The sequence below is a fragment of the Protopterus annectens genome, chromosome 8.part0, assembly GCF_019279795.1.
Source record: "Protopterus annectens isolate FY-2018-M chromosome 8.part0, PAN1.0, whole genome shotgun sequence".
Lineage (NCBI taxonomy): Eukaryota > Metazoa > Chordata > Ceratodontiformes > Protopteridae > Protopterus > Protopterus annectens.
The window spans coordinates 147,754,209-147,898,387 of record NC_056741.1 but is presented as its reverse complement, the minus strand read 5'-3'; positions in this window follow the sequence as shown (position 1 = coordinate 147,898,387).

The window sequence follows — 144,179 nt, the reverse complement described above, 5'->3', positions numbered from 1 at the left end:
AGACATTTCCAACATCCTAGCTGACAGGTTCAGCGCAAACTCCCCCCCCCCTTCCCCACCAAAAGGGCAAATATCTATCCCAGCAGAGTGCTACCCCCCTGACATCTCAGATGCTCAGGTAAGAGCCGCCCTCTCCAAAGCAAAAAACACAGCATCAATGGGACCAGACGTTGTCCCGGGCTGCGTCCTACATGAACTCCAAGAAGAGCTAAACCCAAACATAAAACTACTGTTCAATCTCAGTCTTACTACAGGATATGTACCCAAAGAGTGGCGTACAGCAACAGTGATCCCTCTCCACAAAGGTGGTGCCTCAACGGATCCTGGAAACTATCGCCCCATAAGCCTGACTAGCTTGGTCTGCAAAACTATGGAAAGGATCATCATGGACCTCATAAATAAAGATATTGGGGACCTACAGACACTGGATCCTACCCAGTTCGGCTTTGTTAATGGCAGATCCTGCCTCTTAAACCTGGTCGATTTCTTTGAAACAGTCACCAAGGCCATTGACAAGGGCAAGGTGGTCCACACAACCTACCTGGATCTCACAAAAGCCTTCAATACAATACCCCACTTGGGCATTATAGATAAGCTCACCAGCTTAAATATAAACCCCTATGTCACTAGATGGGTTGCAAACTGGCTCAAGGACAGAACCCACATGGTTAGAATTGCTGGAGCCATGTCAGACTCCAAACCAGTTACAAGTGGCATCCCACAAGGCTCAGTCCTGGGACCTCTCTTGTTCGGTATATATTTCTCGGAGGTACAGGCCAACATGGAAGGACTGTGGCTGACCAAGTTCGCAGATGACTGCAAACTGGGCACCATAATCGACTCTCCAGCCGACACAAGCATCCTCCAAAAGGGCCTCATAGAAACAGACAACTGGTGCCAGAGCCATGGCCTCAAGCTAAATGCCAAAAGTGTATAGTCATCCCCTTTGGCAAAAACAAAGTGCCCACAAATTACCACATAGGTGATAATCCATTAAGTACAGAAGAAGTAATTAGGGAACTGGGGACCCAAGTTGATAGCAATCTCTCATTTGACAATCACGTGGCCAAAGTGGTTAGAAAAACATTTTATATAGCCCACCTAATCATGAAGGGATTCACATCTAGATCAGGGGAGGTCATCGTGCCTCTTTACTTATCCCTCATCAGGCCCATAAATGAGTACAATGCCCCTTTTGGGATGTACCTTACCAGACACCTGCAGCAACTGGAAAGACCCCAAAAGTACCTCACCAAGAGGATCAAAGGGCTCAAACAGATGCCATATGCTACCCGGTTAAAGAAACTCCAGCTTTACTCAGTGGCATACTGCCTGCTCAGAGGTGATCTGTGCCTGACGTATAAAGCCATGTCCAACCCGGAATTAATGGACATGCTGCACCTCAGAAAATCCAAATCCCATTGAGCTATGCGCTCGAGAGACTTGAACCTCAGCACTGAAATAAATAGGACATGCTGGAGGGACAGATTCATAACCCAGAGGCTCCCTTCACTCTGGAATAAAATCCCAGTCCAGGTTAGGCAGGGTCCCTCATTGACTCTCTTCAAGAGGAATCTTGATGAGTGGATGGGAGATCGTAGGTTTACCCCGGGTATCACATCTGTGTCACTGTTAGACAGAGGCACAGTATACTAACCTCGAAAAAGGGCAGAGCAAAATTAATTTAAAATGGGTGGCGAAAGCCAAACACACTCTGGCTAGACTTATAAATGCCCTAGGGCAGATAGCCTAGTATGAACCCATGAACCTATATCTGCTACCCTTACCCTCCTCACTTTTGTTGTGGTCATGCTATCTCACTGACACTGGGCTACGTTCTACTGCCATACTAAGTGTCAGTGCATGTCACATGGTGTCCATGATATGCACCAGCATGACTCAACTACAAATTCCATGTAATTTTCAACCTGGCAAATGACTATGGCTTCCAGAATATCTGATGTAAAAAAGGGCTCCTGCATGTTGCTGCTGGAAGGCAAAATGTTTTTAAACCTGCTACATATGCACCATCAGGATTGTATGCTGGGGTACTCATATGAGGGTCCCAGTACAAGAGGATGCCCAACACTGACTTGCTAATACAGTGAGTGATGCCTCATCAGTACAGTGACATGAGGAGGAGCCACCTTGATCTTCACCACCAACAGGGAGAAGAAGCTCCAGTCCTACTGGGGTAGTTAATGTACATATAGAAAATGGTGGTAGAGGGTAGGCTGATTATTGTTTTAATATGCAGGCCTTATTGTACACCTAGTAGCAGTTATTGATGTTTATGAGTATGCTGTGTTTTATTTTTTATTTTTCTGTTGTTTGTATTTAAGCACAACAGGATATAGGGGAAAGTAGACTGATCTGCCAGAGGAGGCTGGCACACCTGTCCAAGTACTGCAGCATGTATAAAATTAATGTCTTAACTGTATATCCCTGCATCATGTGGCTTTGCAGTATTGATAATTAACTACACCAGTGGTTATAGTTTTGCTTTGCTTTAACTTTCTCAGTGTTGATAATGTTGCTGTGCTTTAAATTCACTGCTGATTACAATCATGCTCTGCTTTAACTTAACTAGTTGTGGTTGTTCTTTGCTTTAACTTCAAGGATGCTCATAGTTATGTTTAGCTTTATGTGTCATTAAAACTGTCCAGGCAATAGCACTGTCCTTCTTGATGACAGATATTCATGATAGCATCTTCATATTGCAAAATAGATTGCTTTCTGTGGGATACCTCACTTACGGGTGTAGGTATATGTTACAGTACATTACCATTTGGGATACTTCTGTCCCCATGCCTGCATGGTATCATACACCAGGTACTCCACACTGCCCCTGTCAACCTTACATCATATTGTCTGACTTCCCATTCCACAACCCATGCCTGTGCCAGTTACACCTGACATACTATGAGCATGCAAATTTTGGGCCGTTGTGTAGCAATACATTTGTAATTATGTTCATCAAGGTGCAGCATCATTACAATGATTGCACTTCAAATAAATCAGCATGTAGTTCAAAATTCTCAAATATTGGCAATCCACAGACAAATAAAACACTAGACAAAACCCGGCTATCACAGTAACCTACAATTAACAAAACTAGGCACTTTCATCTATTAGAAATACAGACTTCTTAAGAAAGAATAAATAAAAGCAGCAAATCACCACACTGCATACCTCTCAGTACAAATTCATGCACTAATTAACATAACATTTGCATACAGAATAATGTAATCCCACCCACTCAAATGGAATCATGGGGTACCAACTTTCAAATGCAAACTGAAGATCAGACGACCAAAACATGGCCCCAGAGTCTCCTCGCAGCCATTCTAATGTCCCATTACTTGGCTATATTGCCCCATTTACCAGAAACACTGTAATGTGCATACTGCATTACTTCTACAATGATTATATGGATTTCATTTAAAACTTTTATTTTACTTTTTATAGCACAAACACTAATAGATATGTGCTAAACAAAGCAATACAGTCTCACAATGAAAATAGACTTAGAATTAAAGCTCAAATTAATTGAAACAGCATTGAAACCCAGATTCAAATAAAATGCATCTGGCCAGTGGTAGATAAAGATTACCTTTGGGCTGTTTTCAAATCATAGGCCCCTTGCATACGAAACATACATGTCTTTTTTGATACACCTTCCTGACTGTATTAAATGATATTCCTTTTATAATACAACACACTTGTTAAAGCATGTTTTAAATTTATTGCTTTGAACATTTTTCCAGTAAGCAATGAAACAAAATGCATGAACCAATAATGACAAAACTGCCCAATTCAGAACATTTCCATCATAAAAGTCTACTCAAACTTCTACAATCCACCAGTATCAGTAAATATGCACAATCTCTGGAGAAGTAAAAGTCATCTAAATAATTTCACATTAAAGAGATCTGTAACTAATAAAGAGGTTGCTGCTAGCAAACAAGTTTATATTTCATTGTTTCATCTACAAGTAAAGTGCCTGTTGCCCTTGAAGAATAAATTGCCTATGTTGCATTAAAATGATGATAAGCTAGTAATATTTCAATAGGGAATGGATGGCAAACTGATAACTGGTTCGTAGTTACTAGGTATATCTGCCAAAGGAGGACATTCTGAGGACTGCAGCATCCACCCCCCTTTAAAAGTACAACACAGTACAGTATCAGTAATCCATTTTTACATAGTATTGGAGTAGAACTTTCAGCCTTCTCCAGCAAAAGCAAGTATAGTACCTGTTGTGCTACTAACAACACAAGTAGATTTTGTATAAGCAGCACTAAACTTCTCTTTCCCTGAAGAACTGTGCACCACAAGAAATCAGGAAAAAGCCAAAATTTATTGGGGAGGGCAAAGGCCCAAAACCGGGGACACTTTTTAAACATTGCTTGTATAATCTTAGAAAGTTGCTAGAATAAAATGTTGTGTTACCATGTGTTTCCTGAAAGAAAGGAAGACAAACTTAAATGGTTATCATTATTTAATGAATTCATTTCTCACTGATTTGCCAGAAAACCATAAATTTTATTTTACATTTGTTTACTGGGAAAGTCCGACTTGGAACAAAGCCAATTTTCAGCAGAGGCCTGGGGAGAAATGCTCCAGATGCATCTCTTTGTATATTGGGAGGAAACCCACACAAACACAGGTAGGACATACAGATTCCACACAGAAGGCACTTCAGCTGAGAATTGAACCAGAAAACCTCTTGCTGTGAGGCAACAACACTACCACTGCCTCATCCAAATTTTAAGAGAAACAGACCAAAGGTATGAGCCTAATATTCCAGACATTCTGTGAAAATTTGTACAGTTGACAGCTATAACTCCATTAGTCAGAAGTGGTGGTATGGGTAGAGAACTCAGACTCTTGCTTCTTGTACCTAAGGTACAGGGTTTGAGCCTGAGTAACCCTAACCACCAGTTATATCTGACTGGGGCATTTTACACACACACACACAAAACGGTTGAATACACAGTTCACAACCCTTCAACGGTTGAATACACAGTTCACACACCCCCAACGGTTGAATACACAGTTCACCCCCCCAATTGTTGAATGCACAGTTCACCCCCCCAGCGGTTCAATACACAGTTCACACACACCAACGGTTGAATACATAGTTCACACACACTAATACCAATACAGCAATGGTTGAATACACAGTTCAGTTCTGTACACAGTATCTGGCCAGCAGTAAACTAAACTAAATAGACTGTGCAGACAGTATCTCTTGGAATGAACTTACACACTAAACCAAATGCAGCTGAATATACACCCCTAAATCTAAATGCAGCAAAGCGAAGAGACTGTTATCAAACTGCAGCAAATAAGAGACAGCTAAACAGTACAGAACAAACTTACACACTATACAATGGACTTGAAAATGCAGCAACTGACAACAATGAACTTGCAACTGGTATATTCCCTCCTAGTCCAACAGTAAACTAAATGCAGCGATAGATAGACTGAAAGAACGAACAAACTTACACAGTATCTCTTGGCCAGCAGTGGACTCAAAAATGCACACACACAAAAATAACTAAATGCAGCAATGAAATGCCATCACACACACATAATAACTAAATGCAGAGATATGCAGCAAAGCAGATCATACACAGTTCTGCACAAGAACATCTAAATGCAATGCAGCAAAGAGCAATGGCTGAATACACAATTCAGTTCTGCACATAGTATCTGGCCAGCAGTAAACTAAATGCAGCAACAGACAGATAGACTGTACATAATATCTCTTGGAATGAACTTACACACTAAACTAAATGCAGCTGAATATACGCCCCTAAATCTAAATGCAGCAACCCACAATGACTTACACACAGTATCTTGGCTGGCCAGCAGATAAATGATATAATGCAATATGGGCACAAAACAAATAATAATAGTTGTTCTTATCTGGAGGACTCTGCAAAATTTAAATGATGCCGCCCACCATCGCTATTATATTCCTTATTCCCTCCAAGTCCAACAGGCAGTAGCTGATGTCATCATGCACACCTCTATAGGTTGGTGATGCATTGTGACATCAGCCAAATATTTATAGTGGCAAATGGTACTTAAAAAAAAAAAAAGACCAGGAAATTTGGAAATTAAGTGGGCCACTCAGGAATTCATGGCACCCCAATATTTTGCCCTCAAAACTGGTAAATACCGAGGAATTCAGTACGGTTGAGAGGTCTGCCACACTGTATTCCTTATATACTGAACAGTTACACAATGTGTTATATAAATGCAACTACTTAATATTCATTTGCTTATATTTCAAAATACAGGATATATAGATGTTATTAATACCAGAATTATGGCCACCATTCAAAGTCATTTGCCAAAACAACTTCCTCCCCACTAACAAATTAGTTCAGTCTCCACCTCTAGTGTTCTATTTAACTTGTTTCCAGTATAAAAAAGACAAACTTATTAAAATCTGGGCACATCTCCACATTGCTAACTAAGGCATGGTTTTTATCGTGTTTTAATCTCATAAATATAGAGCCTTACTTTGAGACATTTCTCAGTTTTTCCTATATAAAATGCAGAATAGAATAAACAGGTTGCTACATATACCACTCCCTTGGTGATGCAATTGTACTAACCTTTACAAGACAATATCACAGGTTTATATCTTCTAGCCACAAAAGTCCCAGTATTGATAAACCTACATTGTTTGTATGTCCCACACTTTAATATGGCAAGTAAACTGTTTTTTTTTTACTCAGAAGGCTGTCATATCCTACCACATAGTCCATGTGCATTTATTATAAGTATGCTGCCTGTCTCCAACCACTGAGTCACCAGTGACTGGGCCGAGTCATCAGGGCAGTAATGGAAGTGATTGACTTTTGGTTGGGCTCACCATTGTGCAGCTTGGCAAGTAGTCACTCCATTCTATTAGTTTTCATTGAGTTCCCTTTCTCTGTGTATTACCCCCTCCACAGTTTATTGTCCAGTCCATCCATTTCCTCCCTTTGTTGTCATCTTGCTTTTGTGACCCCGTATCTGTCAATGCCTCACCTGTCTGTCTTTATCTGTTATTTATATCTATTCCCCTGATCCTGTTGCCATCCCATCCCCTCCTTCCTACCCACATACTGTTCATGCTACCTTCCCCTGAAACTCGCTAGAAACAAAAAAGAAAATGAGCACCTGTCTTCGAACAAAACCCCCTTGTTCCTCACCAGCACCACTCTTCCCTTCCCTGGTTCTACTTTATGTTCTACTGCTTGATCTTTCCCCCCTCTTACTGTCTCATCTACCTATGTCCTTCCCATTTATATAAAAGCAGTAAATACTGTGTTGTGTATCTTTTGTCTGGCTAATTGATTGTGTACAAGTTGCAAGGAGAGGATGTGACATTGTTCATCTAGAAGTGCATCATCACTGGTATGCTACCATTACACTGCTGGGCCAAGGTCATGTGGCCTACCATTGCAGAGTCCACTTATTTGAATGAAGCCCTCTACTTTAGTCAGTGATGAGCCTCCTTATGAACTCTAATTTAGTATGTCGATGCTAACCTGCTCCTTCTGCATACTTAACTATCATTCAGCTGCAATGTACGTTTAGATTGCATTATTTTTCACATCAATGCAAAGCATTATCAATGCTTCAAGATTCATTATGGGTTTGTTTACAAAAGATGGGAAGACATAAATAGTCTCTGTCAAAGCTATCCCAAAAATGCCAAAGGATTAGAAGTATTTCCCTTTAACATCACAAGAAGTAACAATTCCACAGGTAGTGAATACTATGAACACCTTTCCTGGACTGGACCTGCTTTCGCTGCATATTTTAATTTTTAAAGGGGGGAAAAAAAAATCTTCTTACACTAGGAAGTACTTACAAAAATAAATGCAACCCGCTACATTAAACAGCACAAAAGATTACAGACAAAAGTCTACAAATAAAATTACTTACTGGTTAAAGCAATTTACTACTTCCATGGAGCTTAGAACCATTTCACACAGGTAGTACTTCTCAATTCCCAAACAAAACACATAATAGAGGAAGGAAACTGCAAGTATATACCACAGCTTAAATTTTAATATGCATCAGTCAAACATTTTCATAAAAGCATCTCCTTTACTCTACAAGAGACTCCAATAAATCATAATATTCAGACAATGAAGTACAGTGCTACATGTAGGTTGTCTACATCAGATTCCTTACCCAGACTCACATTCATGTGGGTTACAACACCTGTGCTTCACTACCTGTGCATTAACAGATTTACAAACGAATCAGTTAGGCCTTCAAAACAATGACTTTACTAATTGCTGATTGCTAATACAATCAGTGCCCACTTAAAATTCCCAGCTAATTATCTTACCCAATAATTAATCAGAGCTTTAACAGCATGCAGTAAAAAAGACTTCTAGATATGGAAATAAACATAAGTCATCAGTCTTGTCAACATGCGTTTAACAAGATATAGAGATTTTAACAGTTTATGTATTGGCATCTTTCTTAATGTAGTCTGGTCTTACCACCACAACATGTACATTAAAGAAACTCACTTTTATATGGTAAAATAAACTTGTGCCAGCATTCTTTTGCTGCTGCCATAATTGTTTAGATCGTTTAAAATGTACATTTTCCTGGCTCATTCAAGCCACTATTCAAGTATCATTTTTGAAATAATTATCATATTGCACAGCACACATTTAGTCATTTTATTATATTTTTATCAGAGTAAACATAATGCAATGTGTTACAAATGAAACAACATAAGTAGCCATAATCAATAGGTGAAGAAACCAAAACAAAAACAAATACATCAAAAAGAATAGATTGCAATGGATGGCCAATGTGTACCAGATACAAATGAAAAAAAGTAAAGAAAATCTGAAGATAAAATAATTTTATTAATTTTTTGAGTGAATTATATAACTGCCACCAATCCACAGTAGAAACTAAGGTAAAGGTGATGCTTTCCAATATGATTGCATACATCTCTTGGCTGATAATGACAGAGCTAATATTGATTTGCATTGCCCAAGGAAGTTCTTTAAAAAATGCTCCTTTCTTTGTAAACTTAGCAAGCAGCTGCTACACTTTTGCCAAAAATGGTATGATAAAGCACTTCAGTTAGTTCTACAAAAATATTTTCTCTCAAACTGTAGCAACTGCTTGCTAGAAAGTAGCAAGCGGTTGTTCAGTTTATGCCATACATGGAGTGCCAAGAGCTTTGATTCTAAAAAGCATCCTATTTTCTATTAAACTGTAGCAAACTGCTTGACACAGTATTGCTGCTACAGTTTATGCCACACACAGAGTACTATGTGCTTCAATTCTGACCACAAACACAATTCTGGTATATAAATTCTGGCAGTGGTGGGCCTACATTTTTGGGGAACTGAAGCTTGAACTATTATGGATCCCCTTTGCAACCAGAAACAATACGGCAACATCCAACAAGGTCCAAAGGGCCTTGATTGCCTTACAAGGACCTCAAGGCCCAAATGACAGAGAACGGGGGGGGTTGCCAAAAATAAATTACTATTGTAGTGAACAATATCATACTGTATATACAGTAAAAATAAAAATAATATAACAATAATAATAATAAACATAATAATGTGGTAATAATATACATACAAACACACACATATAGATATAGCATAATATTCTAATGATTGATCAATGAAATACAAAATATACCTAAAGGCCAAGCATTGACTATTACATAAAGATAATACAATTACAGCCATAAAGTTATTACTGTGGTGGTGGTGCTGCGGTAGCATTGTCGCCTCACAGTATGATGTTGTCCTGTTCGATTCTCTAGCTGAGAATCAAACAGGACAATGTCTTACTGTGAGGCGACAATGCTACCACAGCACCACCACCGATATTTTGCATTGGAATTACATAGTTAGAATGGAATGGAACAATTGTTTGGAGCTTATTGATTTACCATTTGATAGGAACTTGCACTTGAAATTTATTTTTAAGAAGGGGAGAAATTTAAAAAAATCTTCTCGAAAATCATGGAAGACTTGTGAATGTTAACGGTAAATGTAAAGGAATGTATCATTGTGGGGCCTGTTCCCAATATCAATATATTGCACAGGGGGAATGGGTCTATATATCTAGTAGTGACAGGAAGATCAGTGGTCAGTTCCATTTTAATTGCAATAGTGAGAGAGTAGTATACCTGGCTAGTGCTCCATCTGTGATGCATTTTATGTTTGCAAGATGGAGCAAAAGATCAGAAGATGCATTTACGAACATACTTATGAGATCAAGACAAAAAATGACAAAAATGCCTTATTTAAACATACCGTGGGTTGCCTCAACTTTTTTATGCTTGAACAAGTACAGGTGGATCAAAGGGGAGGGCATTGGGAAAACCTGTTGTAATATAAGGAACTCTACTGGCAGGTTAGCCTAGATACAGCAAGGTACCCCAGATTAAATGAACATATTAATATTACCCCACTTTTTAAACTAAGGGCTATCAAACTTTGATTTGAACACTAATGTTGTTGTTTTATTATATTTATATGTCTTTTATGTTACCTAGTCTATATGCTAGGTATTTTGTAGGAAGACATTTTTGGCCAGTAGGTGGTGTTATTGGATTGATTTATTATACACACCTTTTAATGTGTTTGTACATTCTTATAAATGTGATTTCAATATTTGGAATGACTTACCATGAAGTTTTTTAAATTAGTAATGTTTTTAATTAGATCATTTAATAGATATGAGTGTTTGAATTTCTATTGTTAAACTATAAAGTGGATAGGATTTAGTCTCTGTTTTAGTTTTTGGATGATTTATCTTTGTAACCATTAAGGGTTTATATTTCTTTTAATTTAAGGCTGTAATTGATTAATCAAAGGGGGTTTGTGATAGGCACTTTTAAACCTACATGTAAAAAAGGCAAGGGTCATTGTATTGGGTGCATTTCTGATGAAGTCTAGTTCGTAGACGAAAACATGTGGAACTGGTAGCGTTAAAAATAAAGTGGTGATTTTTAGTGAAATTTCACTGTCCTGGTCTGCCTTCTCATTTTGTTTCACTTTTGGTTGGATTACCAGTAATTTTGGTGAAACATCTCCTGTTTTTTGATTTATTGGAGTTACATTTTTGGAGATGGAGAGTGCAGCCAGTTCTCCTTGACAAATTGATGAGAGGAGGGATTATCTTGGGGAAACCCATAAACTCATTGGACATTTATCGCAACTTGTGGACCTCCTTGCACCCATCAGCCAGTCCATGGGGTTGATGCTCAGTGGATCCTTCCCACCTGCAAACCAGGAAGCTTTAAACACTTGTATGAATGGGAAATGTTCCTTTGACACCTGTGGTGTTGGTGGTGAAACTGCTTTAAATAACAGTAATATCAATGATGGAGTTCAGGCGAGTGGTTCTGGTGATATTGGTATGCCTAGGGCTCTTTTTTCACAAACCAATGGAGGAAATTCAGTGGAGGTGGTGACTGAAACAAGGAGCCATTTCAACACACAACAAGGTGACTGTATGTCTGAGAACATTAACAAACACAGACTTTTGCGGAATGGGGATTTTTGAGTATGGTTGGAACACAAACAATTTAATCATTTTGATATTTGTGACATGGAGAAGGGGGGGGGTCTGCTGAGCCTGATACTTTTAGAAAGTCATTGTATAAACTTTCTGAATTATTGCTTAAATTTAAATCCTTACAAATTGACAACGAGTACCTGAATGAATGTTTAAAGAAAGAAATTGTACCCAAAGGAGTTAGGGTTTTCAAATACCTGAACAATGTTACAAAAGGTTCTGATTTACACAGACTTATTAGAAATTTTTAATAAATGTGGATTGGATATTGTAAGGGTCACCATTAAACAGAATGAAATTAGTATGGCGGCCCTACACGAAGAGATAGATTTACTCAACAAACAAATTACCTCAGACCTCCTGTTTACTGTGGAAGCTGAAAAAACCCGGTATTTTACGATTTTAGAGAAAATAGATGATAAATGTAATATGAATGTGAAGAGGAAGATTAAGAAATTGGAAAGAGACGTAAGGGAGTATAGGGATAAAACATGTTACCCCGACCCTAAAGGGATTGTTAGACAAAAGCAGTGGTTGGAAGGTAATAATAGGGTGGAGATAGATGTAGAACATCCTGCAGAAGGTGGGGATGAGTATGATCAAACCGAGAATCACAGTGATGGCCCTTTAGAGAAACCCCCACCTCAGCAGTCCGAGAGAAATATAAATCAGAGGGTTTCATATTACCCTCTATATCCTACTTGGGAGATCAGGCGGGGAGGTTACCAGGGGAAGAGAGGGAAATATTAGACCCCCCGAGTGCACACATTTGTAGGGAAGGGGTTAAATACACATACAATAATTTTAATATTTTCAACTATAGTGAGGTAGTACTCGCAGTGGATCATTTTAAGTTACTGGCAAAGGGATTTAAAATTATCCCTAATACTAGAGGTGATATTAGTAAATTTTTATTAGATTTTAAACTTTTTTTGAGAAAGATGAACTTTGTAGTGGTATTTCAGGGTAGTAAACAACTATATGAGGGGGACAGTTTGAGGCAGAAAAGTACTTTTAATCCCCCCATTCACCCCCAGTTAAAAAACTTTGAAATGCTGGTTGACAAACGTATTAGGCAGTGACAATCTGAAAAACAGCAATATAGAAAGTGCAATATTGGCAAAGATGAATTGGATGTGTTGAATAATTTGAGGATTGACCATAATATCCGGGTCATGAAGCCAGACAAGGGGGGTGGGGAAGTCATCATGAACACCTTGATGTATGAAGGAAAGATGTTGCACTTGCTGGTAGACACTGATACATATAGGCGAATATCGAAAAACAAGATTAATATTGCCTATAAAAAATTAATTTGGCAGTAAACGATTTACTTCTAGATGGACTCATTGATTTAATTGACTTCCATTATTTGACTAACAATAGACCCAGGGTGCCTGTGATATTCAGCATACCCAAAGTACACAAAGATTTGGAGGACCCACTCCTATGGCCAATAGTTTCGGCCGACGGATCTAAAACAGCACCCCTTTCCAAATTTCTTGATGTAAAACTCAAGACCCTATGGGGTACTAATATTCAGATGTTAAAAGATTCCTGGGAATTTCTGAAGGGGGTACCCGAGTGTAAATTTTGAACAAGTGACTTTTGTAACTATTGATATTAAAGATCTCTTTACCATCATTCCCCACAGTATAAGTCTTCGGTGGTTGGAAGACTTTCTGGTTGAGAAATGTAAGGCCTCCACCAATGACTTACATTTGATTCTTTGCTTGATGGAGTTAGTTTTGTATAACAAATTCATATTTTTTAGGGGAGAATTCTTCCACCAGCTTAAGGGCGTAGCAATGGGGGCTAACTATGGACCAAGCTTATAAGCACACCTTGACCTAGCCTGGTGGGAGAAAAAATTCATCATTGAATCTGAATTCAAGAAATACTAGTTAAAATATGTAAGATTCTTGGACGATATTTGTTTGTTTTGGGTGGGGAACGATGAAAAGTTACAGGAGTTTCTAGCCTATATAGAAACCACCACAAGCTTTTTGCAATTTACCAGCAATATTTCTAAGAACACTTTACAGTTTCTAGATGTATTCATTGACAAAACAGAAAATGGGAATATAAAATCAAAAATCTTTTGAAAAAATACATATTCCAATTATTTTTTACACTTTAATAGTTCCCATCCTATGTTTCAGAAAAAGAGTTTGGTTAGGGGGCAATATATCCGAGCCAGTAGGATGGCATCCTCTGATGCCGATTTTGAATTGGAATGTGATTTTTTGGATGGTCTTTTCAGAGAAAGGGGATACCCTGAAGATTTCCTATGGGATATTAGAGATGACATTAGTTTTAATAGAGGCACAAAATTTTGCCCAGTCTTAGGTCTGGCATTTGGTGACAACTATGAACTAAGTGTAAAGGGAACCATGAATAGGGGAGAGAATAGTGGGGCCTTTATTACTGAATATAATACTGATATTTTGCATTGCAATCACATAGTCAGAATGGAATGGAACAATTTTTTGGAGCTCACTGATTTACCGTTCAGTAGGAACTTGCCCTTGAAATTTATTTTTAAGAAGGGGAGAAATTTAAAAAATCTTCTCAAACATCATGGAAGACTTGCGAATGCTAATGGTAAATGTAAAGGAATGTACCATTGTGGGGCCTGTTCCCAATGTCAATATATTGCACAGGGGGAATGGGTCTATATATCTAGTAGAGATAGGAAGATCAGTGGTCAGTTCCATTTTAATTGCCATAGTAAGCGAGTGGTATACCTGGCCAGGTGCTCCATCTGTGATGCATTTTAAGTTGGCAAGACGGAACGAAAGATCAGAAGGCGCATTTACGAACATACTTATGAGATCAAGACAAAAAAATGACAAAAATGCCTTATTTAAACATACCGTGGTTGCCAACAGGCTAAGTTCAACTTTTTTATTCTTCAACAAATACAAGTGGACCAAAGGGGAGGGCATTGGGAAAACCTGTTGGAATATAAGGAACTCTACTGGCAGGTTACGCTAGATACAGCAAGGTACCTCGGATTAAATGAACATATTAATATTGCCCCACTTTTAAAACTAAGGGCTGCCAAACTTTGAGTTGAACACTAACATTGTTGTTTTATTATATTTATATGTCTTTTATGTTACCTAGTCTATATGCTAGGTATTTTGTAGGAAGACATTTCTTGGTGTTATTGGATTGATTTATTATACACACCTTTTAATGTGTTTGTACATTCTTATAAATGTGAATTCAATATTTGGAATGACTTACCATGAAGTTTTTTGAATTAATAATGTTTTTAATTAGATCATTTAATAGATATGAGTGTTTGAATTTCTATAGTTAAACTATAAAGTGGATAGGATTTAGTCTCTGTTTTAGTTTTTGGATGATTTATCTTTGTAACCATTAAGGGTTTATATTTCTTTTAATTTAAGGCTGTAATTGATTAATTGAAGGGGGTTTGTGATAGGCACTTTTAAACCTATGTGTAAAAAAGACAAGGGTCATTGTATTGGGTGCATTTCTGATGAAGTCTAGTTCGTAGACAAAAATGTGTGGAATAAAGTGATGATTTTTTGTGAAATTTCACTGTCCTGGTCTACCTTCTCATTTTGTTTTGCTTTTGGTTGGATTACTGGTGAGTTTGGCGAAACATCTCCTGTTGTTTGTTTTAATACATAAAAAATAATACAATTACAGCCATAAAGTTATTAGTTCATTTTGCTTTATTCCTTATCGAATATATATTTTATTCAAACAGTACTGTCCCAAAAAAATGCCCCAAACCAATCAGATTCTGCAAAATAAATATTGAGTAGAAAAAATGTTATAGAAGTGAAATAGTGATATAAAAATTCAGTAGACGGCACTGGGGGGAATGAAGATGCCACAAGGAAAAATGACTCAGGTAAACTGTTGTAAAGGCATTACCCTCAACATGACCCATGTGAATACTTGTGTTGAACTGTCTACAAGGTCAGCCACTGCCAAAAATCTCAACTAAATAAACAAAATATAAAAATCTCATGCTAGCCAACAGAAATAGCTCAGTAAATATGGGAAATGGAGCAACAGTTGCCGGCTAACGAAACAGCAGAAATATACACATAAAAATATCATGCTTGCATGCCAACTATGGACCAAGCTTATAAGCACACCTTGACCTACACATCTTTAACACTAACACTAACAAAGAGGTAATAAAAAATTTACCAAAAATGAAGAAAAAGAAAATTTTGAGGAGATAAAATCACACCACCCAACATCAATGAGCGGAAAAAGTATTGGTTCATTCTCCACTAGACAGGAAGTCAGATGAAGGTCATCAGAGGGGGCTCATTAGGATAAAGAGGTGAAAATCTGATTTTTGGTCTTAAAATGTACAAGTTAGATGAGTGCAGACTTAATTAGGAATTCAGCTGTCTTTTTATGGTTCTGATTGGCTCTAGCATAAGTGTTGAGCTGTAGAACTATTAAGCTGTGCATCAACAAAGGCTATGAGGAGCCAACTGCCAAAATGTAGATTCTGGCAAGCTCAATGACCCCATAAAGCTGGGGGTTCAGACACTGCAAGCCCCTAAGAAAATTTAGAAATTTGACCAATTACAGGTGCATTTTGAGGCCATATAAAATGGGTATATGATCATATTCAAACTTAGAATTTCTAAGGACAGTATTAAGTACTTATACCCATTGGCTTATGATTCTAACTCTAAAATAGCCTTATTTTAATAACAAGCACTTAAAAAAACTCTATTAGTTTTGTTGAAAAATTCACTCATTAAAAAAATAAAAACTTACCTCAGAGGCCTTCCAGGAGTAGTGGCCATGAAGCTTAAGCTTCACTAGTTTCATAATAGATCCACCACTGAATTCTGGCAATGCACTTCACTGAAGACTGACTGTCATCTGCCAATCATGCATCCTATTACTTTGCACCCAGGAGAACTGTCACCTTAGCTATGGTGCTGAGGAACAGTCATAGGTTCAAGGACACCCTCATTAGTTGCAGAAGACGGAGGAGTGATAACTGAATGTAGTGGTATGATATGGGGTATGGTCATAAGAGATGAATACTCTAGCCACATCTCTGGGAAGTTCTGGGGAGTTTGAGATACATCCTTCAGTGGTGGGTTCCAGCTACCATGATGCAAACATTGGCTGTGTCCTCTGTGCTGGTTTGCAGTGTCAGAACATGATGTGGTACATGGCTGTGAAGGTGCAGAACTACAGGAGTGTCCATTCACCTTGCTGGGACATATCATGTTTTGATCTTGATTAACTCACAGCCTCCCCCTTCATGAAATTTGTCATGGCCACAGCCACTCCACTGTATGCACCTGGATATCAGCTACAGTTAGTGCTAGCCACAGCCTCCCCATTTACAAACTGTAACCATGCCTCAATATATAGCCCTGGAACCCCAAACTCATTGTGTCCTATATATATGAGTTATACCACTCCAGCCCAGGCAGATGGCACAGTGCTGTGTCAATGTCTTTAATTCTCATATGCACAGACTCTATGACATTTCTCTCTCACTGACGTCCACAACATAGTGTGTTGCGCCTTCTAAGGTATTTTACCAGGCAGGACTCATTCCTTAATGCTATAAAACTCTAAGTGCACAGAATATTTGCTAAAATTCTTCTATTTCACAGTTATACAACTCTAAGTGGTGTTGCATTAGCCATGAATATTACACTGATAATGAAGAACATCACCAATATAAATTCTGCACACAGCATGTGTACACTGTAAGCATGTATTAATGTCATAGTACAGTGCTATGCTGTACAACATAGGACTCACAAATGTGCATCTGTACACACAGGGCTACCATTTTGCTCTTTAAGTGGAGCTGAGTAAATGGCCTTGGTTATTTCAGTTACTGTGGAATGTATGACTCTTGCACAATGTGCAGGGAGAGCAAAATGTCCCTTTTATTCCAGCAAAGGAACTTCAGACAGCTTCTGGTGGATGACTATGATGGCCATTTGCAGATGGTAGATGCCTGGCATGAGGTTACTGGGATGGTGAGTCACTGGCATCCCCCATTTTAAGGAGCAGTGCCAGCATTGGAACTGTGACCTGAAGGATCACTACTGTCACCTGTTTTATTAGTGGAAGGTACAGATTCAGCAGTGGAAACCTGCCATATACTATAAGCATTTCCAGTACCATTGTTTTCCATTATCTTAACTGTTTGAGTGGTATATTTAGGAATGCATACTTTACTTTTCTAGTGGTAAATAGCTGAATAAGCTTGGAAGTTGCTGAATGTGGGAGTGTCTCTCCCAGTAGCTGAGTGTAAATGACATCTCTCTCAGTCCCCAGTACAACTTTGTGTGCAATAATTTTCTCCCATTGTCTCATTGTTCTGCACTTTCAGTTATGGAAGAGAAGTAGATGAAGGTAAGGATGTCTTTGGCTATGGATGTAACTATTTAGTGCTGCATTACAATGAATTGAGTGCTCTAACCTGTCTTCATTGTCACATCCTTGCTGCAGCTGTAGTTCTACTCCTACTATACAACAACCTACTGCTGCTTATCCCACTTTCAATACAGCTCTCTTTAATTATGTGGTCCTTTGCCCAGAATGCCAGCACTCTCCAATGTCTAACGTATGTCTGATTGACTCTGTGGCTCTGTAACGTCCTTGAATATTAGCACTGCATGTCTGTACAGTGCATGGATTTAGTCTGAATGAAAATTGTAATTTGCAAAAAGTGTATATGTTATCTGGACAGTTGTTAATGTAGTTGGTATAGCTGACACTTAAGATTCTGACTGTTGAACTGCTGCAGTAGGATTCCCTGAAGTGTACTTAATCTTTTAAAGCAGTCAGCAGGTGTCCTCTGCAGTTCAGGCATGGCTGCCATCTCTGCTCCAGCAATGACATCAAGGCTCATATGTATGAAACTCCCTATAACAAGCTTATTCTAGCTAAATTCTTATGCATTAACCCTGTTATAACAGGATTATTTTCTTCCTAATTTCAGACCATATTCTTATTGGTGGCTATCCTCAGGGGTGGGGGGTCTTTGTTAATTTCTCAGACTGAACTATGTTAGTTTTACATATTCTGTTTTAAAATAAATAAAAAGATACACTAGGATCAATGAGACTGTTGGAGACTTGGAAACAAAGCACTTGGACTACATTTTGCATCTAGAGAAGTACATTGAAACCACATTTATAATTGCACTTAATCTTACCATTTAAATCAGTTTTGTTTGTTGACTTTGCTCTTTATCTGAAGTTAAAGCTATTAATTTAAGTCATTTTTATAGTCTGCAGTATTTTTGGTTTCTCTGTCGGGCTTATCTGTTTTTCTGAATTTGTTATAGCTACCTGTAACCAGAGCCTGTGGTAATTAACCCATCCCCCACTGATATTTTACATTAAACAAGCAGTCTGCTAGGTCAGTCTTGGGACTGCTGGAAAATTGGAAACAAAGCATTTGGACTGCATTTTGCATGAAGGGAAGTAAATTGAAACTACATTTATAATTCTTATCACACATTTGGTGTTAGTTAGATTGCTGCCTATGTGGTAGTTCATGTACAGAGTTTTGCATTTGTCTTACCATTTAAATCAGTTTTGTTTGTTGTGTTTGCTCTTTATCTGAGCTATTAAATTAAGGAATTTTATAGTTTACAGTGTGTTTTGGTTTCTCTTTTGGGCCTTGGTGGTGTTTTTCTGAAAATCTTTCCGACCCACTCTTCCAATTCCTGTTCTGGTTTTATACTTAGAGACTTTTGAGCTGCCTGCCACTACTGTATAGCTGCCCCTAGAAGCTCCTCACTGTCTCATCTTCTGTATGTCTGTCCCTAGAAGCTCCTCCCAGCTTTATCTCCCCTGCTCATTTTACTGGTTATGGATAAAAGGAAGGGCCTCATATAGACTATCTGTAGAATACGTTGAAATTCCCTTAAAGCATGTGTGCTCTTCATTGCTGGCTTGCTTGCCTTTCAATTGCCTTGTAATTACTTGTAGCTAGTTGTTAGACTTGTTTCTGGTATCTTTTTAGTTGTGGCTAACTAACACAGCCACTTCTGCTAACTAAAGTGTGTGTTTACATTAAGACGACTGGGACTACTATTCTAGTGGGAGTAGAAAGGTAGCCTGATCTGTCCAAGTTGGGAAACACACAAGGGGGCATAAAGTCTCAATTACATGTTATAGCTAGTTGTTACCTTTTCACTTGGATAACCAAAGTGTGTTTTTACATTAAGATGACTGGGACTGCTACTTCAGAGGCAGTAGTAAAGTAGCCTGGTCAGTCTGAGTTGTGAAACACAAACAGAAACTTAAAGTGAGATTGTTTCATCAGCCATGGGGCTTTTTAGGGACTTTGCTGGGTGTTGATCTGCACTTGAGAGCTACTTTTGCTTTGCTTTTACATTAAGAAGTTCCAGGATCATCCATGTTGTGGCAGAAGGTGTTTACCTGGTCTCCCTGAGTTGGGAAACACTTCAGGGAACTCAATATATACAGCTAGTACTTACAACTTTAACCCATACCACAGAAAGGCTTTGCATAGAACTAAGCTTAGGGAAACTACTTAGAGCATCAAACAGCACTAATAGCAGGTCATAGCTCCATCTAACATCTAGACTTCAACCCAGACACCACTTAGGTGACTCCTGTAAAACCAGGACACAAAACCATAATAGCCCAACCCTAATATAGGTCTTGAAAACATGGCTATGCAATTTCCTAATGTCTCTGTGGCCAGTTTTGTAGACATTGGAATCCTAAGACAAAATAGAAATTGTCTCATGTACTCAGACAGTCTGTTAGTCCTTAAAGAAATTAACACGGTACATGAAAGACTTGCATATATAACTTCCTTGGAGGCAAAAATCTCACTTACTAACAAGGTTGTCCAGAGCACATGCACTACATCCTTCATGCATACTGCTCACCACACACATAGACCTTCTTATGCTGAGTCACTTAAAAGAATACTCTCCAAACCTCAAGGACCACCTAAGCCATCAAACTGCAACACATTCCCTCAGCAAACACTAAAGCACACACCAAAAGCAATATTTAACATAATATGTAAGCCTACACCCAATGATCCCCCAAGAACACAGCCCATAAGGCAAACAAACACTTTATCTAGTACTCTTATCATAGATAATTCTATTGTATGACACACAGAGACTCTCAACAGGCCAAATAAGGAAAAGATAATGGTTAGTTGCCTGTCTAGAGCTAGGATCCACAATATCATGCACACACTCAAGTCATTGCATCACAGGTACCAGTATAATTGTATCATAGTCCATGTGGGTGTAAATGACCTGAGGCATACCTCACGGGATTATATGAAAAGAGATATTATGGGTTTCTCAAAATATGTGTCACACACAGGTACATGCATTGCATTGAGCAGCATTCTACCTTCATCAAGGATGATGCCACAGTATAAACAAAAGAATTATTGATTTTAATTATTGGCTTTCTTTCTGGTATCACTCCAGGGGAATCCAGTATCTACCAGCATGGCAGGACATGGTGAACAGACCACTTTCAATTGCTAAAGATGGTCTGTGCCTGTCTCTCCTGATCTTTCAGATATTGGGTAAAACTTTATCCATCCTCCTAGAGCCTTTATTAGGCAACATCAAAATGACAAAGCTACCAACATAGCAAAAAAAAGAAAAAAAATTTCAGAGCAATCTTAAGGTGCTACTGCTCAATGCTAGGAGCCTAAACAAGAAACTACACACCCTACAAGCTATCCTCACTCTGGAGAATGTAGACATTTGTGTTGTTACCAAGGCTTGGTGGTTTAAAGATGCAGAAAGTACTCTGGCAGTAGAAGGCTACAGTGTCTTCCACACAATTAGACAAACAACAGCACAAACAGGGGCTAAAGGTGGAGGTGTCTCAATCCAGGTAAGCAGCAAATACATCTCTAGGTTGATTAAACAGGATGATGCCCTGGAGTTCATCCACATCCAGATCTCCATAGGCAAGGTTCCTTACCATGTCCTGGCCAGCTACAGGTCACCCTCTATAACCACTGGAGCTCACAACTCTTACCATCCAACCAAATAGCATATTCATGGGAGACTTTAACTTGCCCTCTATAGACTGTGAAATGTACACTGTCTCTAACTCACAGGTACAATATTTCCTGGACTTTATCACAGCAAACAACTTGGACCAGATAGTCCACTTTCCAACCAGGAAGCCAAACATATTGTACCTAGTACTCATCAAAATGGGAGAGCATTCTACCCTCCTGTGTCATGTCCTGCTTGGTGAAGTCAGATCACAAAGCTGTCTTCTGTGAATTAAAAATCAACTCAGACAACCCAACTAAACTGTAACAGTTAGGAACTATTCTAAAGCAAGCTACTGTACATCCTATTAAGTGATAGTTTGTAAAAATGCATGGCTCTCCCAAACCCGAAGAACACAGCTACCTATGCAAAATTATTCACAGGTGGTGCAGTGGTGCAAGCATGTAGCATTGTCTCAGTAAAACACTCAGATGCTCTCTGAGTTACAACAAATGGTACTAAATATACAGAGCCAACTGATATTGCCAACATCCTGGCAGATAGGGTTCAGTGCTACTACCCCCCCCTCCCCCCCAAAAGAGCCCATCTCCCAGCAAGAGGCAATTTTCCAGTAATCGATTCCTGGCAGGATGCCTTCTGAATGGAGTCTGCATGTCCTCCTGCCCCATTAGCCTGGGTTTGGTCTGCAAGTGCTCTGGTTTCCTCCCACATTAAAAAGACATGCATCTGGAAAGTTTCTCCCTGGGCCTCCGCTGAAAATTGTCTTCTTTCCAAGTTGGACTTTCCCAGTTAACAAATTATAAATAAATGCAAATGGCTGTGGTACCTATAAGAAGTAAACACTGATCTAACCCACTTGGTGAATTCTTACCTTAGCAAAAGAAAAAAGTTTTGGCCAGATTTAGAAAGAGCAACTCCAATAGAAACACGAGCTCTCTGATTCAAATAAACAAGAAACTAAGAGGTCTAATAAAGACTGACAAGGCCAGTTATGAGGTCATAATAGCCTCCTAGGCTAAAGACAATCACAAGACCTTCTTTAACTATGCCGGGAACTTAATGGTAGTACTCAGCAGTGTACAGAACTGGTGATAAATGGCAAAAGCTTCACTAACCAGGGTGACATAGCAAATATACTGGCTGATAAATTTAGTTCTAACTTCACCCCCAACTTTTCCCCACTGCCCTTCTGGCATATCCCCCCAGCTATCAATAAGGAAAAGGTCCTGGAGGCACTTGCTAAGACCAAGAACGCTGCTTCAGTGGGCCCTGACAAATTCCAGGCTGCCTCCTAAATAGCCTAAAACATGACCGAGCAAGACTACTTGAGGCACTCTTCAACTACTGCCTGAAAACAGGTTACATGTCAGGTGAATGGGGGCTGCAATGTTCATCAGTCTTCATAAAGATGGCCATCAACTGACCCCGGGAACAGCAGACCCATCAGTCTGACAAGTCTAATATGCAAAGCTATAAAACAAATTATCATGGAAATGATCAACAAGAACATTGGCAACCTACAGACATTGGAACCATCCCAGTTTGGCTGTTTTTAAGGGAAGGTCTTGCCTACTTAACCTGGTACACTTCTTACAGAGGGTCATCATGGCTATGAATGAGGGGAAAATGGTGCACATCACCTACCTTAACACAGCCATTTGATATAATACCTCACTCAGGTATTGTTGACAAGCTATCAGAACTAGGCATAAACCCCTACATAACTTGGTGGATAGCCAGCTGGCAAATAGATATGACCTAAAAAGTCAGACTCAGTGAGACCACCTCTACCAGAAGACCAGTCATCAGTGGAGAATGCCAGGGCTCTGCACTAGCCCCACTACTGTTTGGCATCTACTTCTCAGAAGTCAAAGCTAATGTCAAAAAACACTGGCTCCCAAGTGCACAGATGACCATAAATTGTGAGCTAAGCTATGTCAAATGCCACTGGCTCCCAAGTACACAGATGACCATAAAATTTGAGCTTTCATAGATTCCCACACTACACCAACATCCTACAAGAGGATCTAACACAAATAACTGACTGGTGCAAAAGCCACAGATTAAAACTCAATGCAAGGAAATGCATTATAGTGCCTTTTGGGAATTTGTGCATCCAAGCTATTAACTCCATTTATAAAACACCCCTAAGAGTTGACCCGATAGTTAGGAATCTGAGAACTTGTATATACAGTAATCAGGCATTCAACGAACACATAGCAAAGATAGTTAGAAAATCAATCTATGTCGCTCAACTCATAAGCAAGGATATGGCATCCAGGTCTAGTTACAGTACCACTCTACTCAGCCTTTATCAGATTCATCATTGAGTACAATGCGCCTTTTGGCATGTACCTAACCAAGCACTTGCAACAGTTGGAAGGCCAGCAAAGATTCCTTACCAGGAGAATCCAGGGTATGAATACCCTGTCCTACACAGATCACTTTATGGTCCAGTCTTTGTACTCATTTCCTCCATGTTACTGACAGGCAAAATACACCTAGCATATAAGGCATCCTCAGATCCAGCTCTGATGGATCTCTTGCATGTCGGCAAGGCAAACAGCACCAAAAACACTAGATCCCAGAACCCAAGCTATGCTTGCAACATAAATTAGACATGCTGGAGAGACCAATATGTGTCTCAAAGAATCCCCACATTTTGGAATAGCATCACACCTACATAAAACAGAGTTAATCCCTGACCCTATTTAAAGGAAACCTTGATCACTGGATGGATGGGAAATCAAAAAATTTCTCCCAGTATGGCCCTATGTCTCTGATGGACACAGGTTGACAGTAAGTAAATTAATCCTCAACTAAGATACACCTCCCCCCAACCCACACTTAACTATTAGCTACTTCTTTATTAACATAATCCACCATATTGGCATCCAAGGAACTCAGGGACAAAACTAGGTTGAGTTGCATGGCTAGACTTGTAAATACTCTGATGGTCATTAGCCCAGTATAAACCTATGAACCTTCAGTCCATCTTTATTCCTAGAATTCTGTTCAACTGGCTTATGTAGCCAGTGCGTGTGATCACATATGATGCATGCTGTATACATACACAGAAACATCTATAATTATTCAGTTGTTGATTTCAAAACTTAAATCTGGTTTGACCACTATGTAAATAACATAAGGCATAACACAGTTGAAATTGTGATGAGACACAAAAGTGTTTAGCGAGCATCAGGAACCTTCATGCATCATCGGTCATGACTATGTTATAAAGGAATGGCGGTCTAAGCACAACAGACATAATTACAGGTACAAAACAAATTGCTAATATATATTTTTCTTGATACTGAAATTCACATAGACAAATGGAGAGGGGCAATAAGTGCACATTATATGTAATCTTGGAAAATCACCCATTATATATTTTAAACAAACCCTTTATTATTTGCCTTTCCAGTTTAAGTTTGAAAAGTGGTTAAATTCATGAAGTGGTTTTTCCAGCGTATCTGATGGATTGCTCAATAATTTTGTTTTTATTTCTTATTCATGTTACTTAGAAGAAGAAAATAATATATTATATGGTGCTGCATCCAATTTGTTTTTCACAAATAAAGAAGAATCGCGCCAAGCAGTTTTCGTCATTCCAGCTCAGCCGACAAGTGGCCTTTGCCCAAAGGGCAGCACAATCTTCACCTTTAGGATTGCCAGACATTGCATTGTTAGGTTCTTTTCTGCACCAAAACCTAGAAGAAAATAAATAATATTACATGGTTTATTTATAGACATTTGATAGCAAATGTCTTAAGCAAATGATCACTCACCAGCTGCTAACATCTGCCCAGTTGCTGAGATAGAAAAATATTTACAAATTCTCAACTATATTGATAAAGATGACTTGACACGCACACATGCGCATAAACATGCACACACAAACAAACAAATAAAACATAACTTACATTACACATATTCATTCCTTAACCGATCATATCTTTACAAACATTGAAAACGATTCAGCAGCTGTGGAAGTCTTTGTTGCTGTAGCTCATATATTTGAAACAGCTGACCATAACATACAAATCCAATAACTTGCAGATTGTAGATTTTCTGAAACAGTACTGTTTCACCAACCATTTGAATAATAGGTCAATTCAAGTTATAACTAAGAAAAAAAAACTGCTATCAGATGCGGCTCATGTTGAGATCCGTACTCAGCCTTCTCGTATTTTTATTATTATTATTATTTGTCTATTTTTAACTGTATTCTTTTTGCAGATTATATTGTTCAATGTGTATACGAGGCTAATGACCACTAGGGCCCTTAAAAGCCTAGCCGTGCAACCCAAATGTCAGCCACAAAATTGATTTATATTTGATTTATAGGGGGTGATTTACTGACTGCCTCTGTTCATCAGAAACACAGGAGCCAGACCAGGGGTGAATTTACGATGACACATTCATTGATCCAAGTTGCTCCTTAATAAGGAAAGGAAAGAACTCTGCTTCACATGGATACGGAGTCTGTTCCAGAGAATGGGAATTTTATGAGAAACATATCTGTGTTACTAACATGTTCTATTTATGTTTCAAGGAAAATTTAGGTCTTTTAACCTATTAGTTCTGATGCTTTTTGTTTTGCAGATGTACAAAAGATTCATCAAAATAAGGTCCAGGAATGCCTTGTATGCCAGGCAAATATCACTTTTCAGAAGTGTGTATGACACCGAGTAAAGAGACAGGGCTTTGAGGTGATCAGCATATGACACTGTGTTTAATCCCTGTATTCTTTTTGTAAGGAACCTTTGAGGACATTCTAGTTGCTGCATCTGTCTGGTCAGGTACATACCAAAGGGAACCAAGGTGAAAGCTCCTTTGATGCCTTTGCCTGTGATTGAGGAGACATTTCAGAAGGTAGCTATGGATATTGTGGGGCATCTGAGTACCCCAAGTTCCACAGGGAAAAAGTATATCCTAGTGGTAGTAGAGTATGCTACAAGATACCCTGAGGCCATGGCTTTGTCCTCCATTGAGGCAGAAAACGTGGCAAATAGCTTGTTAGAGATTTTCAGCAGGGTAGGTTTCCCAAAATAAATGCTGACTGACAGAGGTGCCAATTTCATGTCAGACCTGCTGGCTTGTCTGTGGAAGTACTGTGGGGTGAAGCACCTGAAGACCACCCCCTACCATTCCCAAACTAATGGTCTTGTTGAGAGGTTAAACTCTGCAATCAAGTCCATGTGATGGGCATTTGCAGACCAGTTTAAGAGAGAGTGGGACAAATATTTGCCCCATCTGTTGTTCGCTTACAGAGAGGTTTCCCAGGAATTCACAGGTTTTTCACCCTTTGCGTTTCTGTATGGGCATAGGGTTAGGGGACCTCTAGATTTAATTTGAGATGAGTGGGAAGGTGAGTGTGAATCTGACAAGGAGTCTATTGTGGCATATGTCATAAACCTCAGGACAAGGATCAGGGTACTAATGGGCTTGGCCCAGGAGAACCTGGCAGAAGTTCAACAACAGAAAAAGGTCTGGTATGACAGGAATGCTTGAGCCAGAGAGTATGCTCTAGGGCAGCAGGTAATGGTTCTCATTACTGTCAGACACAACAAGCTGCAAGCAGCCTGGGAGAGACCCTACAAGGTGCTAAGAAAGATAAGTGATTTTAACTACATAGAAGTGATTTTAACTACATGGTAGAGCTGCTAGGCAGGAGGCAGGGGCACAAACTGTACCGTGTTAACATGATGAAACCATACCATGATAGGGAAGTCCTTATGCTGAGTATTTATGGTGGATTGCAGGAGGAGTCTGAGGGAAATATGGTGACTGATCTCCTTAGTGAGACTCGGACTGATACCTCAGTGGAAGTGGTAGCAATGTCCCAGCAGCTATCTCCTACCCAGGTTCAAGAAATCCAAGCAGTGATACAGGAGTTTGGGGACATGTTCACTAGGAAAACAGAGTGCACCCACCTCGTGCAGCACTAGGTGGATACAGGACCCTGAAGGCCTATTAGGCAGGCCCCTTATAGGGTTCCTGAGACAGACAAATAAACCCTGAGGGAGGAGATACAGGAGATGTTGGAACTAGGGTCCAACAGTCCCTGGGCCTCCCCAGTGGTGTTGGTGCCAAAAAGAATGGCAACACCAAGTTCTGTGTGGACTACAGAAATTAAATAGTCACACAGAGTCAGATGCTTACCCAATGCCTAGGACAGATGAGGCCCTAGAGCAGCTGGGTGGGGCGAAGTATCTTACAACCATCGATCATACCGAGGGTTACTGGCAGGTGCCCTTGACTCCCAGTGCTAGAGAGAGGTCAGTCTTTGTGACTCCTTTTGGCTTGTATGAGTTCACAAATATGTCCTTTGGGATGGCAAATGCCCCAGCAACTTTCCAAAGGCTGGTAAATTATATCCTAGCAGGAGCAGGAGTGTTTGTCCTTGCTTACCTAGATGATATTGCCATCTACAGCCATTCCTGGCAAGAGCACCTTCAACATGTCAGGGGGATGCTGGGCAAACTACACAGGGCAGAGTTGACCATTAAGCTGAGCAAATGTCAGGTGGGTATGGCAGAGGTCTCCTACCTGGGACATAGAGTGGGGAGTGGTAAGATCAGGCCAAAACCTGCCAAATTGGAAGCCATTCAGGCATGGCCTGCAGCTGTTACCAAAGAGCAGGTGAGGGCATTCTTAGGGGCAGCAGGGTACTACAGTAAGTTCATCCCCAGTTATAGTACCATAGCAGCTCCCCTCACAGACCTGACAAGGAAAACAGGCCAGATAAGGTAGTGTGGACCACAGCATGTGAGCAGGTATTCCAGAAGCTTAAAGAAGCTTTGGGAGGGCCCCCTGTGTTAGCCAGTGCAGATTACAGCAAATAATTTCTTGTGTAGGTGGATGCTTTGAACCATGGGGTGGGGGCTGTACTTAGCCATATTTCTTCAGAGGGAGAAGATCACCCAGTGGTTTACCTCAGTCGTTGGCTTCAACCCAGGGAGGAATGCTATGCAGCTGTAGAAAAGGAATGTCTAGACATAGTGTGGGCACTGCAGAAAATGTCAGCCTTATCTGTATAGAAGGAAATTCACTGTAGTTACAGATCACAACCCCCTAACATGGTTACTCCAAGCTAGCCAGCAAAATGCCAAGTTGCTAAGATGGAGCCTAGGGTTGCAAGCATATATGTCAGTGCAGCACCTCAGTGGGGTTAGCAATGCCAATGCAGATGGGTTCTCCAGACAGGGAATGGGGTAAGGTATATTCAGACAGACCTAACTTTCTCAAGCAATGTTTCTCAAGGGTCACTTGAAAAACTAGCTTGAGTTTCCCAGCAGGGGGAAGATATGTGAAGATATATGAAGACTGGCAGCCTAGCTAGATAGAATTTTGTAGATAATTCTATGTTATTGTAAATATGAATATAATCCACAGGCTTGTCCTCTTAAATGTAAGAAAATTGTGTTAAATGTTGAACTTCAAAAAATGCAACCACAGTGCACTCTGCTGGAAGAAAGCTGATAAGTCAAGCATTGTATGACTGTTTGATCTCAAAGCTCTGAGACATAATGTCTGTACTGAGGAATTCCTTCTATTGTTTTGAGACCAGAGTTAATTGCTAGATTTTACGTATATAATCTGCCTTAGTTGAAGGTTGGGTGTCAGGCTGGCAACTCGACACCATAAAATCCAACTGCCAATCATTAGCAGACCGGAGTTCCACTGTGGCGACCCCTAACTGGGAAAAGCCAAAAGACAAACAACAAAAAAATTGCTGTAGTTTCCTGGCCAGGTGCAAGCCAAAGAAATGCTAAAACATTGAGTTTCTGTTAGCCTGGGAACCAGAGAAGAATGATGTAATCTAAAATGAGTCAGCAGTGATATATTATTTTTAAGACTTTCGCAGAGAGAGAATCAGAGCATTTTGGATTTTATCTGAAGAACATCACTCACCAGTACTCTGCCTTTGCTCTATATGTAAGTTTATTGAGAACTGTGATTGCTCTTAGATAGGAATTTAGTCAGATTTAGTCTAGCTGTTTTCTATATTTATGTCTGACTATTCTACAGTATTATTTTAAGCATTTTCTTGTGATTTCTGAACTCTTGACTAGCACTGTATTGACTTGAGAAGATTTGTCTTGTGTTTTTAGTATTTATTATTAAATATTTTTAAACCTTTTAACTGTGGCTGTTTTGTGTAGAGATAATTTAAGCTCTAGACTACATTGCATGTATATAGTGATACTGTACAAAGCCACTCCAAATAAACCTTGCTGTTTGTCACACTTGCTAATTAGATAATAATATTACACAGTAATAATTGGACACTCTTTGGTAAGGGTCTTTTTAGTAGCTGATAAGAGTAGTTGGTGGCAGTGATTACTACCTTATAGCCTGGCAGGAGTGGGGCATAGCTGGGGAACCTGTGCCAGCCTTCCCCAGGAGTGTCTGTGTGTTTGTATATAAATCAAATCTCAAAGTGTGTGTGTGTGTTGACTACTTGAGCAGGGATACAAAGCACTGGTTGGACAGAGATGGCACTGGAGGTTTTGGCTTGACTACTCGGCTGAGATCTGTACCCTATAGCTGTGCCAGTGGGGAGTCTTATTGGGGATCTGGAGAGAAAGGAAGAAACCAGCCCCAGACTGACTGATCTCTGTGTGCTCTTAAGAGAAACTGTACTTTACTGTGTGTGTATTTGTTATCCTTCCCAATGTGGATGCCTGTGTTAGTGGTGAGGATTGAGGCTCCTTGATTACTGGGCCAGTGCATGGGCATCACAGTAGGGGGTGGTGGGATATGAGAGATTAGTGGGGTTGGGAGGGCATAAGTTTGCTAATGGTATCAGTAAAGTTGGTGTTGAAGATGGGTCAGTTTCTTGGGGTGAATTATTAGGGCAGGGGTTTGGTGTTGAGGGGTTTCCAGGGTGAAGAATTTGGTTAACAGTATTCCAGAATTTTTGGGAGTTTCTCAGTTGTGAAGTTAGAGGTGTGTGGTAGAATTTTTTTTATCAGTGATTATGTGTTTTTGACCAGGTTACAGGTTCCCTACATTTTTGCAAATGTGTGAGGGATTTTGTCTTTTGGCAGAGTTTGTATGCTGAGTCTCTGTTTAGGATGAGAGACATGATTGATTTGGTGAGCCAGGGTGAGCAACATGATTTTACTCTGACAGTTATGGGAGGGGCTAGGGAGTTTAGATTGTTTAAGAAGATGGAGTTGAATTGAAGAGCAGCTTTGTCAAGAGACAGATGAAAGAGGAAGGGTCAGTCAATTGCAGAGAAATGGCTGTTGAAAGTCTCAGGGTTGAAGATGATTAGAGTACAGCATTCCATGAGTTTATGAGGTCTAGTGAATTTGGGGGGAAATGTTTGTGCAAGGATAGAGGAGTGATCACTAATTGAGTCTGGCAGGGATTTGGGGGTGGTGGTAGAGGTTATGGTGGGAGCCAAGAATCCAGTCAAGACTAGAACAGGTGTTTGTGGGTTTGTGAAGAAACGTGGGAGAAGAGATGAGTTGGGTATAGCCATGTAGATGTATGCTAGATATGAGGGCCAGCCAATTGATATTACCATCACCTATTATGATAGTTTCATTAAGAATACTGTTAGCCATACAGTGGATAATCTGTTCTAGTAAGGAAATGTTATCACCATGGGGTATATAGATAGCTACTATTGTCTGGGTTTTATGGTTGTTTAGTTTGTAATTAGCAATGATGAGTTCAGCTGGGTGAAAGGAGAGGGGGGAGTTGGATAGGGGGATAGGTTAGGACGTCTGAGTACATAATAGCTACACCATCTCCTCCTTTTTTATGATGATGAAATCTGATTTTGGGGAGAGTGTAACCAGTGTCCTCTTATCAGAAAAGAACCAAAGCAGTATTCATACTGACTAGGGGTAATTTAGTCAGAGATCAAGAGAACTTCCTCTACTCTTTTCCTGTGAGTGTGGACAGAGGTTAACTACAGCTGCAGTAGGAAAGAGAGAGATAAGAAGAGTGATGAACTTGCAAAGGAGATGTAAACATTTTGTAGGATGCAACTTAACACCCAGAATGCAGAATATAATTTGAATCAGTAAACACAGTTAAAAAGACTGCATAGTGAACCAAGGTCACTGTTTTGGTACAGCCCTGAGCCGCAAATGTTATATACTTTAATGGATGAGGAGGACTCATCTGATGTTTTGTCTCTTTTGTTTGCAGGCAGTGTTTAATTATTTTGATATGTAGAATGATATTTAGAGAGTGGAGCATTATTAGCTGGCAGCGGAGACGAGGCTAGATGTGATGCAGAGTAAGTGATGTGTATAAGCATTGCCAAGAATTAAGTACCGATTGTGTAGGCAGACAGACCTATGCAGCAGCGGCAGCAATGATGTTGGAAAGAAGAAGTGATTAGAAGACAGGAGTTAATGAAAGGGATTGTATATATTCTGGAGCAAGCTTGTCAAACTGATGGGCTTTAAAGCAGCACACATTAAGTCCTTTAGTCATTTAGAAAATGGACAGTTTGGCACCATAACTTTCAAAACATTTGATTTATTAAATAAATGCTTAGAAGGCATTGATTTTAAACAACTTAATGTGTTTTTTAAGCAGTTTGGCTGCTACCAAGGAAGAGAATAACTGTTCAATTTATTATTGATATTTTATCACAAATGGACATTCATGAGTATTTTGTAAGAATTTGTAAAGAAGTGCAATCTGCTACTAAGAAACATATAGACTGAGGCTTTGAATATATGGGTAAAACTAAAAGAAGAGAAAAATGCATTAAAATGTGCTATCTGTATTATAAATGCTAAAGGAATAAGAAGCACATTATGCTATATCAGGCAATCAAAAATGTGCAGTTCTGTGGTGCAGATAATCACTTAATCAGTGAATGTAAAACAGAAGATGCACATAATTGGTCAGGTAGATCATGTGGCAAAAATTTACAAACCCTAGTATAAAACTAAAAATCATATGTGGTTTGACTGTAAAGGAAGGATGCAAAAAGAGGACCGGAGTACAGTGTATACACAATAGCAAAATGTTCAGGAGCATGACCAACAGAAATGTTAACAGATATCTATACTAGGCTAGCAACCACTGGGGCCTTTATATGCCTAGTGAAGCAACCCAACCCAGTTATGTCTCTTGTTTGTGTTTATTAGAATGGGGGTATGTTACTTAGGAAGTTTCTAAAGGTTATGTGGGGGGCAAATTAATTTGGATATAGTTATTGTTTGCCTCTGTCACAGACATGGGGGCCAGACCCAGGGTGCATTTCTGATTTCCTATCCATATGTCAATGTTATGTTTAAACAGAGTTAGGGAAGGACTCTGCTTCAAAGATGGATGATGTTCCAAAGCAAGGGCTTTCTCTGAGACACATATTTGTCTCACCAACATGCCAGGTTTATGTTGCAAGCAAAATTTAAATCATTGGAACAAATAGTTCTGATGCTGCTTAACACAAGGGTTAGAAATGGGGGCTCTGGGCTAGAGTCAGGGAATGATGATGAAATGGTAACAGAGGAAGAATGTGTTTCAAACTGGAAAAGGAAAATGTGAAATTCACAACTCAAAAAGGTGTAACTAAAAAAGGAGGAAAATTTTAAAGGACAACAATATAAAAAACAAACGGACCACAACCAGTAGTAAAATCAAGTGCCGTTTATTCCAACTTTGTAAAAGCTCAAATAACTTAGCACTTTCACTTTAAAATACATACAGGCTTCTTCAGAGTCATTTAAGCAATAAATTAATTCACTTTATATAGTCAACTGACCATACTCAATAACCAATCAGTCTCTTTCAATAGATTTAAACTGAATTACTTCACTCCAATGAATCCCTATACTTATTTTAATAAAAACAAGTACAATCAAAACCACCTCACAATCTGTAATTTTAAATTAATTCAAGTAAATTAATTAAGATACTATGTTATTTCAGTTTTCTAAACAATTAAAAAAATGTTTTGTCATTTAAAATTCGGTCCGTTTGTTTTTTATTTTGTTGTCATTGTATTATTTGTTGTCATTGTGTCATTGTGTATGGTACCTTGTGGGCCAAGCTATTTGTTTTGAGAATTTAAAAGGGTCTCAGTTGCAGGAGGGATGAAAGATATGAAAAGAAAGAATATTTTAGAAATAAAATCTCATAAAAAGGAAGAAAGTGGGTAACCTTTCTATTTTCTTAGCAAATGTTAATAGCAGTAAGAATAAAGAAAGAAGACTTGCAATTCTAAAGTGGTGCAGGAATGTGAATTTGTATGAGAAATTAACAATGGAGAACAATTTAGGATACAGTGAAGTGAAAACAAAGAGTTGTGAGGAGTCTAGGGAAGGATATGTGTTCTAGCATTTTGACTTTGTTAAGTGGAAAAGAGCACTGATCAGAATTAACCAATTTTTAGTCTCAGCTTGGGGGGGTATTATATTAGATGAAACAATTGTAGTTCCAGGAAGATTAGTAGCAACAGATTATTTTATTAAGGAAATTATAATACATGTGTCAGTAATATATGTGTAGAGAAACAGAAAAGTTAATGAAATATCGTTTAACCTTTCAGAAGGATTTATGAGGGTAAATATGTAGATTATATCAGTGGGTGATTTCAACTGTGATATTAGAGGAAGAAATATAAAACTGTAAAAGGATGCCAATATTTGAACAGACAGTAAATGTAAATGGGGCTGAACACAGCAAAGGAAAAGAAATATACCCACAGAAAGAGTAATTTAAAACCATAAATTGATTTCAGAGTATTTTCAGAAATTATTAGAAAAGTAAATGTCGGCACACCAAACCCTGAGAGGAAACATGCCAAAAACAGATTGAAACTGCAGGACAAGAGTGAATTTCAAACATCCATGCCACCTGCACCCCCTGATGTGGGAGGCATGCCCCACCCAAACTTAGATATGCCAACTCTGAGATTGCCATAACCTGGAGGAAAGGGAATACCCTGAGAAATAGCTATGTTTGACTTTATATATATATATATATATATATATATATATATATATATATGTTCCTTTTTTTGTTCAACGAGTCTCTGTGTTTCGAGACTTGCTGTAGCAAGTCTTAACATCTCAAATAGTTACAGAAATATAAAGTTTGTCTATTATAAACAAATTTTCAGGTTATTTAGTAATTTGCTAAGTTTTAGAGAATATTTAGGTATAAGTAAACAAGCACAAGTTATGAAATGGTTAAAGAGATTTGTGTAACATTAAAATCTATGAAGTTAAGAAGGATACAGTTATACAGAAATTGTAGAGATATGTGGTAATTCTATGCAAATTCAACTGAATAGTGGTTGGCCTGGAGAAGAAGAATATCTGAAAGTAGAAAAAGAGTGGTGGCATATGCAGAAAAATTAGAACAAGAAAGTTATGTTAAAGATTTAAGACTGTTTAAGAAGAGAAATAACTATATGGACTAAAGAAACTGAAAGTTAATAATGTGGTGAAAAGATAGAAGTATTTAAGGAAAATGTAGAGGTAAATCATTTTCTAATGAACCAAGTCAAGGTTAATGAAAGCATACTGATGGAAGGGCAGAATGAAAATTGTAAACTGCTAAAAACATATCGGAGAATCATGCAAAGTGTTCAGAAATATGCAAAATGCGTAAAAGGGTAGGAAAAGAGGAACAGTAAAGATGGAATATTAAAAAGGTAAGCAGTAAGGTTAAGAAATTGCTGAAAGCAGACACAGCTTTGGAAGAATTACTGAAGTTATTAGAGAATGGAAGTCCACCTCAGTACCAAGGAAAACTAGTTTAGATTATATATTTATAAATGTATGATAGCTGTAGAGGACAAAAGGATTTATTATACGTACTGAGGGAATGGTTAAAATGGAATAACAACAGATGAGATAAGTATAAGTAAAATAAAGTTGCAATGGAAAAAGGATGAAAAACATTTAAAGACCTGGATACTGAAAATGATTACAAAATTATTATGGTCATCTTGCCAGAAAGGTTTAATAATGCAGTATGGGAAGTTATGGCACAAGGAGTGTATGGTATTAAAGATAAGGATAACAGAAAAATGTTATTTGTGATGATGGAAGTAGCAAATTGGATAAAACAAAAAATAAATAGAATGGAAGATAATAGGTTGTGATGTTAAGAAGTCATATGACAATGTTAATCTTAAAACAGTTATGGAAACATAGGTCGGTACTAGGCTATTGGCCCTAAGGCCTATATAAGCCTAGCCAAAAAGGTACTCTGGCTTTCACCACCCAAGAAAATTATTTTCCTGTGCCCCAGTCAAGCAGAGCCACAGAGGTGATCCCCGGGGTGAATTTCCTATTTCCCATCCAGTCATCAAGATTTTTGTTGAAGAGAGCTAATGAGGTGAGATAAAAATATCGTGGAACAATTTATTAAATCAGTTTATGAACATTCATGGGTCATTAGTCAATGGGTGGACTAGCAAGAAGATTATGATAGAGAAAGGAGTTAAGTAAGGGTGCCCTGAGATGTAGTAGAGCAAGAAATAGAAGATGCAAGGCTGCAATATAAGGGTAGGATAGGGTTGCACTTTTTATACTATACAGATGATCTAGTTATAATGGATAAAATAAGGCATGGATAGAAGTTGCCATTAATGTGTTTAAAATGTATAAGAAGTGATGGGGTCTGTATTAAATGAAGAAAAAAAGTAAAATATTTGGCAGAATAGCTAAAACAATAGGTATATTGTTTAGTAGTAAATATGTGCTAATTAGGCAACTGAAAATACAGTTAGGGAAATTAAATGTTTGGAAGAATGCATTTGAAACACACATGAGTTGTCAGTCCAAAAAGGTATATCGTTTTCACTTAGTGGTAGTATGAAAGTTAAGGCATATAGGTGGACTTTTTATGTTATGAAGTTCATTAGAAAAAATAACGGAGATAAAATTCTCCATTATTTGGAGGTTAAGGGTTCATCCTATTAAAATATGTATTATTTATTGCACTAAATAGAAGTGAGGGCTAGGATTACTTAATACTGTATATTTAAAGGAGAACCACACCCACAGACTCAAAAAACATTTTTATTTCATCATGGTTTGATGTTTCCTACATTTTCACACTACTCTGGGTCTATTTACAGGTTTTAAATATTTTTGTACATAATTTCTGTGTCTGACCACATGGGGTCTAGCATCTTGAAGTAATTTTGATGATTTATTCTGCCTCTAGGTATCCAACAATGCAGAGCTTGTCTGTAAAAAGTTACATCATGCAAGCCTCTTTCTTCCTAAAGGCGCAGGCATAGCGTAGGCATTATAACTCCAAATATGGCCGTTGAGCGATTCAGGTACGATCCAATTCCACGTGCACTACCGGCGTATGCCAGAACTGTGCAGCCCCCGGCGTAGATATGCTAATCACCCCATGTGCAGTGTCGCACCATGTAAATGAAGGCATATAGCGATTCATGAAGTGGTGCAGGCATAGCGTAAGCCCACGGAAATGTAAACCAAAAAACACGGTTTACATTTTCCCAAACAGAACATCGGAGCTATGGCAGAGAGCCAGACCCAGGTATCACAACGTTAACATATGCCAATGGTGAAATACACAGCCAATGGCATAAGAAAAGATGCACAACACGTAAATAACAACATTTAATGTCATGTCCACAGTAATGCACAGCACAACCGCAGGGCATGTGTGCGGAAGCTGTAACATAAAGAAATAATATAAAAATGTCATAAAATCGCAACGTAATAGAAATCAGGTTTACAGCATAATACACAATGGTAGGCATGGAACACCACAACCAAGGTGCAAGGGTTGCTAAGGGCTTGCGATAGTGTTCGGCACGGTAACTATGAATTAGTAGTCAATGCCATGCAAATGAGGCAGATAATACTGAATCGCAAATGCCCCGCCGGATGAAGGTTGTACCATACGGCGCAGCAGTATAACACCGAGGAGTGGCTCAGAGGAGATACATGACATCAGCAGAGGGGTGTGCCACCGTAGCAGTAAGCACATTGGAACATTGCAAATCTGGCCTGTCCGTTGTTAAGCAAAGCTGCAGGACAGGGGTGGGGAGGAATCATTTAGCTGAGAGCACACATGTTGCCCAAAAGCGCATGTGTATGAGGATGAAAACGTGCCCAAAACCCAGTAATCAGACGCACGCGCCACAAACAATAGCAAACACAGGAAGGTCAGGGGAAGAAAAGAAGGAAATGCAGAAGTAGGGTAATTGGAGTACTAATGAACAATCAACACCAATCAACCCACGAAGGCCAATCGACGGCAGCTGACAAGTCTGCTTGCAGAAACCTGAAAAACAGGATAGGGGAGGCATTGGAATGCAAAGAAAGGAGGGGAGGTATTGGATTGCAAAGATAGGAGACCTGACACAGCAGAGCAAAACAAACCGACAGCAGACCAGCAGTAGCACACATAACGCAAGATACGCCAGGTCCAGGAAAGTACAAATGAAAATAGGCTGCAGGATGCACACCAGAAAATGGTAGGTGCAACATGCAGAAATGTAAAGGGAAGGTCAAGAGGTAATCCACGGCAGGCAAATGTAATTTAACAGCAAAGGCACCACAATAGTAGTTCCAGCAGTAAAACACATAAGATAACCTGTAGCTACGATCGTACATACACACCCTATGACATCATCGGTGTTCACAGCACAATAGTATAAAGTGTGAAAGCACCCAACACACACCTGTGTATTCCCAAACACTGCACCATAGGTGTAAACACACGGGGAACTTTTAAAATGCACATGTTGGGAGCTGCCATAGCTGTGATTCATCAGCATGTGTTAGAGACTGACGGTGTTGTGGAGGATGATGCCGACAACCACCGCAGGCCTCGGAAAAGGAGAGTGTTCAGACCAAGGGTAACCTACCAGGGGCTACATGACCTGGAGATAGTAGAGTGCTACAGGGTGGACAGGGACATCTTACAGCAAATAGTGGAGCTGTGCCAGCCACGCATGAGAACCAGAAACAACAGAGGGGAACCCATTCCAGTCGACACGAAGGTATGTGTAAGCCTGTGAATACTGGCCACAGGTACCTTTCAAAGGCCAACTGGAGATATAATGGGTATCTCACAGGCATCAGCATCCAGGGTACTACACCAGTTCCTGGATGCCATGCTACCACATGCCAATGAGCAGATATACTTCCCCAGAACTCAGGAGGAGTTGGCCAGCAATATGTGCCACTTCCACCATGTGGCACAATACCTGTAGGCACTGGGTGCGATAGACTGCATGCACATACAAATCAAGTCACCACCTAGTGAGCAGGGTAGGCGCTACATAAACCGCAAGGGATTCCACTCCATCAACTGCCAGGTCGTGTGCAATGCCCAGGGTATCAGGTATTTGTCAGGGGGGACATCCCACATGGCCATCTTGTGGGGGATGCTGGCTATGCACTGGAGCCGTGGATGATGACTCCCATCAGAAATGCACACACACCCATGCAAGAATGCCATAATGAGGCACACGCACAAACCAGAATCATCATAAAGCGTGTGTTTGGGATGCTGAAATCACAGTTCCGGTGCTTGGATACATCTGGTGGAGCCTTGCAGTACTCTCCAGGCACGTGTGCCCACATCGTCATAGTATGTGCCATGCTACATAATATGATCCTGTGGAAGCAGCTGCAGCAGGGACAAAATGGTGAAGGCCCTCATAGCCAACCGCAATTGCCAAGGCCATTACAGGCACAGAGGGATTCAGACCATGAACACATTGTGCCAGCCCCAGTAGGCAGAGAGAGGCATGCCCAATATGCCTACACCTTGGCAAAGAGGTAACGTATAGCACATACTCTGACAGTGTAGGCCCCTATGGACTGACACCTCTCCACCTGCACACACAGTAAAATGGATGGCACACAAACATGACCACCTGTAAATTGTAATGTATAGGTGGCCCAGTGTGTGACTCCTACATAGTCAGCCCTCAAACATTGTAAACACAACAGCCAGTGGAACACGGAATGCCAACACCTGAACAGTACATGAGCCTTACAGCATATGGTGGGGCTGTGTGCCTGTCACGTTCCCCGCCAGATATATATATATATATATATATATATATATATATATATATATATATAGATATATATATGTACACATATGCATATATATAATACAGATAGAAAGGGCAATAGAGGGATATATGGTGATATAGATGGATTCAGCGATATCTGCAAATATAATAGATAGTTCAACGACATTCATAACATCTTGGAGGTACAAATAAATAGGATACCGCCAACCATGGAATGTGTAACATACCGACATGCGTAACCACGAGGCTGAAAGACCGATAGAACACAGTACCAGAAGAGTACATCCGCGAGTAATAGTATGATGATATGAAGGGACAGTTAGTCACCACTGCCGGTGTCACGGTCCACATAAGTACTGTGTTCAACTGTGTCTGTGAGTGCCGTAGTCTGTGTAAGTGTGCATTGAGGGTGCCGTGTGCATCACTGTGTGACTGTAATGTGTGTGTGTGTCTGCAACATGTGTTTGTTAGTGCCAAGTCAGAGGCAGATCAGTATGGTAGGTGTGGGTGCCTAGTATGCTAGCCGTAGGCATGCGGTTACTACCTGTCCCATAGTAGGAGGGACAGCCCCACCCTGGACAGGTGTGTCCTGACATAAAACAGTACAAAGGGCAAATGTCCGAGATGGTAGGACATAAATATGTCCCATATATAATGTAACAGTCATATTTAATAGTTATGCCTGTATGTAAGAAACAAAAATGTTACATGCAATATGATAAGTAGCCAAATTCACACAACAATAGGTATGTAGTGAGGATAAAAGTATGTGCTAACCTGTGTACTGACTGTGGCTACTTGTTGGCCTGTAAACACTGCTTTGTGTCCCGCAAGTGTCCCACAATGACCATATGAAAAGGTGGCAACCCATGGCAAACAGGCTCTTTTAACAACACAACCGCAATGACTGCAAATATCTGGGACAGAAATACAAGGGATAGCTGTCACTTACACATATCCCTTGATATATCGCTGCAATTACGGAGGTATACAAGTAGCAAGCTCACCTGCAGATAATATAGAAACCAATTAACAATGGCCCAACGTACAATCCCGTAACATAAGTCTACTAACTGTTAGCTCTCTAATTAGGGACGGAGCACACACACATATATACGGATTATGTAGAAATGCAAGGCCCACAAACCTGTATATGTTACATATACCCACCGACATCCCCCACACTAGAAACTAAAGCAATACAGACTGTAATAGCAGCACAAACATCCAGTCAGTCAATTACATCTGCAGAACCCTCAACATACCGTGTGAGAGACACAATTAAAGGCATCATGCAAATTTGCAGGCGTTGTATAATGGAACAAATAGCCATGTTACAGGTTTTGTTTACAATACTCCGTTATCAGACGTTGGGATGACAGGTACACCCACATGTTGAACCAAATACTCTACCTGTCACACACAATCCACGGGGGACATGAATCCAAATTATACTTGTCTCCATGCATAGCAGTTGCAGTTACACATAACAAAACACAATACAGACCGTCTCCCCGAAGGTAGGGTAAATAGGCAACGCCCAAGTGGAGAATCCAATTATTCCCCACTGTCGCCACGTAATTGGCGAATGGAATAGCTGCACAGCTGATATGCAAGTAATTAGTCACTCAGGAACACCAATTGGCGGGATGAATCCACGTTACAGGTATCGACGTATATAAGGATGACTTGCCAGACATTCAAACCGTATGCTCATTACGAATACCAGTTGAAACACTGTGAGAGAGAGATAGAAACAAAACGCCGTAACGACAACAAGGTATGTAGAATGCCCGATATGTAAGGTTATGTATAGCATGATCTGTATTAATTAGTTTTACTGTATGTATAGCCTGGTTTGCATTAATTAAACGTGTCCACAATGCATAAAGTGGGGAAAGGTATTTATGTAGTGATGTCTTGCTGAGCATACTAACGCTTGTAGAAACTGTGCATCCAGCAGTGGGACACAAGGTACACAGCACAGACACCACAAGGGATGCTACATGTGGGCGTTAAACAGAACAATGCCATACAACCCGCCGTCAGTGGTAGGGTATGTCCAACAAGGACGTGCCATAGCAGAGGATAGTATATGTTGATATACTGTCACAGCATGCATGTGTATGGGCATATAACATTAATGACATATGTAAGGTGGTCCCGCTGTGCAAGTATGCTTTGCATTATGGGATACTATGTGAAATATGTGTAATGTATAGTATTATAGGTAGATATGACAGATATTCTACACAGCATAACAGGCATATCATGCATACCACAGGTATCGTCAATTGGTATGTACAATAACAGGATACATATGGCCTGTAGGTATGGGACATAGTAATAGCATGATAGCTAATCTAAATGGAAGGGCTACCAAGTAACCATGCACAAAGGACATGTAATAGCTTCACAGGTGCATAGTGGGGTACTATGCAGTCTGGCAAGTCCATGTGTAAGCACAACTACAGTGTTCACACTAGTGGCACCTCTCTAGGGTAGTGTCCTGTGAACAGCAGAGCCAGGTGTCACCTGCACCTCTGCACAGTACAGCCACTGCAGTGATCCCAGGCCTACATGTGTCTCCCAACCACCAAGGGAGGTATCACATGAACAGTGCTACTGAGCATCCCTGCGTGATGTACATAGGACTTATGTTCCAAAGCATGGTGAGTGTCTGGTTTGGGAATGTAACCCACAAGCACATCCCACTCATTGTGGCATGTGTGCACATATCCATGAGCATGTTGCTCACAGTGGCCTCTGCTTATGTCACGTATGAGGAGTATATCCATCAATAATGTTGTGGACATGGGCCCTGTCTTATCAGCAGAGGTCACCCCTGAGTATGTAGTATGCAAATGTGTACAGATGTGGTGTCCATAGTGCAGCCGCATATTTAAACTGTCGGAGCTCAGTAAACGTCATGGCGTGTTAATGTTGTGGCATTTATAGCTGTAGCTGTTGTGTAAAGTACACCCTAAATGGGGTGGTGTACCCTGGAATGTGTGTAGATGTCTTGAGTTCAGAGGTACAATGGGTGCCTATGTACCAGCTACACACCCAGTACAGATAGGTGTGGCCACGTAGAAGGATATCTATGCCACAGTGGCAATACGGTAACCACAGGAGTGGGTGCGACATATGTGTGTACTGCAAACATGTACAATGTGATATGTATGTAGGGGACTACCATCCATGTGATAGTCAGTGGGTGAATGGTGTAATGCAAAGGTGATGTGCATGCACCTTGTGTCATGCAGCTTGATGCCATGATAGTCATATTATGTATCTGTCACAGTGACACCCATATGGTTGGAGTCAGTATCAGCTGGTGGAGCAATCATGGTGCTTGGTATGCAGGGGTTTGAAAGCTAGGCAGGGAAAGTCCCCTGTGCTAGCCTGTTCCACAGGGACGCATATACTGAACATGAGGGGCCCTATGACTGAGGACCGTGGTATGCCAAATGTACCTGACATGTAGTAGGCACTATGGTATGCTGGCCTCGCTGTGTGTCCTGTCCGTGAGCCACATAGCATAACATCCTGAGACATAGGGTACGATGTGCAGGTGGATGTGTATGTTGTCAATACCAGAATGGGGAATGGTGCTGAAAGGCAATGAGAGGACAATGTAGGATGTGTGGACTCCCGTACCATCAGCAACTGCTCTGGTAACTGTATGAAAGGAGTCCACCATGTGTAGCGGTCATGCTCTGGCCCTAACAAGCCCAACCCAGGTGGCAGCAAGAGACGGGAGCCCAACAATGTCTCTGTGAATGATGTCCTTGATTATGTGCCTCATAGCCATGCAGAACAGTCCAGTCAGGTGTGTAGGACTATAGTCCCACTCGTGCAATGTGGTGCCACCTGTGTGTAGTGTGATAAATGCTGCTGTGTGCCATTCAGGGGCTACAATGTCTGAAACAAGGCTATTACTGAATATGGTGGCCAAGTGGGGAGACGTGTAATTCAGAGGTTGGTGGACATCACAGCCTGGGACGTTGGAAGGTGACATGGGGCCAGTGTCCCAGGACATATAGAGTGTAGGTCAGTACTGTGTAGGTGTAACCACAGGGACACCACAATGTTCATGTATGGATTGCGGCCCTGTAGTGAGTGAGAGGGTGTAATGTCAGCATTGAATCCATCCTCCAGCATGTTGCCAACAACACCTGGGTCTGCAATGTTCCTGAGTGACTGTTGTATGTGACAGCAGATGTGGGTGTTGCCATCGACTACTGACATACCACCATAATGCCTGGTGGTACACCCTGGAATGTGTGGCAGTCATGTTTACGTAGCTAGTCTTGGAGTATGTGATGAGGGACCTGTGGCCCCACCACGGCTGACCAGTGAACCACCCCACACATGGGAATGTACACCACTGTGCAACAGCCTACACCTGTTGTTGTACATCATATGTCCATGGAACATGACCACCAGAGTGGCGTCTGTTATCTGGTGTGTACCATCATGGCTCTGTATGGAATAGCATGATCCATGCAGTTGTGTACATGCTAATGAAGTGCACTGCGGTATGTGTCAGCATTTGTATGTGCATTGTCCATCTGCACGGGTGTCATGATGTTAACAACCGCTGTCAGCAGACGTCTGTAGTAGGTGTTGTAGTACTCATGTACTGTGTATGCTGTGATGGGTGTGTTGCCGGGATGTGGCTAACAAGGTCGATTAGCATATGTTCGGAATCCACCAATGAGGGGATAACCCCAGGTGTGTAACACCAGTCACATGGTGGTAGTGTTCATGCCAAGGGTAATGTAGGTCTTGGAGGTGGTGTGTATGGGTTGATCCAGCAGAGCGGAGGGTATGACTCATGGATGTGTCGGTACATGAGTGGCTATCCCAGTGAAGTGTGGGGTAGTGTCAGTCACACATCAGTAGTAGCTGTCTGAGGCCCACTGTCCACTATACCAACATAGAGGGTATGTTACCCGTGGGGTATGATGTTGACTCTGTCGCTTGTTACAATGTGTATAGTGGTCCCGGACACAGTTAGTTGCACGTGGAGCACCTCTGATGCATTGTGCTAAGTAACTTGCCAGGATGTATGCAAAACATAGTGGGATATGGGAACCCCTCAGTTGTGGGTGTGCCGGTCCAGGTATGTGCCTGAAAGGTATGGTCTGTCTATAACCTGTCATTGCAGGTGTGCTCTGCAGAGCCTAGAGGCAGGTCCCAGTCACTGCAGAGATGTTTGAGTGGTGCATTATAAGGTGTGCTTTGCCTGCGTGCGTCACAGAGGAAGATGCAAGCAGTGTGTCACATGACCCCATGTCGTGCCTGCCAGTTACCGCCCTGCCGGTGACAGTTATTGGAAACTGTGCAAGACAGGCAGTATAGAAGCAGCAAGAGCCTTACATGTGAGCTGTACTCCCAGGGCTGACAGGTGCAAGTCATCTGTGCCACAGCATTGTGTTTGACCAGGACAGTCATAGCGGACAGATACCAGATGCCTGTGGAATGACAATAGGAGCATAGGCAACTGTTGAAGTGACACAGTCGGTCATTGTACAGTGGTATCGTGTCCGGACAGATGCAAAATGCTCCCCAGGGCTTGGCCCACACCCTCAGGGCTATAAGACTGGTGAGCTATTGCATGTCCCTGCACACGTAGTCTGTAAAGTAGCATCAAAGGGCAGTCACACTAACATGGAGAATGACAGTCATATCGTATCTGGTGAGGTGTGGCATGGGTGCATAGGTTATGTTGCAGAAGCAGTTACCCAACAGCAAGATGTAAGCGACTAATGCCTTGTGTAGCCTGCTGTGTGGAACTGCAGTGTGACTCCCTACAGAGTCAGCTATGACTGGTGTGTTGTGAATGTTATAACTCACTATTGGCTGTATGTGATGGGCACACATGAGTCAGTGGGCTATAAGCTGGTGATGTTGTCTTCCATGATGGGGGCTACCTCTGGTGCCTACAGTGAGTATGGAGACGTACTGCACAAGTTGTCCTCATAGGTGTAGCCAGTGGTGTAGATCATGTGAGACTATGTGATGGGTGGAGTGTGTTGCGAATGTTACACATCCCCAAATGACTGTCAGGTGCAGTCAGGGTTGGTGACAGCATTACCCCCAGCCATAGCTGTAAACCTCCTGTCCCCAAACTGAGGAACATTAGCCCTCATACTGTGTGACAAATGGGCAAAACATGGAACACTTACAACTGGCTTACTAACAGCTTCATTTAGGAAGGGCATATGATGGCTAAAATAGGCTGGTCTTACATATAAAAAAGATATTCTAATGAATTAATATGATTCCCATCTATTTAGCCATGGCTAGCAGGTAAACAATTTACAACAATGAATGTGTGACAGACCCTTCCAATGTGGAACCTTGAGGAACATGCACCTTTTAGAACCCCAAATGAGGTACGTTACTCGTAATGAGGTACACCTGAGAGCTATGCCCCCAGCACGGCTGCAGAAGTGCATCCCCCACAGGCTGTAGTGCCGTATGTTGGGAGGTGAGCATTGAATGTGTACATGAGACAATTGCTCTATTGCTACATGTACGACATATCCCTCATATAGACAGGCAGTAGCACTGGTAAGTGACAGTTGGACATGCCTGTATATACAACCATGTCCCACAGGATATGTGCGTTACATGTGTACAACAGCTGTCATACCTTAAGCAAGCTGGGAAGTGTAGGACAGCCAGTGTACCTGTGGGAAATGGTGTGGAATGGGTGCTATAGTAATTAGTAGCTCATGACATGCTCACAAGTTCTGAACAAGTGCCTAGCATGACCATACAATACAGATAGGGTGTTGGATAATATCAACCCACAAGTGGTGATGACAGTCATTTAGGGTGGCACCGCACTATAACCCTGCTGAGTATGGTGTGCATGTCCATGAACCATTAGCACTGTAGATGTTAGCAGTACAGATGTACAAGACAGCACGGATATTTGATTACAAATACCTTTGCATGTCACAGGAGTGTTCCACCAGTGGCCTGTTGACAGACTCACAACTACAAAAGGTGCAAGAGTGACATGTGCACAGCACATCTGTGCCAGATACAGTAGAACAGGATTAATGTGTTGTACCCCACCCTCATTGTAGCCCATACCACACAGACAAAAGTTAGGCATCTGTGTATGTAAGGCTGTGAATGGCCATGACCTATCAGTATAGCTGTGTCAGTGTTGTGAACAACATACAGAATGGGCTGTGTGGGTGAAGTGTGTGACATATGTGCACAGTCTGATGGATGATACCAGCAGTGTTACCGCTAGGTGAACATCTCTGTACCCATAAACTACTACCTAGGCTGTGGTCAACATTATGGACACTGTGTAAGGGATGGTGCTGTGCAGTGCACCCCCCCGACATGGTGACATCTCCAGGCCCCTTAGGTAGTCATATGAGGTACCCATGTCATGTCAGGGTGCCATCCATGAGCACGGAGATCACTGGACAGGCATATACAGCACTGTGGTGACCAATATTGGAACACATACCACCTGTAAGGGGTAATGGCTATGCATGGATGTGCGATACCAGCCTTCAAAATCCTCACCTCCACTATACAGCATGCTGTCTACCTTGCAGAAGGACATTTGCTACACCATGATGATGGACATGCTACATGTCCATATCCTGATCTATAAGACATATGTCATGGACAGCCACCGTCCTAATACTAGGATCACCAGAGGCTGGACAGATCCCTGTGCCATATATGTGACATACTCCCACCATACCATGCAAACATGTCCATCAAAGCTGCACATGTCATCCCAGTCATACATGGTGTGATGGCCGCATGGTAGATGTACTATCAACTGACTGGATCAGTAATGTGGCACTGATGCACCTTGCGGTGGCACAATGGCTGTCTGTTACAGCTTGGAAACCATGCCCACACATGCTATGGTTGATAACCATCCCTACGAATGTCGTCTGACTAGCCATTGTCCCATGTCTATCACATGTGCAATACAGGCGATCCGTGGCAGGATGTTGAACAGTTGTACAGTGCTGTGTAGATGTATATGGCAAAACACATGCATGTACAGGTGTCCATGCGTATGTGCACATTGTCACTGCTCAAGTCCATTACTGCTGTGTTTGTGTTGATATGTGACATATACACAGCATCCAGGTCAACAGTAGTACCGTGGACACATCCAGGCATGTGCAGATAGGTATGAACACAAGTGCAGGCAAATAGACATGCCCACAGCAAGACAGCATTTACATGGAGTATGAACACTGTAATGAGGTGACACACATATATGGTGATGATATCCAATGCATAATGGGTGTGACATGTGTGACACAAACACGTCAGTCATGTCAGTGTCATGATGCTTTGCAAAGATAACTGTGCAGATGTAGTAGATGCCATAGAAATGTATGTGCAGCAGTATCTCTGTACATCTCTGAAACTGTGACCTGTCACCATCATTATGTCCTACAGATAATGCCCCGTACACGCCTCCCAGCATACACCCGCCATGAGGATGATGTCCTCATCCCACAGCTCCATGACAACTATGACTTGTTGTTCAGCCATGTGCCACAGCATGCCCAGCAGCGAGATGACCTGTGGTAGGATCTACGCAGGAGGGTGAACGATGTGGGTGGCCATAACCGCACCTACCAGCAGGTGCGCAGACACTGTATGGACTTGATATGACATGCAAAACAGCATGCCACTGCAATCACCAGGAAACAAGGTGGAACAGGAAGTGGGCCACCAACCCAGCCCCCACTCACACACACCGAGGAGCTACTGGCCAGTCTGGGGACACCCAGGGAACAGCATCCAGAAACACTAGCTGCCATCGTGGAGGTGGGTATCTCCCAACCAATGAGCCTGGAGTTGCCTGGTAAGTCAGTACTGCACATATGGATATTATATCCCATGTAGTTGCATGTGTCACTGTACATTATGTAAAGTAACAACATATGCAAGGTATGTGGACACACATGCTGCATACTACAGTATGCTACGTTATGTATGCACACATGTGCATACTATATGCTATTACACAGGTGAATGTGTTCACATGCACAGTGCAACCTGTGGCTGTCATACAGTCATGGATAATGTTCATACTGGTGTGTCACCCCTATACAGGTACCTCTGGTGTTGCGCACAGTCATGAGTCCATTGCAGGTGAGACTGTCATCAGTATCAGGCATGTTACAGTGTAGATCTATTTGCCATGTGGCCAGTTAACACTTGCACACCTGATGTTTGTTCCAGTCACGATATGCAGGTCGCACCACCCTTCATTCACACAGGCCACCCATGTGCAATATATACAAACGTAATGATACACCGACTTGAAACCACAGTACTTGTCATTACAACATGTGTGGTCAGCTGTGCATACAATGGTGGAGGTGTTCTACAATGGAGGCATATGTAGTATGCATTGGAACAACATGTGTGGTATGCACACAGTACCACACAGTGAGCTGTGATATGGGCAGCCCACAGGTGTCACCATTGTGTCATATGCCCCTGCATTGGGTGCACACATTGTGATGTGCCACCTGACATGTCCCAGACATGTAGTGTTCTGTCTGCAATATTGTCACACTATCGCATGACCTATACCCCACATACCAAACATACAACCCGTCATCTGCATAGCCCTGTGGATTGTGACATATCTGACATCTATGGGTGTATGTCATATGGGACAACACAGACATGTGGAAAAGATGCCCATCACACACAATTGGCCAACACATGTGCACACATTGCCATGGGGGATGGCCAGAGACATGTAGCCACACAGTACTTGGGATGTGTATACACCCTGTTGCACATTGTCCACACATGGTCCAATTATAGCCTTAGTTGACCGATTATACAGTTGATGTGGTACACTAGACAACCTAAAAGCCTGTGCACAGCTACTGGAGGTGTCACTGAAGTCTACCATATATGATCTGTTGAACATCACGACTGTGCTGCAGTTATGGCTATGCAATGTGTACATATTATGCATTCTACAGCAACATAGATGCCTCATGTTGCCATGCAATGGCACAGTGTCTGTACTTCACACTGTATAGCAATGTAGACGGCTCACACTACCCTCCCATGCTCATGCAAATTTGCTAAACATGCATTCTATCTGTAGGGCATACACACAACACTGCAATGTGAAGCCCATTATGATGCTGTACATGTGTCAGGACACCATTGTGTCAAACATGTATGCATGTTAATGCACATGTCAGCAGATTACATGTCAAGGTCACGTCAGCCATGTGTACTGTTATCCTGTTCTGGGCCACATGGTGTATCATGGGGATGCATGCATACTACCATGATTGTGTGAACTGCATGGCTACTGATATGACACCTGCTTGCTGTAGTGTGCACCCCAGGGAGCTATGCTTACTAACACTATTAATGTCTGAGCTGCATGCCCTCTGCTGTATCGCAGGCATGCTGCATGCCATCTGACAAATAACATGCATGGTGTGTCTGTGTGTGTCAGTGTTTGTGTGTGTGTGTGTGTCTGTGTTTGTGTGTGTCTGTGTTTGTGTGTGTCTGTGTGTCTGTGTGTGTGTGTGTGTGTGTGTGTGTGTGTGTGTGTGTGTGTGTGTCTGTGTGTCTGTGTGTCTGTGTGTGTGTGTGTGTGTGTGTGTGTGTGTGTCTGTTTGTGTGTGTGTGTCTGTGTCTGTTTGTGTGTGTGTGTCTGTGTCTATTGTACTTTACAGTATTTCTTTGCATTCACAGGTGATGTAGGTGCGTTAGCCTCCTGCGGTCCATCTGATGTTAGTGTCCCCACAGATACTAGCGGTGATGAACATATGCATGAGGTACAGGCAGGGTTGTCAGGGGCTGAATCTGTGCCAATGGTTACCATCCCAGCTATGTCCCCCTCTTCCCCGCACACAGTTTTGCTGCCAACACATACCGCATCACCAGTGGCCATAGAGGAAGGACAGTCAGCGTCTGTTAGCGTGGAACAGGAACATGTGGTGGCTACAGAAGGTGTGTCTACACACCATGGTGTCAGTGTAATGACTGCAGATGTGCCACACAGGCATGTGACTGGTGCTGCTCGTAGGAGGACCTCTGGCAGACATGCACCTGCAGGACAGAGCGCAGCAGCTGGTATCACCAGACGCATGTTCCAGACTGAAATGGCGGACAGGCACGTGCTGAACGGCAGAACAGAGAAGGGCAGAGGCTGCAGAGGGCTGCTATCCATACCCTAAATGACAACATCCAGGCACTGGCAAATGCTCAACAGCAGATTGCTAATGTTCTGGATAGGCGATTAGGTGAAATGGTCGGAATCATTGACCGAGGCATGGCAATCCACGAGCGGGAGCTGTCTGTGCTGGAACACCTTGTAGGAGTGAGGCGTAGGCCACATGGATGTAGGCCAGCAACCCCATCTAGTGTAGGTCGACGTGAGCGTGCCACCTCACATGCCTGCTCCCATAGTGCCAGTAGCAGTAGCAGTGCAGCTGGTGCTGCGCTGTCAACACCAGGACATAGCAGGCCATGTGGACGTGGCCCTGGATGGTCTCAGTGGGGACACGGTTCCAGCAGACATGTGTCGTCGGACAGTAGCCACTCTGTACCTCCACCTGGTAGTGCCCGTGCAACCCCAGGCAGGCACAGGTCACGTGGCCATGGACGGACACAGTGAGCTGTACAACCTGCTCTTTACAATCTGGGGCTGTCAATTATACCCCGTGTAGGCCTCACAAATGGCAGAACTGTGTACACACATACACACACACAGCGAACACAACTGTAGGGCTCCACAACATCCACATGCATTCTGCACAGACATGTCCAGTCAACTCACCGGCCCTTACACACACACATGATGTTATCCATTGGTGCAGCCTATGCCCCTGGCAAACATATCACCCTGTGTATATGATGAAGCCTGTGCCACATCCCTGTCATCCACACCATCGGTGCAGGGTTATGCACAAATATTCTGATGCACAGGGTGAACAGCATAGTGAGATGTGTATGTAATATTACCTGGGTATGCATAGTGAGGGATGTGTATGTTGCAGTGGTTGTGTGTGAATACTGAGAGATGTGTATGTGACATAGGTTGTGTACTGTCGACATGCACCAGTCATACCATGTAGTGCAGGTGCAGCATGCATTGTGATGTGTTCACGGTATGTGTCTCGGTTACATCTGTAGCACCATGTTGGTTGTGATACCCTGGTTCCCTCCTATGGTGTACTTGCATGTGCCTACAGGTAGCAGTGTTTGCAGTCCCCCACGTGTAACTGTGGATTACTCACAGGCACATCTGGCAATATCAGCATGCTACATGTCCCCTCAACCTGACTGTTGGACACACCAACATGACACAGATGTCCGCACATATACTGCACCTGACGCATGTGGTCGGTGCCACAGGCTACACTGGACAGAGACGTGACATACATAACAGGACACATTACAGGTATAGTGACCACGTCAGTCGCCCTGCTAGACAGGGGTCCAGGAAAGTAAATAATTTGGGAAGAAATAGCCAGGGAATTGTTATGGCTAGGCTTGTATAGGCCCTAGGGCTGATAGCCTAGTACCAACCTATGAACCTATGAACCTATGGTGCAGGGGTTGTACACAGCAGCCTGGCCAATGATGATGTGAGGTGTCATTTGGTAGCTGGAGGCCACACTGTGCAGCAGTAGGACCCTGTAACAGTACGGGAACATGGCCGCATTCACGGGGTGTACACCACTATAACGCACACCCCATAGTGTGCAGGTGGGGACCATTGTCTATGTGGTCATCACCCTCACAGTACTATGCACCCACATGACGTGTCACAGAGAAGGGACATGTACAGGTAGCCAGTATGGCTGGGACCTATGGCATCAACAGGGTTGTGCAATGCATCACCATTACGGGTTAGTCACCACGTGGGGTTAGTGATCATTTTCCACCGTATATTAGCATACACCCTCACACCAAGCACCAGACATACATACAGACACTCACACACTGTGGTGAGCACACATGTGTATACGGACAGCTGACGTGTGCTCACCACAGTGGTGAGCACACATGCGGTGAGCACATGTGTGCTCACCACTGGGGTGAGCACACATGTGTATAGGGACAGCTGACGTGTGCGATACACCACACCGGCCGACGTCATGCTTCCCACACTGACGTATGTACAGATCTCTACAATGGTGTACAGGGATGTGTAGCAACTGGGACATATTCCCCGCGATATGTGGCATCCCTGGTCACACACTTGGACACACATGGCAGTGCTGGGAATGATACATCTGCCATAAGATGACACGTTTGATAGACATGCAGCAGTATTGATTGCATTATGTGTACCAACGCTATATCTGGCAAATGTGCTGCTATATGCACACGGGAGGTTGTAGGTGTTACAGGTGCCATGTGACATATAGTTGTTAACACCTGACCGCTGTGTATGCACTATGTCAGCACCATCATGTAACAGTGACATAGCGTACTGTTTGCACATGGCATGATAGGATGGTGTGTGACACAACTGTGAGCCACCCCCTGCACACATACATCTAGACAGGTGGTTCACCACGTTATGTACACACATCCCTCCATATGTGCTGTTTGTATTTCACCGTATACAGGTGTCAATGATGGGTCTGCATTGCATCTGCATGTCATAGGTAGGTGCAACTATGTTACGGACATCGGCCACTGCACATTCATGGTTGCTGCATGCACAGTACAGATGTCACATGTGTCTACTGTTGCCATGTTTGTATGCATTGCTTATTGTTGGACATGTGTGTTGACATACATAACACATGGACTGCGGTATGATATCATGGGTGTCACAGGCGACCAGTACAAGGGTATGTGTCCCAGTCAACACTGCTACCCCCTGTAGTGTGAGCATTCAACAGACATGGGCCGACCTTCCATTTGCGTGTGTAGCATTGATTAGGCCAGTGTTATGCACGAGGTACATCAAAGGCTATGTATGTATGTGTTGTGTGTGCAGTTCATGCACACATCCACACAATCACATGTATGACATATCCAGACATGTGTTCATTGGTGTACAGCAACAGTCATGTGTCACAGCTGTGTAAGGGCCGTGGCATGTCTTGATCCAACCTGTTCATGTATACTGGTATCATTGCAATGCATAACACCTGTTGGATCCCTGTTGGTACATGTATACTCTGCACAGCTGGTGTACACCTCTGTACAGCCCAGTGGTCATGTGTCACATGGTATTGTGGGACCATAAGGCTGTGTAGTGCTGCACCGACGACATGTTGCTGACTTGACAGCTACAGTGTACACTGCAGTGTGTACGTGTGTGACCTGCACCTGTGACAGCTGTGATGGCAGCTGTGTGTGTACAGGTCACTGCATGTGTGACCGCCCTGTGCGTGAGGACAGTTATACCTTACTGTGCCCTTCTGTACTGTGCCCTTCTGTGTGTACACTCCATCTGCATGCAAGACGGCCCTTTGCAGCAGCTAAGTGTGTGAGCATGCCCAGTATGCTGTTGTATAGATGGACACACAGTACAGTCCATGTACACAGTTGTGTAGATGGACACATGGTACATTCCACACTGCGCCCTTCCGTGATTACACTCCGTGTGCATGCAAGATGGCCCTTTGCAACTGCTAAGTGTGTGAGCATGCCCAGTACGCCGTTGTGTAGATGGACACACAGTACATTCCACACTGCGCCCTTCCATGTTTAGACTCCATGCGCATGCAAGATGGCCCTTTGCAACTGCTAAGTGTGTGAGCATGCCCAGTATGCCGTTGTGTAGATGGACACACAGTACATTCCACACTGTGCACTTCCATGATTAAAATCCGTGTGCATGCAAGACGTCCCTTTGCAACTGCTAAGTGTGTGAGCATGCCCAGTACACCGTTGTGTAGATGGACACACAGTACATTCCAAACAGACGTGTGATACTAAGCATGTGGGCATGGCCATTGACATCCTGTATAGCCATGGTGGTCATCCAGGCAACAGATGTCCATTTTCAATGTCACGATGGATGCCTACATTGAACACACTGGTTGCTCTTTCAAAGGGTGTACTGTCTGTGGCGCATCCCGTATCTATTTAGTGTTGTAGTGCTCCGCAGATATTTAGTTGGCCTGATGACAGCACTGCCGTGTTTGTGTACGTCTACCTTGGGACAGTAATATGCTTTCAGACTGCTCACTCTCTAAACATTCCCTATCGGCATCTTTGCCTTTGCGGATGATGTCACCCACCTAGAAGTATGCCTCTGGGAGTGCTGTTTTAAGTAATCTCGATAGCACGTTCTGTAAATGCGTAATGCTGTAGTGTGTTAAAGTAGTTAGGTGTATGTTCAACTCCCGGCCCTGCCAAGTGTGTGTGTGTGTGTGTGTGTGTGTGTGTGTGTGTGTGTGTGTTTCCAGCTGCCTGGGGACACAGCAGTGCTTTTACATGCCTCACAACACATACATTCCCTACCGGCATCTTTGCCTTTGTGGATGATGTCACCCACCTAGAAGTATGCCTCTGGGAGTGCTGTGTTCAGTAATCTCGGTAGAGCATTCTGTAAATGCGTAATGCTGTAGTGTGATAAGGTAGTTAGGTGTATGTTCAACTCCCGGCCCTGCCAAGTGTGTGTGTGTGTGTGTGTGTGTGTGTGTGTGTGTGTGTGTGTGTTTCCAGCTGCCTGGGGACACAGTAATGCTTTTACATGCTTCACAACACATACATTCCCTATCGGCGTCTTTGCCTTTGCGGATGATGTCACCCACCTAGAAGTATGCCTCTGGGAGTGCTGTGTTCAGTAATCTCGGTAGCGTGTTCTGCACATGTGTCATGCTGTAGTGTGATGGGGTAGTTAAGTGTAAATTTGATTCCGAGGCCTGCCAAGTGTGTGTGTGTGTGTGTGTGTGTGTGTGTGTGTGTGTGTGTGTGTGTGTGTGTGTGCATGCTCCCGTCCGCCTGGGGACTCAGGTTATGCTTTTAGACGCTTCGCACCACAGATATATCCTGCTGACGTCTTTGTCTTTGCGGATGTTGACACGCACCTAGTAGAATGCCTGTGGGTCTGCTGTGTTTAGTAATCTCTGTAGCGCGTTCTGTAAATGCGTCATGCTGTAGTGTGATAGGGTAATAATGTGTATGTTCAATTACCAGCCCTGCCACGTGTGTGTGTGTGTCTGTGTGTGTATGTCTGTATCTCTCTCTCTATATATATACATATATATATATATATATATATATATATATATATATATATATATATAAAATCTATTTTCTGCCCATAACTCTGCTCTTGCATGGACAGCTGACTGTTTCATGTATCACATATTTGCATAGCTTTCACATACCGATGGGGTATGTTGCAAATCCCAACATTGTCCATGCAACGTCCGTGTTATGGGCAGTGTTACACGACCTTACAGGCATTTGCTGTATATCTTGGCAGACATCTATCCTTGCTGTACTCTCACTGTACTCGTACACGCGGGAGGCTTCATATATCATGGCCTAGTTTTTCTGTATGTATGTCTATTTGTGCTGTGTGCATGGCTGTGGGTATGTCCCACTATCATCATTTGTAAAGGTGACAGCCCTATACGTACTTCATGTAGACTGCTGTGTCATTTGACATGTCAGCACATACCTGCAGACAGTACTGAACGTCCTACTGCAGCACATTTCATACCTTCTGCATTATCTTGCAGTCGATAATGCTGTTTCCTCACACATGTATCTGTTTCTGATCATACCACTCCACCTCCTAGAGCAAACATCTGGACAAAGCCTTAACTAATAGTGGGACACATAGGGGCAGCATTGACATGTTGCTCTTACAAATGTAGATAGTTGACACAATAATAGGTTTTGCATTAGTATGGCTTTTCTGACGGATTTGGTGTCTTAATCACATGTTTGCCATTATTTCATGACTTCAGTTATCAGGAATGTGCCAGAATGGTACTGATGTTACGTGGAGCACACCAAACATATGAGGCAGAACTCTGAACATTCTGCGTAAATCTGTACAGTTGCGGAGTATGTGTCTGATACAAGATATCAACTTTCTGACACCAATACACACACTGTATGGCGGCATCACAGGCCACATGAAATTACATTTATATTGCAGGGCACACCCACCCAGAGAGTTGTATTCCACACAGGCCAACAGCTGCTTATCCACACTAATTAGTCTATCATGTACCGTATGTGTACGCCAGTATTTGCGCTTTCCGTCAGTGGCAGAGCTCACGTACGAGTATGGGGGACTGGACATTGTTACGGTGACACTGCATGACACCCTGAGGGACACATTACTTTTGTGTCTATTAACCTTCCACATTGACATTCACAGGGCATACGTTGTCATTCACATTTGTCGGAATATATGCGTATGACTTGTACATGTTTTCTCATTTGTCCTGATGTCTTTCTTCTCACCTGTACACCTAATATCACTAGTTCTGTACATGTATTTTGGACAGGTTACCTTCATACCCCTAACCTGTACACATTATGGGTAAACGCCCTGATGTTTGACCTTTGCCCTTGTTACATTTGTCATAGTAATGTGCCTTTCTGGTAAATTGCTGGCAAGGCATTACGAACTGTGCAGTTAGATAATCGTGACTGACATTTCCATTACATGATTAGTAACACTCATAACATTCGTATTCCTGGCTACGTCAGTATTCTCACAATGTTCTGACTTTGTCTGGAGTATATCTAATATAGTCCCTATTTGTATTTCATGTACTATGCCTTAGTGCAGCTGTCTTATTCTGACAGTTTGCCAGTTATGGTTACCATCTTGGCCATACGCATGTCCATCCATGATAATCACCTACATGACACTGATATAGGGCCCTACATATTCCCAAAATGGTTTACGCAATATCCAGTGGATGGTTTGCCCCATTATTGAGAATATAGGCGTGTGCTATACCCACATCACTCCCACGGGGCGGGCTTATGAAATCTCTGCCAAACACCTAGGCCCATTTCTGCATACCCATGATTCCCATACCTGACAACCCTCTACAGTACCCATTACACATGTTTAATGTGAGTGGTACTGCAGTATGGAGACACTTATATGCACTCCCCACTCTCCAGATATCAGTTCGTACGTCATACATTCTATCGACACATGTGTCATCACCCTTGCACCTGCTACTGTTGCATGTACAGCTATATCATATTTGCTGAGGTCACTTATTTTGCGTCAATGTCGGTTGACACTACGTATGGATCAATTTTTGGGGTCCTGCAATGGACACCTATATGCATGTTTAAAGTGTAGAACTTGCTGGACTGTCACTTTCTGGCCAATGGTTTGGAAGGCAGCGGTTTATTCACCTTTCGTGCATGTCTGTTTGTCTACCCATATTAGCTATAACGTGGCCTATTTATGTACATATGTCATATCTACGGGACATATGTCTGTTGTGTATACATATATACATGTACAATCCTCATTTCATAACCTGCTTTGGTTTACGTCTGTGGATTATGTGTATACACATATATCTATATCCATACCATACCTTTCCACTGTACAAATTGTCGCAGAGTATACAGCTGGTTGCCTCTTTATCTTCGGTGTGTTTTACATAAACCTGTGTCTATCTGGCAATGTAGTGGCATTTCATTTGAGACTTACGGTGGGAAATACTGGCAAGCAGTTCAGGTTATGACTGCATACCCTTCAGAGAATCCATGCTACTGACACAGCCGTTATTCTATCCACTTTCTATGTTTTTTCTGGCACATATCTGGGGTTTGTCCCTATTTGTACCGGTAGTTTGCATGCCTTTGTCCGGTTTCATACTTTACGGGGTTAACAGGTTTGAGCCATGTATATCTAACGTGGGGGAAACAGCATTCATTTACTATGCTGTGAGCGGATCACATACGCACAGGCGCACTTGCATTTCCTTATTGTGGGTTACGTGCAGGCGCATGTGCATATCCTTATTGTGGGTTACATATGTTTACTAAGTCTTTGTGCTTACGTGGGCTTTATTACTTGTGACAGTACCAGTAAATTATCTGTAATCCAGTTAACGGACGTATGCGAAACACACGTTCACCTTTACATATTTAACAGTCTGTACAGCACAGACGCATTCATTACACTTTCACATTATATGTGCTGTAGTCGTAGTTGAACCGGGACTGCATTCATGTTGGCCGGATGCTGTAACCACTATACTTTTGGTGTTATGACTCATTTATATGCATACCCATAGTACATAGCTACATTAACATATGCCACACCGCTTCACTTACGACACAGGCATCCATTCTCCTGCTGGGAAAAATGTGGTACTACATGTTACACATTCCCTATTCCCTACTGCTCTGGACCCAAGCTGCATATTTATTCACTGCAGGGATATTCAGAACCCCAAGGCTTATAGTCCTGACACATACAGGTCTTTAATTGTCAGGGTGTTCATGTGGTTATCTGGGTTTAGGCTTGTCCGCCTGGTGAACGGAACTGCCCTGACCATGTTCAAATGTCAGACAAAGCACATGTACAGGGTTTGTCCATTTTAAACATTTTATCTGTGTTTACAGACACAGGTGTTTGGGCACCTGTCAGCAGCTTATAATGTTGGCAATACATAATATGGGTGGGGGTGGTTACAATACATAATCCACGGTGAGTGGTGTTCCCATTCACATTTGACTACTTCCTGTATTCATTCATACGTGGATTATTATTTTGCACACGACTTAACTATGAATTAACTACAGGTATGCAGTAGTACAGTCAACATATGTGAAGGTTTGTTACAGTATAAATGTACGGACCTCTGTAATACTCGGGGACTACCCTACATCCTTCACAACTTTTCATGCTAATGTACATACTATTATTCTGTGAACTTTTGAGGTTTGTGAGAGGAGTAATTACATCTGTCCCTATTTGTCCACCCATCCTTTTAGGCTTTGTCCAGATTTTGTTGCTGTAATAGGTTGAGAGGTGGTGTCGGTATGTGATTGGGTTGAATATCTACTGTAGATAATTCAGTGGGGAGTAGGGTTACCAACTGTTCCTCTTTGCGAGGGGAAGTCCCACTTTGGACAGTTGTGTCCTGCGATGAAACCTAAGACATGGGAAATGTCCTGTGATTTTAATACAAAAGTATATTTCTTATTTTCTTTACTAGTTGCATGATACAGGTATTTTGTATCTGGAACACATAACTATTATTTGGGATAGCATAAGCTATTCAAATGCTATGAAATAAGCTTTTATCCTGGCATACAAGTGTAATTCTGTCCTTTGCACTGGCCGGGGGTATGTTTTATCCTGCATATTCTCACATTTCTACAACGGATGTCCCACCTTGGGCATCTGAACAGGTGGCAACCCTAGTGGGGAGACCTGCATGGTGGACAGCTGTTCCATCCTGCGTAGTATGTTTTGCATGTCTGTGTAGAAACTGAACAGTACCGTGACTACACATACATGTTTTGTCCAGATGTGTACAGTACTAGACACCGTGGCGTGTAAACAACTCTGAGGTTTCAACAGGTTACTTATCCCACGCGGGATGTACACACATTTTGCTGAAACATGGATGCGCGGGCGTTTGGATTTACGTAACTGTGATGGGATTTTTACAAACATGGGGTACATATTTGCAATCCTGACACTGCCTAGAACGATACTTCCTACTACATATGGGGAATACTTGCAATGTGTAGGTGTACGGCTGCGCAAGGCTGGTAGCTGGATTTGGTGGACATTCGGACAGGGTTATGTGCTATACAGGGGTTGTTGCATATTGCATTTGCATGCATGGGTTCTGCTTTTGGATATCCCGGTTCCGCATATAGCATCCTTTGTGTATGTGCCACTTACGTTCCTGTTCATGTGTATAGCACATTTTAATATACATATGTTTGTGTGTGTTTGGTATACAATTTGGACTGTCAGGTTTCTTTATGGTTGTTATATAGCCACAACTGCCCAGCTGTGTACTATCACTACCACTGTGGGACTGCTGGTGACCCTGCCCATGGGGCTAGACATGTGTATTGGCGGCGCGATGACATGATGCTCTTCACTTCCACTGGGTGTAACTACTTACAGTGCAGTACATTACGGACACACGATTTTAAATATCATTTGTTCCATGGACGGAAACTCATATTGTGTTGCGTGCATTTCTGTTTGGTTTTCCATTTTGTGTGGCCGGGAACTGTCTTGCATGCTTTGCATACGTTTTATTATCCACGGACACTGATAGGTGCGATTACTATTGCAGGCAGACTATAATATTCAGCAGTTTAGGTTGCTCATCACCAGCCGACATTGACACGCCTCCGGGCGTGGCTTAGTAATGCCCCATGCACTCGCGGACGTGTCCTATGCACGTGGATGTGGTGGCAGCGCACCTTCATTAATATGCATATGGCACCACTATACCATATATACACCGCATGGCCGGCGCAGGCCTTACACCGGCCTTGCGCCGAGCTTCATGAATCCGGGGGTATGTCTGAAAAGTAATCATTCCATACTGATGACAGGAAAAGATGATAATTAAATGACGAAATCTGGTTGAGGCAATTTTCAAAATTGAGTCTTGAAACTCAGTGAAAAATGAATAGCAACTTGATAACCTATAAGTCAAAGTCAAACTAAATTTTATTGTTGATCAGATATACACAGCAGTTCAAGATGAATGAAATTACTTTGCTTTGGTCCCTGTGCAAGACATGACAATAAGCACATAGTTTGAATGACAGTAAGACTAATGCACATATAGTAATAATTACAGTATTAACAACACAATAAATTACCTCAATTAGCTAGGAAGACATTTGACAATATTATACTAGCAGGTATTGCAAAGACTAAGACTTCACATTGTGATTGCTTAGAATATTACAGTTCATCAGTTGTATTATAATATATTCTGATGTTCATATTGCACATGTATGGAGTGGTGACTCACTCCTGACTACTGTACATTCAGGAAGTAATTGCATAAGAATTCAGGCTAACTGTACCAGTTACTGAGTAATTGTGATTACTATACATGATACTTAACAGCAAGTGACATATCAATCTCATTATTCACTGTTATGCCTGGTATTCAAGTTCAGCAGCATTATGGACAGATGGAAGAAACTCCTGTTCAGTCTAGATGTTTTGCAGTGTAAGCTGCTATACCGCCTGGCCAAGGAAAAGCGGACGTAAATGCCATTGGCAGGGTGAGTGGGATCGTCAATTATCTTCCAAGCTGATCCCAAACACCGAGTCTCATGTAGATCATCCGTTGATGGGAGTGAGGAACCAATGACTTTTTCCGCTGTCCTCACTGCCCTCAGGACAGCCTTACTGTAAGATGCTTTGCAGTTACCATACCAAACTATGATGTTATTTGAGAGTATGCTCTTGATGGTCCCCCTGTAGAAGGCTTTCAGGATGGACTGAGACAGATTTGCCTCCCTCAGTTTCTGTAGGAAGTACAGACATTGTTGACCAGGATAGATCATCAAAGATGAGCACCTCCAGGAATTTGGTGTTTTTGACTCTTTCCACTTAATTTCCAGAGGTTGATGTATCTCCTGTTTCCTCTTGAAGTCCACTATTAATTCTTTGGTCTTGCTTACATTTAAGGCCAGACTGTTGCTGTCACAGTAGCCTATCAGATGCTCCACTTCATTCCTATAGGCTGTTTCCTCACCATTTCTGACAAGACCTATGATGTGGTATCATCCACAGACTTGATGATTTTGTTGTATTCATGCTTGGCCATGCAGTTGTGCATCAACAAGGTGAACAGCAGAGGACTCAAGACACAGCCCTGAGGGACACCCATGCTCAGTGTAATACCGATTGAACTCTTATTTCCCACAGGTACTTTTTGGGGTCTGTTGATGAGAAGGTCCAGTATCCAGTTACATGGGGGGTGTTGATGCCCAGCTGGATCAAGTTTGATATCATATTCTGTAAGTTATCTAAATTCTGTAAGTGTTTTACACCATCTAGGGTTTATAACAGAATTGATACAATTCCAGATTATTTTTACTCAAGGTATGTTCATAATTCTGAGTTCTTGAGTCTGAAAGCAGTCTTTCCTAATGGATGGTATGATATCTGTTTTCCTACTTAAGTTCTTCTAAAAAAGCAGAGGATTCGTTTTGATTTAGAACATTAACAGACTGCCCATAACGGGGCCCCAGAAGTCTTCATCAGTTTGTTGAGATACTCAGGGGCTGAATAGACAGGCATGCCTTAGCTGTTAGTTTCTTCACTGCCACTTAGCTTGTTTTTTGTTTAGCTTATTATCTATCTGTCTAAAATGTGTAAGTATAAGGTACCCATATATTGGCATTAACCTCCTTTTTTCCATTTTGTACATGGGGTCGTGGTGTCACATCAAGGAGTGCAGGAAAAAGCTGGAGACAGAAAAGATGGATCAGGCTAAGATGGAATACTGGTTTGCTAACAAAGAGGCTAAAGGAGGAGTTGCAATAGCAAAGAACAATACACAAGAGGAAGACTACCAGCTTCCAGAAAGTGACTCAGTAGATGGCACGAAGAAACTCTATCAGGTTGCAAGAAAAACATAGAAAGGTAAAGAAGACATCAGACACCCTTCATAAGGGATGCCAATAACAACCTGCTCACCAGTTGTAAGGTATCAAAGACAGACTGAAGCAGCTTCTGAATGAAAACCCCACATAAGCTGTATTACCCCAGACACAGGCTATGGTGAAAGAAGACAAACCCATCCAGCCTAGAAGACATAAAAACTGCACAAAGAAAAAATGAAGTCAGAGTAAATAGCAGGCTCAAATGAGGTCACAGAAGATTCAAGCAAAATGCTGGGTGAGTTCGGGGAGAAATGACTCATGAGGGTACTCATAGCAGTATGGAGAGGAAGATAAACCCAGATGACTAGAGAACAGGCACACTAGTGCCAGTGCACAAGAGCAAAGGGGCTGCATAAACGTTCTGGTGAAGGTGACTGATAAAGCATATATGCAGAGTAGTACAAATAATGATGGGAAAGAGCAGTTTGGATTCAGATCAGGATACAGCACAACTGACCCAATGTTTGCAGCAGGACAGAATGTTAAGAAGAAGCTAGAGATGAGGAGAGAGTCCAACTGGGTATTCCTAGACTTGAGGAAAGCATGTGACAAGGTCCCAGGAAAGCTGATTTGGGCAGTCCTGGAAAGGTTTAAAATTTAGGAAACACTAGTAGAATCACTGCAGGCTACATACAAGGATTCAGTGACACAAGTATGAACAAAGGAGTTCCCAGTGGGAGTGGTGTGCATCATGGTTCAGCTCTGAGCCCACTGCTGTTCATACTGGTAATGGACTACATTAACAAACAGGTCGAAGGTGACTGATAAACAAATTTGCTGTATGTAGACAATGTGGTGTTACAGGCAGACACTGAACAAGAACTTCAACAAAGGATAGGGTAATGGAGTGCAAAACTGAAGGCACGTGACATGAAACTGAGTTCAGGTAATACATTTGTAGTGGCAGCAAAGGAGACAATCAGAAAAAAAGGTGATAACTGTGATAGAAGGGATAATAGTCAAGCAAGTTAACAGTTTCAAGTAACTAGGAGGGGTGGTTGAAAAAAGGGAAGTCTGAATGAGGATGTCAAAGCTAGAATTAGAGGGATTGCAGCCAACTGACACAGAGTGTTGGGGTAGTGTATGACAGAATACCAAAAAGCTGAAAAGAGGTGAGGGAGATGAAGTGCCTGAGCTGGGTGGATGCACACTCAGGAGCAGATGAAGAAATGAAGACATCAGAGTCGAAGCCCAAGTAGCTCCAGTTACACAGAAGGTTAAAGAGAACAGATTACGGTGGTTCAGGCAAATGTGCAGGAAAGCAGAAAACAATCTGGTGAAAAAGATTTGGCACAGACAGGAAGAAGGCAAGAGGAAATGAGGGCATCCAGCAAAAAGATAGACTGTGTGAGAGAAGACCTGTGGCAGTCAAGCATGACAGTCAAAGAAGGTAGGTGTGTGGAATAGAATCGAGAGAGAGAGAGATGGTGGCAGTTGACATGGCCATGCTGAAAATGGGAAAGGGGCTGATGATAATTATATATAATGACTGTAGGTACAGGTAGGTATTGCAGATCCATCCCACTGTGTTTGTGCCTATGTGTGTGTATGTATGTCAGTAAGAGCATGAAAGCAGCTGTATGGATATGTGTGTGTGTGTGTGTGTGTGTGTGTGTGTGTGTGTGTGTGTGTGTGTGTGTGTGTGTGTGTGTGTGTGTGTGTGTGTGTGTCTCTGTCTGAGTGGTCGCATTGTAAGAGATTAGTCTCTGCATAGTGAAGCTGTCTGTGTTTGTATGTGTGTGCGTGTAGATGCATGTGTGTGTGTGTGTGTGTGTGTGTGTGTGTGTGTGTGTGTGTGTTTCTGTGTGTTTCTGTGAAAAACTATGTGCAAGTGTATCACCTTGTGGCTGCATGATTGTGTGCATGCCTCTAATAGTTTGCAGCTATATGCATGTGTGTATGTGAAAGAGAGAAAGCATGCATGTGTATATGTGTGGACGAGTGTACAAATTGTTAGGTTCCTGTCCAACTGCCATGCATCATTCAATCATAGACATTAGAATGAGATGACACACACACACACACACACACACACACACACACACACACACACACACACACACACACACACACACACACACACACACACACACACAAATAACATCAGACAAGCAAAAATACTTCCTATCATGTTAACAAATCCACCAAAGCAACCCCCAAAATTGTTGGCAAAACATTAACAATCTTCTCAACCCAGGCTTTCCCTCCACCCCTCCACCAGACATCTCTAATGGAACTGTCCCAATAGTTACACAATTTAACACCCATTTTATAAACACAGTCACATCACTTCTTGAAAATCAGACTAATGAGCCACTCACAGTTCCCTCTCCCTGTTCTGATTCCCCCAACCCCTTCTCATTCACCCCAATCCAAACTAGCTACATAAAAACACTCCTCTCCAAACTCAGGCCCTACTGTCTAGCAGGAGACCAACTACCCAATGAATTCTTGAAAATTGCTGCTCCCTCAGTTGCCTATCCCATATCAGTCCTGATTAACCACTCAATCACAGACAAATATGTCCCCTACCTGTGGAAAGTGTCAGACATCATTCCCCTACACAAAGGTGGTCCCTCCAAAGAACTAACAAACTATCGACCAATAGCCATCCTCTCCCCACTAGCTAAAATCTTGCAAAAATGCATTCACTCCCAACTCATTACCCACGTTATCAGTCATAACCCCCCCTCCCCCACTCAACATGGCTTTAGGCCAAAACATAGTACCAGCACTTTCCTACTGTCCTTTACCAACACCATCCAAAGCCTCATAAATAAAGGCCAGATTGTCTCCTCCATATTCCTGTATATGTCAAAAGCTTTTGACACCATTTTTCACCAAATCCTGCTAAAAAAGCTGTCATCCTATGGCCTCAATACATCTGCCCTGACCTGGTTCCATAGTTATTTCACTTACGTCAGCAAGCCACCAAATGGGAAAACACCCTTTCCCCTCCTTCTCCCCATCTCTGTTGGAGTACCCCAAGGATCCATAGTTGGTCCTGTGCTTTTTACAATTTTTACTAACAACCTCTCAACTGCTACCCAACTAGCCTCCATAGTAAAGTATGCCGGCGACTCCACACTTATATGCTCAGCCCCAACCCCCCAGGAACTGCTAACACAAATGCAAACATCTTTCCAGGATATAGAAAAGTAGCTCTCTAACCATCAACTAATACTCAACCAAACAAAACCAAGTTAATAGTTTTCAATTATAACAAACACAAAACATGCCAGTCCCCACTATTAATTCTTTCTACAAACAGAACCAAAACAGGACCCACTAGCCAAACCAAACTTCTAGGGGTCACAATTGATGATAACCTAAGGTTTGTTAGTCACATGTCACTCACCATCAAAAAAGTCCACTCCAAACTAGGCACCCTATATAGAGTCAAACCTTACCTTACAGAAAGTGCCAGACTAGCCACTGCCTGCTCACAGCTACTTTCCACCCTTCTCTATGGATCCCAAGTATTTACCAATTTACATAAATCTGACCTAAAAAATCTAGAATCCTGCTACAACAAAATTGCAAAATTCACTACAGGCCACCCTTACAGAACCCACCACTGCTCAGTACTCTCCCAACTCAACTGGTTAGAACTTCCTAATCTTCTAACCTTAAACCAACTGTCCATAGCCCACAAAATAATTCACCAACCAAACACCTGCCCTGCACTGACTAACCTAATCCAACACAGTCTAAATCCTAGATCACTTAGATCCTCTAATAAACTAATGTTAATGACTATCCAACCCCACAACACACAAGGCACCTCCCTCTACTCCTATAAAATTGCCAAACTCTGAAACTCTCTTCCCCAAGCTATAGCTAAAAACCCTAGCTATCAGGAGTTCAAACACATCCTTAAGGATCATCTAGCAAAAGACTGGCTATGCTTCTGCCATACTCCTGGCTAGTCAACCTGTCTCCAACCAACTGTCCCTTAACCACCCCCTCCCCTTCCTCCCTAATCCAGCTCATACCTCACAGCTACTGAGTTATATATGCACATGGCTTACCTGGTTCTACACTCTGTCAAGCAAACAACTAAACTGATTACATCCTACGCATTCAAATGTTCACACATCAAAACCAGTACTGCCTCTGCTCACATAAAATATGACATGATCATACAACTGTTTCGTAAATTGTATTTCTAATCAGACTGCTATTATATTCACTGTTAATACATCTCATACTTTATAATTTTTGTTAATACTGTTATTTGATTAGATTACTAGGCTGTATATAAATTGCATATATTTTTAGTATTGATATTGTGTGGATTGTTAATTTTTCTCTGCTGTACGTGAGGGGCTTTTCTCCCCGGGCATCCATTGAAAATGGGACTCATGCCCAGTCGGACATCACCCGGTAAACAAACAATATAAATAAATGAATAATACCAATGAGATATTTTTCAAATGTCGCGTTATTGTGTCTCGCTGGATCATAGGTTTTCATTGTTGCATTAATTGGCAGTCCCACATTAGCCAATTACTTGTGATGACAAGAGTTTTTTCTGAATTTTTTTTTTTCTGAATCTCAGAATTTAAGTTTCGCCTGGGTACCTGTGTCTAATACATTCTTAATTTCTTTGAGCTATTTCTCCAACAGGAGTGTTTTTAGTCTTGTGCGTGACTGCATCTTAATGACATCCACAATTCCTTTGTTCTGGAAACAGTAATCACCTGTCACATTATGAACTTTACAGGGATTGTTGTAGTATTCAAAACTGGATATCATCAAATGGCTTAATTCTGAATAGAACCCAAAGCAAGGTTTTAGTATTTGGGAAACTAATTTTAGTGAATCTGTAGGGGAATGATATTGAGTTTAGTAAGATATTCAATAATTAAAGTGTGGTATTAAAAAGTAAAGATTTATACATGCATTGTGCCATTTAAGTGATCCAAACTAGTTGTCTCTAGCAGTTGTAACATCATTTACAGTTTCCACTATTTTTGCACATGTGGAAGTTCCCAAGGATTAGTATGAAGCTACTCCTTACATCAGCACTGCTGGGCACTTTATAGGGCCAGGTATACTTCGAAATAGCCTGAAGTATAAGCAGCACATATAACTCTCGCAACAATATCTAGGGAACTAAAGAGGATTCAGAGCCATTGGACAAGCCATCCATATTTGACAGCATCAAATGTCTTATTACGCACATTGTAGTTTGACAGATGTCACTCACTCCATGTTCAATTTGCAACTCTAAGCCTGCAATATTGCCACATTGTGCAGGTGTAGACAGCAGTTATTTTGAATATCATCACTATTAAAACCTGTCTATGCACAAGCAAGTGATTCAGTACAGAGGATGCCAGTTACTTTATTGTAGAATTTAGTAAGATCCTTTTTGATCCAGCCTTAAAGTCATTTATATTTTAAATCATTTTTGCCTCTGCTACAAAGAAGACACATTGGAGGTTCCATTTGTCACAGAAGGGACCTTTGCAACCAAAACACATAGACAGTTCCTACATCAGTCCAACACATCTTACCTATTTTTTGTCACTGGAATCATATGAAAGACAATATTTCTTTTTCATCCAAGTATTTGCTTGGTTTATATAATGAGTTCAAGAGTACAGGGTTTGATTTCTTTCCATCTCCATTTGCCTATCATGTGACTCTGTGCCAGTCACTTAACCAAACAGTGCTCCCTGTTACCCCTGAAAAGAGATCATTCATCCAATGAACTTAATCAATTTGCAAACACAGAAATGAAAAATATAGGTTTAAAAATAAAAGAATACTTAATGCTGGAATTTTTTTACTACAAAATAACAGTCTACTGAGTTTGGTCAAGGCCCAGCATTAACTACCTAATACCATATTGTATTTTTCAATCAAATTTTAATGCCTTATTGCAGACTTTTTAAAAATAGCCACTGGCTTAAAGATACAAATTACATCTCTTTGTATTACCCCAAAAGTTCAGAATGATAACACTAAAAATCTTAACTTCATGGCAGCAACTGGATTAATGGGTTTGGCTAACTTCTTTAATTTAGAGGATGTAACTTTACATGTTTCTATCTACTTAACTCACAGGGAAGTCTTTCAAGTGTACCCCTTTTATAGTTTCTTTACCTCACTTCCCTTTTTTGGATTCTTTAGTGTATAGTTAACCAACATGAAGCAGACTAACCATATGTGTCCTACATGTATTTCATGAGGATCTGTTCAATCTACCTAAGCAATCCTATATTGCCTCTTTCACTTAAATGATGTAGTGCCAATGGTTCAGATGAGTGGGATGGGGCCTGTAACAAAGCCATAACTATCTCAGTCAACACTTTGGCACTGAGCCATGTATGAGCTGTCCACCTGATTCCACCATGAGCCAACATTTGAACAAGAGGTCCATAAATAGTTTGTCCCCCCATCTACAAGACATTCTAAACTGCTGTCCACTATCTTAGTCCCTGATATCCTCTTCCAGTGCCTTTAGTGACTCATATAAATCTATTATCCCTCTGATTTGGAGGAACCACATCCGTGTGGCTGTAAGCATTCAATTAACCCCCACTTGTCTGAACTGGGATTGTCTTAATTTGTTTAACCAGCAGTGCTAATGTATTACTTTTTGCACACCACTTTTACTAGCTTTATGCTTTTATAGTGATTGTTTTTAACATTTAATCTTATTTGTTTTCATATTTTTCCTAGCAATTTATGTTGTCTGTTTTTTTAATAATTTATAAAGTGGATGGGTTCAGATGCTTAAATGATTTGAACTTTTGTCTGTCTGAAGTATAACGTGTCTGTGTAAAATGTCTGGCTCCAGTTTCTGCATTTCTGAGGACACAATGAGTACCAATTTATCCCTGACTGAAACATACCTTGATAGATTCCCTTAGTTTTTTGAAAGAGCATATTTTAATGTGCTGAGCTACTTCTGTCATTCAGGCGATACACTGAATTTTGTAGCTTTGCAGCCCTCTAAGCAAACACATTTTGTAGACATAGTCAATGGTCTACCGTCTCAAACATTTTTGTACTTTTATTGCAAAACACAAAAGAGTCTGTTTGATGAAGTAGTTGCCAATATCATCTATATATGTAGGATGTTTCCTTCCAGGCTCTCAGGTTTATGACTTCTTATATTTTAATGATTCCTTGAGCAAGACTGAATGTGACAGATATTTACTGGCACCTCAGAAATCTGTGTAACTAAGCCACATACAGTGAAGACCATAGATTTTCAGTGTCAAAGTGAACTATCCTCAAGTCTCTGAAATGTTATTTAACCTTATGTGATATGATGAAAATACTGACTGCCTTCCTATACAAAAGAATGCATGGGATGGACTGTAGAGAAGCAGAAAAACACTGAGTACACAAACACTGACACACACACACATGCACACACGCACATACGCACACACACACACACACACACACACACACACACACACACACACACACACACACACACACACACACACAAATACATACACACACACACACACACACACACACACACACACACACACACACACACACACACACACACACACACACACACACACACACACACACACACACACACACACACACACACACACACACACACACACACACACACACACACACACACACACACACACACACACACACACACACACACACACACACACACACACACACACACACACACACACACACACACATACACACACACACACACACACACACACACACACACACACACACACACACACACACACACACACACACACACACACACACACACAATCTCACAGAAGTACTGTACCAAATAGTTACAGTTTTAAGGAATATTTGCAGACCAGTCTAACTTGGGCTTCTCTGAAAATAGGGCCAGCACCCCCCAAGAGAAGGTGCACTTAATATTTTAATAGGGTGCTATCCTTCAGTCAGTTTTGGTTTCTTCATCATAATCCCTATGCAGGCTTGGGGAGGACAAGTAAATTCTCTACAAGGGCAACTAGCCTACTCTGTCTAGGAAATGTCTCATCATAACATCCCCAAGAAATTAAGGACAGTGTTTCGGGTTTTAACATCATTCACACCAAATATACTTTCAGGAAATGTACAGCTCAGAAGAGACAGTACTATGGTAATGTGGTATCTGAATGAATAATGTGGACCAAGAGCCTATCTTGTACGCAGAGGTGCAGTGCTCATTGGGAATGGCACTGTCATGCAGTACGGCTACGGTCACTCAGTCATCTTTGTTAGCAAGGTAAATAACATCAGGTGAGATCAACATTCAAAATAAAACACCAGCTTTAATAGCATGCAAAATAGCAGAACAGGAGTTGTTCAATAAACTAAGCACCATTTAGTGGTGCCCAGTTTTTTGGATTTGAATAAAATTTATGCTTTTCAATTCAATGACCACTGCTGTTGTTTTTCCAAATATGCCTGCAAACAATAATCAGCACTGGAACAGCATTATTCTGCAGGGTTTTAAACACTTCAGTTGAAATTTCATCACTTCCTGCAGCCTTGGTATTAACAGAATTTTCTATGGCCCATTTACTGTAACTTCATTCTCTAGGATGTCTGGTTGTAAATCAGAGAACTCACCACTGTACATAGCCTTCCTATATAGCTCTAATGTATATTCTTGTCTTCTTGTCTCTTTTTAATGTCTTCTGCTTCTTCTAGGTATCACACGTCATTGTCTTCTGCCTTACTTATTCTGACCTAGAAGTTTCCCTTAATATCGCCAGTCTTCTTAACAGGTTTCTTGTCATTCCCACTCCATTATCCTCTTTCACTTCTTTGCACTTCTTTTTTAAATATGCCTATTCTTATTACTCTCTGAAACTCTACATTCTTTTTGACATATTTTCCCTCCCCATTGTTTTATAATTTCTTTCTCTACAGGTTTATAGATGACTACTAGGCTAATGACCACTGGAGCCTTTTAAGCCTAACCATGTATCCCACATCTATTGGTAGTATAATGAGGGGATTCTTTCTCAACCACTCCTAAAGCCTCTACAGGCAGCCATTTAGCCTTGTTAATCAACTTTCTTTTTTGCAGTATTTTTGTTGCACTTCTTGGACAATATCACAGACTTATGTCTTTAGTTCTTCACGCACTCAACTGACCAGGTCTAATCCCTTAAATCTGTTGTTCACCTCTGCTACATATTGATACAGAATACTGTTAAGCTTACACTCAGTTAGCCTGGAACTTTTCCTTGTTTTCTTTAATTTGATTCTAAATATTGAAAAAGAAACTGATGGTCCATGCTCCAGGTCTTATTTTTGCTCACTGTATAAAGCTCTTGAATTTCTGACTGCAAAGTATGTAGTCAAAATAAGAAGAGAGCAGGGTATGCACAGCCATGGGAAGATAATGAAGAGATGTTTGATAGGAGCTCCTTAAATGGAGACAACATGGCCTGATAACTGATTTAAGTGGCCCTTACGTACCAATCTGTCATCAAATCCTGCACCAGGGTGCTTCAGTTTATCCAGTCATTGACTGACAGGCACCTAGTCCATTCAGTGAGCTGTACACACGCAACAGTGCTTCTATGGTATTATGATACTGGAAAAACATAGTATCTTTTAAGGGAAGTCTAAAGATTTGGATAAAAGTCAGAGGGATCAGTCAGTGTTTATTAACAGAGATGGAACTTTTATCACTGGACACCACTTTAGATATTTTCTGTGTAGCAGGACTTACCTCATTATCAATACAAAATAAATAAGTCTGTAAGTTCAGTTGTACTTGTGTTCTGGCCATTTGGCCTTCAAAGAACACAGACTCCTTTGCAATACTAATGAACTTCTGACTGACTCATTATTCAACACTCCTTAAATATGTGAATATTTTGAGACTGCTTAATAGACACTGGTAGGACTGAGTTATTCATTTGCATATTTTAATTGATGTGTTAAAGCATATGATGAATTTAAATCATGTTTACTCAGTATTTATTGGGTATTTTTTATTCTAGCCCTAATAGTGCCTACACAAACTGTTTTGAAAAGCCCTTATCCCAAACAGAATTTGCCATATAGATGTTTATAAGACATGCCAAACAACATCAACTTCATTAGTCTTACATGGTAATGGATTTTTATAAAGATATTAAACTTTTTGTGAACTTCATTTGAACAGTTTAAAGCATCTCAATATCAGTCTCAGTGTATATACAAAATACAGCAATATACTCAAGTAGGGGTGGATAAGAGATTGATGTTTCTGCATCTGTTGTTCTAACTGTGCAAAGTAAGTGAATCGTCATCCATAATGTCCTGGTCTTTACAGATACTGTCTGCTTATGGACAGTCAGATTATAACTACTTTTAATGCATACGTCCTTAACATTATCAACTTTCCATGTGTTTTTACCATCAAGACAGATTGGTCTTAAATCTTAGTTAATCAAAAGAATATACCACTATGGGTTTAAATCCAAATTACTTGCTTTGGTATTTATTACAGTAAGATGATAGTTGAAGTTTTCAGCATCTCTTATGGACATTAATACAGTAGGCAGTTTATAGCCATCAGCATATTTAAAGACAGGAAAAGATGCAAAAAACAAAGTAAAGAATATAAGCTTCAGTACAGAAACCTGAAGGACACCTGCAGAGATATTTCCCCACAGTGATACATTACCCAGAACTATTACAAACTGCCTTCTATTATTCAACCAGTTTGAAATCCATTTAATCAAATAAGAATTAATACTTTGCTTTTGTAAATTTCAATAATCCCTTTATGTGGTTAGGAATCAAATGCATTGGATTGATCTACATTCTTAGAACTGAAAGATGACAAACTGGTTCTGAACTGACCATTTACTAGAAAGAATTAAGACTAGCAAGCATGGAACTACCCTTATTAAATCCATTCTGTGTAATATCCATAACAGAAATCTAATGATTAATTGCATCTGAACTTATAATTGAAACAACTCACTGAAACAATTATTTTTTAATTCTTTTTCTCCCATTTCCCAAGGGTTATCCAACCTGGACTTTGTTGGTATAACTTAAAGGACATGGGCCTTATTCCCTCAAGACACTTGTGGATGAATTAGTAACTATTTGAAATGTTGGGACTCACTACACCAAGTCCTGAAAGACGGGGGCTGAATGGCTGAAAAAAAGACTTGCATATATTTGGCCATTTTCTTGAATATTTTCTCTAATGTATGGTGATCTCAGAGTTGGTATATATAACTTGGTGGGTATTGAAGGTTCGGGGGGGGGGGGGCTGCAAAAAAGAATTTAAAGGAGAAAAGCAATCTTCTCCTAAAGTTTCGGCCTTTTTTTCAGCTTGTTGGTACTTAGCATTTCAAGTACTGGCATTTCAATAGGCTGCCAGCAGAATTACATTTTTACAGAGAAAAATATCTTTTAAAATCTCATTTTTTCGATGTGTTGTGAGCCAATACATTCAGATGTGATAATTCATTAGGAAGCTGCATATAACTTCATTGAAGATTTATTCTATTCCAATATCTGGGTGATACGATTCTCAAAACATTTTCCTATATTGCATGCAAGACTTTTGGGAAGTAATTGTACAAGGTCCCTTGTTTTATTTTTAAATATGAGTACAATATGCGGCTGTCATCATAAACTTCACTTGAAGACAACAGTTTATAAATAAACCAGTTAATGAAGACACCAATAATTCCTTTAAGTTTACAAATGACACTTCCTTGTAGTTCATGAAACGCTGTACTTTAAGTCATTTTCGCTTTACCCAGGGGTTTATGGACTGTATCACAATTATTTACAGGAGTTCCTCAGTGCAAATTCCTGAAGTGTATACAGATGGAAAGACCAGTCGGTGGCAAACTTTGTGGACAATGGTTATTAAAACAAATTCTGCCATTTTTGATGATTTATTTAAAATTGTACTATTCAATATCAGTGGACCAAGAAAATAATTAAAAGTTGTCCTAGCAGTTACATATTTTAACAGGGTCTTTTTATTATGTGAGCATTTGGACAGCTTTTGTTAATGCTTAGTCCTATATTAATTAATATTCCTTTTAATTTCTCTACAGATTGGATTCAGCTTTGGCTTATTAACCATACTGTGACACTGCTTATATGTTCTGTGTGTGTTTTTTTTAAAATAACTACACATGTTTTTATTCCACAAGGGTGGAGTTAATGTCCTCCTACTAGAACTATGATTATATGTAACACATTTTTTCAGTTAATTTTCACAGACATTACAGTTCTTCTCCCATCAATCATTTTCTTGAGTGGGTCTTAGCTAAGCAATCCTAGACCATAGAGTCAGGTGAATTAGCAATACTCAGGAAATTCACTTTGATATAGTCACATAATCTTTATCTAAGGAAGTGACAATATCCTGTACTAACAGTTTCTCTATATTGTAATACTCTAACTTGACACATTGTCCCATATTTGCCAGGAAGAAAACTATTCCACTCTAAGACAGCACAAGTGCAACTCACTTACACTAAAATGAAAAGATTTGCCTATCAGTCACTGCATTCATTCCACAACCACTCAAAGCCACATTTTATTAGGATTTGGTTTACTAGGCCCCAGTGACATTTCCTTAACCTACATACATTGACAGGAGCCCATCCCACAAATCCCCAGCCTGAAGTAAAGTAAACTATCTTTTCAGCACTTTGAAGTAAACAGAACTGTCACATTGCCATTTTCAGATTCCCTTCAATAAATTGTTGTGCTATAGACTCACCACTACCCACACTGAGCATCTGGAGTTCCAGGATGACATTATTCTGAAGCTGACTTCAAGTTTTCAGTGCTCTGTAACGGACTTATGTTAAGTGATATGATGCATTCATTTGATAATTTAGATCCATATTTCTTGTTTTTTTTTCTATGCACTTCAACATGTGGCCATAAATGAACTATTTATTTACATTTGGGATTCATTAATCAAACATTACATACATGGAGTCCTTAACCTTGCACTATGCTATGAGCATTACTCAATTCTATCCTGGGTGGTAACTTTGCATAAAATGTCATTATCCTTTTTAGTTAGCATTCTCTTTTCATCAAACAAGATAAGATATGAAGTGTAATTCTTTTCCCCATGAGCGTAGCTGGTCTTAGGCATAGGCCAACTAGGCGACCGCCTAGGGCGCCACTCTAGTAGGGGCACTTTTCTAGTAATCTGGATGGTGTAGGTAGACCATAATGGGGACACTGGGTGGTATTGTGCAGTGTAGACCTTTTGCCTAGGGCACCAATTGAATAAAGGCTGGCCCTGCCCATGAGAATCATTCTTCATCTTTTGGATAAGTAACAAAAGATATTTTTTTTTCACTTTCTTCACAGGTTGATTACATTATACCACACTGCAGAAAACCAAATGCATGGTTTTGATAAAGCCACCATAATATTGCTGGCACAGACCAAAAACTATTTTGAACATTTTGCATTTAAACTCATTGATGCTTCTTATAACTTTATTAATTTTTTAACATGTTCAGCCACATTCAAACTAGAACCACTCCAGAGACAGGCAGATGCAAAGAAAGACTTTAATTGTAGACCAAAGCTTTTGTTAGGCAATAAACTTGAAACATGCTGTAGATCGCTCAAGCAAACCTTATCAATCCTTATACCTTTTATATACAAACTATGGATGTTCTGTAGTCCTATCTTGCTTTCATTCTTACCTATGGGTTCGGAGCCGATCATCGGCTCTGACTCAGCCTATTCCAAAGCTCAAAGTCTCTTAGTTGTCTCGTGGCCAGGTAGGTATCCCATAGTGCACCAGTAAAATCCCTAGATCTCATTTACCATATCTATGAGTTCATAGGTAAATAGGTTCATAGGTAGGTACTAGGCTATCAGCCCAAGGGCCTACATAAGCCTAGCCAACAAGGTTCCCTGGCTTATGCCACCCAAGAAAGTTATTTCCCTGTACCACTGTCGAGCAGAGACACAGAAGTGATCCCTGGGGTGTATTTCCTATTTCCCATTCACTCATAAAAATTTTTTCTTGAAGAGTGCTAATGAAGAACTTTGTTTGACACAGATGGGTAGCCTGTTCCAGAGTATGGGAAGTCTCTGGGACAGGAATCTATCCCACCAGCATGTCCTGTTTATTGTGGTGACAAGGTTTAGGTCCCTAGAGCATGTAGCTTGGAGGTGTTGGGATTTCTTTAGGTGTAGCATATCCAACAGCTCTGGGTTTGACATTGCTTTATATGTTAGGCAGAGATCACCTCAGAGAAGGCGATATGCTACGGAGTAAAGCTGGAGTTTTTTGAGGTGGTCAGTGTAGGGCATCTGTTTGAGGCCAGTAATCTTCTTCGTGAGGTACTTCTGTGGCCTTTCCAGCTGCTGCAGATGTCTTGTGAGGTACATTCCAAAAGTGTTCCAGAAGAGTTCAGAAGTGTTTGTTGCTTGGCCATGGCTAAGTTTAAACTTTTGCATTATTATCACTTTACTGTTTTCTATAGCTAGTTATCTTGTTACTAGACAGTGTTTAGTAGTGTAAGGAGTGTTTACAGTGTCTTTGGAGTGTTTTTGATATTTAAATTAGTTAGTTTGTTGAGAATTGCTTGGCTGTTGGCCCTTGATGCTCTACGTTTGGTATCCTGTGTGCTAGTTTCTTATTAACTTTGATATTTCACAGGTCCGCATTTAATTATGACCCCTTTTTTTCTCGCTTTATATTTATATACATATTGTGTGCAGTGATTGTTGCTAGTCTTGTTACAGAGTTTTCTCTGCGGGTCCATGTTTTGGGCCTTGGTTTTCTAATTTAGAAAATTTAGCTTGTGTGCAGTGTTGTTTGCTAGTTCCTTGCCTGCTACTAGTTTCTTGTTTTTTTCTGCAACTTAGCCTATCTAGCTAGGTCCATTCAAGTTAGAGGAACTAGTCCTCTTCTATTTCATATTTTCCTCAGGGCTAGGCCCGTTTAAGTTAGAGGACCTAGTCCTTTTTACTCTCTTTCCTTGTGTGTATGCTTGTTAGGGCTAGGCCCGTTTAAGTTAGAGGACCTAGTCCTCGTTGTGCTTGTGTGTTCCTGCTTTACTTACATAGCTCATCAGCATGTCTAGAGAGTCTAAAGACCACAAACCATCGGGTTTCAAAAAAATGTATAAAGTGCTCCCAGAAGATGTCAATTACGGATGGCCATAGTAATTGTGTATATTGTCTCAGAGCCATTCATTTGCAAGAAACTTGTTTATTCTGCCATTCCTTTATTCCAGAGTTCTCTAGGAGCAAAAGAACAAGTTAATTTTGAAAGGGCTCCTTAAGCCTTCCTTCGAGGAAGACTTAGTGAGTTCTTCTTCTTCATCCAAATCACATTCTTCCAAGAAAGAGAAGGTTAAGTCAGCCAAGAGGCATTCTCCTGTGTCGACTAGTGTATCGGAACCTACTCAGAAACAATCTAAACTGGATGAGACTTCTGCCTCCTCGACTCCACTGTCCTTGGAGCCGGTCAAGGTCATTGATGTTGGCATGTCAGTGTCAGCCCCAAGCCATTCAGAGCCGACAACTGAAAAAATACATCGGAGCCGGTCCAGAGATCTTTTGCCAGTCTCCCCAACCTTAAGATCTCCAATTCTGCAGAGATCCAGATCACCTACCCTGTCATCCAGATTCTCCAGGAGCCTGTCAGAGGAAGATGTGGAGAGAGTCATGCTTAGACTCCAGAAGTCATCTGCTTTGCCCATATTATTGTTGACTCCGACCCAGTCAGTTCCGGAGCCACCGGAGTCCATCTTCCCTGTTGTGGTTCCTTCTCTGAGCTGAGTTAGGCCTTCAAAGCCGGAGTTTTTGGTGCCACTTGTTGTGGAACCCTCTGTTCCAGCTCCCCTCATGGCTGTCTCAGAGCCAGGTTCTGCTCCAACACCTTTGGCACCGTCCTTGGTGTCTAGGAGCCAAAACTCACTGGTTGGCCCCAACAGGGACACTTGGACCCTACATCCATCTTGGAGTCAGTCGCTCCAAAGCCGATGACTACCTCCATTTCCTCTTAGCCAAGGCTGTCTTCAGAGCCAGAGAGATCTGCTTTTGAGATGATGAGGAGTGTGCTGTCTCACTCATCATCTTCATCAAGGGTACTGATGCTCTTCCCCCATCAAGCACCGACCTCTGTCTCAGCACCTACTCTCTCTCTCGACAGCAGAGACCTGCAGCCTCAGGAGCCCCTGATGGGTGGCCCCCAGTCTTCTGAGACCTCCCCAGAGTACCCTTCTGATGAGCCCCCTTGGAAGAGGACATGCAAGAGGAAGCATGTAGACTCCCATCACTTCAGACACTGACCTCGAGGAGTCAGAAGGGTCCCCAAGTTGTCCTCTGATGATGTCTCTTTTGTAGACATCTTAGAGATGCTTAAGCAGAGAGGCGGCTGACCCACTGTCACCCCTTCTGATGAGTAGTCAGTGTACCTGAAGGCTTTTGGGTCTCAACCTTCAGCCTCTTGGGTGTCTCCACCTTTTGATGAACTTTTAGACTTCGTTAGTCGGAAGGTGTGGGAGACTCCTGATGCCATAGAGCCAGTTCCCAGAAGACCCAATCATTTTCTCTCTGGTCCCAAAGAGAAAGATTATTTTGTCCAAGGGCATGCCTGTAGATGCCATGGTGGTGGCAGCAGCCACAAAGAAAGAGCTAGCGGAGACGTCTTCATCTGTACATCCAGCGAATAAGGAGTCTTAAACGATGGACAGATACAGGAAGCGTATCTTTTCTTCAGCAACTTTCACACTCAGATCGCTGAACTATATAACACATTTTACGAGGCTTCAAAGAGATCTCCTTAAGGAGTTAGTAGATACTCTTCAAGGTACATCTACTGAAGGAGTCCCTGAGAAGGTGTCTGCTCAATTGTCCACCTTAAATTCCATTGTGAACTCCTCCATGAGGCTGATCTCTTATGCAGCCGATGGAGCAAGCAGGGCAGCGGGTTCAGGAGATTCCCTTAGGAGACACTCCTGGATGCGCTTATGTAATTTTGTGGAGCCGTTCAAGTCTACCTCTACCAACGCCCCCTTTGACAGTTCTTTCTTGTTTGGACCTAAGGTAAAAGATACACTCACCAGGTGCGAACAAGAAGGAAAAACTGTCTCTGCTATGGGAATACGTTTTACCGTCCCTTCTAGACCATATCCTAAGGGTCAGACAGGTGGTAAGATGAGCAAGAAGCCCCAGAGATTTTTCCCGGATGCACAGGGTGACTCCTCCTTCAGAGGCGGAAGAGGAGCCAATGGTAGATGTCGTCCTAGAGGCAGGGGGGTACACAAAACCAGGGAGGCCGCAATTAATTTTGAGGCTGTCCCTATCAGCGCTCATGATGTGGGCCCAGCTGTGCTTCTCTGGAGACAGTCAGGGGTTGCATATCTTTGTATCCAGAAACCTGGCTAAACATCACCCAAGACAAATGGGTAGAAAGAGTAATCACCAGAGTTTACTCCATACCCTTTTCCCTTCCACCTCACACTCCAAAGAAGATCCCAGATGTTCCACCCAATCACAGGGATCAAGTAACCATAGAAGTGAAAAGGTTGCTCTCAAACAGAGTCATCCACACCGTCCTCGCAGACCAGATAGTATTCGAAATTTACTCCAGATTCTTTTTAGTGCCAAAACGTACAGGGGACTGGAGGCCCATCTTGGACCTCAGAAAATTAAACAAATCCGTAAAGAAGGCCAAGTTCTGGATGGTGACACTACAGTCTATACTCCCTCTGTTAGGGAAAGACAATTGGATGTGCTCCATAGACCTCCAAGATGTGTACTACCATATAAAAATGGACAGAGCATCGAGGAGCCACTTACGCTTCTGGCTGGGAGCCAGTCACTACCAATTTTGTGCTCTGCCCTTTGGTCTCATCACAGCCGCCAGGGTGTTCACCAAATGTATGGGAGAAATGACTGCCCACCTGAGACGTATAGGATTCCAAGTGCTTCCGTACCTGGATGACTGGCTCCTGAGTGCCTCCACCAGGAATCTACTCCTACAAACCACAGATTCCACTATTTAGCTTTGTTCCCAGTTGCTGGGGATTGCAATAAATTGGGAAAAGTCTGACTTATTGCCCTTTCAATCTGTGACTTTTATAGGTGCAGAAATAGACACAGTTGCCATGTTAGCTCGTCTACCTGCAGAAAGAGCGCAGAACCTCAGACATCAAATTCTCAGTCTACTTCCTCTACAGAAAGTCAAGGCAAAAACAGTGCTGAAACTCTTAGGGACTATGGCCTCCACCATAATGTTAGTCCCTCTTGCCAGATTACATATGTGAATTATCCAGTGGCTTCTAACATCCCAGTGGTCCTTTCAATAACTGCCTCTATCTCGCCACATCATCATCACAGAATCTTGCAAAAAGGATCTCCATTGGTGGCTTCACCCCGTCCAACTGACAACCGGTACGCCATTCCTTCCTCACCAACCCATTGCTACTGTGACCATGGATGCCTCACAGATAGGGTGGGGGGGACATTATCTAGGCAGGACTGTCAAAGGAACATGGCAAGATCATGAGGCTCACCTGCATATCAATGTCCTAGAGATGAGAGCAGTGCTTTTAGCGCTGCAAGCACTTCACGACTCTCTTCCTCTAGGGACGATAGCAATCCAATCAGACAACATGTCAGTGGTATGGTATCTCAACAAACAAGGAGGAACCAGATCGTACCCCCTTTGTCAAGAGGCACTTCATGTTTGGGAGTGGGCAATCTCTTCCCAAAGCTTTCTGGTGGAAACGCACATCCCAGAGACAACCAGTGTGATAGCCAACTAACTCAGCAGGGAAATCTTGATGCCTCACTAGTGGTCTCTGAATCAGGAAGTAGCAGAACAGATCTTCCGCAAATGGGGATGGCCTTGCTGCAATCTCTTTGCCAGTCCGATCAACTCCAAATGCAGCAGCTACTTTTCCCTTATCCCTCCTCTGGGGGAGTCACCGAGAGACGCACTTGTTCATGATTGGCCCCTGAGACTCCTTTATACATTTCCTCCATTTCTTCTCATAGCCAAAGTGATTCAGAAAGCGAAGCTTTTGGGAAGCAAAATGATTCTCCTCACTCCTTACTAGCCTCATCAGATTTGGTTCCCTTTTTCCAGGCCTCATCTACTAGACAATCCATGGATTCTGGACCCAGTGTGAGACCTCTTGACACACACATGCCAGGCTCCCTTCATCCCTGCCTCCACACCCTCAACTTGACAGCGTGGTTGCTCCAATTCCATCCCTAGTCAGGCTTCATGATTTTTCATCTGCTGTGACCCACATCCTCACATCTTTGCATAAACCCTCCACTAGGAAGTTATACATTAGCAAATGGAGAAGGTTTTCCATCTGGGCTGAAGAAAGGAATGTAGATCCTTACACTGCATCCATCCCAATGGTTTTCCATCAAGGGGTCTGCTGCTGCCACAATTAGGGTCCAACTGGCAGCGATATCTAATTTTCATTTGGGTCAACATGAGTCTAACCTGATGTCAACCAGATTGTGTAAAACCTTCCTTAAAGGTGCTACTTTGGTACGACTCCCCCTTTCAGGAACCGGTAGCTTCCTGGGATCTGAACTTTGTCCTCTCCAAGCTAACTTCACTGCCTTTTGAACCTACTCATTCATTCCTACTGAAAGTTCTGTCTTGGAAAACTTTGTTTCTAGTAGCCATCACATCAGCTAGACAGTATCAGAGTTACAAGCACTGTCTATAAAGCCCCCTTATTTGATTTTCCACAAAGACAGAGTTTCTCGTTATACAAATCCTTCATTTATCCTAAAGTTTGCTCTCACTCTAACTTGAACCAAACTATAGAATTATCAGTGTTTTTCCCTAACCATTCTAACGCAGCAGAATACAAATTTCATCAATTGGATGTTCATAGGCAGTTACGGTTCTACCTTCACAGGACTAAGGAACTCAGAAAGTCAGACCAATTGTTTGTATCCTTCACTAATTCTAGACTAGGTCTACCATTCTCTAAAGTGACCCTATCTAATTGGATTTCGAGCTGTATTTCTTTCATTTACTCCTCCAATGGAATAACTCTACCGTTCAAGGTTAAGGCTCATTCTACACGATCCCAGTTTACATCTGCTGCCTTCCAAGTCAGAGTTCCAATTGACAATATTTGTGTGGCAGCAATCTGGGCTACCCCTCATACCTTTATTACTCATTACAAATTGGATCTGACCTCAAGGGGTACAGCCTCCTTTGGTTCCACGGTACACAGGAATATTTTCCCGTGAGCCACCCAAGAATAAGGTGCTAGGGGATGCTGTCCCATATGTAAGAATGAAGGCGAGATAGAACTACAGAACATAAAGGTTATGTACTCACCATAATGTTCCATGTTTGTAGTCCATCTCGCCCTTCATTCTTACGAACCCACCCACCTACCCCCATCCAGGAAGGATCTGGAGACAGGATAGTATCACTTTGGTAGGGTAGAGACCTTTCATTATTGTTGTTCTTCCTTGATAAAATTAGTTCTGTCTTTCTATAGTTTAGCAGCAAACAAGATCTGGGGGTTGTACTGGTGCACTATGGGATACTTACCTAGCCATGGGCCAACTAAGAGACTTTGAGCTTTGGAATAGGCTGAGTCAGAGACGAGGATCAGCTCTGCACCCATATTTAAGAATGAAGGTCGAGATGGACTACAAACATGGAATGTTATGGTGAGTACATAACTTCTTTTTTTGTAAGAATAATATTGGACAATTCTTGATTTCCAATAACAATCTTTCAATTATATTTTAATATGTATTTATTAATTTGTCTGTTTACTGTCATATCTAAGATAAAAACATGTGGTTTGTTCCACGCTTTTTGTTATTATCAGGTACTCCCATTTCCAGGATGACTGGAAATCAGAAGGGGCCTAGATTGTAAACTACGGCATAGCCATTGTAACAGTATTTTGAGAGATGGCTCCCTCAATGATCATGGAATCACTCCTGGACAAAATCATGCACTGATTCTGTAACAGTTAAAATAAATGACTGTAAAACTAAATGAATATTTTGTGACTTTGTCACAGAATTGCAGAGAGTTTCCAAAGGTACAAATATGAATTTAATTTTTTAAACTCTTACTAATTTTTTGTGGGTTTTTAGTTCCCAACATAGCTTTCCCACAACAAGCATGATATCACTTAAGAAGACAAAACTCAAGAAAGTTTCCATTGTACTTCATAAGATGAATCCAAAGAGGATTATTTCAATTTTTGATCCTTCACATTAAAGTGCAGCCATTTATTCACACTACCTGAAATGTAGCTATATGATTCTGGTGCTTACCTAATATCTGAAACTCGTCTGGTAAAATAATTTTACATTCGAATTTAAGATTTGCATTTAGACTAATTCAGGTACTGGTTAATGCACATCTTATCTAATGTCTGTGTTTACCTGGCAAAACTACCTCTGGGTCCTATTTCTTCTAATTACTATGCTGTTAGGCTATCATGATCTCAGATATTTACAAGAAAACAGCTTTTCTTTTAAGCTTAAAATATATGCAGCCAAACATGGAGAGACCATCTTTATTTCAACTATCTTACACTCACACCATGGTTTAAAGTGAGAAAACTGTGCAATAGTTAATGAATGGATTTTTGAGATTATTTCCTTACCCATGGGTAATATTGTGAATTCTCCCATCTACCCAACGCCACTTGCCTTCTTCAGCTTCATCTGTAAGGCCAATCCAGTAATTTCTTTGAGAGTTATTTTTTAAGAATGCCTAGCAAAAAGAAAACAATAAATGATATACAAATCAGATATTAAATTATCAGCTTTTTGGGATATCTTATAACAATTATCTGATGCAATGTCTTAACCAAGTACCTCTGCAGTACTAAAGTCTCATGCAAGTAAGTATTCCCTGCGACAAGTGTTAAATTGTGAGCCAGAAAAATAGCTACCACCAAATGCAAGTCTCTAGGCCCAAAAAACAAATATAGTCCAAATGTAAACAAACCAAAGAAGGACCAGGAGCAGGCTGCAGATTCCAGTTTCAAAGTAGTTTATTATGGGGTACACACCTATGAAAGCGCTAGTGTTGTTTTGTGTTTGGATGTCGTCTGTTCTGGAATAAGCTACTTTGAAACTATAATCTGCAGCCTGCTCCTGGTCCTTCTTTGGTATGTTTACAAGTGTTAAAATGTGTTTTTAATTATGTGCAGTATTAGTCTTACTTGCAAGTCTGTGATGTAATAGCTAGGTGTTACATGTGTAAATGTCTGTGGAAATAGTGTATATGTTGTCTGTACAGTCCGGAGACAAACTTTCATTCAGTTTTTGCAATTGTGTGATTTCTGAATGATAATAAAGTTTACTTTGACTTTGACTTGTGACCTAAGCAGCACTTTAGAAATGTAAGTAGACAAACTGATAGAGATGTAAAGAATACCCCATTGTCAAATTAGTATGCAATTACAAAGGTATACATTTAGGGAACCAGAAAGGCTAAACAGTAGCACATAGTTGAATTTATGCTCATCTATGGATCATGACAGAAGAAAATACGTTTCTCTAATGCAGCCTTTTGTGCCTTTATGCATAAGCAAAGATATAACAATCTGTAGAGTACATTCTTCATTAAAATGTATAACTAAATGCAAACACTAAAGACTTTTATACTTTTGTTTTAATCTCATCTCATGATACCCAGATGCTCTGCTGGCATTTGTTGCACAGAAACAGTATTCAGTGATAGCACTCATAAATAATCCATCCATTACAGCAAGATGCAAAAGCCAGGAGGTGACAAAGGGAAGTTTCATCATAATAAAACAATGGAAGTTATCTTAATTTAACCCATTCTCTTCCCCCACCAAGATAATTTATATATGAGGACAAGTGTAAGAAACATGTATTACCTTCTGTGTAGATGAGTCTGTGAGACTGACATCTTTCAGTTCCATTTAACATAACAGATTATTAGATTATTATTATTATTAGTAGTAGTATTAGATTATTATTGTTATTATTAGATTATTATTAGATTAGCAGATAACATTGACTGGCAAACCCTGACCCCCTGATTCCCCAAACTCTTCCATTAATCTTCATGGCTTCACTCAATGCAACACATCTCCTACTCACCAAAGTAAGTCTTCCAACTCTAGTACTATCCTTGACTGGATACTTGTCTCTAATCCTAACCTTTATCATAACCCCAAAGCACTACCTGATTCTCCAAGTGACAATTCTCCCATCTGCATACAAAAATATACCCTACAACACTGTAAATCACACAAATACAATGATCACCGCACTCTCACTAACTTCAACCATGAAGAATTTAATAACATTCTCCCCTCCATAAGTTGGTCTTTCCTGCTTTATTTACCCCATTGATATAGCCATGCACAGATTCAACGCTATATTCCTTGAAACTCTTAACTCCCTAGCTCCCCTCAGGAAAGTTACAATAAAATCCCACTGTGCACCACGGCTATTTAAGACCACTCACTCTCTAATGCTGAATAGAGATAAGGCATGGAAATGCTGGATAAAATTTAAAACTCACACTCACCTTCAAAACTTTAAACATCTCCACAATCTCACTAAAAAGCAGATTATTATTGACAAGAAAAACTTCTACCAAAAACCTCTATCAAGCTACCTCAAAAATCCCAAAACATTTTAGAACAGTGTACAGAAAATTCTCCACCCTAGAAGCCCTAATTCCCTTAATCCTTGTCCTAGTAAGACCCCTCTTGAAACTGCCTCCCTCCTTAACTCTCACTTGATTGACTCCATCTTTAAATTAACCCAAAATAGCTACACCTCTAACCTCCCATCCCCCAATCAACTCAAACTATTTCCTTCTCTCTCAAACCCATCTCCACTACCTACATAAAATCTCTTCTCAGCAAACTAAAGCCTTGCTCTCCCTCAGTTGACACCCCCCCTTTTCCTAAAAACTGCTGCTAGCTCTTTAGCTTGCCCTGTCTCCATCCTGATTAACTGATCAGTTTAAGAACCTTATGTCCCATCTATCTGGAAACAATTGTATATCATCTCTGTTGTATTATATCATATGTGGAGCTTTTCTCCCCAGGCCTCCGCTGAAAAGGGACCTGTGTCCAGTTGGACCTTCTTGATAAAGAAATGCAAAATAAAAATAAATAATAAATAAATGATCCCCATTCACAAGGGTGGGCACTCCACTGACTTATCTAACTTCTGTCCTATAGCTACTCTATGTCCCCCTTTCAAAGTTACTAGAAACATGTATCCATAATCAACTACTGGACTACCTTTGGCAGGAAAATCTACTCACACCTACACAACATGACTTACACCCCAACCACAGCACCATGACTGCTCCAATTACCTTCACCCAATCAATTGCACAAGCCAGAGACAACAAGAAACATGTCTCCTTGACCTCTCCAAAGCCTTTGACACTGTTTCCCACTCCCTAATCCTTACCAAACTGGGTGACCTTAATATTGCTAAACCAAGCCTGACATGGTTTTCTAGCTACCTCTCCAACAGGCAGCAATCTGTCAAATGGCTTCCTTACTTCTTCTCCTTTCTTACCGTCTGCACTGGTGTTCCCCAAGGATCCATCCTAGGACCACCGTTATTCAGCATTTTCACAAATAGTCTTCATACCTCTTGCTCCAATTCTACTCTTATTCAATGTGCTGATGACTCCACTATCATTTCTACCTCTGGTACTATGTCTGACCTACTCTTACATACCCCAAACCCCTTTCACTCTGTTGAAAACTGGCTCACTACCAATCAATTTATACTCAACCCTAAAAAACTAAACAACTCCTTTTTCTGCCTAAGTCCCTTTTCCATCATAAAACATCATTTACTATCACATGACTTAACAACACTGTCATAAATGTTGAAACACATACTAAGCTACTGGGTATTATAATAGATGACCAACTTAAATTTGATTTGCATATTTTAAATTGTATAAAGAAGACACATCAAAAACTAGGATTGTTTTACAAAAATATAAAATACTTCACTAATGACTCTAGACCTTCTCTTGCCTGTGCCTATCTTCTTCCCACCCTCCTTTACGTCTCTCCAATCTTGACCAAGCAACTATCCTCTCTTAAGGCCAAGCATGAACTAAGCTACATCAAAGTTGCCAGGTTTGCTGCTAACCAACCATACAACTCCCACCACTGCCTTTCTCTCCGTTCTCTTCACTGGCTAGAACTTCCTCACCTACTCATAGTTCTCCAACTGCCCCTGATCTGCTCCATCCTTAACAATGCCTCCTCCTGCCCTGCCATCTCTTCCCTTATATCCCTTTACTCCCCCACCCGCTCTCTTTGAAGCTCTGATTAGTTTATCTTAACTATCTATAAGGCTAAAACATCCCCTGGACAACACTTATATTGCTACTCAGTTGCATTAACCTGGAACAAACTACCACTGAGCATTAGAAATCTGCCCCATACCTATAGCTTCAAAACACTATTAAAGAAAAACCTACAAAATTCCTGGATCTGTTCATGCCAAAAACCCAACAGAACATCTTTTATCCACTAACAGCTTCTGTCTACTTACTTCCTCTTCCTGCTTTATTCCTCATATCTCCTCTTCTTCCTCTCTTTTCCCCTGGCTACTTGTTCACTCTTCTCTGCACATTGCTTCTCTACCTTCTATTTCTATCTTGTAAACCACACCTTCTTTTTTTTCCTTCCTCTCCTTCGTGATTCACCTTATATCAAAATACATAGCTCTAATGTCTTTTGTTTTGTATTCTAGTTAAAAATATTATGTAATTGTTGTTCCTCTTTGTTGTAACTGTTTTTGTAACTTTACTTGTAATTATTATTTGTTTGGGCCTTTCCCCCAGGGCTTCCTCTGAAAATGTGATTTCACTCAGTCAGACATGCCTGGTTAACAAATGTCAAAATAAAATAAAATAAAAATAAATTATGCCTGAATATATTGGCTTTCATCCAGTACAAACCTGACCCTTTCCTTAACGGGAAAGAGAGCAGACATCTAGATGCATGTTCTTCACCATCTTTGGCTGGGCATCTGCCATCCAATGAACTACTTGAGATGAGGCTGGACAGATAACAAATGGACTCCTTTTGTTGTTAGGCCTCATATTAACACAATTCTGAAGTATTATTTGTCATCCTTCTCAACTATTTTACATTTTAGATTTCAGGAAGTGCAGTTTTTAAAATGTTTTTAATCTTCTTGAGCCCCACCCCTCCCAACACACACACACACACACACACACACACACACACACACAAACACACACACACACACACACACACACACACACACACACACACACACACACACACACACACACACACACACACACACACACACTAAACTCCTAGGCAATGTCAGTCCACTGGGTATATAATTCAGTCTCACTGTGCAGCTACACTCACATGTTGGTTACTTATAGCTATTAGGTGGAACTCATTTGTATATTTTCTGGAATGTGACTGGGCCATACCCATACAAGTGGAGCAGAGATAGCAGTCATCCCAGACGCAAGGTATAGGGGGCACTATCAGCAGATGCCAACTGGTCAGTAGTAAATTACCAGCATTCATTTCAGGGACTGGCATTCAGAAATAATTGTTGATATTGCTTTTGTAGACAGGACTGAAGCACCAAATATGCAGTTTGCTACAGTTTTTAAAGCAAAAAAGCAAGTTTTTTTTTTCATGAAGTAGGAAAGAGAGAACTTTTTATCTTAGCCATGTTATACTTATTCTGATAGCATCACCACAAGGGTCCTAAATTTACAGGTCATGCACCCAAGATTGCATATTTACACATTATTTGACCATTCCACAGAAGCATGAATATATCTCTAAGCAATGTCTGAAGGTAAAATTCAACTTTCGTGCAAATAATTTGATGTCCAATATAAGATTCTCAACCCTAGGCTTACTAATTGGAACAAATGAAAAACCCTTTATAAATAAATTAAAATAATTATTATCAATTATAACGTCAGTATAGTTAAAAATATTAAAATTATTCCTACTGTACACAACCTGTTTCTCATTTAATCCATCATCCAAAAGACATTGGCTATTATCTATCTGCACCATGTCATAGCCCATCAATATTGAAAATCCTGGTCCTCATTTTCTCTACCATTATTTCCAAGATTGCCTGTAGCTACTCGTGCATAGGATGCTTGCTGATTTTTGTTCCTTAGTCTTTCTGACCTTCTTACTTAATCTAACCCCCTAGAAGCATTAGCTCTGCCTACATTGTCAATCCCTTCTAATACAGGAAATTGCTCATCGTAGTGTTGACTAACATTTCCTTCATTCCAATGGTGATCATTGTACCCCCCATATCTAGTCTGCCATTGTTTACCAGTAGAAAAATCCTGCTGGTGGTAGAACCTTCTATTCACCGGACGTATCTGGGGGTTTTGATAATTATTGTTCCACGTATACTTATTCACTTTTTCACCATTGTTATTTGCAGTACCTGAATTATATTCATTCATATCCCTCTCAAATTTCTTTAACTTCCTATTGATATTAGTATTAGTAAGTGTGTCAATATCATGAAGCACCCTATAATACATCTGTTTGTATTCATCCACAGTAAATAATAAATCACTATTAATTTCTTTATATAAACTATCAATGTCTAATTTAATTTTTTCCATCACATTAATGTTATGCTTCATCATAACTTTCAAAATTTCCAGCCCACATCCATTTAAAATTCCACATATTTCCTTAAAAAACACTTGATCATCATTTATATTATTGGGAAATTTGCTTAGCCTTAAGCCTTTTGGCACAATTTTATCCTTTATACATTTGTCAAAATACCAACTTTCGACAGACAGTGATTTGTATTTAGAAAGCAATTTTTTAAAAATCTTACATCTGTCTTTGAATGTGTAACCATTAGTCTGCTTGTTGTTGCCACTACCCTCATCATCTCTCTTATTGTGTAAAAGAGAACGGTTGAGCCACGCTCCAAAGTCAATATCCTTGTATGCCTCTGCAAAGGGCACATGAAGTCTTACATTGTCCACATCGTTATGCGAACCATTCGGTACTGTCCTGTTTTGTTTGTTGGCATTCGCATTATTCCTAAACATTCCTCCATCCGTTAGGCGTTGTTCACCCATTGACACCATGCTCCTTACGCTCCTGGGGTCCTTCGGACTACTCTGCGTGCATGGTATGCTGCCTGCAGTACCCACCTGCGTGGCTTCAGCTTGACTATGGGCTTGAATAATCCTCAATAACTCGCTGAGCATGCCACTACTGTCCATCTCTGTTCGGTTAGACTCCTCGTGTCCGGAGAACAAGATCTACACAACTGGTAACCACAAGTTGAAAAAACAATCAGTCTACAAAATAAAAAGCGTACTCCGGCACTATAAAGGCTGTCCAGTACCTAAAATACAAACAACTGCCACGAAGCAAAGTTGGATGAATCCAAAATAAATTTATTTAAACACGAAAAAACAAAAAACTGTTAAAAGGAATACAGATTAAGCGCTTTCGTCTCCATATAACGGAGACTTCATCAGAATGAATTACAGATACAAATCACTTCCTTATATATGCCTCGTCACCCATTTCTGTCCTTGGGCCTTTCTAGTTAAAAATATTATGTAATTGTTGTTCCTCTTTGTTGTAACTGTTTTTGTAACTTTACTTGTAATTATTATTTGTTTGGGCCTTTCCCCCAGGGCTTCCTCTGAAAATGTGATTTCACTCAGTCAGACATGCCTGGTTAACAAATGTCAAAATAAAATAAAATAAAAATAAATTAAGCCTGAATATTGTGGCTATCAGCCAGTGCAAACCAGACACCTTCCTTAGCAGGAAAGAGAGCAGACATCTAAATGCATGTTCTTCACCATCTTTGGCTGGGCATCTGGCATCCAATGAACTACTTGAGGTGAAGCTTGACAGATATCAAATGGAGTCCTTTTGTTGTTAGGCCTCACATTAACAATTTCTGAAGTATTTTTCGTCATCCTTCTCAAGTGTTTTGTATTTTAGATCTCAGGAAGTGCAGTTTTTAAAATGTTTTTAATCTTCTTGAGCCCCACCCCTCCCAACACACACACACACACACACACACACACACACACACACACACAAACACACACACACACACACACACACACACACACACACACACACACACACACACACACACACACACACACACACACACACTAAATTTCTAGGCAAGGTCGGTCTACTGAGTATATAATTCAGTGTCACTGTGCAGCTACTCTCAGATAATGGTTACTTACAGATATCAGGTGGAACTCATTTGTATATTTTATTTTCTGAAATGTGATTCTGCCATACCCATACAAGTTATGCCAAGGCATAGCAAGGGCATGGCAGAGATAGCAGTCATCTCAGATGCAAGGTGTAGGGGACACTATCAGCAGATGCCAATTGGTCAGTAGTAAATTACCAGCATTCATTTCAGAGACCGACCTTCAGAAATAAATGTTGATACTGCTTTTGTAGACAGGACTGAAGCACCAAATATGCAGTTTGCTACAGTTTTTAAAGCAAAAAAAGTGATTTTTCATGAAGTAGGAAGGACAGGAATTTTTTATCTTAGCTATGTTGTACCTGCTCTGATAGCACCACCACAAGGGTCCTAATTTTACAGGTCATGCACCCAAAAGTGCATATTTACACATTATTCAGCCATTCCACAGAAGCATGAATATATCTCTAAGCAATGTCTGAAGGTAAAACAATACATATATATATATATATATATATATATATATATATATATGCCTACCTCGACCCAGGAAAGGCTTTTGACACAATCCCCACTCAGGCATAGTAGAAAAACTTAATAAACTATGAATAAACCCCTCATCAGCTAATGGTTTGCCAAGCAGCTTGCATATAAGATGCAGGAGACCAAAGTTGGGAACATACTCCACAAAAAGATCAGCCATCAGTGGAACTGAACAGGATTCGGTGCTGGGACCTTTTCTGTTTGGCATTAACATCTCAGAAGTAAAATCCAATATCAAAGGGTTCTGGCTAATTAAGTTTATATATGACTACAAAGTAGGAGCAGTGACTGAATCCCCAAAAACTAACTGGTGACTCATTGACTAATGTTAAATGCCAAAAAATGCAATATTGTCTCTTTAGGAAAGTCGACTCCCTCAGGGAACTGCCACATTGACAGCATACTCCTAAGACTTGATCCAGTAATTCTAGATTTGGGAACCACGTGAATTGATCTATCTTTTGACAATCATGTACCCACTGTGATAAGGAAGTCCTTTTTGACTGCACAATTCATAAACAAGGGAATTGCTTCTAGATCCAGGGATGTTGTTGTCTTTTTGTACTCATCCCTCATTGGACCATTCATTGAGTATAATGCACCTTTTGGCATGTATCCATCCAGTACATGCAACAACTGGAACGCCTGCAGAGACACTTTACAAAATGGTTACAAAGCCTAAACAAAATGCCCTAAATGGACCACCTCTAAAGCCTATTGCTACATTTAGTCTCTTACAGACTGCTAACAGATGACATGTGTCTAGCATACAAGGAATCTTCTAACCCATTACAGATGGCCTTACTGCACATCTGCAAGTGAAATGGTATCAGAAATACATGATCCAGGGACCTAAACCTCTTCTGAAGCATTAACAGAATACTTTGGAAGGGCATGTATATCTCAAAGAAGATACCACTGCTCTGGAACAAACTCCCCATCCACGTAAAACAAAGGTCATCCTTGACCATATTCAAGTGTAACTTGGATCAGAGTGTGTGGGAAACAGAATTTACCCCAGGACTTGCCCCTGTATTAATAATGAACCAAGCAGCTCCTAAATGGTTTATCCCAACTCGTGGACCCCCTGCATATGTCTATGTTTTGATCTAACAATTATCACTAGAGTACTGTATAAATACATATCTTGGAAAGGGTTAGTTGAATCTTTTTATGTACCAAGTGGAATAAATGGCTGGGCTTAAAATGACCCACAAGAGCAGTTAGCCTAGTACTAACCTATGAACCTATGAATGTTAAGATTTTTGACCTTCTGCTATGATTTCTGATGGCTCCGTGCCATTATTTTGTAAACTAAGAGGCTGACATGTATGTTGGTGTACTAAAATATAAATGCAGAACTGGAGAAAGTCTTTAGCCACAGAGTACTGCATAGTTACACAGATGATTGCCCCAATATTTTGTTTCAGGGATAAATTTTCTAGGAACAATAAAACAATCACTAAAGACAATATACAAAAATGTTTGCCGATATCCTCATTCTAAATATATGCAAGAAAACTAGATAACATAACTATGTATCAATGCTTTTTAATCCACTTTCTGAACATACAATAGGACAAGAGCTAAGGGGGAGAAAGAATTAATTTTGAACAAAGTCTAGCTAACAGGCATCTCCAATCCATGCTTTACATTTAGGTATGAAGAAATTTGGTTATTAATCTCTATTGCAATTCCTCTAAATTTGCCCTACCTCTGATTCATTTTCTGGTGGCATAACTTTTTCTACAATCTTACAAATGTTTCTATCCTAAGAAGGATAATAAACTTCTAATTTCTCATGAAGAATTTTCAGGCTGCAGTTAGCACTATTGCAAGTCATTTGTGGCAAACAGTCGCATTCAGATCTGCAGGAGGCACAACAAACAACATTGCTTCTGTAAACAGGGTGAGTCCCAGTCCGTGTGATTTTACCTGTTTCTTCTGTTTTTGACGAAGATAACTAGATTTTGCATCAAATCTAAAACACGTTCCAATGTACACGCTACATTATCCAAACATCTTGAGCATCTGGATGAGTACACAGGGAATGTGCAAGTCAGTCATGAATGCATTTCCACGTGTGCTGTGTTCCAGCTAGAGGGATGTATGTAGATTTTCACATTGCCTTATTTTTTTCACCAAAGGCAGCCTTACAATTTCCAGGGTGAATTTATTCTAGAGATACATACTAGGATCATGTCTAATATTCCTTAATTCGTTGAAGCCTGAACAGCTAATCAACACCTTTGCTTCCCGAGATCTTGCAAGTCAGGAAACCATTTGCTTCCTGAGGGCGTTTCTCCAAAATCCTCACCTGAAAACACACTTCTTTATTTTATAATATCTAATAAATGAGCATTACAACAATGTGAAATACTATAGCTTTTTGGTAGACAATGGACTAAACACTGATGCTACTATCAAAGATCTGTCTGTAGTTGATGATTTTATATTTCAAATTTATGAATGCAAAACTATTTTGTTTGCGAAAAGATACTAGTGTTATGGACAAACAAAGGGTTATAATTCTGTAAGTGTACAAGATAGATCCAAGATATCAGTCACAGAACTGTTCATCTGTTCAAGAACATTCCAATGATGTATGACAAGATTGGATAGCACACTGCTATTATGGAATATTGCAGAATCAATGCCATTTTTGCATGTAATAATTTCACAATATTCCAAAACAATATTAATCACAAAACCATTTGTGGTAGATGACCAGTATCCGTGGCAACAATGTAGGGCCTATATCAGTTCTGCGAAAATCCATTACAGCGAATACCAAAAGAGCGACACGTATTAATCGAACTACGAATACACCGAACACACCAAACTGTGAAATTTAAAACATCGAATGGTCATAGTCGGCCAACACCACCGCCCACTACATACTACCTACCCAAACAAAATAAATAAACCACATACAAACACTAACCAAACCTTACTCCTAACCCTAAAGGAAAGCACCAAAACCCAACTTCTAACACTACACTAAACCCCACATACACAACTATCTATGCACTATCCTTAACCCCTCCCTATCCCTAAGGTCCCTAACTACCGCACACTTCCCCTATGGAGATATAGCCTAACAAAATAAATAATGCACATAAATACATTTAACAAAACCCTACTTGTAACACTACACTAAACCCCACATATACAACTATCTATGCACTATCCTTAACCCCTCCCTAACCCTAAGGTCCGTAACTACCACACACTTCCCCAACGGAGATATACCCTAACAAAATAAATAATACACATAAATGCATTTAACAAAACCCTACTTCTAACACTACACTAAATGTTACATACATTACCTATCTGTACACTTACCTTAACCCGCATCTTACCCTAAGGTCCATACCTATCGCACACTTACTTTACGGAGCTATACCGCAGACGGGCCAAACAAAACACTTCGACATTTCAGATTTTGCTGTTTTGGACGTTCGGCGTTTATGTAGTTGGCACGATACGTGTCGATCATTTTGCATTCGCAGAAACGGCATTTCAATCATTCTGATAGGGAGCCACAATGTATGCCGTACTGTTTTGTACGAGGTGGCAACATTTGTTCACCTGTAGGTCACATGGCTTCTATAAAATGAATGCAGTTATGAAAATTTAAGGAATAGTCATAACTGCTTTACCAAAAGAGTATTTATATATCAGAATGTCTTCATATTACCCAGCATGTTTAATGTCATTTTTTACTAACAGCTACTACTTGAATATTCCACCAGCAACAAGACAGTATCATTCACCATTTTTGCATTATTAATGTAATTATGGAAATATGTCATATTGTTATAACTGTCTGCAAGCACTCCTTACTAACCCCACCTCTGCAGATCCCATGCTCATCATTTCACTGCCATGGTCAGCAAATTATGTCAGCTTCTAGTTGACACACTGCTGCCTTAGTTATCTGCATATACATTTATCTGTACTTCAAAAATTAAACTTTGAAAACAGTGATGAGTATACTCATTTCAAGAGTACGGAAAGTCTCCTGTAAAGTCAAGAATACTGTTACAGGATACAGAACTCTGCTTTCTTGATGACTATACTGTTTTAGGAAAAAATGAGTTAAGAGGCCATTTGTTTTAGATAAGTACTAATTTGGAATGATTTTTTGTAACGTGCCTTTGTAATATATTCTATCAATAGTGTACAGAGCACAATCGCAAACCCAATAACATCTGCTACTAGGGCATTCGTGTGACATACAGAGCAAAGATGTTCATGCAGCAAGTTACATTGTACCAAACCTGACTTTCCATGGTGGCAGGGTATTTGCAGCTTTTGTAGGCATTTGGTACCTATGAAATGAAATATGCATCATGCAAATCAGATTACCCTACACTCACTATGTCTAAAAATAGTACAGGCAATTAACAGCTAGGTAGTACCAACCTGGTATATCTTCCATGAAAACATGGATGGGGTTAAGGGATCCTATCACTAGCAGCCATACCACCTGTAGGGATAATGAACGGTGCATCATTTCTATACAGAGAAAGCTATGTGAGACAATTATATCCTGGAAGATCATTCCAATCTGCAACTATATGATCCTGGCCAGGCAAATTATATATGTGAGGTGCCAATGTCACCTGTGTGTTCTGATCTGCACAATGTAAACCACCAACGACCAGCAAAAACGATAGTGAACACGCAGTAATGAAGAAATAATGATTATTTATTTATAATTCCTCCAAATCCAGACCGGTTTCGGCTATTCAGCCTTTATCAATGAATACAATGAAGTTTTTTTTGAATGAAATGTAGCAGCCTGCATTTATACTAGTCTCTAATTACCTGGAAGCAATATTACAGCACCACCCAGTGGCTAGAGTATCAAAGTGCATCTTCCTTCTTGATTAAAGCATCTATCCAGTGACATAAAAATGCCAGAGGTGTAGATATTAAGTCATATTTTTAAAGATAAAAATCAAAGCTCTGGAAGTAAGCCATCAGATGAACATACATATTACAAGGTAATAGACCAATACCATAGCCAATATTTATGAATGCATATCATAGTATTTAAGAAGCAGAAAGTAAATACCACTAGTATATATATATTTTGAAGGGTGATAACCACATGTTCAAAAGAACTAAATAATAATGAACCAAGTACTGATCATATAATATTTTACAAAATAAGGCCAAAAGAATATAGTGGCCTCATTCTCAGCTAAATTATAGATTATAATAAATTGAAATAATATACTTGTAGATAATACAAATTCAACATTGTAATTTTACAATACTCAATGTTTAACGCCATCATATCAGGTACGAATGCCAAACCGTACATATACATGTTCGTATCCCGAAAAATTTTTTATCATGCTTTATAGAGTATAATATGAGTGTTGGTAGGCCTAACCACCATTGAATAGTTCGTACTGATGCTTGATCTATATAAATGTTTGATGTTGTGACCATGATTATGAAATCCTCCAGTATTCTATGAAACTCACAGATGGTCATTCAGACCTGGGGGGAATAAACATCCAAGGTTGGTTATCCAATATTGTTCCTTGTACGAATCAGTACGAACTATTCAATGGTGGTTATCACCCTTCAAAATATATATATACTAGTGGTATATACTTTCTGCTTCTTAAATACTATGATATGCATTCATAAATATTGGCTATGGTATTGGTCTATTACCTTGTAATATGTATGTTCATCTGATGGCTTACTTCCAGAGCTTTGATTTTTATCTTTAAAAATATGACTTAATATCTACACCTCTGGCATTTTTATGAAGGAAGATGCACTTTGATACTCCAGCCACTGGGTGGTGCTGTAATATTGCTTCCAGGTAATTAGAGACTAGTATAAATGCAGGCTGCTACATTTCATTCAAAAAAACTTTATTGTATTCATTGATAAAGGCTGAATAGCCGAAACCAGTCTGGATTTGGCGGAATTATAAATAAATAATCATTATTTCTTCATTACTGCGTGTTCACTATCGTTTTTGCTGGTCGTTGGTGGTTTACATTGTTGGTTTGACCCTGCACGCCATCCTTGCGGAGCGCATGGTTGTTTGCTGATCTGCACACTCATGACACTGATGTCCTGCAACAAGGACTGTCATATCTAGTTCCATACTTTTTCATCGGTGTCCCCTCCCCCCAACAGATGTCAGCCATATTACTTGAGAGCTTGCACCAAGATCTCATTGTCTGCAGTGCTGAAATTTTCCATCCAGAGTCAGAGCCTGGTTATCCTCTTGACATCCTGAGTCATCTTTAAACCGGGCTAGTATACTTATTGTGATTGCTTTACACTATGTAATGTTTAAGGTAACTCCTAGTCCTAACAGTCTACCCTCATGTACAAGTCAATGTAGAGCTGACCAAAACTGTAGGAATATATGTCTCCAATGATGCAAAGGAAGAGCTTGAAGCTGCCTTTCTGTGATGAAAAGGGTAACCAGCTTTATACATGTTACATACAATTAAATGCAACTGTATAGGATAGGTTGAGAACCACTCTGCCAGGGATGATATACCACAGTGTTCTGACAGCCCTCTGAGGTGTGAACACAACTGTCAAAATGAAAACAATACACCACACCAACCAAATCCAGATGCAGTAGCACAGAAAAGGATTTCCAAATTCAGTATGCAATATTGCTTGTTTTCCACTTAACTGTAAATAAAATAGTGATGCATTTCCAACTAGCACAAATTTATATATATATCTTTTTGCATATCATGTAGTTAAGCACATGCTTGTACTGTGAATGCCTCTTAATCGCCTTATTATGGCGTTGCACATCACAGTATTTATATGCACCTTGTGCATGAGGCATATGGCAGGTTGTGACGGTGGAAATGGCTTACACTGTGTGCCCTTTTGCTACTTCTGTGTTTCACATGCTGGTCCTGAATTTCTTTCCGTAGTCATGATTTTTGTTCAGGTCATCTTTGCGAGCAAAAAAGGATCAAAAATTCTAATAAGCATGGCTTCTGGGGTCTAGTGGCCCCCATACCTCTAATTAATTCAGTTATTTCTCTCACAGTTATTACAGTGCAGTCTTGACCAGTTCGGATGTGTTGAAAGGGTACAGGAAAAAGCTGAACAGTAAGACAGAATGACAGAAACGTAAGATAAAAGTAATCTGGATGGTATGAGGAAGCCAGGATAGGGGAAGAAACAGGATGTGGGCTAATAACAAATGTGTCCAGTGCCTAGGGCACTATTTCACTAAGGCTGTCATTGGATAGAAGGTAGTATTGTTATAGACTATGTGGTAGATGCTTTGATTACAACAGACTTTCTGAAAATGCAGAAAAATCAAAGTTGTAATGAAACTGGGCAGTAATCAGGATGGAAATAAAGTAGCTTGTCAAGGGGACATGAAACTGTTAAAAAGGAAGCTGTTATATGGAAAATCTGGTTGAGTAGGTGGTCATAATGGTCATCATCTGCCTTTGTTTTCCATGTTGCATATACAAATAGTCTGTAAGTAAGAAAAAGTTTGCAAACTGTGCACATTTTAGCATGACAACGTGCTATTTGCTGTCCATCTCGGAATGAGCTGTATATCCCACATCTCTACGCTATTTTCTTTTCTTCACTTTTAATGCTACCTTTAAATGCTGCATCAGAGTAATTCAAATGACTCTAATTCCTAAACTCAGTCTTGGAAAAACAGCAAGTGACAGTCTCCTTAGGGATAGCAAAAGAGCCGAGAGTCTGTTAACTTCCATAATAAAAAACTTATTTTTAGTAGTACATAGAAATTTGTTTGCCACAAAGCATTTTCATTCATATATGGACTAGTTTGCAGTAATCTTGTATTGCAAGTTTTTGTGTTGGAGCTATTTGCTGAAGGGACGTGGGTGCAGCCCACACTCTCATCTTTGTCCTTGGTCCAGTTGTGTGTTTGTCACTATACCTCCAGCTTGCAGTTGACTGGCTAATCTAGAATTTATTTACAGCTTGTCTATAGTTTGTTGCTGGTTCAATGTGCTTTCCTAGGCATGTTTGAAAGCTGCTTGCAGAGTAGGGACTTATGGACATGTCAGAGTTCTTCTTTTCAAAACTCCAGCTAGGCAAAAGAGAAGGTCATAGTAGGTCAATGGGCAGGCTGGATAGGCCTGAGAATTTTAGAGAGAATGTGTAAGTTTATGTGTAAAAAGGTGATCTTAGAGGTGGTTTAGTGATTTGTAAAATTAAATGATTTTTTTCCACGGGCAGGCTGGCTGACAGCAGTGACTACTGTCCCTTTTCTCCTTCCAATTAACTTGTTAATCGCTATACTAACTTTAATGATTCTGTCTCTCCACTTGCTGTTGAAATAGTTTAGAAAGGTAGCATTGTTTTATTTTCAGTGACACTCATCTGTTAATTTATGGTTGAAATTTGTGAGGCTAAACTGAGGCATATAAAGAAAATTCTTAAGCTTTATCAAAAGGATATAATTTAAAACACTCAGGTTAGTTAGTATGTGCTTAAAATAATAAGGAAGGTGAGTCCTGTAAAACATGTGTGCGTGATCCTCCATAATAAGCTGAGAAGGGCAGAGTGCTGGGAGTATTGAGGCAGGGGGCTAATAGACTGAAAGCAGCCTGGGGCCAATAGTTTGAAAAAGAAAAACTTGGAGCCCAAGATATACTTACTTTCCTATTGCAATTAAAGCAAAATAAACTGAACAGAGTAGCTTAGTTTTCAGATTATTGAATCATTCAGCAAGAAGATTGCTTTCCTTTATCTGTAAATGATAGCAACTTAACTTTTACCTTAATAATCTCTTCAAAGTAGAACTGGAAGGAAATCATGCAATATATGAAATACAGAAAGCTGGGCTATTTATTTATTTTACTTATTTTACATTTGTTTACTGGGAAGGTCTGACTGGACAAAATGTCCTTTATCAGCAGAGGCCCGGGGAGAAAAGCTCCACATATATAAATAACATTAAGATACATCTACAATGTACAGATACAAATACTGATTCATAGTTTCTGTAACAAGTCAATATCAGTGGTGCAACAGGTAACACACCTGCCTGTGGTGCTGAAAGCTTTGAAGGCTGTGTATTCTATTCCCACACCAAACTTAATTCTCCAATACTGACACTGCAGTGTAGGCTGTCCTTCAGATGAGATGATAAACTGAGGCCACATCTGCCTAAGCTAATGGTAGCTCAGGTGGTTGCAAAAGATCCAATGTCATCTACCAAAAGGAAGAGGGAAGTTTCCAGATGCTTTGGCCAAATTTCCCCTAGTAGCATAAATACAATTGTTGGTCTCCACTGTAAAAATGTCCCTAGCCTAGTGGAAGTAACCTAGTAAACAAAGGATAAATAAATATATTTCCTGTATAAGAGAAACTTAAACCATGGTTAATGCCCATTAAACACTAAATGAATAATAAAAAAAGATAAATGAGTCCCTCTTACAGAAGGGGCATAACAACATCAGGTCCCATGTCCAGTGTACCTGCAACATTGTCAAGAGAGAGAAATCATGTGAGTCGACACAGAGGAAGAGCTATCCTTAATCCCTAATTTGGAAATAATTGTTCTATTTAATTTAATTTTACTTATTTAATTTTGTTGGAAGACAGCCACCTCACCAACACAGTGACCTGCTGTTGCTGTGTAAAATGACACTGTTTTACTTACAAGTGTGCACAATAAAATGTATGAGTGTCTCCATTAGGAATTAACAGGCAACAGTTGAATTAACAGTCACCAACAACAAACTGTAAAATCCACAATAAAAGACGGCAGGACCCAGAAATGGCAACTAGTTCAACTTTATTCACCAGAACAACTACAATTGTGGTTGTTCTAGTGAATAAAGTTGGACTAGTTGCTGTTTCTGGGTCCTGAAGACTTTTATTGTGGATGTAACAGTTGAATTAATATGTGAAGCAGTGGGATAGCTATGGTGGGGTGAAGGATCAGCTGCCCAGAGCACAAGATGACAGGAGATTAAACCTTGCTTGTGATATAAATAGGACCTGCTGAACAGATAGGCATGTATTCCAGAGACTCCCCCCTTCTCTGGAACAGGCTCCCCATACTTATTAAGCAGAGTTTCTCCCTAACCCAATTCAAGTGTAACTTGGGCAATTGAAAGAGAACAGGAAATTTATCCCTGGTTTGGCACCTATATCTCTAATAGACACAGACAGTCTGTAAACAGTTTATTTCCCATGCCCCTGCTTGTAAAAGTTTTATCTTCCAAGACCCTGCTTACACTTATTAAGGGTATGAGAAGTTGTCAGAGATTTGGGATGCATGGCTAGGCTTAAAAAGGACCTTGTGGTCATTACCTAATAAACACCTATGAATCTATGAACATATGTGTGATTGTCAGTACCAGCATTCAGTTTCTGCCTTTATATGACCGCTTCTGCTTACGATCTTTTTATACCAAGACATATCTGTTTTATTAATACAGTCTGCCATACTGAAAAAGTTACTTGCATTTACATAAGTTTATAGACATCATGTTAATAGCACAATAAGCTGCATTCTGCTGTAGTTTTAGCATGCCTCTGGTTGCTATTTCCATTGAAACAGCAATGTTTAATGTTTGGACAAATAAATGTTTAGACACCAGTCTGCATTGTATGTCTTCACAATATATGACACTCAGAAATCTGTCCAAATAGCAACATGCCTTATCCAAACTGATTTTGCTCAGCTAATCTATGAAATACTGCCATATATTCCAGAATGCTTTCTTGCTTTATTAGACTCCTTTTATAGAATCTAAAATGTTTGCAGTTACCAGTGGTTTGGGATTGAAATGCTTCTGCAAAAGCTGTATAATTTATTTGAATGATTTCTCAAATGGTTTAATGCTTGCTACCAAATTATGCAATGCTCTGCATATTTTGACACTTATTACTTGTAGCAACATTGGCAGTCTTTTGTCATTTAACCCAAATCAAACACCAATCCGATAAAAAAACTAATAACCTCAAAAGTATATTGGCTGATAACAGACCGGAATTGTTATATTAAAAACTTTAACTAATCATGAGTTTAGCACTTTCGTCCTATGAACTACAAGATTTCATCAGAACTAAAAGACTTGTTTTTCTATCATTATATAACAAGGTCAATTAAAAAAACATCAGTCAAATACAGTACCATATTAGGGATACAAATAATTACTTAAAATCATTAACACTCATGAAAAATGTTTATATAATACTAATGATTTTATTATTAATATACAGCTGAAAATCCACTATAGTTTGGGTGCTCTTAATTTTAACAGACAAGGTAAAGAAATAGCATAATTTAACCTAGGCTTTTCACTGGCATCCAATCTTACTTATATATAAATAAACCAGAAGACTTGGCACAAAGTAGTCGGAAAAGTTATTTAATGAATCACTTTTCGTTTGCATAAACAAACTATTTCAGATCCAATCTTACTTGCCATAGAAGTTCTCTGTATTTGAGAGTATACTCCCAGGGATCACCCCTAGGTGTTTTTACCCATTGCTCCAGAATAAAAAGGTAAAACTTTTTATTCTCTTTACAATCCATTTTGTGCCTAAATAATGCATTAGTCTCCTTTTTGTTCTGAATGTTGTACTGATGTTCATAAATGCATTTAAGTGCACATTCAATCTTTCCTCTATGAAACTATGGCAGAAATCATAAAAGGTCAGATAAACAACTTCTGTAATTCTGCAATTATATCCCTGAAGGAATCAAAAAGTATACTTAATCTTGGAGAGTAGCACTGTCTACATGAGCCACATTTTTTGGTTCCTCTCTTGTCGGTCAGAACATCACTCTTGGAAATTGCAACTTCTCTTTCCATTTCTTCTTTAAGATTGTTGTGTCTTTTAAAACTAAAATTAGGTTCAGACCCCAAACACTTAAGTTCAGTGTCTACATATAGAATATTCCATTTATTTCTAATAAGCTTCTTAACAATATAACTTTCAGGTCCGTATTTTAATAATATCCGTGCTCATAACCTATATATCATCACTAACTTGAATAACATTTGATTGTGTTCCTTCTCTTTGATAATCCCATTCCCAATAAAGGAGAGAATTTTGATTTTCTCCCCTGAAAAATTTCATTTTGAACTTTGCTAATTATCACCTCAGGATTTTCCCCTTCAAGAAACAATTGTCTTAGCTTGCTTGTCTCAGCATAAAGAGCTTCATCATCAGAAATAACCCTGGCCAACCTAACCATTTGGCCCTTCACTAGACTTCTTTTCTCCTTGTAACGGTGACAACTCTTGAAATGCAAATAATTGTTAGAGAAGGTTGGTTTACTATATACTCTAGATATACATTCCCCTTTAACAAACTATTTTAATAATGTTATACCCAGCTTATGTCCATTATCATTATGGTCACTGCAAAAATATCCCAAACAACAAATTAAAATACTCTGCTTGTGCTGGGCTGATGAGGTCATAACAAGGCCGAAATATGCATATCCACAGCTAGTGGGGTTTGGCTTTATTGGCCTGAAATTGTCCATTAAAACGACAAAACAAGTCATGGGCATTCAGAATTGCCATTGAGCTGAAACACCTGATGTTCATAAGGTTCATTTGCATATATCCCATGTGCCTCTGATACAAGAGGTTTGGGAGGTCACTCAGTGGAAGTTCTAGCTTTGCTGGAGTTTTCATTTTTGTTTTTACTGATTGGTTTTTAAGTGACCTTCTCACTCATTGTTTTAGTTTGTTGTTTGGGATATTTTTGCAGTGACCCTAATGATAATGGACATCAGCTGGGTATAACAGCCCTTGTGTTTCTAATGATTAGTCAAACACTCTGCTTGTAGTGTGCTGACAAGGTCATAACAAGGCCAAAATATGCATATCCACAGCTAGTGGGGTTTGGCTTTATTGGCCTGAAATTGTCCATTAAAACGACGAAACAAGTCATGGGCATTCAGAATTGCCACTGAGCTGAAACACCTGATGTTCATAAGGTTCATTTGCATATATCCCATGTGCCTCTGATACAAGAGGTTTGGGAGGTCACTCAGTGGAAATTCTAGCTTTGCTGGAATTTTCATTTTTGTTTTTTCTATCAAAAATATTAGAAAAATGTGTCCATACACAAATCTTGAAACATCTATCTGACAATGCTCTTCTATCCCCCACACAACACTGTTTCCGCCCAGGCCATAAAACAATTACTGCCCTACTCTCATTTTCAGACACTGTAAACAAAGCCATTGATGTCAGTCATCCTACCTCAGTTATACTATTGGACCGTTCTAAGGCTTTTGACACAGTGTCACATACAAAGCTGCTATATCAACTATCAAACTTAGGATGCTCCCTTGAATCCCTTAATTGGTTTACCTCTTACCTACTAAATAGAGAACAATCTGTTAGGTGGCAAACTTCTCAATCCAATTACCAAAAGAACAACATAGGGGTCCCACAAGGATCCATTCTAGGACCATTACTGTTTAATATTTTTATAAACGATTTACATAAAACTCCCCATATCCAAAACCTTATCCAGTATGCAGATGATTCAATACTAGTATCCACCTCCAACAATTTTACAGATCTCCTCACAAATACGCAAAAAGCATTCACTTCTGTTGAATCATGGCTCATCAATTCTCAACTAATGCTAAACCCTAAAAAAAAAAACTATTACTTTTCTCTACAGTCATTCCTGACTTTGACTTTAAAATCTTTGCTAAAGATGTTACTGAAACAGAAATAGTAAAAACTGCCAAATTACTAGGAGTAACAATAGACAATAAACTCAGTTATGAACCCCATATCCTAAAAGCTATAAAAAAAAACACATTTTAAATTAGGCAAGCTATACTGCCATAAACTTTACCTGGACAACAATGCCAAAACTAAACTAGCCAGCAGATTATTCATCCCTTCTCATCTGTATGGTAGTGTGATTTTTACCAACCTACACACATCCCTTACAAATAAACTACAATCATGCTACTATAAAATAGCCAAATTTGCCAATGAAATATCATATCGCTCTCACCACTGCCAAGCTATCAATAATCTTAATTGGCTAGAATTCTCCCATCACCTCCAGTATACCCATCTTGCCATATCACACAAGCTAATGTACAAACCCAATGACTTCCCTGCACTCAACTCAATCCTACAAACTTATATTCCTACCAAAACTCTAAGATCCTCCAACAAATACCTACTAACCATAACTAAACCCAACAAAAGGGCAGAGAAATGTCTGTATTCCCATATCATTGCAAAGTTATGGAGCACTCTACCATCTCACATAACTCAAACTGACCATGCTAAAACTTTCAAAACGATCTTAAAATCACACTACCTAAATAATCCATTGTGTACCTGCCACACAAACAAACCACTGTAAATACTTATTTACTTACTTTTAACTACTAACTTCTAACTACTAACTTCAAACTCCATAAATATGCAAAATAAAACAAATGTCCACTCTGTTTTCTTCAAATGTACACTGTCTGTATAAACCTTATGAAATGATTAACTTGATCTATATTTACTTTATATACTCATTTTATTTAAAATTTAGAATTTTTTCTTGAATTTTTTGTACCAATCATTGTCAAAAATGTATATTTTATAAATGTATTAAGTGTACTGTGAAGCTTTTCTCCCTGGGCCTCCACTGAAAATGGGTTCTCTGACCCAGTGGACTTTCCCGGTTAACAAATGTCAATAAATAAATAAATAAATAAATAACTAAATAAATAAATAATTTTACTGTGATAATCCTCAGGATGCAAGGGGATTACATTCCTAATTAAGACATGTGACAGAAAGCTGCATATTCAGCACAGCTAACAATGTGAATTATATGCTGGTAGCTTTTGTATAAGCATGCTGACTGAGTTGCTTATCAAAATGAGCAATAAACAAGCACAGGATGTAGTTGATTTTCAGAAACAGAACACAAACTAGACAGTGTCTCAAAATAATTTTCTTTGAGGCATTTAAGTCAGAGCAGAAAACCTGCTTTCTGGTTTCTGCATTTTTCAGTTTTAATAATCTTCCACTCTGGGGATGAGAACTTTATTGACAGTTAATGAAGGTAAGGCTACCTTATTTTTCTGCCTGATGACCTATTAGATTGGCCAGAAGGCTCCCCAGTGATGAATAAAATGTATAAAATCGCCATTATCAATTCCACCTCACTATCCTCCATAATTCAATAGACCTTTATCCCGAATTACTTTAATAACCTTTCCTTTTATTTAACTTTTCTTTTTATTTAAAATTTAGGAATTTAACCACTTTTTCTCCTTGTCACCAGTACAAATATATGTCATTTTTGCACCAGTCTCTCTTTTCTAGCTTACTAAATAACTTAACATCTAGCTATTTTGTTTTAGCAAAAATTCATTTTGAAGATCTGTTTCATGGAGATGGCAATATTCTCCTGTAGTTATGCAGTCAGTCTAGAGATTGACGTTTGGATTTCTATGCGAGAAAACAATGGCAGCTATTAAATTGCCAATGCCCTCAATTAATGGTCCTTTTATGATCATTTGTCCTTGACTTATTGGAGACATGAGTTACAGTGACATAATTTCACCTATGAACTGATTCAAGCTGGCAGCTGGTAGCCACATACCTGGATCTCTCCAAATTTCACCATATTTTCACATACTCTCATGTTTGAAATGTCCTCACTCTTCTGTTTATTCATTACCATAACTAACAAATCAATTTTATGTTTTATTCAAAACCTCATAAGAGCTATATGTAAGGCCATCTATATCTTAAGCAATGTCTGATCTGAGTAAATTTAATATCTTAAGTGTCTCTTCCACTGCTATTTCTTTACCACTCATTATTTTTAACTATCCATCTTACATCTAAATATAACATTTTGACCTGCATATTTTTTAAAGTGTATTAGTCATGTTCTAGAGCAGGTGTAAGTAAGAAACCTTTGGAGTTTGATATAAAATCAAATAACATAGTATCGTCTTCAGTTTTTGCAAAATCACTTATGACTTTAACAAGTGAAGTATAACTCAAAATGAAAATAATTGTAAAAAAAGATGCTTCTGAAAGTGACCAGGACCCTAACTCCCTACATTACTAGTTTCACCTTTGTTTTATAATACCGTGTTCCTCTTTTGTAGTGTCTATAGAACCTTACTCTTTTTAGCCTTTCCAATGCACAAGGTTGAAACTGCTTCCTTTTCACCCTTGCCTTTATAACCAAATCCTAATTCTTAACTTATTTATTTTATATGTTTCTTCCTCCTTCCTGAATTCCCTATTATAAGTAGTTTCTGAAACCTTATGCATTTCTTCTAGCTGTTTCTTATAAACTGATTCTATTTCCATTCTTTTTAAGGCATAGCCTTTATTTAGCCTCTGTATTTTTCTTTTAACGTTGATAATCACAATGTTTAATTATTAATAAAAAGACATCCATAAATCTTCCATACCTTCTCTTTGTTTTCTAAACCTGCAAATTGTCTATCTCTATCTTTTATTTTCCTTTACCTTTCTGTATAATCTGCTTTTATGCTCAAAAATATAGCGCTAGGATCTGTAAAAAATAGTTTCTATATATTCTGCCGTCCACGTACCCCAACTCCAGCTGAAAAATTATGAAGTATTATAGACTTTAAACTACCTGTGCTATATGTCAAATGCAAATTTCTTTAATTCTGTAAATTAGCATTGCACAAAACTTACCATCCCATCCTTATATCACTTTTCACTTTGCTACCTTCATTTTTCTTCCTTAACATTCAACAGATAAAGTCCCCTAACTAAATAATTAAGGCATTTGCCAACAAATAATGCAAAAGTAACTAAAAAGACTTAAAAGGAACATCTGTGTCCAGAGTGTTTACATAATTTAAATTAATCTAAATTAAATTGAAACATAAGCATCTGTTTTTGAAACAAGCATTCATATCACTTTCACATACTATTCCTCTACCAGCTTGTACTATACAAGTATCAGCAGTTTAATTAAAAAATAAACATTAATTTCATGAAACAGATTTATTTTTCTCTTGTGAAAGATGTGTGTGCACAGCACTACAGCACATGGACACTGGTGACCTTTTTATCTTTACCTCACACACTATTTCCCTATCAGCTTCCAGAACACTAATGCTATCAGTTTCATCTAACTCTGCCATTTTGAAAGAACCAGTCTAGAACATTCATCTGACCCCGTGCAGCAATCTGTTCTCCACCTCCATCTTTATTTTCAACATTTTCTTTCCTGCTTTTCTATGTCTACCATATTGCAGACACATAACACATGCTTTCTGATTTTTTCAGACATTCTAATACAGTATATCTTTTCTATTAACATTTAAAGTTAACATTTTTAAATCCATTTAACCCTGAATTACCTTTCTTTTCAGTTTCCCCTTTCCTTTTAGTAACATTCTACAGTGTGGACCATGGACCCAATGATTTCACTGTCACTTGATTTTTCATTCATGTTTGTTATTCCTTTTCCTGTTGTAAGCCATCATACAGAACAAATAGCTCTGCTGCTTCTTTATCTTCCTCTACATTTTTCGCTATTTAGATACAACAAAATCAACTTATTTAACACTTTCCTTTTCTTCATATTACTGACCCATAGAGTCTACAACTGCATCAGCATCTTTTTGTTTTATCCCAGAGAAGGCTTTTGCTGAACTGCTAGAGAGAGTAAACAAACACATGCTTACCTTTTCAAGCAGACAGTGTATGTCTTATACATAATTTTATCATAGTTTGTGTTTTTCATCCAGAGAATAGTCCGAAGAAAACTAGCCTACTTTACATTTTGGACACTAGAGTATGCAGTCTGCCTTGTTATCACCTCATGTACACAGTTTTCACATATTTTAGAACAGAAACTCAAATGATGCCCAACTCACCATAAAAATAACTCTTGGGCTGCCATAAAACAAAACAGTTCTGTTCTAAATAAAATTGCATTTCATCTGAGCATCAGGTTTTCATGTACCGTCCTCATTTCAATATAAAACTCACATTTCCAGTCCATAATCAACATATAGAGGTTCATAGATTATAGACTGGTGTTAGCCTAACTGCCATTGTGAGCCATTTTCTGTTCTAAATAAAAATTGCATTTCATATGAGCCTCAGTTCCTCATGGGCAGTCCTCAATTTAATATAACACTCACCTTTCCAGTCTATAACCAAGGTGTATAGATTAGTAGCAGGCTAACTGCCCTTATGGGCCATTTTAAGCCTACCCAATTACTGTGTGTGAGAATCAAACTGTACACCTTGTATTTGTAAGATAACCACCATAATCATTATGCCAAACTCCCAACCTCAGTATTTAGAGTTCTGATGCCTAATAATTTTACAATGTCTCAGTAATATCCCCTAGGTGTCAATTCTTAGTAAAAGAAAAATATTCTCTTTCAGAAATTATAAGTTCTTTATACTTTACTCATACCATGGTTTTTCACTTTTTTGTTTGCTGAAATAAAATACCCTCTTTTTCAAAGGAAAGGTAAAACAATTCTTTGCATAGATGGATAAGGGAAGATGTCGCTATCATTTTTAGATGCAACATATGGACCAACGATCCCCAAGAAATAATATTTTCAGACAGTTCTTCATTACTTTGTAAAAATATAAGGTAAATTTTTTCCCCCAAATGTAACCACACTTCTAACAAGAACCAAAATGCCAAATGCAGACAAAGTAAATTAAAGTTTAAGCACCAGTCACCACACTCCAGCAATAGTAAAACAATCCTTTATTTCCAAGTTCCACACATAAATAGTACTGAAAAGTACTTAAAAACATGAAGACAAGCAAATAAGTAATCCTTATATGTTGTGTTAAGTGCTTTTCATCCGGATATTATCCAGACTTCTTCAGACAATCAAAGTACATCCAAATAACAGCTTAAATACCCTTGTCATATAGTGTAGACCTATTACGTCTATTCTATTGTAACACTACAAGTTTAAAGGTATATTCCCTTACTGCTCATTAGAGCATAACCTAAGATTAATGTTATCTTTATTAAAATATTAAACTGGGTATCGACCTTGAACCACATACTGTTTCATTGAGTGCATTGTTTGTCATCTAGTGCTGTAGTCTATTTTTATTTTTATTTTGTACTATGCACGTTCAGTTAAATCATATATTTTGCAATACTATGTTATGCAGTTTATGTTGTACTAAGGTCGACCCTACTAACCTAAATATACTATATACATCTAAACAAGTTTTGACTCAGCAACCAGTCTACCTCTCCTATAATTGATATCAAGTGTAAGTGGATACATAAGTAAAATACCCTATATATATTAGATAATTTAAATAAATAAATAGTATACAGTCAACAAAACATCTATAGCTTGTCAATGTTAATAAAAATTTGCTTCACATACATACATAGTGTTGAAAAATATTAAAAATTATAAAAACCGTACTAACAGTTCTTAAAAAGTAATTGAGTAATCTTTCAAACTCTTATAAAATTTTTCTAAAATTTAAATGTAACATTCTTTAAAGTTTTATAAAATTGTTTAATTCTTTTTCTTATATATAAACCATGTTTTTAGTAATGTCTTAAAAGACAGTGTTAGTTAATAATGTCTTTAAATAGTGTTCTTTAAATGTATTCCTCAGCATATGTAAAACAGTATTTGTGTCTGTATATATAGCCTTGTTACTAACTCTAAGTAAAAAGTGAACCTAGATGACAGACCCAAAAGTTGTCATTTTCACCTGAATAAACTTTTGAGTTTCAATATACATGAAATGGAGTATGATTCATTAAGTCCTGGTGCACTACAATCTAATCGTAGTTGTCAGTTAAGCTCACTTCTTTCTAATAACAGTTTAATCAAACTGTCATCTGTGTGTTTGTTATTCACTTCTTGGGTTATGTGGGAAATAATGTTAAACTTGAAACTATGGTCAATATTAAGGTCACAATGTCTAGCTAGAGCATTGTCTGTTTTTTTTCTTTTTATTAGCATATATATGCTTATAAATCCTGTCCCTCAATCGACGATTGGTTTTACCGACGTAGAATGCTGGACATTGGACAGTGATATTGGACTAAATACACAACTGATCTGGTGTTACAATTATATTTATCTCTAATGTAAAAATTCTCCTTTCTAATGACAAAACATTTTTTCACTACATGTCTACAGTACTTACATGTGCCACATCTGTGTGTACCCGCATTATTCCTGTTTGGTTTGTAAGGTGTTTCTAATAAATTTTTCAAATTGAAACCACGCCTAAAAGTAATAATGGGAAACTCACCTATTTTGTTAAACAAATCTTTGTCTATTGACAGGTAGTACCAATATTTCCTTACTGTTCTTTGAATATCTAAGGCTACTGGGCTATAGTACGTTTTTTATCATTTTGAATATTTTTCAACACTATGTATGTAAGTGAAGCAAATTTTTATTAACATTGACAAACTATAGATGTTTTGTTGATTGTATACTATTTATTTATTATTTGCAATGGTGATGGACAGGTTGACAGATGAGATCAGACAGGAGTTCCCGTGGACTATAATGTTTGCAGATGACATTGTGATCTGTAGTGAGAGTAGGGAACAGGTGGAGGAGACCCTGAAGAGATGGAGATATACTCTAGAGAGAAGAGGAATGAAGGTCAGCAGGACTAAGACAGAATATATGTGTGTGAATGAGAGGGAGGATAGAGGAATGGTGAGGATGCAAGGAGTAGAGGTGGCAAATGTGGATGAGTTTAAAGACTTGGGGTCAATAGTTCAGAGTAACGGTGAGTGTGGAAGAGAGGTGAAGAAGAGAGTACAGGCAGGATGGAGTGGGTGGAGAAGTATGTCAGTAGTGATTTGTGACAGACGAGTACCTGTAAGAGTGAAAGGGAAGGTCTACAAGAGGATAGTGAGACCAGCTATGTTATATGGGTTGGAGACAGTGGCATTGACAAAAAGGCAGGAGTTTGAGCTGGATATGGCAGAATTAAAGATGTTAAGATTTGCACTGGGTGTGACGAGGTTGGACAGGATTAGGAATAAGTATATTAGAGGGTTAGCCCAGGTTGGAAGGGTTGGAGACAAAGCCAGAGAGGCACGATTATGTTGGTTTGGACATGTGCTGAGGAGGGATGCTGAGTATATTTGGAAAAAGATGCTAAGGATGAAGCTACCAGGTAACAGGAAAAGAGGGAGGCCTAAGATAAGGTTTATGGATGTGGTGAGAGAGGACATGCAGGTGGTTGGTGTGACAGAGCAAGATGTAGAGGACAGGAAGAAATGGAAACAGATGATCTGCTGTGGCGACCCCTAACGGGAACAGCCGAAAGAAGAAGATGATGATGATGATGATGATGATACTATTTATTTATTCAAGTTATCTAAGATATAGGGTATTTTACTTATGTATCCACTTACACTTGATATCAATTATAGGAGAGGTAGACTGGTTGCCGAGTCAAAACCTGTTTAGATGTATATAGTATATTTAGGTTATTAGGATCGACCTTAGTACAACACAAACTGCATAACATAGTATTACAAAATATAACATATGATTTAACTGAACGTGCATAGTACAAAATAAAAATAAAAATAGACTACAGCACTAGATGACAAAAAATGCACTCACTGAAACAGTATGCGGTTCAAGGTCGATACCCAGTTTAGTATTTTAATAAAGATAACATTAATCTTAGGTTACGCTCAAATGAGCGGTAAGGGAATATACCTTTAAACTTGTAGTGTTACAATAGAATAGAATAGAATAGACCTGATAGGTCTACACTACATGATGAGGTTATTTAAGCTGTTATTTGAATGTACTTTGATTGTCTGAAGAAGTCTGGATAAGATCCGGACGAAAAGCACTTAACACAACATATAAGGATTACTTATTTGCCTGTCTTCATGTTTTTAAGTACTTTTCAGTACTATTTATGTGTGGAACTTGAAAATAAAGGATCACTTTACTATTGCTGGAGCGTGGTGACTGGTGCTTAAACTTTAATTTACTTTGTAAACACACTTCTGTGCAGTTTTCACTTTCAGCCCTGGGTTGTTTCATGGTAGTCTGGCTTTCTTCTCCTTCCCATAACATCTTTAATCACACCTTATATCTGACACTCCAGCCTAAGCGGTCAGTGATTGAGTACATGAGGCCTTTTCTGCAGCCAACTCTTTGATATCAGTATGTTCTATTCTATTGTATACCACCTCTATGCTTTCACTTTGAGCTAGCTCAATTCGCATCATCTCTGTAAAAACATTTTATATATTGTTTTCTCTTTTAAATCCAATGTTAATATATCTTCTATTACTATGTATACTACAAATGTTTTGTTGGTTTGCTATTTTGTTGCTTTATAGGTTCATAGGTTCATAGGTTCATACTAGGCTATCTGCCCTAGGGCATTTATAAGCCTAGCCAGAGTGTGTTTGGCTTTCGCCACCCATTTTAAATTAATTTTGCTATGCCCTTTTTCGAGGTTAGTATACTGTACCTCTGTCTAACAGTGACACAGAAGTGATACCCGGGGTAAACCTACGATCTCCAATCCACTCATCAAGATTCCTCTTGAAGAAAGTCAATGAGAGACTCTGCCTAACCTGGACTGGGATTTTATTCCAGAGTGAAGGGAGCCTCTGGGTTATGAATCTGTCCCTCCAGCATGATTTTAGTGCTGAGGTTCAAGTCTCTCGAGCGCGTAGCTCGATGGGATTTGGATTTTTTGAGGCGCAGCATGTCCATTAATTCTGGGTTGTACATGGCTTTATACGTCAGGCACAGATCGCCTCTGAGCAGGCGGTATGCCACTGAGTAGAGCTGGAGTTTCTTTAACCGGGCAGCATATGGCATCTGTTTGAGCCCTTTGATCATCTTGGTGAGGTACTTTTGGGGTGTTTCCAGTTGCTGCAGGTGTCTGGTAAGGTACATCCCAAAAGGGGCATTGTACTCAATTATGGGCCTGATGAGGGATGAATAAAGAGGCACGATGACCTCCCCTGATCTAGATGTGAATCCCTTCATGATTAGGTGGGCTATATAAAATGTTTTTCTAACCACTTTGGCCATGTGGTTGTCAAATAAGAGATTGCTATCAACTTGGGTCCCCAGTTCCCTAATTACTTCTTCTGCACTTAATGGATTACTACCTATGTGGTAATTTGTGGGCACTTTGTTTTTGCCAAAGGGAATGACTATACACTTTTTGGCGTTTAGATTGAGGCCATGGCTCTGGCACCAGTTGTCTGTCTCTATGAGGCCCTTTTGGAGGATGCTTGTGTCAGCTGGATGGTCGATTATGGCTCCCAGTTTGCAGTCATCTGCAAACTTGGTTAGCCACAGTCCTTCCGTGTTGGCCTGTACCTCTGTGAAATATATACCGAACAAGAGAGGTCCCAGGACTGAGCCTTGTGGGACGCCACTTGTAACTGGTTTGGAGTCTGACATGGCTCCAGCAATTCTAACCATGTGGGTTCTGTCCTTGAGCCAGTTTGCAACCCATCTAGTGACATAGGGGTTTATATTTAAGCTGGTGAGCTTATCTATAATGCTCGAGTGGGGTATTGTATCGAAGGCTTTTGCGAGGTCCAGGTAGGCTGTGTGGACCACCTTCCCCTCGTCAATGGCCTTGGTGACTGTTTCAAAGAAATCAACCAGGTGTAAGAGGCAGGATCTGCCCTTAACAAAGCTGAACTGGGTAGGATCCAGTGTCTGTAGGCCCCCAATATCTTTATTTATGAGGTCCATGATGATCCTTTCCATAGCTTTGCAGACCAAGCTAGTCAGGCTTATGGGGCGATAGTTTCCAGGATCCGTTGAGGCACCACCTTTGTGGAGAGGGACCACTGTTGCTGTACACCACTCTTTGGGTACATATCCTGTAGTAAGGCTGAGATTGAACAGTAGATTTATGTTTGGGTTTAGCTCTTCTTGGAGTTCATGTAGGACGCAGCCCGGGACACCGTCTGGTCCCATTGATGTTGTGTTTTTTGCTTTGGAGAGGGCAGCTCTTACCTGAGCGGAGGAGATGTCAGCGGGGCAGCACTCTGCTGGGATAGATATTTGCCCTTTTGGTGGGGAGGGGGGGGGAATTTGCGCTGAACTTGTCAGCTAGGATGTTGGCAATGTCTGTGGGTTTGGTGTATTTTTTGTCATTTTGGACTAATTCTGAGCATATCTGGGAATTCCCACCCAGGTTTCTAACATAACTAAAGAAAGCCTTGTGATTATCCTTAGTGTCCTGTGCAATTTTTCTCTCGAAGCTGGCCTTAGACGATTTTATGAGTGCCCGTAGTTTTTTGCTAATACTGATCAGAGATGCCTTCCCTTTTTGGGATTTTGCTCTGTCATGTAGTAGCTTCCTCCTTCTATTGTATAGTTTGTTTATGGCTGGGGTCCACCAGACAGGACGTCTGCCTTTGGAGGATTGGGTCTTGGTTTTATCTGGGATTGCATGATCCATGCATTCCTGAAGGTGTTCATAGAATGCATTTATAAAGGATTCTGCGGTCTGGGCCGTATTTTCCACAGGCCCGGGGGCTTTGAAGGATTCCACCTTGGTTTTGAGGAGTGTGAAATTTGCTTTAGAGAAGTTTTTCACTGTGGTTTTCTGGGCAGGTGGTGGGGTCAGGATGTGAATATCCAGTGAGATTAGTTTATGGTCTGATCTTACCAGTGAGGGATACACTTCTGGTCTGGAGCATAGACTCCCCATGTTGGTGATGATCAGGTCCAGTATCTTTTCCCCTCTTGTGGGAGTGGTAACAAGTTGTTCCATAGCATTTGAGTTTATAAATTCTAGGAACCTTTGGGCTAGGGTGTTGGAGCTAGAGTAATGCTCCCAGTCTATGTTTGGGTAGTTGAAGTCACCCAATATAATGGTGTTTGGAGAGACCTTCATATTTTCCAGTGTTCTCAGGAAGGCCGAGTGGGGTTCCTGGGTTTGGGAGGGTGGTCTGTAGCAGGCTATAAACTGGAAGGCAGTTTTACCCACTCTTAGTTGCACATGGATAGTCTCTGATGCTTCGTGCTGTGCCACCAACCTGGAGGTGTGGGTATCTTTGACAGATATTGATACTCCCCCTCCTTTTGTGGTTCGGTCCACGTTTTGGGGCCAAAAAGCTTTATTTCATTTGTTTAACCTTCTTGGAGCTTTTCTCCCCGGGACTCCATTGAAAATGGTCTCCTTCGGCCCAATGGACTATCCTGAAAAACAAACTGTAAATAAGTAAGTAAATAAATAAATAAATAAAATAAATCTCTACATGGCCAGAATGAGCGTTTGAAGTACCCAGTATACTCAGTAACTACTCTGTGGTTAACACAGATTTAGTAACCACCAGTCATTTCACTAACGCCATCTCTAATTTATTCTTTCTTCCTTCTTTGTCTGTTGCACAGCCATAGATTTCTTCCACGAAACAAACATGGCCCCTAAAAACAGTAAAAAAGATAATTTCTCAGATTTAATAAAATCCATGTAGGCATAGTGTAGAGCCTACACGGAAGGTACCAAGTCCGTGTATGTGGTTGCCCCTCGGTAGCAAACCATGCATATTGATGATGGCATGTTGCTGAGGGAGAGCTGTGAAACATGGTTATTGAATGAGTGTAGGAAGTGCGTTACTGTGTCCCCAGATGAGTAACACACCCCCTCCACTTTCCGAGTGTATGATATGAATGTATTTTTTTAAATAATTTTCTTTAAAGTTTGCATGGCTCGGTGCGCAGTAATTGACACATGCCAGATAATCTAAAAATAGAAACTGGATACATTTAATTATTAATTAAAAGCGGGTTTGCGTGGCATTGCATGGTACTTAGCAGTGCTTAAATATAGCTCATAGCTCAGAAGTATATGTACAAGATTAGCAGCATTCCACATATCCACATAGCCAAGTGTGTAGAGTTGTAGCCTTATGTGTAGTAGGTGCAGGGTTTGAAGACATAGAAGGAAAATGAATTATTTTTAAAATATAAATGATGGCAATTATTTTTAAATCATGATCTTCTGCACTCAGCTAAGCTCTGCTAAGCAGTGCTAAGCCATGCTAATCACTGCTTAAACTGCTAAGCAATGTCAGTTTAAGCTCTGCTCAATCAATTGAGCTGGTTTGCGCAGTGCCAAGCGATGTGCCTCATTTTTTAAAATTGCCCAATGGCACATAAGGGTGTGAAAATGAGCTATATAAAGCCCAATAGGTGGGAATACACCATAATCCATTGGAGTTCTGTCTGTGAAGGATACAATGGCATGCGCTGGAGAGGGTTTGTGCTTTCTGTTGCAGCGGTGGGGCATTGAGGAGTCCAGGGTCATGGGTGGCCTCCTAGTGAAAAACCATGAAGACCGGCTCATGCAGGGAGGTTACCAGGGCTCAAGTGAAAAACAGACGCCTGGGATTGCTTGGCAAGTGACCTCATCAGTGCAACTGGTTCCCCCACACAGGTGAGCAGTGTCATCACCACCATGATGACCTGAAAAGATGGAAGGGGGCTCTATTGGATGCCTGGGTCCAAGAATTCTGGGTGGGCAATTTTCCACAAGTAAGTATGTTTACCTGTGTTTCACCAATATTTAATCTTGAATGTCTACTAAACTGGTATGCGTAATTGTGTGCTTCTCTCCCAACAGCTGCAGAGGTGAGAGTTAACAATGTCGAGGCGCATGCAGGGTGCCTGACCAGATTGCTCCATGAGTGTGGTGAGTACAGATTGATTTGCAATCTATAGTCAAATAAGCAAGAAAGAGTAAAGGAGTAACTGCAAGTAGCTATATCTTCTTCTTCTTCTTCTTCTTCTTTGGCTGCTCCCATTAGGGGTCGCCACAGCAGATCAACTGTTTCCATTTCTTCCTGTCCTCTGCATCTTGCTCTGTCACACCAACCACCTGCATGTCCTCTCTCACCACATCCATAAACCTTATCTTAGGCCTTCCTCTTTTCCTGTTACCTGGCAGCTTCATCCTTAGCATCTTTTTCCCAATATACTCTGCATCTCTCCTCAGCACATGTCCAAACCAACATAATCTTGCCTCTCTGGATTTGTCTCCAAACCTTCCACCCTGGGCTGACCCTCTAATATACTTATTCCTAATCCTGTCCATCCTCATCACACCCAGTGCAAATCTTAACATCTTCAACTCTGCCACGTCAAGCTCTGACTCCTGCCTTTTTGTCAATGCCACTGTCTCAAACCCATATAACATAGCTGGTCTCACTACCCTCTTGTAGACCTTCCCTTTCACTCTTCTCCACCCACTCCATCCTGCCTGTACTCTCTTCTTCACCTCTCTTCCACACTCACCATTACTCTGAACTGTTGATCCCAAGTACTTAAAACTCATTCACCTTCGCCACCTCTACTCCCTGCATCCTCACCATTCCTCTATCCTCCCTCTCATTCACACACATATATTCTGTTTTAGTTCTGCTGACCTTCATTCCTCTTCTCTCTAGAGCATATCTCCACCTCTCCAGGGTCTCCTCCACCTGTTCCCTACTCTCACTACAGATCACAATGTCATCTGCAAACATCATAGTGCACGGGGACTCCTGTCTGATCTTGTCTGTCAACCTGTCCATTACCATTGCAAATAAGATAGGGCTCAGAGCTGATCCTTGATGTAATCCCACCTCCACCTTAAATATTATTGTATTGCAATGAATGTGGACATAGACCTGTACTGCAATAAGTGAATACTGACAACTATAATGCAATAAGCAGGGAAGACTAAAGCACTGACCATGATAAAGTAAATGAAGTGTCTATTGCAATAAATGTGGAATTACAGCTGCATTGCATCACCTGCATTACATCAACTGTTGTTTAATAAAACCTCAAAACTATACCAGTAAATGAATGAAGATAGCTGTCATAAACTGCTCTGCAATACTTATGTAATTAGGCTGATATTTCAACCCAGTAACAATATATTGTGTACACCTGCATTTTATTTAGTAATGTATAGGTTACCTAGAATCTCTGCCATGATTGCAGTTCATGCATGTGTGTTCAACTGTCACTGCAGTGTACTATAACACTGTAGTAGTAGTACCAGGTCATATTTTGTTTCCAGGTGAGCTCTAAGAAAAAAAAATCAGTCAGTCAGCTGTCAGCAGCGACTCAGTAGCTCAGTTTGTTAAAAGCTGTGTAAGCAGTACATTTTGCTACACACAGACTGGGGTTCGAATCCAGTTCCATGTATTAATAAATATTACTGAATCAGAGTTATGATGACAGATATTCTCTCTACAGGGACTACTGGTAAATGGGTGAGAGAGCCCATAATATGTGTAAATAATTGTCTGCTTAGATGTCACAGACTGTTAAAATCATTGCCACAAATGTGCTATTAATGCATAAAATAAAGGAAATAAGTTAAATAATAACAAAATATAATGAAATAAAAGAAATAAAATGTGTAATTACAGATATTATTCTCTCCACAGGAACTACAGGTAAATAGGTGAGGTAGCTCATATTATGTGTAAATTGTTTGTTCAGATGTCACAGACCATTAAAATCATTACCGCTAATGTGATATTAATGCTTAAAATAAAGGAAATAAGTTCAATAATAATAAAATATACTAAAATAAAATAAATTAAATGTGTAATCAAGGTATGGCTGTATTCCTGGAGTGTGTTGTAAAGGCTGATGCAGTCAATTGCTACATCTAATACACTTGTCCCCTGCAGTCACTGTATTAGGTACTCTCCCCATACCTGCCAAGAAAGGCATGATAGTTGTGTTCTCGCTGTACTGTACAGATGCATGTATCTCAAGTGTTACACTGTCATGGAATTTAATTACTGTTCCATAATCCCTCTGTCATAGATGTATCATCGACATGATTATATGTCAATAGCAAAGTAACACTACATCAGCCCACAGTACTCATGGTAGGTAAATAGGTCCACTTGATGTGCAAGTGGTCTTTGTAGTTGTGTACCTGTAGGTGTTACTGCTTGGCCCATAGTGTCCCATGCAGATAGCTTGAGAGGTATGTATGTGCTATAGCAGCTATAGGGCACATTTACACATAAAGAAAGGACAGACTTGTACAGTAGATGGCATTACTGTTGCCAGCTATATACCCCATGATGGTATTAATGGACTTGCTCTCTCTCCCCACCCCTTATCTTCATATATTTATTATTGTTATATCTTGGTCATTGTTTACTATTAGCATATGTTGTTCCATTAACTTTATTTTGGGGCATGTGTTTTATAAATTTTATATATTACTATGGTTGCATATTAACATATCTTGCTGAATTACCTATTCTGTTGGTGTTATGCCATAACTGCTACTGGCATGCTGTTAATATACTGACTGTTCTGTTATTTATTGTTGTGTTTCACATAATATGCATTGAAATGTAATGGAGTTATTTTGACTGTTCTGGCATGCTGTTATTGTGAATAATGGTTTTATTCATTACTCACCTATATGTCTTGGTTTACCTCCATACACACAGCATGTCTGGGTAGGCAGGTTCCTGCTGATCCACTTACCATACCTTAGCTGGCCGTTGCACTGTGTACCAGCTCGTCTGGGACCCAAGCTGGAGGTGCCCCCTCTGCTGGCCCTGCACCACCCTTGGGTGGAACCACCTGGGGTCAGGACCCTTCCCCCCAGGAGTGAGGGTTGTCACCCAGGATCAACTACCGGCCATGCTACACAGGATTGTTCATAGGAGCTATGAACATTGCCTGCACCGGATTGAGGGCAGACTGGACAACCTGGTGGGGCCTTCTGGCCCCAGCACCCAGCCTCCAACACAGCCACCTTTGGGGCAGTGAAAAAGCAGTGCCAACTGCCCATGGGTTGGTAACTCAGTTACGCTGCTGCTATCAGGAGGCACATGCACCTCAGATTCCACAACCCCCTCCCCATCCAAGGTGTTTACTCCCCTCATGTGTCAAACACTGCACCTGCCTGCTATCTTGTCTGTCTGAAAATGCAAACTCTCCTACCCAGCTTACATCCACACATGTACCTACATCCATCCCCCAACATTCCACTCTCTTCTTATAAAAAAAAAAAACAAAAAAAAAAAAACAAGCACCTGTCCCACAAAAAATATCACCCCATACATAGCAATCAATTTTGCTCGTGTCCACTGGACACAACTAATTAAGTCCAATTGGCTCGACAACCCATTTCTGTTGTCCTCACCCGTCTCTCTGGGGTATGAGGGTCCAAACTCATGTACAAAATCTGTAGAAATGCATGGCTGTTGCTGTACAAGAAATGGAGAGCTATAGTCCTTCCCTGCACACCTGCACATCTCTACCTGCTTTACAGTATGTTTTCCCCCTTTTATTTATTTATTTTTTTAGCATGGGTTTGCATGGGGCAAAGCAGTGAGCTGCACTTAAATGTGCTTAAAAGTGCCTTAATGATCTTATATGTTTCTCACAGTGTTAGGCATATCTGCAAAATAATCACCCCGTCACATCTTGAATCCAGGCCCAACTATAGCATAATGCATTAGCCAACTAGGCTGCTTAGCTCTGAATTAAGACAGGTTGTTTCCAGCCACATATACTGATTGCCACTGAAAGACTGCAAGTACATATAATAGGGAAAATGGGAGTGTACCTGGGACTGTGATGCAAACACTACACCAGTACACGGCCAAATAAATAATAATGGATTTTAATGAGGCCTGGGATAACAGGTATACCTGTCAACTTTACAGATTGTTGCAGAATGTCCAGAATTTTGCTCCCTATTTTTGGCCTGGTTTTCATAAAATCGTATGTTTCTGGCAAAGTAGTAAAGTAGTGGCAAGTCATTAAAAGATTGAGGTTAGAAAATCACGACACACATTTGAGTGTCACACTTCATACCCTTCAGAAAACACATGTTAATGCAAATCCTGTTATGTTGTCAACATCCTATGTTTGTAAGAGCAATATTTAAAGATTGTCCCTATTATTGGGCCCTTGTCTCACTTGTATTTATGGCTTTGTCAAGATTTCTTGCGCTAAGAGATTGAGATGTATGATAGCAGATACTTGTTTCCTTTTATCAGCAACATTTTTAAACATACCTACTAAGGCATGAATGGAAAAGTACATATGTCTACAACTGGGACTCTGCTGCACAACAACTGCCTTTGAAAGGCATGCACATAATGATGGATGCAGATGTGTCACAGACCATATATATGCACATATAACTTGCAAATACACTACTACAGCAGTGACTCAGTAGCTTAGTCTGTTAAATACCTTGCATGCAGTACATCTTGCCACCCACAGTCCTGGCTTTGAATCCAGTATGTTACACTTCAATTACATTGTTGTGAATACAGCAAGTAATGACTGAGTCATGCAATTTTAACCCACACAGGTTGCTGCTACTGAATTAAGTGCTACCCATGTTTGCAAATCAAAGGCCTGAAGGTAGGGACACACAGCACATATTTGTATAGCCTAACTATATGTTGCCTACTACTACTCTGTAATTGGCACTGTTGCATAACAAATGTACCTTAAGCACATGCGTTGAGTGGACTGTAAAGGGTACCCTTACCCTGGCTCTGCAGTAATGACAGAGTTGACACTGCTGCCTTACTTACACATACAGCTTGCTGTCCTCCAAAGTGTTCAAACTCTCCCCCTATATGTTCTAGGCTGCAGCAGTAACTGCAGCCTGCAACATATGCAGCTGTATGTTAAGCTAGCTGCTACAGACCCACCATACCTCACAACCCCCTAGAACAAGGGATTCAGACAAAACCATACATAAAAGGTGGGGAGGGGGTCAAAGCTACAGGGACATGTTTCACAGTTTGCCCCTACAAAGACAGTGAGCTGATAGAATAGTAGCTACTACATTGGCATACATATTCTGATGGGTATGATGTCTGACACTCACATGTCTCTCTCTCTCTCCTTACTGACCTCAACCCACAATGTTTAACACTGAACTGCCAGATAATCACAATGTAATTGGACAATGGCCAAGCATAGCATGCAAAACTGTGGACATACCTCATAAATCTCAGCAGTGGACAGTATTTTTACCTACCCTCTGTGATACTGTAGTCTCCACAACTCTCTAATGTCCATCTCAAAGACTAAGAAAGGGGCCAAGGCCTACATGAAGATGTTAAATATTGCACTGTGGTGCTATGTCTTTGGCTAATGACAGTGCAACCCAGCTGTTTTGTATGCAATTGGCAAGTGTGAGCCACAGATTGGTGCACAGGCAATTATCTGATAATGAGCATTACCTACAAAAGGCAATCAGCTGCTTATTGGGAACAGGTCTGTATGTTGCTTTATCAAGACAGACTATGGTTTAGAAAGTTGTGAGGATTTGTTCACAAAAGGATTACATCACTCTACCAGCTATATAATACATGTCCCCATATAATGGGATGTGGATGGGAGGATGGGGGTAAGGGGGAATATGATTAAAACAGTAGGCCTGTAGTATATCTATGGGAATGACATATTGGTGATACTCTGCTCTCCAACAGCTACAGGCATGCCTGTCAACTGTGCCTGATTTGAATCAAATCACAGCTCTGGCACTCTTACCCCCTCCTACAATGGTCAGCTCCTGTACGAAAGCTAGTGGATTATGAGTTAGACATACTGACAATAAGTAAAGGTGGAAACAGCTGTAATATCACATGATGTACTGTTATTCAGCTCCTCTCAGTATGTGAATGTCACACAAAAATAGTTCAGACACTGTAAAGGTGTCCCTGACTGTCCCTGATGTACTCCGGCTAGGTCACTGTTTTGTTGACATTCATACCACATTGCTTGGGAGCTATGGCTAACATACCTGCCAACACCCTACAGCAGGAATTCAAGTCATAGCCATTAGTAGTGGGGGGGGACAGGCCCAAACTCAGCGACAGAGTGTACATATTCGCCATACAAAGTATGACTATGAATAGACAGACAGATATTACTGTAGCATAAGTGTTTTCTGAGGGGTCTGGCATGTTACAGCCAGATTCTCTATATTCTGACAACAGGCATCAATTAGTGGCCAACCACTTGTCAGATATCCATATGTTTGTGCCAAAATGACCACATATATCAGGTGCAAACATCTGTGCACTGGAGAGGTATGATACCTACTGGGAAGATATACTACAGCAGGTTTACATTGCTGTCTGTCATTGTGGCACACTGCTGTCACTGGACTCTCCCTATATAGTTGTAATAACACACACCTACTTGTCTGACAGTGGCTGTATGACATAGTAGTGGGGCTTTGCCCATAGGGGACACACCACAGTAGACGGCATTGCATTGATGGGTGTGGAGACATACAGCAGACTCTGTCGTAGCACACAGGGACATAACCAGTATTGCTAATATATTGGTGATAGCCACACATGTAGTGTGTTGTTAGACTGTGGGGTATGATGTGGGAGGTAGCAGTGGATAGTGCAGGACCATTTGGTTGTGCAGGATCTGTACATACTGGATGCCCACATATCTGGTCCTGTGATGTGTTCCTCTCTTGTTGCCTTTCAGGAAGGATGTATCAAAGGAGGCATCCACCATTTACAGCCACTGAAAATAATGTTATCCTGGATGGCCTCAGACTGCATCATAACATTCTGCTGTCCAGGAGTCACCAGCATTGTGAAAAACATGCAGCATTGTGGGGTTAACTTGTCAGGGTGGTTAATGAAAGTGGACATCAGGACAGGACGTATGAGCAGGTCCAGCACAGGGCCAAGGATATGCACAATGCTGCACGTCAAAGGGCAGCTGCTGTGGCCAGAGATCATGCTGCCAGCAGTGGTGGACCTGCAACAGAACAACCACTCTCAGCCACAGAGGAATTCCTAGTGAACCTGAGATCAGCCACCATCTCCAAGCATCCATCACCCTATACATCCTGGAGGTGGGTATCACAGCGTTCACATCAGAGGAGCATCTTTCTGTGTTCATCACTGTAATACTGTATCAGTCATTTTGGCAGCCTCTGCATACCAATACATGGGTGTCAGGTCTATCTGCATTGGGGGGGGGGTTGGTTTTAACACACAGTTGTGCCACATACTCAAAATGTCAGCAATGTAGGCAGTATCCCATTAGTAACTGTACATGTGGATATACTCACATATTACCCTATAACAATGCAACATTTGGTATTGCTGACAATACCTCTCCCTCATATTTTCATAGGTCTGTCAGGTGTGGTCGTAGTCTGAGTTTCTGTACCTGGTAAGTGTGATACTGTTGTTTTACAGATCATATATACCCTAAGAATGTTAAGGGTTGCCATTTTGCCCTAGGCACAACTGTTATGCTTAGCCAGAGGGCAATAGTTGTATGTTTAATTTTGGAGGGGTTAACTGAAGTACATTGAATGGGTAAGCATAGTTGTGTATTTGCAGGAGCAGTAATGCATTTGCACTCATTTTTGAGAAAGACTATGCAGCCTGCTATACAGGAGGTAATCATTCACAGATGCCTGTTCACACACAATATGGAGATGGTACATACCTGATGCAGTGATACTATAACTGGCATGGTATGCTCAAGAAGGGTGCATTGTGTTTTAGGTGTAGGTCTATCAGATACACTGACATATTGCTTATCTCACAGGTGTATAGTACTGTAACATTTACTGGATGTAGCTGCAGTGCAGGTTACAAAGGGCTTGTCTTGTCCGTGTATGTTGTGTGTTTGTGTGTTGTGTGTTGTGCATGGGATCATAAATAAGACGTGGTATGTGTAATGAAGTTGTGGCTCCTCACCTGTATGTCTTTGTGTGGATTACCATACATAATAGTGCATGTAGTAATGTACTTATTTTGTCTTCCTCCTCTTAGGTAAATGAGGGCATTGCAGTCTCTTCCCCTCACAACCTGATGTCAGTGTCTCAGTGTCTCATTGGACTCTAATGATGATGGTGGCCATAGTGAGGCACAGGTGGGGTTGCTGTGGGCTGAATCTGGCCCAGGGTTTGACATCCCACTTCCTCCCATTGTCTCCTGCACACAGTCAGTATGCCCACACATGCCCAGTATCCTGAGCTCACAGATATAGGGAAGGCAGAGTGTGGGGACATCGAACAGGACAGTGTGGCAACTATGGCTTCAGTGAGTGTAGACACTGGCCATAGCCAGACAGCTGGCAAGGTCCCACACAGGCAGATTGACAAGGGTGCGCGAAGGAGGATTGCTGTCCATTCACCACCTGTCACAGGTGTCACATCACGGGTCACATACTGCATGTTTTGATCCATCATAGAGGCATAGGCATGTTCCAAATGCAACACCAGATGGATGCTCAGGATGCTCAGGATTATGGATACAGCACAGTCTGACATACATGACTGCCTCCACTGCATTGATGACACCATGTATCATTTCACTGATGTGGTGGACAGACGGTGGGCTGAGACAGTGCCAGTCTTTCACTGCACATTGTCTGTGCTGGAACATCTGGTTGGAGTCAACAACACCATCTGCTGAGAGTCCACCTGGCAGTGCACAGTCACACTCCCATAGTGGCAGTACCTCCAGCAATACAGAAGGGAGTGTGCTGTCCACACCATGATGTGGCATCCATGTGCATGTGTTCCTGGGCACTCCTGTGGGGGACACAGGCCCAGCAGACACCAGTCACCATCAGCTACTAGCACCGCATGTGACTCTGGGCATGGTGGTGCCAGTGCCACTCCTGGCAGAGCCAGTTCCTGTGTTCATGGCTGTAGACAGTGAACTGTCCACTCTGCCATGTACGATCCACAGCAATCAAACATACACATGTAGGGCTAGCACTGAGCTTGACTGTGTACATGCACACACTCAAACATCACTGTCACATGCAGGTCACCAACAGACACACACAACACCTCTCCATTGCCCAGCTAACCAGCACCCTTCCTGACTCACAGACATGCTGTCAACTGTTTGGCACAGCCTAGGCCTCTGCTACCCCCACACCACACCCTGTGCATGTGATGATACCTGTGCTACATCCCTGCCATCCATGCCATTGATGCAGAGGCATGCAAATATGCGTTTGACAATATTACTTTACATGTAGGTTTTGTAGTGTGGTAGTGTTATGCATGCCAGGCATACCTTTCAACCTAGAAACATCAAAAGTCTGGACAAAGGCTCATGAAAAAATAGGTACAAATCGGTATGCCAATTAACATAAAATTTGCATACATAATTATGTAACCCCACCCACCCCAGTGGAATTATGGGATACCATCTTTCAAACTCAAACTGAAGAACAACCAAAATATGGCCCTGCCCAGGCCCTCTAGTAAATGGTAACCATTTTTTTAAATGTGTAGTAATAATGTTCACTGGGAAGGGAGAAGATTATGAACCTTAGGATTTTGTTTTTGGTGACTTGCAGTATGTGGGTTTTGTGGTAAAAGTAGGGCATTTAATGATAAGCAATATTCTAATCTTAGCAAAAGGATATTATAGTTTGCTAGGACCTCCAAAAGTCATTCTCCATGGCCTACTGATCAGTGGCATAGCTATTGTTTGTGCCACGCAGGGCTGTCTGAGTTTGCCATTCTTCTCTCACAAAATCATGGTTGAATGGAGCCCCTATATACACCCCTCCTCCCTGCAGCCATTCCAATGTCCCATTACTTGGCTATTTTGTCCCATTTACCATAATGGTATTATGGTGTTTTTTGGTAGGTGTGTGTGTGCATTTCTGATGGGGGTCATCATGGTTCCAGTGCATAGCCAGCATCCCCCAGTAGATGGCCATATGGGATGTTCCCCCTGGCAAACATTTGATGCATTTGTGATGCATGCCAGATATGGGAGTCGTGATAACTGCCAGGGCTGCCAGCACACACATTCATGATAATACCCTGGGCATTGCACACAACCTGGCAGTTGATGGAGTGATACCCCTTGCAGTTGATGTAAACTCTACCCCCCACACCAGGTGGTGCTTTGATGTGTACATGAGTGCAGTCTATGGCACCCAGTAACTCAGGGTAGTGTGCTAAATGGTAGAAAAGATGCACACTGCTGGCCCTCTTCTCAGTGGTGTGGGGTAAATAAATGTACTCACTGGCATGTGTTTGCATGGCATCCAGGAACTGGTGGATTACCATGGATGCTGATGGCTGTGAGACCCCCATCATGTCCCCAGCTGGTCTTTGAAAAGTAGATGTAGCTAGTATTCTAAGGGCTACACATACCTTTGTTTCCACTGGGATGGGTTCCCCTCTGTTGGCTCTGGGTCTGAGTTGAGGGAAGCAGAGCTCGGTGAGTTCTTGTAGTATGTTCCTGTACACCCTATAGCACTCTACAATCTCTAGCTCATATAGCTCCTGGAAGGTTACCCAGGAACTGAACACTCTCCTTTTTCTCAATCTAGACCTATTGTCAGCATCGGCATCAGCACTGACCTCAGCCTCTAGCACATACAGATGTAGCAGAGCTGCAGCAGCCCCTAGCATTCTCTCAGTTGAAATTCCCAAGTCTGTACCCCAATGGTGCAGAGTATGGGGGATAAAAATCAGATTGTAGGGTGTGTGATTGGCTAACTATGATGCATTCCACCTGCCAAGTACATCACTGAGGGGTTTGAATGGCCCAGTTTAAATGGAACAGGGGTCATCAGTAATTTATACATGATTGGCTTTCCCAGGCAATTTTTTTAACTGCCTTCCCTGCTAAGCAATGAGGTGGGGTGCCCTAACCCACACCACAGGTATAAACAATGCTCAGCAGTCTAGACACACCCTCATGAATGGGTGCACTCAGCACAGTGGGGCACCATGCAAACACACTCAAATCAGCTAAAACACTCATCCCGGAGCTAAACAAAGCTTGGCAGCAATGGACACACCCCATGTTCAGCTTAGAGGCACACCAACAAACGGGTGCTGCTGAGCTCCAATGTGCTTAAATAAATAGTGACACACCCCCTTTAGATGTCAGCTAGCTCTCCTGTGGACAACAACATGGTTCTGGGGCTACACAGATTTTATCTGTGGGCATGGAAACCCATTCTTGCTATTCAGTAACTCCAGCTCATTTTAATACAGATCCATACACACAACCAGGATACTACACTATTCCAGGGCCTGCTTCCTTAGCAACCACATAAATCTACCATTGAACATACTCCATGCAAGGCCCTGTAATACATTATTGTCAAATATTTATTATTATTCGTTTTTACACTTTAAATTTTTTTATTTTGCATAATGGCATGTACTGCTGCACGCTGCACAAACATAACATGGGTATTAAAAAACTATTTATTTTAAATTATTTCCCATTACACTTTGGACACACAAGGCATAATGTTGCACATATCTGTGTCTGCTATGCTATTTCTGACCTTCTAACTGGGCTTTTACAGCCCCTGTTCACTTTTTAATTTCTTGTACATGGAAATTATCTATGTACACTTTGGACACCAACACGGGGTCTGCAGGACTGCCCATCTTCTTTCTGGATTGCTCCAGCACCCTCATTGGTATGAAATTCACCTGCTTATAAGGTGATTTGCATGGCATGGACACTTCCATGTTCGCACACTTGTGCACGCCCCTCAGCTTCATTTTCTGGATCACACAGCTGCTTACTTCTGTGTAAGCTCTGTGCCACTATGCCTACACAGAAAATTAAGCCATGTAGGCTTTATTGAATTCCCCCAATGTCTCTAATGTCCTCAGCAATGTTCCCCCATCAATATAAATACCACTCTATGTTTTTCCTAAAAATGTGTTACAAGTGTATTGAAGCTAATCAGTTTAGTACAGTAAAATAACTAATTAATTGAATCTGTGTCAACTAATTTAAAACAATTCTCAAAATCAAACACATTGAGCATATCAGATTGAACCACACAAGTCAAAACAAAGCTTAAGAAGTAAAACAAATGCAAGCAACTGTTTTTCATGGGGCAAGCTACTCTTACACCACCTATCTGAGTGGTGATATCCCACACACACCCTAGCAGCTTGAAATACACCAGTTTTGAGGTCACACAACAACAAGGAAAGGCCATGTTCCCACTTCCCTCTGTATTTCAGTCTCTAATAAAAATTTGCTGGAATTTTTCCAACAATTACATATTTGACCACTTATGCCATATTTCAGTCTGTTCAACAAACTGAGCATTCATTTATGAAAATGTAATCCCTAACAAACTAAATAAATAACCAAGCAAGCATGCAAACAAATAAATTAATTTTGTCTGGTGTATACAGGCCATGGTTGCACATTTGTTCAACGGCTGTATGGTGTTGGAACTTGTCTTTTCCACAGTCATCTTCCCTACAATGCCATTTCACATTTGAGTTACTTCCCATTCTATCACTGACATATGGCTGTGTCATTATGGAGCTATATATATGCTCATACTCCTGGTTGGGTCATCCTTGGTGACTAATCCAAAGAGTGGTAATCAAGGTCGCACACTGACGCTAGTCCAAATTCCTAATACTTTAGGGGGTGACCGACTGAAAATTATAGGTAAAGGCAGATGAAGGCTTCAACAAGATGGGTCTCTTCAATCTTCTTGAATTTTCCTTGGCATTGGATTATTGATACATTGGTTTCCAAGTTCATATGGTTGTTGTTGGTGTGGCAGATTTCACATACTGAAAGATTTCAAGCTGATGTTTCTACTACGTGTAATACTGTCCCCATGGCAATGTGGAAAGGACAAATGTATTTGGTAGTCTATAGGCATAAATATTCACATAACTATCAGTAGTTATATGGTTGCTTTGCACTTGGAATGGGAAAAGACGCAGTTTGGCAATGCTGACTTACCCTTGGGCAAATGGGATAAGATTTCAGTTGGTCAAATATGTTTGCTCAGCAGCAAACTAGATCACTATTCTGCATAGAAAATCACAATCAAAATGGTTTCTATTTGTGTTGTGGCTGTGATTCAAAGTTTTTGGGGGGCTTTTTTTAACTTCTTTCAGTACTGAGTGACAATGGAATAAGTATATATTAGTAAGAGAATGGCAAAACCTCCAAATAGGGGATGCAGGGATTAAACTTCCATTAGTTTGTTCAATCAAGTTAAAGCATTGACCAGGTAAGCCTCCATAAAATAGTCAGACCATTCAACAACTGTTTGTAGGATAATGCACTTCATTTGTGATCTCATCTGCACACTTCAGATAGTGAGACTGCTAGAGGATATGCCCTAAAAACTTTCTGCCTCATCTTCTGACTGAGTAGCAGTTTTCATCAAGGACATTCTTTCCTTCTGTTTTCCTCCCTCTGTACCCTATATAAAAAATCAATAATGATATTTTTGTGATGTAGAATGTTCATAATCTTATGATAACAAATATAGTGGAAGGTCATTAAGAACTACTGCTATATTACTTGAGAACTTGCAATGTGCTGCAAAAAACGAGAAAAGACATATATAGGTTATTTGAGATAATTCTGATGTTTTACATATCACAGAAGGCTAAACTATGCTGAAAAGTGATGCCTTCATGGAGTTTTTTTGTCATAAAAACAATTTAAGCAACACATCTGCGCAGCTCTCAGTTGCAACAATGAACATTTTCTTCACTTTTCTTCAGGAAGGGTTACTGAGACAGTAAATCATAATATTTGGCTTGACACCTTTCCCTATCATGTTTTCTGTTCAGATTTTTCTCAACATTGGCTCTATTCTTAGGAGCAATGCTGTTCTTACAATACTGAAGGAACTGATGTATATCATATATCATATTCATAACCCAGAGGCTCCCTTCACTCTGGAATAAAATCCCAGTCCAGGTTAGGCAGAGTCTATCATATAACCTAAGCAACATTACATAAATTATTCAATTCCTGCCCTTTTTTAAATAAGAAACATCTTTATGCACGTATGACATAGGGAATCATACATTTATATAAATGAAAACAAACCACACTGACACAATTCTAGTTGTAAGCATTTTACATCACAAACCATACTGACACACTCCCAGTTGCAAACATTATACATCACTTATAATCTACTCAATCATTTTCAAACATTGCATAGCTCATTTAAGTCCTGCCTTCTTTTAAACCTCATCCCTCCCCTGTATGTATTGTTCCCACAATTCCCATTTTTTCCGATGTAGTTTGTTCCTACCCTTTTCTAAAGATCTCGGTTCCAGTTGTTTTATCTCTGTTACTACAGTCACTACTTCCAATATAGTTGGTTTAGATTTTGATTTCCATGTTCTAGTAACTGATTTTGTGGCAGTCACCATAATTAGACCCAGCATGGCCTTACCATGTCTAGGTAATTCTGATTCTGTATCATAGCTCAGAACAAGTCATCTCCTCTTTGCACCAGTCTGCCCATCCAGCATCACTGACAGCGCATCCCACAGGAAATCCTTAAAGTCTGCCAGCTCATTGAACTACCAGAAAATATGCTCCCCTTTACCTACTTTTAGTATGTGGTGGTGCTGCGGTAGCGTTGTCACCTCACAGTAAGACATTGTCCTGTTCGATTCTCAGCTAAAGCGTCTTCTGTGTGGAGACATGTGTGAATGGGTGTACCTTCGTTGAAGATTGTGCATCAGGGCTGGCAACTCAGCACATAAAAATCTACTGCCAATCATTAGCGGACCAGAGTTCCACTGTGGCGACCCTTCACCAGGAAAAGCCGAAAGACACAACATGATAAAACAGTGAAAATATCAACCCCCAATGTAATTCTAAGATCACACAACTTCTGCAAAAAGGCAGTCAGCCTGAAACATTGTTATAGTGTAAATCAAAATTTAGTCAGAAGAAGATGCAGTTAAATGTGTAGAGAGTAAAAAAAAATCTGATGACCTTCACGCTATCTAGTGTCTAACTCCACCATGAGTAGAAAATTATATATCTACCTGTGTTATTACTACATGATATTAATTACATTTGGTATATACCTCTTGAGTATTTTTTTCTTTATACACCAGATAGAGGAATGTTTTAGAGGCTATTTATTTTCTACAAGAAATGGCTCTTCTTAGAATATGCTTAGAATATGCTTAAATTAAGAAAGCCATTTTGGCATATTGAGTACTTGGAATTCCTGAATACTATTTATTGGAAAATGAATAATGTTCTTTGATGAAAGTTCCAATATACTTCAAAGTGCAACAAGAAAACATTACATGTGATCCTATAATATTTCCTGCCCCTGGCCAAGATTCATCCATGAGAAGATGTGGACTGACCTTTGATAACACTGATGAAGGCCTCTGCCCTTAAAGAGGAAAGAAAGACAAATGTTTATGCTGAATACTGCGATACTCTGTATTGCATATTCTTATTAGAAAATATATGAAGAAGCATAGGAATCTGTATAGTTCCAACCTCACCACCATGATTGTTGAGGAAAAAATAAAAATGGAGAAACTAGTGGTCTTAAAACTTTGTTGATGAGCTCAGCCACAGTAATTCTCAAAAATCATGAAAACCAGATACTGTTCCAAAGCAACAAGCCTTTATTCATCACAGACAAGTGAGCCTCAGTAACAAAAATCAGAAGTATTTTGCAATGTTAACCATATAAGCATTTATATGGTTAGAAGTAGGTGTGGAAAAATGCGTACTGTTTAATTTTATATCAGCCTATTCAAGGCAAACAATGTAAACAGGACCATAAAAAAGTGCATTTTAGAATAGCAAGTACCCACCTCCACACATTACTACTGATCATGTCAAATTAAATCCTAGTTAAGGAAGGAAAATACTACCTATCTACTTGCAACCCACATTTCCAAATCAGGTATTGACTCAGGTATTAAGAAAAGCATAACATGCACATAAAAAAGACTGACTTAACTAAAATTGCTTTTGGCTAACTAATGCAATAAAACCTTCATCAGTTCTGTGACAAGAACTAAAATCATATACATAGTAGATAAGTATAAAAGCTAACTAGATTGATACAAGAAAAAAGAAAAAACATAGCTATCTAACCATAAACATTATCTAACTAAAACACTATAAATATAAATATATACCTGTCAAATAATATCTACGGGGGCAATTCAATAAAGCCTACATGGAGTGATTTTCTATGTACACAGACTGACACAGTGCTAACACAGAAATAAGCAGCCCTGTAATCCAGTAAACAGAGCAGAGGGGTGTGTATGTGTCTGCGGACATGGAAGCATCTATGGCATGGAAATCACCTCATAAGCAGGTGAACTGCCTTCAAATGAGTTAATTGTACAATCCAAGAAGTAGGTATCTGTGCATTGGTGTTAGAAGTGTACACGGAAAATTTCCATGTACAGAAATGTAAAAATTGAACACGGGCTGTAAAAGCCCAATTAGAAATTCAGAAATTTCATAGTAGGCACATATATGTGCAAAACTATGCCCTGTGTGTCCAAAATATAATGCAAAATAATATAAAATAATGTGGTTTAATGCCCATATTATGTTTGGGCGGCATGCAGCAGAGTGCAAACATGCCATTATGCAAAATAAAAATATTAAAAATCTTAAAAAGTACATAGATGACATAAGTGAGAATAATGCATTACAGGGCCTTGCATGTAGTATATACAATGGTAGATATCTGTGGTTACTAAGGATGCAGGCCCTGGAATAGTGATGTATGCAGGTGATGGGCAAGGATCTGTGTCTGCAGATAAAACCTGTGTAGCCCCAGAATCTTGTCAGTGTCTGCAGAACAGCTAGCCGACATGAAAAGGGTGTGTGTCACTATATGTTTAAGTGGATTAGAGCTCAGCAGTGACCGTTTGTGCTCAGCTAAGCTCAGATAAGCATGGGCGGGGGGGTGTCCAGTGCTGCTAAGCTTTATTTAGCTGCAGGGCACATATTTTAGCTGGTTTAAGCTATGCTGAGTGTGCCCATGCATGGAGGTGTATCTAGACAGCTGAGCAGTGTTTACATCAGCGCTGCAGGTTTGTGCACCATGCCGCAGTGTTTAGCAGGCAAGGCAGTTTAAAAAAAAAAAAATAAAAAGGAAATAGCCTGGGAAAGCTCAGTATATACAGATTACTGATAAGTCCTGTTCCACTGACACTGGGCCATTCAAACTCCTCAGTGATATACCTGGCAGGTGGAATGCATCATAGTTAGCCAATCACACAAGCTCTATCTGCAGCACACCACTTTATAATATGCATACACCCTACAACCAGATTTTTCACACATACTCTGCACCATTGGAGTACAGACTTGGGAATTTTAACTGACAAAATATTAGGGGCTGCTGCTGCTCTGCTACATCTGTATGTGCTAGAGGCTGAGGTCAGTGCTGCTGCTGCTGACAATGGGCCTAGACTGAGAAGGAAAAAAATGTTCAGGCCCAGGGTAACCTTCCAGGAGCTACATGAGCTGGAGATTGTAGAGCACTACAGGATGGACAAGGACATACTACAATAACTCACTGAGCTCTGCTGCCCTCAGCTCAGACCCAGAGCCAACAGAGGGGAACCCATCCCATACTATAATGTATGATCAATATGTACACTCTGTTGCTGAAGTTGGGCCTGTGTCCCCCCACTAATAATGGCTATGACCTGATGTCCTGCTGTAGGGGGTTTGCCAGGTATGCTAGCCACAGCCATCAAGTGATGGGATATGAATGTCGCTAAAACAGTGACCAAGCCAGAGTAAATCAGGGACAGTCAGTGACAGCTGTACAATGTCTGAACTATTCTTGTATGCCATTTACAGACTGAGAGGAGCTGCATGACAGTACAGCATGTGCTGTGCCAGCTGTGTCCACCTTTACTTACTGTCACTATGTCTAACACACAATCCAGTAGCATACATACAAGAGCCGACCATTGTAGAAGGGAGTGAGAGGGCCAGAGCTGTGATCTACGTCACAGCAGGCACAGCTGAAAGGCATACCTGTAGCAGACTATCACCAAAATGTCATTTCCACAGATGCATTACAGGCCTACTGCTGTAATCCCTATTCCCCATAACTGCATCCTGCCATCTGCGTCCCATTATATGGGGACTTGCATTACATACCTGGTATAGTGCTGTACTCCTTTTGTGCAGAAATCCTGAAGAAAATGCTTGCAAAGTTGCAGTCTGTCTTGGTAAAGCAAGTTACAGACCTGTTTACCATAGGCAGCTGCTTGCCTTTTGTAGGTAATGCTCAGTTACAGGTGATTGCCTGTGCAACAATCCATGGTTCAGACTTGCTAACTGCATCCAGAACAGCTGCTTTGCCCTTTCATTAGCCAATGACATAGCACAACAGTGCAATATTTAAGGTGTTCATATAGGCCTTGCCCCCTTTCCTAGTCTTTGAGATGGGCATTACTGAGGTGTGAAAACTACAGCAACTGCAGAGGGTAGGTACAAATACTGTCCACTGCTGCGATTTATGTAGTATGTCCACAGGTTTGCATGCTATGTTTGGCCATTGTCAAATGTCTTATGAATTATCTGGCAGTTCAGTGTTAAACAATGTGAGTTGACGTCAGTAAGGGGGAAGACACATGTAAGTGCCATACGTCGTATAGAATCAGAATAGGCATGCTGCTGCAGTAGCTGCTGGTCTATCAGCTCTGAATGCTTGTAGGGGAAGACTGTCCTTGACCTTTGCCCCCCCACCCCTTTATGTATGGGTGTTGTGTGGATCCCTTGTTCTAGGGGATTGTGAGGTATGGTAGGTCTGTAGCAGGTAGCTGAACATACTGCTGCATATGTTGCAGGGTGCAGCTGCTGCTTTTTTGGCCAGGATTCATACTGGGGATGTGGACACATTGGAGGACAGCAAGCGGTATCTGTCACTGAGGGAGCAGTGTCAGCTCTGTCATTACAGCAGAGCCAATGTAAGGGTACCCATAACAGTCCAGGTGAGGCATGTGCATAGGGTACATATGCTATGTAACACTGCCAATCGGAGAGTAGTAGGCGACATATAGGCAGCCTATACAAATTTGTGCAGTGTGTCCCTACCTACAGGCCACTGACATGATAACACGGGTAGCAGTTAATTGAGTAGCAGCAAACTGTTTTGGTTAAAATTGCATGACTCAGTCATTATTTGCTGATTTCATAAGCATGTAATGAAGTACAACACACTGGATTTGAACCCAGGACTGTGGGTGGCAAAATGTACAACATACAAGAAGTTTAAAAGACTGAGCTACTGAGTCAGTACTGCAGCAGGTCTATTTGCAAGATATATGTGCATGCATAGAGTCTGTTACATAGGATTCACATTAGCATGTGTGTTTGGATGGGTATGATGTGTGACACTGAAATGTCCATCATGATTTTCTAGTCTCAAGCTGTACTGACTTGCCATTACTTTAGCACAAGAAAAGGTTTTGTGATATCTATGCCAAAACTAGGTGGCACAACTGTGGACATTCTGCAACGGTCTGCACAGTTGACAGCTATGCCTGCTATACCAGGCCTCACCTACATCCATCATTATTTATTTGGCTGTGTACTGGTTTGGTGTCTGCATCACAGTCCCAAGTACACTGCCAATTTTGCCATTATATATACATGCAGTGTGTCATTGGCAATCAGGATATGTTTATGGGAATACATGGTTTAGTTCAGAGCTGAGTGGCCTAGAGGGTTAGTGCACTATGTTGTAGTTGATACGGGGCCGGGTTTGAGACCTGGCAGGGGTGATTGATTTGCAGATGTGCCTAACACTGTCAGAAACACATAAGGTGATTAAGGCACTTTTAGGTGGGTTTGTGAGATGTGGTGCACCTGTTTGCACCATTTAAACCCACTCTAAAATCAAAAAAAGAAAAGTAAAGAAAAGAATAAAAGGGATGATGGGAAAGTGATGAAATAGGACAAGCAGGGGGAAAACAGACTGAAAGGCAGGTAGGGATGTGTAGGATGGGTGGAGGAAAGGACCATAGCTCTCCATTTCTTCTATAACAACAGCTGTGCATGTTGTAGATAATTTGGAATTTGAAGCCTCACACCCCAGAGAGAGGAGTGAGGGCAACATAACTGTGTTGATTAATTTATGTAATAATTAAGTGTGTCCAGTGCATGTAGGTTTGAAATGGAGAGCTATGTATAGGGCAATATTATTTTTGTGGGACAGGTGCCCTTTTTTTAAGGTGAGAGTGGAATGTTGGGGAAGGGATATAGGTATGTGTGGGGAGTTAAGTTGGGAAGGAGAGGTTGTGTTTGCAAACAGACAAGAAAAAATACAGCATACAGGGGCAGTATGTGGCACATGAAATGGATAAACACCTTGGACGGGAGGGTGTTGTGTAATCAGAGAGCCATGTGCCCCTAGACAGCAGCAGTGAGACTGAGCTTTCCACCCATGGGCAGTCAACACTGCTCCTTCATGGTTCTGAAAATGGTTGTGCTGGAGGCTGGCAGCCAGGGCCACCCTATGGGTCCAGGTTGGCCAGTCTACCCTCTATCCAGTGCAGGTCATTCTCGTAGCCAAGATGCATGACCCTGCACACCATCATGGGTAGCTGATCCTGGGTGGCAACCCCCCTCCATCCCCACTCCCAGGGAAGGATTTCCCCATTACCTGAGGCAGTACCACCCCTAGGTGGTGCAGGGCCAGTGGAGGGGGCATCACCGGCTTGGGTGCCAGATATGCTGGGACCCTGTACCAGAGCCGGCTGAGATAGGGTAGGCAGATCACCAGGAACTGGCCTACCCAGTCAAGCTATGGTGTTGAGGTATTTCAAAGTGTATAGGTTAGTAATGAGCATAATAAGAAGTTATGTACTCACCATAACGTTCCATCTGAGTAGATAAACTTAATTTGTTAGCAACCTATGGTTATCGGATCCGACTTTGGATCCAAGCTAGCAGTTTTTAACAGCTTAGATCCGAGTTCCTAGCTCCTCCCCCTACTCATAAACCCCTGCCAACCCTGACTGACCTCAGATCAAGTTTGCCCCTAAAACAGCAACTGCTAAAGATAGATCAATATCAAAGACCATCTCTGAAGACAACAAATGTGAACAACCAAAGTCAGGGGGAAAGAGGGGGGGACGGTTGCTAGCAAATGAAGTTTAGCTACTCAGATGGAATGTTATGGTGAGTACATAACTTCTTAATCTGAAGTAGCTAACTTCATTTGTGTAGCAACCTATGGGACAGAGTCCCCAGCTACCTAAACCTTGGGCGGCCATCATGGAAGGATGTTCCGGAGCACTGCAGAGCCAAAGGATGCTCTCCCTCTGGAGATAATATCCAGTTTATAATGGTTGATAAAGGTATGAGATGAGGCCCAAGTGGCAGCCGAACAAATATCATCTAAGGAAACCCTGGATCTAAAGGCAACAGAGGTGGACATAGATCGGGTAGAGTGGGCACGGACTCCCTGAGGTGTGGGCCTACCAGAACTTTCATAAGTCAAAAGAATACACTGTGAGATCCATTGAGACAATGTGACTTTAGATACTGATTTACCCAAATTCATTTTGGCAAAGGAGATGAACAACTGGTCGGATTGCCTATGACCAGATGTCCTATGAATATAAAGTCGAAGTTGTCTATGCACATCCAAAAGGTGTAGTTTGTATTCCCCTTTGTTCTGATAATTGGGAAAGAAAACTGGCAGGTTAATGGACTGATTGATATTTGACTTGGAAGCGACCTTAGGGAGAAAGGAGGGATTGGTCCTGAGGTAAACTCTATCCTTGTGGAAGGTTAGATACGGGGGTTTCACACAAAGGGCTTGAATTTCAGAAACTCTTCTAGGTGAAGTGATATCGACGAGAAAGGCCATCTTCCAAGACAAATACTTGAGATCCACTGAAGCTGCAGGCTCAAAGGGGGAAGCTGTCAAGGCCTGAAGCACTAATGTCAAGTCCCACGGAGGTACCACTTCCTTTACCAGAGGTCTGAGCAGGAAGGTGCCCTTCAGAAAGGTCTTGCACAGTTTTGAAGTGATCAAAGGATGCAGATCATGTCTGAAATGATAGTGAGAGATAGCTGTTAGTTGAACCTTGATGGTGGAACAGCTAGCCCCCTGGTGAAACAATCCTGATAAGAAGTCTAACACAGCAGGTAAGGGAGCTGTGAAGGGATCCAAGTTTTGACGTTCTGACCAAATCAAGAAACATTTCCATTTGCTACTGTAAATATTCCTAGTAGAAGGCTTGTGGGCTGCTACTAGAATGGCTTTGACTGGGGAAGAGATGCCAGGAGTCCTAGCTATGAGTGGAACTGGAGCAGCCAAGCTGTGAGCTTGAGACTGACCAGGTTCGGGGTTGGGAGACCCAGAGGGTGGGAAATCAGATCTGGGAGGGGATCTAGAATCCAAGGAGGATTCACCAGATGAGACCAAAGGTAAGGAAACCAGGTTTGACGAGGCCAGAATGGGGCAATGAGGATAATCCTGCTCCCCAACTGACTGGCTTTCTGTAGAAACTTTAGCATCAGGGGAAGAGGTGGATAAGCATAAAGCAGACCGGGAGGCCAAGCATGCACCAGAGCGTCTCTCAGGGATTCCCCGACTTGGGGAATTAAAGCGAAATAGCTGTTGCATTTGGTGTTTGAAGGAGAGGCGAAAAGATCACAACAGGGCTGCCCCCGCTTGGCAAAAATCTGATTCGCTATCTGCGGATTGAGAGACCACTCGTAAGGGGAAAGGTTGGTGCAACTGAGTCTGTCCGCCAGGATGTTGGACTTTCCCAGAATGTGCATTGCAGTGAGAAAACGGTTGGTGGAGATCACCCATTCCCACACTCTCATGGCCTCTCGACAGAGTGGGTAAGACCTGGTCCCCCCCTGTTTGTTGATGTACCAGACAACTGACATGTTGTCCGTCTGGATCACAATCATCCCTACAGGAAGAAGGTCCTGCAGTGCTTGCAACGCTAACAGCACTGCCCTCATCTCTAGGACATTGATATGCAAAGAGGTCTCCGTGTTGTTCCACGTGCCTTGGACAGTCCTGCCTGAAGTGTGCCCCCCCCCACCCGAGGCGAGAGGCATCCGTGGTCACTGTGGCAAGGGGAGGAGCCATAGAGAAGGGGCGTCCCGTGTGGAGGTCCGGAGATTGCAGCCACCATATGAGAGCCCTCTTGCAAGCCCTGCTGAGGGGAATGGGATGACTCAGAGGGTAGTGACGAAAAGACCACTGGACTTGGAAGGTCCATTGCAAGACCCTCATGTTCAGACGTGCCATCGGCAATAAGTTGATTGCCGCTGTCATTGAGCCTAGAGTCCTCAGGACCCATTCCGCAGGAGGAGCTGAAGATAGAAGGATGGCCCACACATGAAGCCTCAGGGTTCAAAGTCGTTCTGGGGTTAAGAAGGCTACAAGATTGATTGTGTTTAACCTGGCCCTGATAAAATCTATGACCCGAGTCAGGGTGAGAGAAGATTTGTCCATATTTATTGTGATCCCTAGCCAGGGAGCAATGCGAAGAAAATAGTTCCTGGCTGTGCAGAGTAGATGCCTTGTCGGGGCGGTCAGCAGCCAGTCGTCCAGGTAAGGAAAAACCTGAATTCCCTGGAGCCTCAGGTGGACCGCTATCACTGCCAACACTTTGGTGACAACCCTGGGGGCTGAAGTGAGACCAAAGGGGAGAGCCCTGAATTGGTAATGACTGGCTCCTAGCAGGAAGCGGAGAAACCTCCTGGATCATCTGTCCATCAGAATGTGGTAGTACGCATCCTTGAGGTCTATAGAGCACATCCAATCATTCTCCCATAAAAGGGGGAGAATAGATTGGAGTGACCATCTGGAACTTCTCTTTGGTTACTGACAGGTTCAAGAGGGAGAGATCGAGGATTGGCCTTAAGTCCCCTTCTGTTTTGGCACCAAAAAGAACCTGGAGTAGTAGCCCGATCCAAGCTGGTCTGGGGGGACGTATTGGATGGCTTTTTTTTCTAGGAGCTGCTGAATTTCCGCAGCCACGGCCTCCCTCTGATCGGGTGGGACATCTGGGAGGTGCTTGGGGAAGAGAGGGGGGTAAGAGAAAGGAATCTGGTAACCTCTGGATATGATGCAAAGCACCCAGCGGTCTGCTGTGATGGACTCCCAAGCTGCCGGGTGCCTCGAGAAACATCCCCCGACTGCCTCCAGAGTGGAGCAGTCGGGCAACCCCTCAGGGCTGCTGCGTGGGCCGGTCAGAGAAGGGTTCTCTGGACCCAAAGTTCTTCGGGCCCCCTCTGTCTCTAGGGTGACATCCTCCCTGTCCTCCT